Here is a 119,840-nt window from a genome sequence, read left to right on the forward strand (position 1 = left end):
GGCCCCTCGCGTATCAAATGTACCAATCGTATAGTGAAATTCACAACATTCGAAGAGTGTGAGAGCCATTTGTATGTTGGAATATCATTTTCTTCCATTTTCAAATCAAAGTAGACTCTTTATCGCATTTTGGAGCTCGCAAAGGTGGACTTATCAAGTTCGGCCGGGAATCGTTTGCAGCGAAATGAACTTATCTCGTTAGGCAATGTGTTATATTTAACGATAGGTGCTATACTCGTCTATTCTGACTCTTGTACCTTCAAGTAGACATATAACAAATAGGTAATTCATGTCATTAACTCGATTTCGAAAAAAATGGAGTTATCTCGTTAGCTCTTTTCACCATAGATATAAGTCGATGCATCTCATTCAGAAACCTCATTCGAAGCTTCTGTGCCTTACAAAATTGTCGATCGACTACTTCGAATATCTAGCTAAAATACTAGCTAAATACCAGCTAAAATTTCAAGTTTATTTTTTGTGCCGGTTGCAGTGTTTTTTCGTTTTGTGTTGTTCGATTTTCCGACTCAACAAAAAAAAATGGTTGTGACGAAAGATTACCTCCACGAGCTGGAGTTCAAATTGCATGGCTTGTGCTGCTTCAATCAGGTAATTATACGTTAATGTAAACTTATGAGCCGAAGAGCTATAGTTATGGTACTTTAATTTTTTTTTCGGCTACTCGATATAACAGAACGATGTGATTATTCCTCTCTCTCTCTATTGCTCAACTATGCTATAGTGAATCTTGAAACACGCGTTTAATATTATATACTCAAAAGATAAATATTTTCGCTCGAAAAAAAATGCATGTGAACGTTGTCGCACACACATTCATTGTTTTTTTTTCATACAGGATGCGATGAAAATAAAAATAATAAACTTCACGCGAGTTTAATCTCTCGAGCCCTCCGCCGCTTAAAAATGAAAATGAGCTGCTTGAAAAAATTACCATCTGTAACTGTTTGAAAGCATATATGTGTATAACTTGATGAAAATTGTGTGATCATTGTATTGTATTTCTTTGCAGTACGAAAATGATCGTACATCTACGTCGGTAGAAGACGAGGAAGATGAAAAGTCGACCGATTGGATGGAAATCGAAGATAGTTTGATGCTCCAACCGCTGTTCTGTGATTACGAGGTGTGCATACCATCGAAATTTACTTTGGCTGCATTCACAATAATACAGTACTACTACATAATTCGCATGTTTGCAGGGAGTCTCAACGTGGTAAGTTTTTTTCCTTATTAATGAAAACGCGATTTTTTTTCACCATTCATGCTAACTTTTTTTTCTCTTTTACTCAGTACGAGATTCGCCTCCTCGATGACTGCCACAATGAAATTTGGAATGAAGCCGAATCGAATGAAATCTGTTCGTTCTGCAAAAAAACGAGAAGTGAACCGGCCACAAAGTTGCTGGAATTCTGGGAGAAAGGAGAAGAACACGATTGGCCGAACTATCAGGATAAATCATCGAAATTGAAAGTTTTCGATTTTAAAACACTTTATGACCCCTCGAATTTTGATTGGGAGGAAAGCCTGTTTGGCAAAACACAAGAGTTTGTTTCGGTATATTAACGCAAAATGAAAATGTTGCTCCAATACCAACAGAAAATGAAAATATTGTTTCCATCACAGCTCATGACGATGGTGCTAATACAGGTCGACGTTATGAAGTTGGTTAGCAATTTTAGAGAAAATTTTTTTATCTTTTATTTATTGTATATTCGGTATTTTAACTGTAACAATATTTACAATTCATATTTATATGAAGAAATTTTAGTTCCCGGGTATGTTTCTGAACGAATTGCTTGGTATTATTATCAAATTAATTTTTTTATTTATAATATTTTGAAAGCTTAAAAAAAAGCAATCATTTTAATCACAGTTACCTAAAAAATTTTTTTTGAAAAGTATGTTTACAAATTAAAATTATATAGGCATTTTTTTATGCAAGATTAAAAGTTATTATCTTAAAATGATGAATGATGTATTTAAATATTTATAAAATTGATATTTTTATTGTTAAACTAGTGCGAAAGTTTATTCTTTTATAATTGATGTGATATAACCGAATTGGTGTTTGCTTTAACTATCGAATGATTTATTTAAGTTATTTTAATATTTAAAAAAAAACGTAAAATTAAAAATAGGGTACTTTTATTCATGGTTTCGAATTTATACTTGAATGTAATTTTTTTTATATCCGTAAGTTTGCTTGAAATAAAGTACTTCTATTCTTTTAATTAATTCTATGTGTTTAAAAACTTTATTTTTTTCTATGTTTCTCCCTGTTGATGTATCTGTAGAACAAATTACAGTCTAATTATGAAAAGATGCAGTCGTTAGAAAAACTTGTCAATTTTAAATTCACGGAAAATAGTAATTTTATAAAAAAAATAAGGTATGAGTTCGTTCAAAATGTAGGAAAATTTACTTCTCAGCTCCTAAACTTTCGGAATTGGTAACTGATATTCCTATCATTGAAGTGTTATAAAAAAAAAGTTTGGTTCGTAAAATGCCGCCGACTTTGCAGCTGCATAGTGTCATAGCGCCACGCACATACCACAATTCATACTCGTAGGTATGCACAGTAAGCACACATCGTCGTCTTTTGTGCCGTGCCGCCGTTTACGTCGCTATACATACGGCACAGCTGATGAAGTGGCGTCAGTGGCATAAGATGCACACGCGGTTACGTGTATATTTGCACGCTACAATAACAAACGCCTATTTTTCGTGTTAGATTAGCTGCTGTGCGTTTGTAGATCTGAAAAACAATTTCATTCCCAAAAAATTGAAACTTTCCTCTTGCCGAGTCGTTGCGAAGGGTTCAGGATCAAAAACTCGAGAACTCGTTCGATGATCGTGTAATTAATCAATCTCCAAATGACAACGCCGGTAAGTAAGTGCATTAATTATCTCGACACTCGGAATAAAATGTATTGATATTTCCAAAATCGCCGAGAATCGTACTTGTAATTAACGTCGTCCTATGTACGAAAATTTCCTCCGCTTCGGATGTATAGTCCGCGATATTTCACGAGGTTGGAGTATATAATATAAATTATGCGTAATATAAAGGTTTCGGTGATTTTTCAGCTCTGCTGAGTACTTTAAAGCTTAATAACTGTTTTTTTGGATGCTGTTCACGAATTTCGATAGGAAAATTAGATCGCAATAGTTGTCTAATTGTTATAAGAAAAAAACTTAAATTTTTCATCATTTCATTGTACACGAAGAAGCGAAACGAATGAATTTTTAAAAGTTAAAATCGATTCATTCGAATAAAAGTAAAGAACAATTTTGTGTTTGTTGAACAATAGTGTTTTTCGACTGTTTAACGATTTTTACTTCGTTAAATATCGCACGGAAAATGATCAGAATAGCTTTTGGTTTATAATCATTCGAGAAATATGGATTTTTATTTTATAAAATATTCATTAGTGACGAAATGGAAAAAATTGTTATTGCAAAAATCGATTCGATATTTTTCGAAAACTCACAGGCGAAAAGGGCAAAAGTCGATTCGTCGTCGCCGTCGCCTCCTGCGAGCATCAATCGATACATCCCCGACGAGATCTGGATCGAGATTCTCAGTCACGTCGACAATCGAACTCTGCCGCGATGCCGCTTCGTCTGCAAAGACTGGAACAGCATGATACGCGGCTTCGTCTGGCGAAAGAAGGCCGAGCGCGCGATCGGCAAGGCACTTCCCGCGGCCGAGTGGACCACCTATTATCTCATCTGCGCGGGTCTGCCGATGTACAAAAATCTGTTGAAGAACCATTCCGGTGAGTCGGGTCTGCGCGAGCGCGGCAATTGGACGATTTTGAAGAACGGCGGCACGGGCTGGGACGTGGAGTCGATCAACAAAGCCAACGGGCCCAAGGACTCGTCTTGGAGCGGCGAAAAGCACTGCTTCGTTACGTCGTTCAACGAGTGCGTGATGGAGCAGACCGTCAATCTACGCGACGCCGGCTTGTCCGATTACGTTCTGGACGTTCTTCGGCCGACGATCAAGGCATGTATATTATTTTCGATTCGCAATTTTTCTTTTCGCGAGACATCGAATCGTTGAATTATGAATTATATTTTTTCTATTATTCTCGAAAGGTCACCGAGTGGTTTCGCAGCGGAGCCGATCGACCCGCCGAGTACGAGCTCAGAATCAAGTTGTACGGTCAGAAATTGACCGATATCATGGAGACGATAGATTACGCCAAAGTTATCGAGTACGAACAAATAAACCAGTGGTTCAAGGTATGAATATTAACGGCATGTTTATTCGCTTCTAACGTAACTGGTATTTTTTTTTTTACAGTTCACTCACGAAATAAACGATTACGGCAAGGGGTTGAGAAACATCAAATTTTGGCACCGGGGCTACGATCGCAGCCAAACGCCGGGCAATTATGGCACTAAAATGGCTGGCGCCTGTATAAGCTTAGAAATGAGAGACGATGTCAAATAAAAGGTATCTGCGGCACTAAAATGTGGAAATTTATAAGACAAAATATACCGTCTGATACAATTAACATGCGACGAGGCCAAAGAACTGCTCACATACATGGACTTTTGGGAAATTTTTACAAGCTTGGATAAATTGGATCATCTGCCTCAACAGTATAGGGAAAATTGTGCTGTACATCTGTTTAAGACGATGTCTCAAGGATTTTTGGAACGGTGGGGTCTGGATCTAATCGACTAGCACCAACGAAAAAATAAACAATATATTCATTCAATAAAATCAAAAAATGTACGTTCGATCGAACAATAAAATTATTATTTTTTTGATGGAAAAACCATTATACTGCTTATTTAATCAATCTAAATATTGTCCTGGTTTGCATAATTTTCTGCAGTGTACTCCTCAAAAATTGTAAAATAAACAAACAAGGAAGCTGTAAGCTCATTAAAAAAGTAAAATATTTCATCATAAAAATAAGTTGACTAAAGAGGATAATTAATTAATGAATTCAGTTAGCATCCTCTAAATTTAAGGGACTTCATAACTACAGTAAGAAGAAAAACATTAATTAATCGCTATAATAAAATGAATTTTTTTTTAACTCGAAGATGATTTGTGAGGATTTTTTTTATACCTTCTTCTAGTAAACCATGAATTTGTAATTAATCAAATCAATATTTGATAATAAATAAGTTAAACTGAAGGAATTTTAAGGCACATCTGCGCCGGCCGCCGCAACAACACATGTGTCGGTAACTGAATACACAGTATTTTCATAGATGGAACGCTATTACCGCGCGTATCCTTGGAAATGAGCTAAAGCACAACCGATCATCCCTCGCCTAATATTAAATGCATTTTAACCACTAGTACTCGAGATCACTGTGTGCCCTGCGCGCATTATATTTTTATACACGCTCGTTTTCTTGGAGAATATTATCCTATAGTTACAGAGAATAAACAATCAAGATATAAACATGTGTTAGTGAATCAAGACTGCCATTTGAGAGTGTCTTGGATACATGTACGGAGTTTATATACCGGGTTGCGATGTGTTTATTGATGGATATTTGAGATCGATTTGTACATACATTTTTGGTTTATTTTTTTTTGTGATTAAGAATTCATTAAGCAAATATGAGTAAGGAATTATTGGGTAAGTTTTAAATGTCGACGAAAATCATCTGACAACGATTGTTATAACTACGTGTGATGTTTGTATACTTGATTAGACTCACCTACGAGCATCGAAATCGATGATTTTCAAGAAAAGGACACACGTGAACCGAATCTATTTGATAAAACGATTGGTTATATAGAGGACTTATTGATGGGTAATTTTTGTGACTTAGTTTTCTTAGTAATTTTAAACTGTTTGATTCATTAATATCAATTTATTAGATGAGCAATTTCAATCGCTTCAACAGAATTTCCTAGACAAATATTGGAGAGAGTTCGAGCCAGTTGAAGAAAATAAATTGATATACACTGATGTGTTCAATGAATATGTAAGCACAATTTAAAATATAATCAATAAATAATTGTACTAATTCAGCTTTTGTAATGTAGAATAAGATCATTGAAAGTTACATCACCGTTAGATTGGAAAAATCAATTCCAAATTTCTCCATGGAAGGTTTCATCAGCGAATTAAAGTAAGAAACAGTTTCCTTAATTAACCTAGATGCTAGGAAACTAAGAAATCATTTTTTTTTTCAGTAAGAGAAGATCCGAGTTGGATGGAGAAGTTTTTGATGTTCTTTTAACTTTCACAGATTTCTTAGCCTTCAAAGAACTTATTTTAGATTACAGGGCTGTAAGTATTTAAAAATTAATTCAAAATTGTTAACTCAAACAAAACAGATGATAAGATTTTTACATCTCTTTCTAGGTGCAAGAGGGAAAAGTTTTTGATTTAAGTGATGGAATTATAGTAAAACCTTTGAATTTGAAAAATTGAATCTGTTTATATTCTTTAAAAATAATAAAATACTATTCAAAGAATTCATTCATGAGAGTACTGAAAATTATACAGATGTCTTGTTGTACGTTTAAAAATAAAACGTTATTTCAATGATTTTATATATATCTGAATTTTTAAAATTTACTTATAAAAATATTTAGTTTACATATACAAAACAAGTTACAGTAATTATTACAAATAAAATCTTCATCAATGCATTAAAATTTCCATTTGAACTAATTTACTGTTGGTTTCATTGGGCATTCTGTAAGGTAATGTTCCAGCAAAGCTGGTCAAAGCTCTTGCTTGTTGACGCAAATCTTTCAATTGCTGCTCTCTGGCTATTTCATCTCCTGGATCAGAAGACTTTAATTTTTGGTACTGACGGTAGAGAATAGTCATAGTAGCGAGTAAAACATCAGCCAAAGTGCCAGAAACTTCAGGGGAAACATGTTTTAGAGCGGTGACACGTTCATCAACTTCTCTAACATTTAGTGGCAATAATTTGGATTCTGCTATTGTCTGCAAATTTTTAAAATTTTAGAAAAATATTTCAAATGCCCAATTATAAAAATCAAAACTTACCCTCAATGCATTTTGGTACTGTTCATTATGGAATTGATCAAAAAATACCATGAGATCCCTTAAAGTGTAGAAAGATGCAACTAACTCTGCAGGCGCTTGAATTGGTAATCCTTGATACCTATAGGAAAAGCATTTAATTTTTAAAATTGCATAAAGAAAAACATGTTGGTCAATTATTCAATGAAAGTAGTATTACAAACCTAGAACTAATGTCTGCTGATAGAACTTGTAATCTAGACCTAAGTGAACCTGGAGAAGTTCTTTGACTAACTATTTGAGCCAACAACACACATATGAGACTTAATACTTTTTCATGATTTCCTGCAAGATCATACATCATAATTGCATCTTCAAGAATGCCTCTTTTGTATAGTGTTTCTGCACTAATATTTATAATATCTTCAGTGTTAATCTGGAATTGATCGACTAAACCAGGCAAACGTCTATCTTTGTCAAGTTTTCCAACAAGAAGTGAACGATTATTTACTGGAGATTCAACAACCATCTCTGCAACTGATGCAGCAAACATATTTCTGTCATATGGATCTTTCATACTTCTCAACAAAAACAAATATTGCAATGTTTCTTTTGGATCAGATGCTTCAAATCTCTTCACATATAGTAAAATTAATCTGGCAAAATTCAATCTTTTAGCAGGATGTTTATCTGCTGGATCTACACTCATTAATGGTGACACAACACTTTGACTCGTTGCCAGTAAACTATGCTCATGCATAGCTGCAGCTAAATGAACGGCATGGCACAGATGTTTTGCTCCAGCTCCTCTAGCCAAAAATTCAATAGCTGACTCAAACTGACCAGTTAAAAATAACATTGAAAAGTACAATAACGGTTGCTCATGAGCATGATAGTAAGATTCACCTGAAAAGAAAATTGATATGATTCAAATTCAATTTTTAATTTTTGTTTCAAATTTAAAGATTTCTTACCATAAACTTCCAAAATAGTAGTTTGTAGATGATCTAAGGTCAGTTTGTGATCTGTTTCTGATTGTTCTCTGACTTGACATAATTTTAGCCACAAATAATCATCAGCAGCAGACATAACTTCTGTATGCAAATCATCGGGTTCACAAGGCACAAGGGCACAATAAACTGCTTTCTTATAAGGATCGCTAACTGATCTTACGTGTTTTCTGTAATGAAGTTTTAAAGTAGCTTCAGATCGAGGGCTTGGTCTACGGTGAGGATCTTGAATTGCCTCTTCTAGAGCAGTTCGGAATTCATGAAAAGCTTCTCCGCACTGATTAATGCATTGTAAGGCAGCTTTGAGATCACCAGCTCTTATGCAATAATAAACTAATGGCCAGAGCGGTCTGTCTTCAATAATAATTTCTTCCAAATCTCTCATATTCTGTACTTTGATACCAACAAAACTTTTTACCAGAGGTAATGTACCTGGAATACCTCCTCTTTTAGCTTGAGCTAAATTTTCATTTACTATGGCATTCATAAACTCCTTGTATCTGCCTTCTAAGTATTTCCTAGCTAATGATACAATTTTTTGTTCAACAATGGTGGAAGTTCTTGATTTTATTTGATCACCACCTGGCACTGGAGGGAGTTCTACCATGCTCTTGACCATTTGCCACATATCAACAATTTTTTTGTCATTAAATGTTTCAGCAGCCTTAGCAAAACACACAAACAAATTAGGTCTGGAAATTCCTTTAAGAACGTGTTCATTGTAATTTTGAAGTTCTTTGGCATATGCAGCTTCAACATTAGTCAAGTTAGTGGTGATTGAACCAGCAATCTTGGTACGCTGAGGTGTTCCTCGTAAGTCAACCAATTCTCCCGATGGTGCTGTCATAGAATTCATAATTTCAGTTCTCATTTGTTTCCACTCCCCAAGAATGTGTTCCAAGGTTTGAGCACGGTTTTGCTCAAAAGTCTGTAATAACATTGCAAATGAATGGGTTTTAAAAGAAACAATTTGTAATTGTAAATATCAAGTTTTAGTCTTACATCTCTGTGAACTTGTTCAATGATGGACAAAATAGCATTTTCTTTCTCATTTTTCAAAAAACTAGGAATATCAGTATCTGCTATTGGGTCGAGTGGTTCAAACGTACGTCTAGTGCTGAGCGAATTTAACTTTTGCGATATCTGCTGCAGATCTATGCCTTTGGAGCCCAAAAGAAGATGCCTAAAAAAATTGCGCGCAATCAGAAATTCCGTCGAAAGTAGAATGAAAAGTCACGCGAAAACGTGTATTGTCGCACTCACGCCTGGACTTGATTGTCTTGGGATCCAGTTTGCGTCATTTGCGACCAGATCTCGTTGGATCCGTCCAGAATCTGTCGTAGATTCCTCTCGACCTGTGGTAGCTCTCCGTTGCCCTCGACGTCGGCGGCCATCTGCTCGGCTTTCCGCAGCAGCTCGTTCAGATCGGAGTCACCCATTTTAATGATATCTTTCTTTCAAAAATTCAAAGTTGTTTTTAAATAATTTATTTTAACCTCGACTGCGTGACATGTGAGTTACGCCGGCGTGATAATAAGCCCGCGTTTCTCTCGATCAACTCTCGCGCTGGTTGGCACAGTCGCGGTGTTGCAAAAATTGCCGAAGCGCTATCTAGTGTAAATCGCACTCAATACGAAAGCATACAGTACTTTAAAACGCACACCTTTACAAACAACAGTTGGTAGAACAGCAGCACTAGCCAGCCACCAGCAGCAGCAATCATAAATCATAATAATAACATATCGCAATCATGGAACATTGTTTTGTATCATTGTGTACCAGCTGATTGTCGTGTGTGTTGTGTCGATGACAATAAGCTATGCACATCCTTTTTTGAGCGTGTTTATTTTTTCAACTTTCAAGGATATCGAGTCCGATTTCCATATGCTAAATTCGACGTGTAAAAAAACTAACAAGAGTTTTTTGCTCTTTATCAATGCATTGTTTAACAAGTAGTGTGGGCTAGTTGGCTTTTTTTTTCGCCAGAAGACCTTGAAATGAGCAATGATCAATTTTGCTCGGGCACTTGTGGCAGTTCCAGAAATGATTATAGCAACTGAAGTCCCAGTGGATGAGCAAGTGCAGGAGAATGAAAGTTTTGTGACAGTACAGAAAGAATTAAGTTTTAGATAGTTATTTATTATGATTGTTCCTCTATGAGATTCTGAAAATGAATTATTGTGAGATTAAACAATAGTTCAGGTTTTGAAATCTCATTAGTCAGAATGAATTGTGCAATTCAATTGTGTGTGTAGACTGCAACATCCTAGTTGCCCAGCAAATAAAGCTTTTATTTTTAATCATGATATTTATAATCGTTTAAAAATGGATGATATGAACAGCAGACTTCATAAATTAAATATCCAAGATAACTACAAAGCCAAGTATTATGTAGTTAAACAAACTACATTATTAAAACATTTGAAGGGAAACTGCAATGCCAATATTGGTAGGGCTGTTCCTGGAATGCTTGTGATAGCTATAGCCACTGAAGACGATGGGCTACGCGTTATTGTACTTGAAGAATTCACAGATGATATAACAAGTGATAATACATGGTATAATACTGAATGGAAATGTCATCCAGTTGATCTTATTCAAGTATCATGGTTTGTTTGGCAGTTACTACGTCCAATAAGTAGCTTTCAAGAAAGAGTTAGATTAGCAAATAATAAAGAACTTTGTAAAGATGTTGAAAATATTAAACCCGAGAGCAAGGTTTGGTATTGTCCAGAATCCAATGACCTTACTCCAAAAACATATGAAGCTACAGTTAATTTTATAGAACTTGTGCCAGAGCTTGGGTCTGGATTATTTTTTGGTCTAGATGTGCCCGTAAGATTTATTCTATAATTTGTATTATTATATGTAAATTAAATTAGTGGAAATTAAGTATGTTATTAATTTTATATAGGATAATCCAAATGATATCGAGCATAAAAAGTTGATACAAAAATATTTCAATACTCTGGAAAGGTCCAAAACGTTTGCAACTCTCAGCAGTATTAATCCAAGAAAGGCTAGTCCTTTAGAGGCAATAAAAGAATTTCAAAAAAGTATTTATTTTTATCAAGTTTTTTAAATCATGGTTGCATCATTTTTCACTTACAAATGTGAAATTAACTTGAACTCTGAATCTCAAATAAATTTGAAATTTTCAATTTTCTTAAAATTTGTATAAAACTATTATCTAAATGTTTTCTTTTTTTTAAGTACTATATTTTGTGTGATTTTAGATCAAAAAAGACAAATTAAAGTTAACTTAATAATTTTTAAGTAATTGCGTAATATATAAATTGATTAATTGCAACCTTGATGCACAAATTAAGTAACTTACTTTTATTTTTTTGTATTAATTAGAATATTTTTCAGATTTTCTCTCCCATGATATATTACAGCATGAAAAAAGTAATTTGTTTATTCCAACTAATAGAGAATACTCAGAAAATAGAAGAAATCCTTCAACCACATATACCAGTACAACTTTTCTAAATCTGCCACAAAAAATTACAGATCCTTACTATGGTTTGCCATATGAATCACAAAAAAGTACAAATTCATTTCCATTGCACAATTTGCAGAAATCTCAAACTTTTCAGTATAATTCACAGAAAAATTCTAATGCACCTGTGCCACTGAATGCACAAAGCGTGCAGAGAATTGTAAATTCAAATCCATATAATATTTTACAAACAAATCAATATTCCGTTTTATCTGATAAAGACAACAATAATGGAATAACTGCTCCTAGAGAATCTGTAGTTTATACTATTAACAATTATCCATCAAAAAGTCAAATACATCTAGAGCAAAACGATAACAAAACATTATATAAAAATGTAAAAAGTTTTGATCCTTTAATTTCTGGTGAGTAATTGAACAGAAATTACTATGCACTTAATGTAGCACATAAGAAATAACACTAGGTTAACATGAGCATGCATGAAAGGGATAATAATAACTTGGGGGAAGTTTAAATTTAGACAGTGTGTAAGGTGCTTTTAGAGCTGCTAGTAATATTGATGATATTCAATAAGTTTAAAGCTTTGCTTAGAAAATGGCTGCATCATTGGATGAAATTCCAATTTTTGCATTAGAACACAAATGGAATAGTGATATTGAAACAAGTTCACAAAGTAAACAACAAAAATACTAATTTTATGGATATTGAATTGATCAATTTGGGTTGCCACTGATAAATTGCCTATATTAATAGAAGGTAATGAATTAACATTTAATATATATTTTCAGATGATGAAGTTGATGAAATACCCAAAATAAATCATCAACAATTACAAAACACGAGAGACTTAAGTATTGGTTCATGCGTGAAAGTTTTAGTTGATAATGATAGCCACTATGGAGTAATTCGTTGGATTGGTACAATTGACAGACTAAATCCTAATAAACTTACAGCTGCAATTGAATTGGTAATTAACATGACAATTGCTTTATCTGTTGAAAAATGTTTGATACATTTTTTATTCACATTATTTTAGGACAACATACATCCACTTGCCACAGATGGAACGTACCAGAATGTTAGGTATTTCCAATGCAGTCCTCGAAAAGCTTGGTTCACTGACTTGAAAGATTGTCATGAATATGACATGGCTGCGAGTAATTGTTATTACAATCAACAAGATTTGAATGATTTCGAATCAATACCAAGTTCTATAATAACCGGAACAGTACCGCCCATATGTGTGAACGGCGATTTAGAAAAAATGTGCGGTAAATATCGAGGTATACAGGGTCATCATAATTCTTGTTACTTGGACTCGACTCTTTTTAGTATGTTTGCATTTACCTGCGCTTTTGATGAACTATTGTTTCGGTAAATAATTGCCATTATCGCATTGACTTTTTATTCGATCTAAAAATAATTACAAATATCTATCAATTTTTAGACCACCAAATGATAAAGATTGCCCGGAGTACGAAGAAGTGCAGCGAATATTACGCGAGGAAATCGTTAATCCTCTTAGAAAAGATCTATTCGTCAGATCAGATCGCGTTATGAAATTGAGAACGTTATTAGAAAAGTCTTCTTCGATTTCCGGACTTACAACCGAAGAAAAAGGTACTGTTTCACACGAAGAAATATTTATTACGATTTCAAGCCGAATATTAAACCAATTAACTATTTCAGATCCGGAAGAATTTTTAACGTCGTTGGTAGCGCAAACTCTCAAGGCGGAGCCGTTTTTGAAATTGAGCTCGGGCCAAGACGCTTATCATTATCAGTTGTTCGTCGACAAGGACGAAAAGCTCGTATTTCCGTCTGTGCAGCAGCTACTGGAGCAGAGCTTCTTACAGAGCAACATAAAATTGAAAACGGCGCCTTCTTGCTTAATCATACAAATGCCGCGCTTCGGCAAAACATTCAAAATGTATCCAAAAATACAGCCCACTCTATTGTTAGACATAACGGATATCGTCGAAGATGGTAGTATTGACTTGACAATAGCTATTCTTATAGCCGAGCTTTTTTACTCATTTACGAAACTACCGATGTTTTTCAGCGCCACGATGGTGTACGGTGTGCGGAAAATTGGCCCACTTCGAGTGCAAAGACTGCTACGGTCAATGCGGCGAGGGCCTGGAGAGCATAGCTTTTTGCAAGCCCTGCCTGAAAAAAGCTCACAGTCACGAGCTGAGAACCAATCACGAGCCCAAAACCTTGACCGTCGCCCCGGCGGCGGCCTACGACGCGACCAACAATTACGGCTCGGTACCGCGAAGGTATCTCGAGCTGCTCGCGGTCGTCTGCATAGAGACCTCGCACTACGTGTCCTTCGTGAAGTGCGGATCCGGCTTCGAAGCCCCGTGGTGCTTCTTCGACTCGATGGCCGATAGAAAAGGTTTGCTTATTTTTTTTTTTTGGAGTTTACTCGCTGAATGCACCCCGAAACAATTTCTATAAGCTTTTACGTTACAGGCGAGCAAAATGGTTACAACATACCGGAAATGGTGCCGTGTCCCGACTTCCCGTACTGGCTGAGCGAGGAGGGCGCCAAGTACCTGCGCACGGTGTCCGACGATCGGGTGCTGCCCGAGCACGCGAAAAGACTCTTATGTGATGCTTACATGTGCATGTATCAAACCCCCGACCTAATGGTGCACAAATGATATGTTATGTATAGGTGTAATAATTATAATAATAATCTCAGAATCCAACAAGACTTCGAATGCTAAAAATGGTATTATCAATGAATATTATATTGCTTAAGCGTAATTAATGAATTATTTTTAGAAAATTTTTATTTACATACAGACGAAAGTCCAGGGCCGCGTCTCTCGTGTTACGAATGATTTAAAATTTTATTTTGAGCAAATAAACGATGTAATCAATCGTGTTCTGTTAATAATGAATAATCGATCTTTAATAATCGTAATATACATAAAAAATATATATATATATTTATCATTTTTTGAAGATCTTAAATATGAAAATCTATAGTTATGTTTAAAATTTTAAAAGGTCATATAACTATGTAAGATTAATGTATTTTTGATTTACTAAATTATTTACTAATAAGCCATTATTTTAAATGTTTTTATTTACGCTTCAAATTGATATCGGAAGTATATTTATTTTACCAATTAATTATTTGCGCACATGACATTATTAATAATATTTTTTTTTTATTCCTTAATTTTACTTTCATACATTATTAAATGATATTGTTTTTTATTGTACTATTTTAAAAGAATTTCAATAAATGATCAAAGTTGTTGAAAATTTGTAAGTAACTGTGAACTTAATTATCTATAGACTCCCCCTTTTTTGTTATAGAACTGTTCAATCCCTATTTTTACGTATTGTAAATGTATTATATGTTAGGAATTAAATTACAAAAGGATAAAACGTTATTTTTGTTTCATTTTTCAAGATCATTTTATTTTGCCTACAAACATTATAGGTTTGATACATATAGACGTTCTGCGTAGTGATCATGCTATAATTATGCAATTGTTCATTTATATCACTGGTTCTATTGCATACCTAATGTATTCTACATAAATATAATCTTTTTTTAAGTAATGAATCTTCTACTATAATTAAATTAATGAAAATTCACTGTATTTTAAAATTTAACCGATAGTTAGTGTAATCTGTTAAAAAAAAAAACATAAAATTGTGTTTCATGTTGATCAAATTTGTTTCGTTTTATAGCATAGTAATGCATGTAAGGCCTCACCTCTTGAAAAACGTGTATCTACTTATATTTGTAATATAATGTAGTCTTATTAATAATTCAAAATCGAAAGTATATCGCAGAACTTTAATTAAATATTTTTATCAAAAATCTATTCATAATAATTTTGAGATCAGGTACCAAACTTGGAAAAACTGTTCTATAACTATTACTTAAATAGGTTAATGAATACTTGTAGAGATAATTTTTGATCTGCGTAACAGAGATGCATTAAGTATTCAATCTCAATGGACGTTTTTTATGATCAACATCAAAATTTGAAATTGGTTGATTGTTTTGACATTATAATTTTTCTATTGATACTTATTCATGAAGTATACTTTTCAAATACATACAATGATTCAAAAAAAAGAAATTTTTTCGTTGATGTTTTTCCATCGTATTGATAAATCATGAACATTTGAGAGAATTAGATCATCTGCAAGTGAGTAAAGTTTATTCATCATACTCTTCTTCCTGGAAGAAATAACTTCCATATCCAGAATCCATATGAGCATAGAGTGGACTAAAAAAAAAATATTAAGTATCACATATGAATTAAAATTTTAAATTTTAATCATTGTCATCATCATACTTGATTGATCGGCACGTGAAAAATACAATTCTCTTCATTTTTTTATTATAAAAAAAATAATTGAATGACCATATGCATCCATCTTCTCCGTAAGGATCTGATTGTAAATCAGGATTATAACTAAAAAAATTGAGAAACAATTAATACCTGTACTTTTAAAAATGTTTTCTTTTTTTAACTTACCTATAAATATCACATTCTGCCATTGATATTTCATCATCAATAGCTTGCCAAAGAGCGTTTCTAATGGTTCGATAGTGATCACCAGCAGTTGCGCTCAAATTACTGTCAATGGCATTGGTGACCCATTGTAAGCTTGGCTCTTTACTAAATTCGTGACTCTTAGCATTGGCAAAGTCGTAATCTGGACCAAAAGCAGAATTAAGAGTTGCTATCAGGTAAAACAAAGTTTTTCTGCTGATAGTATCACATAGAGGTCCATCTTCATCTCCCGATGTACTTTGGCTGCAAAAGAAAAAGTTATACGTTCACATTAAAATGAAATAATCGTCGGTAAAAAAAAAAAAATAATAAAATAATAATTGTGTATTTGTTTGAAATTGTCGCATACCCATATAAACAGCCAGGAGATGTACCAAAAGCAGCTTGAGGTGGGGATAACGCCTGGAGTCCCTTCGGAGATGTACCTTGCTCCGCGTTGAATCGTTTGTAAAGTTGCTTATCGTCTCCTGCCATTTTGCACGAGTAGCTCTCGATGCTGAAAACGATAACGAAAAAAAAAATCCAACATCAGCCAAGAGAATGGAAAAATCGTCAATCGATCGATGATGAATCGAATACAAACCTTCCGATGATTTTGCATTCGCCGGTGGTGACGGACAATGCGTTATTGATCGCCTCGAAGCGCGTACTTTCTAGCAGCTTCATGATTACTTCTTTTTTTTTTCTTTATTAATTCAACTCGATCTCGATGTAAAAGTAATATTAATAAATAAACGTTTCTCGAGTGTACTTTTGAGTTCTTATCTTCTTGCGATCTCTTTTTTCGGTTGTATTATATATTTTCAAACTGCGCTCGGTCGTGTGGGTGCGTTCGATTTACGATCACATAACAATCTCTCCCTGTTCTATTTTGTATACAGCCGCGGATTGGCGAAAAAGAGAACGGCGATACGATTCGAAAAAACTGTCAATGTAGCCCGCGCTAACTCTCGCGTTATCCCAACGAGCGAATGAAATCTTCTATGCCTCGAAATTCAATTCGCAGAGGCGATATCGGATTTGTTTGTTTATTTACTTTTTTTTCCGTATGAAATTCTTTTTGTCCTCGTGACGATCGGAGGCTGAATTGGCCCCGATGCTGATCCCCGCGCGGGCGATTCAGTAGCGACGAAGAAGGTAATTCGTACTTGGACTTCGTAAGCCCTTTAGATCTCTGAACATTTTTCTTTTCTGTATGAAAATGCCTTTTCTTATCGAGTGAACGAAATTGATCGACGACGTGCTTATTCTTGCCGACGGCTTGGGGTACATTACACACTCGGTGATTTTAAAAGTGGGCTACGAGTGGACGGAGACGCACGCGAAGATCGAGCAAAAGCAAAATATTATATATAAACGACGATGACAACTGGCTTTGACAAGGTAGGTAGGTGTGTGGCTGCTGCTGCTGATTGCGTCGCGCGCGCGAAGGCCGAAATCAAAAATCTCTCGTGTTCGCACAAAGAGAGAGGAAGCGAGATAGAAGAGAGAACAAGGCTGATGCTCCGAAAATATTTCAGGCCACCTTCTCGGGGGGAATTACGTGCGTCGGATTATATATATATATATGTATAACGCCGACGTTTGACACTATGTAGTGTTTATATTATTGTTGCCAAACTGGGCCGATGCGTCTCGAATTTGCTCTTGAAAAGCTGGCTTTTTCGCTGTACTATATATCGTCGTGCTGCTGCTCTGCAAGCGAGCCGAGAGAGAGAGAGAGAAACAACAGTTCTTTGACACCACACAGGAGTAAACACAGACACAAACACACGTAGCAGTGCTGCGAGTGTGCAGAAACGAAGAGAGAAAGAAGAGTTGGTGGGATACGTCAGTGGGAACGAGCGCACACACCAAGTATATCAAGTACTTTTATGGGTGTGTGCGTGTGTGTGTGTGTAATATACACAAAATGCGCAGATCGCAGCAGTAGTTATATATCTGCACTACACTGACAAAGAAAAACACCTATGCAGGAACGTGTATAAGTATGTATGTGTGTGTTTGTGTGGGTATACGACTGAAGCGTCGATGTATACACGCACACAGAGCGGAGCGGAGTCTCGGAAATTAGAAAGCGATTTATACGAGCGTCGCTCGACAGCCCAAATAACAATAATAAAAGTACAAAAACAGGCCGATAAGAGACGATTGTTTTGAAAAACGCACAAAGACCGCGGCCCACTACTTGTTATAGTACTCGCGAGCGCACAACTCGACACTCGCGGGTTGTTATTGTTATTATTATCGCGTTGTATCAACTTCGCCGAAATGACAAGAGCGAGCGTCTCACTCCTGCACGATTCCTTTTTCTTTTTTTTTATCACCAACAAGTACGGAGTTCTCTCGTTGGGAGCGAGCGTTTTATTTTTCTCTTTTGTCTTCGATTTATAAACGTCGGTGACGTTTTTTTTTGCTTTGTTTTTTTTTTGCTTTCTTTGCACTCGATGGCGCGCACGCAAAAAAATAAAAGTACCGAGAGAACGGTCACGCACGCACGCACTTATTTATTTTTCTTCTTTTTTTGGAGTCGGAAGCGCCTATACTTGTACACACACTGGCTGACGACACCACTACTACTTTTTTCGTGTATATATATTCGTTTGATGCACACAAAAACACGCGATTGGCGTAACGCTACTGCCGATGACAATCCATCATAGACGCGGACATTTTAACCAGTGTACAATAACAGAGTCGAGCACCGAACGATCTCGCACACAAAGCGTGCATAAATGTACTGTTTTTTTTTTTTTAAATCAATTTAATTAACAACGGCGCACGCACACAGAAAAACTGAGCCGTGTGATATATATATATTATTATTATCACGAACTAGACTAAAACGCGAGCCTCGAAATTCTGGAATCACTTCTCTCTCGGATGTTTGTGTGTATAGACGCGCAAAACTCGTAAAACGTCGTAAACAAATAATCCTTCTTTTTCGCACGGATAACGATGTCTCTCGCACACTCTATGCCGATCTTGAAAACTGCGTAGATCTTTGTTTGTGTCTCGAGCTAACTTGCACTGATTCGTCCTCTATAATACCGTCGTGTCGTCGTCGTCGTCGTAGCTGTACAACACTATACTCTGGCCTACGTGTGTATTGGTGCGACGTACCGTCGGTGTATATGTGCGCGTACTGTACACAAATATATAGCTATAGTGCAGACTCTGCTGAACTCTTCTTTCGCAAAAAAAGAGAAGAAAAGAGAACCGCTCGCCGCCGAATATTACATGTAGTAGTAGTATATGTATACGTATATAGCACGTAACGTACGTGACAGAAATAGACTGATGCGCGTCGGGGGCACGTAGGCACTCTATATACAGAAGGAGCGGTGGTGGTGGTAGTGTATGTGATATTTTGCATCGGTCCGTCTCGCTTCCACAGCTGCTCCGTTTTTCGCATTAAACCATTGTTGTTATATTGCGAGCAGCCAGCAGCACAGCTCCTCCCCTTCTTCTTTATTTCTGCAGTGCTGCTGCTGCTGCCACACGGAGTTCGTGGGGGCCGCCGCCGCCGCCGCCATTCGCGTTCCCCTTTTTCATATATATAGTACACTTATTATATGTATATTTTGCCCTTCTCCCCCTTTGCCCCGCAGCTGGCAGCTGACGTCCATCTGCGATGTTTTGAATACATACAACACAGACGCGCACTCGTACGCGTGTGTGTGTGTGTGTATGCGTGTGCTTACTGGCTTCTGCTCGGCTCGGCACTCGCTGCGTGTGTTTATCAAAAATTTTCGGCTTATCGAACGCGCACGGCCATTATATTATCGACGTGATATCTTTTTCGCGCGGTGCTGGATCGTTTCGACATGGGCCAATAATTACCCGCACGCGGCTTTTACGAGCAGGTGTCATGAGACTCGATGAAAAGTGCCCTATCCTCGCCTGCCTATACATTGTTTTTATCATTGAGATTGACAGGTCAGCGCGGCGTTCCTTCGGCGATACTCGCAAAAATTAAAGTAGAAAATCAAAAATGTCAAAACGCTGGGGAACCAATTATGCCATCACTGAGCATCGGGATGTCCAGGTAATATTTATCAACGCGATTTTTCATTCGCGACTTTCAATTTTACAATTATGAAAATTCATTGGTTTCTGTATCAGGCCAATACCATGGCGCTCGACGTTACCGGTACTCATGTGCTTTTGGCTGGGTGAGCTTTTCTTTTCCTGTCACGATATTTCAAAATTCAGCTTGGAGTCCTTTTTACTCATCGATTGATTTTGATTCGTTTAGGCGCAGATACTTGGCTGTGAAACGTTTGGATCAAGAATCAGATTCTCTGAAAAAGTTCCAGCGACAGAGCAAGTATGAAGTTGGCTCTGCTGAATGGAATCCAACCATGGCGAATAGTCATTTGTGTGCAATTTCTGTTAGTACTGTATCAATTGAAAAATATGTATATGATAAAAATCTAACACTGTCAATTTCAACAGAGTAACAATCGAGTTGAAATATTGAGTTTCATGGGCAACAGCGGTAATGATCTTCAGCCTACGCACAATCTGAAAGCTCATACCAGAGTTGTCAGTGACTTGAATTGGCATCCTAAAGATCCTGATATTCTTGCCACATGCAGCATCGATACTTACATACATATTTGGGATATCAGAGATCAGAGAAAACCGAGTCTTTCGTTGTCAGCTGTAGCTGGTGCATCTCAAGTCAGGTGGAATGCATTAGCCCCCAACATGATTGCAACTGCTCACGATGGCGATGTAAAGATATGGGACCAAAGAAAAGGAAATAGTCCAGTGCAATATATTGCAGCACACTTGACCAAAGTGAGTTGGCATTAAAAAATTTTCAGAATAATTTTTCAATTTACATTTCATTTGACCAAATTTATTTTTTAAGATATATGGATTAGATTGGTGCCCTTTTCAACAAAGCCAGCTTGCGACCTCTAGTCAAGATAGTACAGTTAAATTTTTTGACACAAGCAACCCAAGAAGAGCTGAAAGTATACTCACAACCAATTCACCAGTGTGGAAAGCTCGTTACACAGTATGAATGAGTATTTTATGGCTTGATGTATTTTTAATTACCCTAACAATATTTTATTTTAAAATTTTAGCCGTTTGGTGAAGGTTTAGTCACAATTGTAGTTCCTCAATTGAGAAGAGGAGAGAATAGTCTTTTGTTATGGAATACATCCAATTTATCAACACCAATATACACATTTGTAGGACACACTGATGTAGTATTAGAATTTCAATGGAGGCATCCAAAATCTCGTAAGTTCAATAGTTTCAAATTTGCAGTGAACTACATTAATCTATAATTTATAGTAATATAACTATTCAATTGTCAATCCATTAAAGATTGCCAAGATAAGATAAAATATGACATAATTATAGAAGAAACTTGACTTTAATGTTCACACCAATTATTTTCAGAAAATAAAGATTATGAACTCATTACATGGTGTAAAGATCAGTGCTTAAGAATCTTTAAAATTCCACCACTAATTATGAAGGTATTGTCCAATTACCTTATTTTAATTGACGTAATTTTCACCATAATCTTTAATTAAAATTTTATAGTTATGTGGTCATGGTGATATCAATGATGCAGAATATTCACAATTGACGGGAGACAACGATCTCAGTAAGATTTTCAATATCAAAAATAATGAATTTTTTGGAATTTTTCATAAAAAATGTCATAAATTACAGGGAATTATCAATCAGCTCAGGAGCTAGAATTACAAGATTCAACGAACGAGCGAGAAATAAATTACGCGGTGAAAAAACCAGATCATCTAACGTTAAATAATGATCATGAAACACCAGTGGATCCAGATGTTCAATCTCCAACTCAACCAAAAACGTTGCAGCAAGAATTTTCTCTCATCAACATGAATATTCCCAATATCGAGGTGAATTTAATTTATGCGATATTTTTAATATTTTCAATTCGATCGAGAACTAAAATTCGCTAATTACAGGTGAATGCTATGGATGCAGCTGACAGAAGTTGTACAGTGACAGCTTCAAATAAAAACTATAATGTGGTATTGAAAGTAAATTTCCCGGGCAACTATCCGTACAGTGCCCAGCCAACTTTTCAATTTCGTCCAGGCACGACGGTGGATAATGCCATTACGACCAAATTGCACAAAGTATTGAAACAAACTGCTCAGCACAGAGTGAAAAAAAATCGATCTTGTTTGGAACCGTGTTTGAGGCAGCTAATCACAACTCTGGATCAAGTGCGTTTTATTATTTGTAAAAATTTTTCAATTATCTTACTCATGAAAATGAAATATTTTCTCAGATGTGCGTGAAAAATGAAACGGAAGCCGATCATCTTGGATATCACATGCAACAAAATGAAAACTTTTTAAATTCGAATAAAATGATGTTTTCTGCCTGTCAAGATCAAGACTCGTGTATACCGTTTCCAAGAACGTCTGGAGCAAGATTTTGTGGTGATGGTCGGTACTTTAATTAAGATCATCGATTTTTACGAAATCGTTTACTTATCCGAATAACCTTCGTTTTTAAAGGCTCTCTGGTTTGTTTTGGTCGTTCCTTTTCGGCAAGAAGAGTTTCGCTGAAACCCGAAGGAACGACGACTCCTCGAGCCCTCTCCGCTCTCGGATCTAGTCTTAAAAATAGAGGACCATACATATCCATGTATTCTAATGCTTACCCTCAAAGTAACGAAAATATTTCTATTAGTTCTTTCTATTTCCAAGATCGGGTAAGAGAAGATGATATTTTTTTTCTCGTAAGAACCATTTGAAAATGAAGTTTATTATCATTTCAGGTACCAAAAAGAGGTACTCATGGACAAAGCAAATTGCACGGAAAGTCATGCTATAAAAATCACAGATCTCTTGTTACTATATACGACATGTCGTCATTGTCTTTAGTTAATAGGGAATTGGCTGAAAAATATATGTTCGTGAAAACAATATTTAAAAAGCGGATAAATCTCAGCTACATATGTTAATGGTAATATTTTTTTGCAGAATTAACACCAACGACATTCCAGCAATGTGCCAACACAATGCCAATGTAGCGGCTAGTCAAGAGAGACCAGATCTGGTGCAAGCTTGGTGTTTGGCGTCGCTCGTCGTTTCTCAAACGCAAAAGAGTCAAGTTACGAATTCACAGCAATCGTTGGATGACAATATTCCTTGGCTTTTGCATCCGTTCGGAAAAAATTTGATTCATTCATTGTGCGTAAAGTCATTATTTTATATTTGAATGAAAATAAAGTCAATGCCGTGCTTTTTTCTTTTAGAATACAGCATTACGCTTACCAGTATGATATTCAAATGGCAGCAATGTTGTGCTGCACGTTGACAACAAAGAACGAGTCCAACAATCAGCTATCGAACGGTCACGTCAGTAGATCCGTTAACGTCACTGTAAGTGTGGTGCTGATTGTCATTTAACAAAAAAGATATTTTATCTTTGTATAATATACCTACTCGCGGTCAACTACTTTATGTTTTGCATGACAATCGCACATTTTTTGCTTTCATCATCACGAATGATTTATTTATTAATGTTCCTTTTTTTTGGCCTCTGGTATTTTTGGTATACAGTTTGAGTAAGTACCCACAATTGTATACCTTGAGAACCAACATCATTGCAATCATTTCAATCATTCACAATCATACTTTCATTGAATCATGCGTTGCATCTATATTCTTGCTTTCGCAGTGAATGTGATTATTACAATAAGAGGAAATTCTATCGTTCGAGGTCGTGTTACATGAAAAAAAAATCGCTTAATTTTTCCACAAATCTCACAGACACGCCAATGTTGATCACAAACAAAATAATGAATGGTAGTTGAAAAATTGGGCACTTTCTTACTTATACTGCTCATGTTATGTTTGTTATAGAAGCAAATTGCTGGAAGGTGGTGGACAAAGGTAAGGTCTTAATTAAATCGCTGCTTCGATTATAATCGCAAAATTTAACGATAACGATAATCATCTTACTTAACTGCACTGAAATGTTATCAATGTAACGAAAAGACTGTTTGGTTCTTGGGGTTGACAATAATTTTTTTTTTTAACTACAGCTTTGCTAAGCCATTTATTCAATGATAAATAATATGAGTAACTAATGAGATTCCTCGTTTTTTGCGCTGCTCAAAAGCTTGAATTAACATTTGTTTTTATTTTTTAATCAATTCCAAAAATGTTTTGGAAAATAATTTGATGATATATTTAGAGCGCTCAAGGCAGATGCGTTTGAGGGTATTAGAATTTTTGCATTGAAACGATATGAATTTTAGCCCGGTGGGTCACCCTACCACACGGTTCATCCAGCCGATATGAAGGACTTTAATTACGCCACGCTGAAGCAGAACCGATCGAACTCGATGTCCGATTTGTCGAACGGCCTTCAAGTGCCGGACACGTGTTCTCAAGCGTCTGACGCGCACAGCGAGCACTCGCGCATTGTCAAGTAACGTCCACATCTTTGACATTCATTATCTAAGCCAAATGTATTTTTTGAATAAAGAAATATGTATCGTCTTTTTCGCTATGCAGAAAAATGGATGAAAAGAATACGCCTTTGTATAATGCCTACAAAAAAGCCTACGCAGGAATACTCTGGAGATGGAGACTGCTGGACTCGCGCGCTCAAGTGCTGAAGCAGCTCAGCCGAATTCCCTACGACGTCGAGAGGGAAAGGACCGTTGGCTTTTTGAGCGGATGCATGAACTGTCAGAAGGCCTCCAACGGGCCCCAATGCCTGTCGTGCAAACGATTCATACTCAAGTGCTCGATATGCCACATTTCTGTCAGAGGTGAAATATCAATACAAATATATCGGTACGACATTTGGAGCATCGATTTTTAACGTTTATCGTTCTATGTTCAAACAGGCTCCAGCAATGTGTGCAGCCAATGCGGCCACGGCGGTCACACCAATCACGTAGCAGCTTGGTTCAGCAAAGAGACGGTCTGCCCGGTTGGCTGTGGCTGCTTCTGCGTTCAAAACAACATGATGTACAATCCGGAGGATTTCGAAGATTAGAGATTATTATGAAGTTTATCGAGCGTTCTCTTACGGATTCTTTCCGTAAGTCCGTGTAATTATGTAACGAATGTGAACAGTTTCAAAGTGTTATATGTATATTTTACGATGTTTGTAGAAAGTTGCCTGTTGAGACGAGTAAAGACTTTTATATTTTTAATAATCAGAAAGTTTTGTGTGAAATAATTATTTCGAAAATTCTTCTTTTAGATTAAATTTTTTTATTTATAAAAAAAACGAAAATTAGTTTTGGAAAAACACCGTCCCGGATTTTGTACAAAATTCTCAACTGACTCAAAAAATAACTCAAAAACAATTAAGATATTGCTAGTTAAATTCACATCATGCGAACTTAATATCTGTAATGATCTGGCTTGAATGGTCCTTCTTGTGGAATACCCAAGTACTCAGCTTGATCATTTGAAAGCTTGGTCAATTTAACACCCAAATGTTCGAGATGCAAAGCAGCCACCTCTTCATCCAATTTCTTGGGCAACATATGAACACCCAGAGTATAAGAATCAGCCTTAGTCCAGAGTTCGATCTGGGCAAGAGTCTGATTGGTGAAAGAGTTGCTCATGACAAAGCTGGGATGACCAGTAGCACATCCAAGATTGACCAATCGTCCTTCAGCAAGGATGATAATATGTCTTCCATTGCTCAGCCTGTATCTGTCTACTTGAGGTTTGATGTTAATCTTTTCAACTGCATTCTTCTCAAGCCACGATACTTGAATTTCACAGTCAAAGTGTCCAATGTTGCAGACAATAGCATCATTTGGCATATTTACAAAGTGTTCACCAGTGATGATGTCCTTGCAACCAGTTGTTGTGACATAAATTTGACCTTTGTGAGAAGCCTCCTCCATTGTTGTGACCTAAAAAAGAGGAGAATTTAAAATTTGTTCAAAGTTTATTTTTAAACAAGTCAAGCTCATGTGAATATTTCTTACCTCATAACCTTCCATAGCTGCTTGAAGAGCATTGATAGGGTCAATTTCGGTAATAATGACTCTACCACCCAAGGCTCTCAAACTTTGAGCAGATCCTTTACCAACATCACCATAACCAGCAACAACGCAAACTTTGCCAGCGATCATGACGTCAGTTGCTCTCTTGATACCATCGATGAGAGATTCTCTGCATCCATACAAATTGTCAAATTTGCTCTTGGTAACGGAATCATTGACATTAATGACTGGCACTTTGAGTTTTCCGTCCTTGAGCATACGGTAGGCATTGTGCACACCAGTGGTAGTCTCCTCTGAGATTCCTTTACATTCTTTCAGGTACTCTGGGTATTTACTGTGAACCAAGTTGGTCAAATCACCACCATCGTCGAGGATCAAGTTGAATGGTTTGCCATCGGGGAATATCAAGGTTTGTTCGATACACCACATGTATTCTTCGTCGGTTTCACCCTTCCATGCGTAGACTGGCACTCCAGTCTTGGCAATGGCGGCAGCAGCATGATCTTGAGTACTGAAAATGTTGCACGAAGACCATTGCACCTAAAATAAAGAGAATCAATGTTATAAAAATATAACTAAAAAGAACTACACTACTTGTAAGTTAATTTCATAATCTGTTTTCCTCGAGCTCTTTGATAAGGTAAAATGTTTGTAAAAAATCATGAAAAACAAGCTTTTTGTTTGCTCGCGTGAGGCTGAATCTTATCTGAAGTTTCGATGATTTCGTCGTGCTCGTACGCCCAGCACCGACGAAAAAATTAAAAACGAAACACGCAACTGCTGCTCCGAAACCGAGCACATAATAGAATGATGTAATAACGGTGGAAAAAAAGGCAATATGTGCCCTCTTACCTCGGCACCGAGCTCGGTGAGAGTCTCGATGAGCACGGCGGTTTGCACGGTCATGTGCAGGCAGCCGGCGATTTTGGCACCCTTCAGGATCTTCTGGGGTCCGTACTTCTTGCGGATGGCCATGAGTCCGGGCATCTCGTTCTCGGCCATGGTGATTTCCTTCCTGCCCCATTCGGCCAACGAGATGTCAGCTGCGCAATTTCAGAAAAGAGAGAAAAAAGAAGAAAAAAACGTTAGATTAGATGTTTATCACACGTGTCGCAATATACTCGAGAAATTTTCCGTTGAAAACTACGATCGATCGTGTAACGGCCAAGGAATAAAAGGCAAAATTGACTTACCAACTTTGTATGCGGGTTTGTCGGTGAGTTTCGTCATTTTGTGTAAGTTTGAGTTTTACTTTTTTTTCTACGAGTCAGTTACACGAGGAGTCGTTACCCAGCGGAGTCTCCAGAAGGTAATGCAATTCGCACGTGTGGACCGGCTGCTTTTAAAAGCGGTAAAATTTCGCGAGGAGGGGTATCTCGTCGCGCAAGTACTACCACTCGAAGCATGATAAAATAGCGGCGAGATCGCGCCAACGACGGTTGCGGCGCGCCATCTCGCCGAACGCGGAGAATTCAAAATTTTGCACGGATTGGAACGCCGTCGAAGGGCTTTGCTAATTGCCTGCGAGCGAGTGTAAACAGCGACGGTTGATAATCGCTCAGTCGCAAGCATGCCTCCGAGCTTTATCCGCGCGTCGTTATCAATATCGTTCACGGCGATTCTGGTGCTAATTACTTGCACGCCAACTCGCGCTCGCGAGAAATCCGCCGTCGAGGCTTACATCGAGGCGAAATTCCGAGAAACTAGGGAGCACTTGCTGAACGAATTATACACGGGAGCGGGTAAAGTGCAGTTGTTCAGTGAAAACTCGATCGTTCTTTCCTTAAAAAAAAAAGGAAAAATGAATTTGATATGGAATTTCGTCCTCGGCAGGATTCGACGATTACGAGGCCGATTGGTCGAAATTATGGAGCAGCTCGCCGACAACGAGACGACCCAGGGCCGCGAGTTTCTTCGGATACGACGACGACGCGGTAGAACAACGAGCCTACCTCGTCGACGGTGCAGGGCGTCTGTACAGCGTGTCGACTCGCTCGTCGCCACCTTATCTGGCTTACAATCCGGTTCGGCTCAACGGCTTTCCACCCTTGTACGAGCCCGTTCGATTCGTCCGAGTGAGTTTATCTTTATTTTATTTTTACATTTTTACACAAAAAAAAAAGGTATGATCGCGAATCTCGATCGCCAACGATTTCGCAGAGCCACAACTGGCGGGGCACTCTGTTCCTGCTCGTCTGCCAGAGCCGAGGCTGCAGCCTGTATCACGGCCGGGGCGACGTCGCCCAGCTGCCCTTCCGGGCGGTCCAGCTGCTGCACGCGGACGGTCTGCTGGTGGTCGACGCCTGCTTCGTGCCGCGCGCCGACAGATTCTTTCTGCTCGTGCCCTACTCCGACGCCAACAGAGCAAACGCACAGCCGACCAAGTAAGCTATATTGTATCATATTCAATGTGAAATGTATGTTGGTCGAAAATTGAATCTTCATTGTTGTATTTGTAATCGACAGTAAGATTTTACGAGGTGAGTTATGGCTGAAAAAGTGCAGTATGATAAAAATAAGAAAGTCTGATTCGTTTTTTAAATCAATTAATTTTATTAATGAATAAATCTTTTCATTTATAACAATGGTCATCATCGTCGTAAAATACCGTTATCGATGGCGTTGCCTTTTGGCCCATAGCCGCGCAGCAAACACGATACAAGTCCTCGTTCATCAGCTGCTCGATGACGATGTCGCAGCAGAGAATCGGCAGCCGCTGGCCCGTCAGCTCCAAGAAACAATTCAGCGCCCAGCGCCGGAAAAATCGTCGCGCGAGTTTCTCGCACAGGTGCGTGGCGCAAGCGAGCCTGTGTCGTCCGCGCAGCAGCCACTCGTGATCTTCGCCCGCGAACCTGAAGTAGTCTCCGGGCGTGACCAGTATTTCCGCCTCTTCTTGTCGCATCCGTATCAGATCGTAGAGCGACAGACTCGGAATTATCGTCAGATCCTTGGACTGGTTGGCGAACTTTTCGTCGTCGTACCAGCGGCACTCGTCGTTCTTCTTCGGCGACTGGTCGAACAGCGCGTGCCGGGCGTACATGTGCATGATCGTCGTGGCGCCGCTCAGGTCCAGCTCGTATCCTCGTCTCTCGAGACGCTCGACCGCCGCCAGGGCACCGGACGCCAGTCTCAGGTGAAAATTTTCCCACGTTTCCGAGAGATGCTGAGACGAATTCTGGCCGAAGTAATCATCGGTGGGAAAAACGAAGCTCGATAAATCAGCGCCACGATCCAGTAGTGCGTCGATCACGTCCGGCATGAGATTCGCCACGGCCCATTGCAGCGGTGTCCGACCCAACTTATCCGGAGCGTCGACCTGGATAATTCGACGTCTCGAGTCGTCGTCGATCTCGAAGAACAGCTTCGCCAAGCCCTCGTCGTCGCTGTTGCCGAGGCAGACGTGCAGAGGCGTCTCGCCCTCGGCGTTGGCCAGATTGGGGTCGGCGCCGTTGTCCAGCAGCAATCGGACGACGTCCTCGCAGCGCGAGGCCACGGCACAGTGCAGCGGCGACTCGCCCGTCTCGCGCACGAGGCAGTTCGGATCCTGGCCGAGCTCGAGGAACTTCTGCACGACCTCGAGGCAGCCGGTCTTGCAGGCTACGTGAAAATGCGTCAGACCCGAGTCGTCGGTGTAGTTCACGTCGCGCCTGTGGTAAATTTCGAAGAGATCCGGCACGGGCTCGTACTTCATCCGAATCGAAGCCCGGTGCACTCCGGTGGTGTAGCGCAGCAGCGGCCGGCCGTTCTCGTCGAGCCTCGGCTCGTCCTTGTAGCCCGTGCGAGCCACGAAATCGATCAATTGTTTTCCCTTGCACCAGCCCGCTGTCCTCGGGCTCGCGGACTCCGCGAGAAGCCAGTCGATTTCTTCCTTGCTCAAAACGTCACGGAGATCGGGAAGCTCGTCCTCCCAATTGTCGATCAAGTCGAAGAGTTGACGGAGAAATTCGAATCGCTCGTCCTCGTTCGCCCAATCGACTGTTTCTCGTAATCTCTTCAATTTTTCCAAATCCGTTTCGTTGTCGAAAGTGTCGTCGGAATCGTCGTCGGACATTTTTCCGACCCACTCAATTCACAAGAATCACTCGCTGCAATTTTTTACTTTTGTTCACGTGTAATATGTCGTATTAAGTCTCGACTTAAGCCAGTCGACTGTCGTTTGACGACGGGTAACGTGAATGAACACGCGCGGTGCAGCACCGCAGCAAGCAGTCGCCACAGCAGAAGAGACCGCGCTCGCTTGTTTTTCAAGGGTCAACACCCTCTATCGCAACGCTCATTAAGTTCTAATTCAAAAAAAAAAATATTTAAAAATCAAAATCAACAAATGGTTTCGTAATCCTATATGAGCTGAAAAATACACTTTAGCAATAAGGATATCAGAATTATCGAACATATTTTGGTACTAACTAAGCTTGAATATTTCAATGACGAAATGTGTGAACAAAAGTGGCCCCTGATATGATGTTTTAATTAGGTCACAAGTTTCATTTACATAATTTTCAAGAATTATTTAATAAATAAAATGACGATTAAGTATGTAAAGAAAATCCTTTGAACGCCATAAATCACATATTAAACAACTTTAATAGAATTATATTAAACCTACATAATGAAGACATAATAAGGTACATACTTATGAATAGACGTAATGTAAGGTACATACTTAAGAATTTTGAAATTAGTTTAATAAAGTGACCCTGAATAACAGTATTTAGTGCAATGGCGAATCATGGAGCACGTCGACCACGCCATGACGTGGGGGCGGCAAATTTTGAAATGAACTTAGTTTGAAAGGGCTTAGTTTTTTAGAAGTTCAAAAACATTCCTCGAAGAAATCGTTGCTAAGTTAGAATTTTAAAGTTAAAATATTCACATTTTACACATTTTCCGAAAGAAGCGACTCCGCGCGCACTCCCCTATTTTTGAATAAATATTCACTTCTTTACTATATTATTTGACGTTACAGATAATTGCGCTAATTAGTTTTAGGAAGCCTAAATATTTTCCGAAGAAATTGACGCTTAGAATTACAAGCTGGTTTAAATATTGTAGCGATAATAAGTAAATAGAGAAAATCGGTAACTCAATTGTAAACAATATAAACATCATAGACGATTTTTAAATGATCCCTCGTAACATTGATCATATTTATAGTAAAAACAAATTAGTTTGAGTCTTGTCCCCGACGATATAAGCCATAATACTAAAAGAAAAATTTTACTCGTTCAAATTTCGTAGCACTAAATAAAAGAATCCATCGTTTATTTGTGTCACCAAAATGAATGAAAATGATAAGAAATTCGAGGAAGTTGTCTCGGAAAATAATTCAAGTGAACACGACACTGTTGTACCAAACGAAAAAAAATACGTTTGTAATATTTGCCAAGAGGCATTTACACTAGAATCAAGTATGATGACACACCGAGATACAACTCACAATGAACAAAAAGATTATGAATGCGACAAATGCGAGAAGAAATTCGAGTTTCGAAATCATTTTAGTAGACATCAGATATCAGAACACAAAGGCCGTAAAGATTTTTCATGTGACCAATGTGAGAAGAAATTTGTGAAAAAATCAAGTTTGCTTACGCACCAAAAATTGGTACACAAAGAACACGAAGATTATGTATGCAACAAGTGCGAGAGGAAGTTTGAAAATAAATTAACTTTACTCAAGCACAAAAAAATATTCCACGAAGTTTTCAAAGATAACTTATGTGAAAAATGTGCGAAGAGATTTGGAAATAAACAGAGTTTGCTCTTGCACATAAAGATGGTACACGGCAGTCGTAAAGATTTCATTTGTGAGCCCGTGAAAAAAAGTCCTAAAGATTACCCATGCAACAAGTGCCAAAAAAAATTTGGACAAAAACAGCATTTGCTCAGACACCAAAAAACAATCCACGAAGGTCGGAAAGATTACGCGTGTGACAAATGTGAGAAGAAATTCGGAAGTAAATCAGATTTGTTGAAGCACCAAAGATCAGTCCATGAAGGTCGCAAAGATTTCGCATGTGACAAATGCGAGAAGACGTTTACAGAAAAAAAAAATTTGCTCGTACACCTAAACACAGTCCATGAGGGTCGCAGAAATTACGCATGCGACAAATGTGAGAAGAAGTTTGGACAAATGTCACATTTGCTTTCCCATCAAAGGACAGTTCATGAAGGTCGCAAAGATTTTGTATGCGACGAGTGCAAGAAGAAATTTGGGCGCAAATTGCATTTGATCATACACCAAAAAACAATACACGAAGGTTGCAAAGATTACCAATGCGACAAGTGCGAAAAGGTATTTGGACACAAATCGAATTTACTTTCGCACCAAAAAAGAGTCCATGAAGGTCAAAAAGATTTCATATGCGACAATTGTAAGCAGAAGTTTGGACTAAAAGCAGATATGTTGAAGCACCAAAAAACAATCCACGAAGGTCGGAAAGATTACGCGTGTGACAAATGTGAGAAGAAATTCGGAAGTAAATCAGATTTGTTGAAGCACCAAAGATCAGTCCATGAGGGTCGCAAAGATTACACGTGTGACAAGTGCCAAATGAAATTTACCCAAAAATGGAATATCCTCGTCCACCAAAAGGTAGTACACGAAGGCCGGAAAGATTACGCTTGCGACAAGTGCGAGAAAAAATTCGGACAAAAACAGCAATTGCTCAGACATCATAAAATAAACCATGAAGGTCGCAAAGATTATGCATGCGACAATTGCGGAAAAAAATTTGTAAATCAAAGCATTTTGAATAGTCATCAAAGGTTAGTCCACGAAGGTCGCAAGGATTATGCTTGCGAAAAGTGCGGGAAGAAATTTGGGCAAAAATGGATTATGATTCAGCACCGAAGGATCGTACACGAAGGTCGCAAAGATTACGCATGCGACAATTGCGATAAGAAGTTTGGAGCTCGAAGCTATTTAAGAAAACACCAAAAATTAATTCACGAAGGTCGCAAAGATTACGCATGCGAGAAATGCGAGCACAAATTTGGACATAAATCGAATTTACTTGTACACCAAAAAACGGTCCATGACAATCGTAAAGATTATGGATGTGACAAGTGCGAGCAGAAATTTGGACGAAAAGTGAATTTACTCAAACACCAAATAAGATTTCACGAAGATGGTAAGGATTAAGCATGCAATGATTTCGAAAAGAAATGATGATTGACAATAGTAAATTTGTATAAATACATATATTTTTTCTGAAATTTCAATAAAAATGTTCAATAATTATGATTGTGTCTTACTTGATATCAACTGTGTTTTATTTTCGGCTCCTTGGTTACCTGCAGTTATTCAAACAACGATCAGCCGAGAGTTTCTTCACACATTGTTTCGAACTGGATTTTTGATTAACCTCACGCAATAATATTGGGATCCCGAATCGATCGAACTTTCACTATGATGAAAGATTTTGTTAAATTTTCTGACTTTTTATTTCTGCTAAGAGACAAGTTATCATACATTATTACTGCAAAAATCAAGTAGGAAACCTTTTATTGAAAACAAAAAATGTTTTCTAAATTTCTTCAAAATTAATAAAAGCTCGCATAACTGTTTTTTTTTCTTGGTACTTTTAACAATTCAAAATCTTTGTCAATTCCCTTCCGAATCGCGTGAGTGGCACAATTTTTCTAATCTACCACTTGGAACATTCTTATATTTTCTCCAGACATTACGCCCTAGCGAATGTGAAAATAAATCAGTCGGGGACTTACTTGTAAACAATACGATCATGAACGATTTAACTTCGTAAACTGATCATTTTGATATTAAAAACAAATTAATTTGAATGTTGTCTTTTCCGATGAAGCAAGTCATAATAGTACAAGATAAATTTTACTCGTTCAATTACCGTGGTACTAAATAGAAAAATTCATCGTTTAATTTAGGCTATACAAAATGGATAAAAGCGAGAAAAAATCCGGACAAGTTGTCTCGGAAAATAATTCAAGTAAACTGGACATTGTCGTTTCGGACGACAAAAAATACGTTTGTGATATTTGTCAGGTAGCATTTACACTAGAATCGAATATGATAACACACCGAGACGAAATTCACAATGAACGAAACAATTTTGCATGTAACCAGTGTGAGAAGAAATTTGTGAAAAAATCAAGTTTGCTTGCGCACCAACAATTAGTGCATAAAGATCGCGAAGATTTGACATGCAACAAGTGCGAGAGGAAATTTGAAAATAAATCAACTTTACTCAAGCACAATAAGATATTCCACGAAGTTTTCAAAAATTACTTATGTGAAATATGTGCCAAGAGATTTGAAAATAAACGAAGTATGCTCTTGCACATACGGACAGTACACGACGGTCATAAAAATTACCAATATGACAAATGCGGGGAAAAATTTAGAAAGAAATGGACTTTAGGCCACAAGGATATCGCATGCAATAATTGTGAAAAGAAATTTGGACGTAAATCAAATTTGCTTTTACACCAAAAAACAGTTCATGAGGGTCGGAGAGATTACACATGTGACAAATGTGCTAAGACATTTAGAACAAAATCAAATATGCTCTACCACCAAAAAATGGTGCACGAAGGTTGCAAAAATTACCCGTGCAAAAAATGCGAGAAGAAATTTGGGAATCCAAGCAATTTGAATAGACACCAAATGACAGTACATGAAGGTCGCAAAGATTACGCATGTGGCAATTGCGGAAAAAAATTTGTAAATCGAAGCATTTTGATTAGTCATCAAAGGTTAGCCCACAAAGGTCGCAAGGATTATGCTTGCGAAAAGTGCGGGAAGAAATTTGGGCAAAAATGGATTATGATTCAGCACCGAAGGATCGTACACGAAGGTCGCAAAGATTACGCATGCGACAATTGCGATAAGAAGTTTGGAGCTCGAAGCTATTTAAGAAAACACCAAAAGGTAGTACACGAAGGTCACATGGATTACACATGCAACAAGTGCGAGAAAAAATTCGGACAAAAGTCACATTTGCTCGACCACCAAAAAATAATCCACGAAGGTCGTAAAGATTACGCATGCGACAGTTGTGAGAGAAAATTTGGTTATAAACACCATTTGCTGTTGCATCAAAAAACAACACATGAGGGTCGCAAAGATTACGCATGCAACAAGTGCGAGAAAAAATTCGGACAAAAATCACATTTGCTCGACCACCAAAAAATAGTCCATGAAGGTCGTAAAGATTACGCATGTGACAGTTGTGAGAGGAAATTTGGGAAAAAATCACATTTGTTAAAGCACCAAGTAACAGTACACGAAGGCCGCAAAGATTTCGTATGCAACAATTGCGAGAAAAAATTTGGACAAAAAGTTCATTTGCTCGATCATCAAAAGACAATTCACGAAGGTCGCAAAGATCACACGTGCGACAAATGCCAGAGGACATTTGGAACTACATCTGCTTTGTTCAAGCACCAAAGGGTAGTCCACGAGGGTCGTAAAGATTACGAATGCGATAAATGCGCGAAGAAATTTGGGCAGAAATCGAATTTGCTTTCACACCGAAGGACAGTACACAATGGTCGCGATGATATTGACTCTAACGCAAGCGAGAATGTATTTGTTTACACTGCAAATAAAAGTCCACAAAGATTATCAAGATTTCGCCCTGAAAACTTGTGAAAAGACATCAAACTTTAAGTCTCAAACTTATTGAAAAATGTGAGATCTCTTTTAAAATGGTTTGCTTTGCTATTAACTCTGTAAAAATGGATGAAGCGTGCTTTTATGCTCACGATAGAAAATAATATGCATCGAATTTCACGTCAGTTGATAATCCAGTCTTATACTTTCAATAGTTTCTCAAAAAAGATTGTGTATCTCTCAAATCAAATAACGAAAAACATTAGTTTTCTTCTTGACAATTGTGAATATGTATAGATACTTACATAAATGTCTTTCAATAAATATTGTGTTAATAATATTGTGTCTTACCTGAACCTCGTGTTATTAACAATCATTACACTTTTTTTCACTGTCGCGGTAGTTGCTGCTTTTTGTTTTTACTAGACGACTGCTAATAGTCACTCCCCAATTTTTGATGCATACAACGATAGGCAAGATTTTTTTTTGCTAACTAGCATTGAAGGTATCTTAAATCGTTGATCGATCATAGGAAAAGTGTTGATATGCTAATATATTGGCTTTCCGGACCTGTAAAGAATTTACCACCAATAAGTGTTTTAAAAATTTTTTTAAATTATTAAAAGCTCTCCCAATTGATGTTATCTCTTTCTTTGTACTTTTATCAATCCACAATCTTACTTTGATACTCCGATTTTAATTTTAAAAGTTTTTAAAACTCAACTACCGGGCGTCAAATAATAATTTGCGTGAGGGAGGCGGCACTTTTTTTACTGCGCCACTGGTTCAACGTGTTGTTTTTGGTGTTCAAAGAGTTCCCCTTGCATAGTTGTCATTTTATTCTTTATCTGATATATTATTATAATAAAGGAAAAAACACAACAATCATCATTGAAACAATGCCGAGACTTTTTAAGGCGATCAATTGAGTATTAATTAGAAATGTATAAATATAATTTTCAATGTCTTTTCTATGGCTCAATCGCTCATTCATTACCGGCAGATTGTACGAATGGAACGGAGAGGGCGCGATGCTGACGATCGGCGAGCTGCGCACACCGCCCGTCGCCGCCGTGACGTTCCTGCCGAGCAACGAGGACAGCAGCGTCGTCCTCCTGGTTTTCGCGCTCGAGGGAAGAGTCGTCGTCGACGACGGCGGCGGCGGCGGTGCGGACGGCGACGGAGTGACCTGCATAGTGTACGAGATGCGCAACAGTCGGGACAACAAGAACACGATCGTCAAGCCCCTGACCTGGCTCAAGAACATGGGCGAGATCGCCTCGATTTATCCGTACCGTTTCGCGGGCACGAATTACCTGCTGATCGTCGGCGACGAGTCGACCAGTGCCGTGTACTTTTGGGACGGTGAGTTTGTGTCTCTACAAAAAGTAATAAATGAATAACTATAATTGACGATGGTTCGCGCAGGCAATGAATTGAAAAAATGGCTCGACGTGCCGGATCTGAGATCCACGAGCATCTTGAACATACAACGCATCAACGGCAATACTTTGCTTTTCGTTTGTAACGAGGTAACACATGCTCTTCACTCCATTCTTTGAAAGAAAAAGGCTTTTAAATTTCTTATTTCGAATTTGCAGAACACTCTGCTGGTATACAAGATCGAGCATCGATCTTGCACTCTGCTCTCGATTCACACGTTTTCCCCAGATCAGCGAGTGGTCGACGTAACGGTTTGGGAGCATCGCGGCATACCCATGATAATGCTCATCAAGCAGGATCCGATCACCGGCGTTTACAACACCGAGCTGTGGTCCTTGCACTTTCGGCAAAGAATTCCGGGTGAGTCGTGTATTGACAACGTCGATTCTAAGATCTTGGAATTTCAAATGTTTATTATTGTCTTTTTTTTTTGCAGATGTAACGCACGAAGACGTCCAGCAGTGCTTGGATGAATTGCAAGTGGCTCTGGATAAACGAGGCGCAGCTCTGGAAGAATCGGAAAGATTCATGAATCAAATGATGTCCGGTATGCCGCTGAAATTCGATCAAATATTCATAGACAGCGATCGGGTCGAACTATCGTCCGTGGAATTCGACGTCGAAGACAGCGATAGCCTCAATCCCGAGATCATTCTCGACGAACTGCTCGAACTGCGCGCGAAGGTGGACGATTTGTTGAGAAAAGCGTCGATGGCCAACGAGATCGAGGATCTGTCGGGTCGTGGCCTCGTGGTCGAGGGTGACGCCTACATCGACGAGCTGGAAATCGATCGCCTCGAGGTCGAGAGCATCAACGGCGTGGCGTTCGACGCCCCGAGCATCCTCCTGGACGAGCTCGATCAGACTTTCGACCGGCCGCTGGAAGCTAAAAACATCGTGATACACGATCTGGAAGTGCCGTCGATTTGCGGACTCGAATCGTCCAGTAAGCTTTGCCGATGGCTGCATAAATAGAACTTTTTTTAATTCGCAGTTTTCCTTTGTGCATTAGATTGGCTATTGGTCGACGACGAGGAGAAAACGGATCTGAGCGGTATCGATTGGAACAAAGCGTCGATCGTTGGAGAAGATACACTTGTCGTTGATGGTGATGTTTTCGTTGAGAATCTAAGCACCGAAACGATTAACGGAAAAAATATTAATAAGCTCATGGACGATTTTTTCATTATCGGAAAAAATCAAATAATCGATGGTTAAAAAGATTAAACTGTACTAAATTTTTAACGATGAAAAATACATTTTTCGTACCAATACTTTTTTTTAGGCAACGTCACGTACAAAACTTGCTCGCGTGCGACACAGGTGTTCGCAGATGAGATCAACGGCGTACCGTTCGATGCCTTGCTCACTAAATCCGACGATCAATTTCTCGACGACGTTTACATCGAGAATCTCGACGTTCGTCATCTGTACGTGGAAACGATCAACGGCGTGCGAGTCGATCAAGCAGCGAGAATATCTCAAGAGAACGTCATCAAGGGCAGAGTCAGCTTGGCCAATTTGGAAATAATCGAGGAACTGGAAGTGCGGGGCAACTTCTCCATGCCGTTCGCTCGTCCGCTTCAAGTGTACGACGAGGTTCACATAAACGGCGACGTTTACGTGAACAATTTTTTCATGAAAGAACAGTCGTCCTTGATAGTCGATGGAAGCGATCTAAACGTGCAGGAAATCCTGGAAAATTCATGGACCAAGTCGACGGATCAAACCATCGTCAATTCTGTGGTATTTGAAGAAGGAGCATCGATCGACGAGTTATACTGTCGCTTCCTCAATGGTTTCGCCGAGGAAGATTTCGTTTATACTACCGACACTGAATTCGACGGTCTGGAGAACGTTACCTTTTCTCGTTTCCGTTTCAATCGAGTTTTCGATGAAAATAATCGCGAGATTTCGGATTTTATCGACGAATCTCCCATGTTACTGACCTTCAAGAAGCCCATACGTTTGAAACATTTACAAGTCGATAGTATGATTACCGATTTTTACAATGGTGTAGACATTGATCAATTAATGTCCATGAAAAATATTTCAAGTTTGAAGTTTCCGGACTTTACGGAATTCGAAGAGCTTCATGTGGATGGCAGCTTGAACGTCGAGGGCCTGTGGATGGAAACTCTGAATTCTCAAGATGCCTCGATAATCAAAAAAGCTCTGACAATTAATGATAACATTTACGAAGACAAATTAGAGGTTCATGAGTTTAGTGCTGAAAATTTAACGGTGGAAAATTTGTGCGGCTCGAACTTGAACGAATTGTTGGAAATCATAAATAATCCTTATGAAGTGGCATTTACGGTCAAAGGGGACGTCGAAATCGATAACAGCTTGCAAGCTCGACTCATCAACGGAATGAACGCAAGTGACTACTTAACTCAGCTGAAAAGTATGGATCCGTCCGATTTGATTGGGCCCAAAAGTTTGCGACATTTACGTTCAGTGGAAAATTTGAATGTCAGTACTTTAAATGGATATGATGTAAATCAAGTTTTTCATACTATGTTGGATAAAATCGAAGATGAAAATTACACAGGAGATTTAAAAGTGCAGAATGTGAAAGTTGTTAATCTAAAGTGCAATAAAATGAATGGTATGAATTTGTCAAATTTGATGTACGTCAACGAACCGGCTGTGTTTAATGGAAACGTGACTTTCAATGATTTGGTATTGAAAGGAAATTTGAAAACCAAAAAACCATTGTCAGAGGTATGCCTAAAAATTACTTAAAACTATTGACCATGTACCTTGTAATTTTTTTTTTTTTTACCTAGGCAATTAAAATAAATCAAGTCCTTTCGATTAAACACCCGATTAATCTTCATGTTTTTGGTGACTTGATGTGGGAAGAAGATTCTTCGAAGCCACAATCCTTGAGCTATCTATTCAAAAACGCGATGACCAAGAGTGGCAATCAAACCTTCGACTGTCCTGTGGAATTTTTGGCTCCGGTGAGCGTCGATTCTTTGCGGATTCCTGTTGAAAGTCCTGCACTGGAAATGGTTCAAGGAGTTATCGAAGATGCAGTTATCGACAGCGATGACGACACGGCGGCCCCGATCATCATTCGCGGAAGGAAAAAATTCAAAAAGGAGCTGCTCGTGAACGATCTGACGGTCGATGGAGATCTCAACGTCGATAGAATCAACGACGTATACGTGGATCGGGTGTTTCCGCAAATTTTTCAAAAAAATACCGGCGATGTCATGCCCGTCGTAGAGTTTTCAGAGGACATTAAAATCGGCCAATTGATCAGCGACAGTCGAATTCATAATGTCTCATTGGAGAATATAGCCACGATTGACAAAGAATTGCCAAATCGTATACGATTCGAACATTTAGTGGTCGAAAACAATGTGTCGCTAAAATATTGGGATGGGGTCAATTTCGATGAGTTTGTACGAGATCGAATAACTATCGATGGCGATTATCAGATATCAGGAGACGTTGAGTTTACTGAAACCGTCGACGTCATCGGTAAGTTTAAAGTCAACGCTTCTTTTAAATTTTAAACCTGGATTTTCTAATAAAAGTGAAAACTCAGGCAGGACCTACGCGAAACTTATCAACGGAATCGAGCCCGAATCTTTGGTTCAAAATGACGATAGCAAGGATATGAAGATAATATACGGTAATAAACATTTCATGTCGAATTTGACTATCAACGGTGGTTTGGAAGTTCCAAAGATAAACGATGTCAATATCGACGAAATTTACGCCCTGGATAGTGTGAAAAGCGCTCAAAATATCGAAATCTGCGGTGATTTGGTAAGAAATTTATTATTTTCACATTTTTAGTTGATTTTTCACCCTACACTTCATTGTAGATTTTCGAGAACGACGTCGAATTCGTCAAAAATATTAATGTTGCCGGACATACATACGGTTCGATATTGAACTATGATATTGATATCGATCGCCTGTTTACTGAAGATCCTGAATTCTATCTCGAGGAAAGCGAGACAATAAACAAGATCCACGTGGCCAACGCCTTCAAATTCAAAAGCTCCAAAATCAGCGAATCAATTACGCGTTTGGACATTTACACTATCGAGCCAGGCAATTACTGTGGTTTGACAGACTCGAATTGTCACTGCAGACGCCAGCACGTCGTCGACATTCTACCCTCTGGCGAGTACAGTCTCCGAAGCAGCCACGACAGCGACGTCGTTTTCAACTTTTACGATGCGAAAGATCGATTCGAGCTCAGCGTCGCGAGTAGCGCAGTCTCGACCGGTCAGGACTGCTTGAGGGGCTTGGATCTAACGGAGCTGACGAGGGTGTTCTTGACGATGTTCTACGAAGATCCGCGAGATCGAAAATTGGTCGCCGAGATACAGGGCTTTGTCAAGGATGCTGATATATTTGTTCTTGATGGTAAAAGTTCGATCGTAAATAACGATCACGCATTTATAATAAGAAAATTTTATTCATTGCAGATAAGATCTATCTGTTTGTCGCTGTATTCTACGATAAAACCTGGAACAGCCATTCGACCGCGTCGTGGCTGTACGAGTTCGATTTCGCGAGGAACACATCGTTTCTGATTCAGGCTATACCGACCGAAGGTGCCGCATCCGTCAAAATCTTTGAAATCGTCAACGTAGGCGTGCACCTACTCGTCGGATGCATAAAAGGCAGCGCGGAGTCTTCGCTCTGGAGATTCGTTCCCAATTTCAAACAGGTATTTGATCCCCTCCTTTTTTCAATGCACTTTTTCGACGATCACTACAATATCATGATTAATTCAGTTTCAGCTCGTTCGCACCTTTGCGACTGGTGGAAGCGAGCACGTAGCATCGTTGAGCTATCGTGACTCTAATTTTGTCCTGTTGAGTAATCCCGACATCGAGGCTGTTCAAATATTCAATTACGATTTCGATTCGGATAGTTTTGATAATTATCAAAATTTGTTTTTCGATTCGAAAGTTATGAGCCTTGACGTATTTTACGCACGAGGTACGTTGCAGCATATTTTTCACCATAAGAAGCTTTATCTCTAAATATAAGCTAATGATTGAACATTTTCGTGCAGAATTTGCCAAAAGCGCAGCATATGTTCTCACAACAACCAAGGATGGAAGTTTTTTCATTCACGTATATAATTTATATGCGGTAAAAATACTTCGTAAAATGACTAAATCATTCAGGTCTTATTTTTTTTATGTAAACATGTTTTTTTTTGCTCGTAGAAATTCCAACTGCTCATTTCATACCGGTCCGAGGATATTCAAATTTTATCGCCGTTTCGTCATTCTGGCCGGAATTATTTATTTGCTGGTTCAAAAGTGAACAGCACCATTTACGATATTGTTCAATAGTCCGTTGATTGGATTAACATGTTTTTAGTGTTGAAAAATGTATTGTATAGATTGTACATATAATATGTAGGAGTGGTTCGTTATGAATAAAAATTGTTAAGTTTTGTGTGAATGTTTTTGAACAATCAAGCAACATATATTTATTTCTGTTATTACAAATAAAATAAATGATTTATTTTGTATTTTTCATAGATTATTTTGATAAAATCACCTGCATGTTCGACGGAAACACATGAATAATTAAATTTTTCCTAATCCTAGGAGATTCAACACCTTACAATAAAATTCTCTTATTGTATAATTATTAATTAATTAAATTAATCGCAGTAGAGCAATCAAACAATTCAAGGGCATAATTTTTACATATATATAAATCAATTATATATTATTATTGCTTTTTACGAAACATTAACAGAGTTTCTTCAAAATTGTACATTCAATATGCTATGCAACGAGTATTCGGAAAAAAAGTACGTGAAAAGACTAGGAAAATTCCTGGAAGCCAATTTGATAAAGCTATAAACTATAAATTGTTTCTAGATTTTCCCGACATTTTCCATTAATCGATTGATTCTTTTCATCGCAAATTATACAACATAACTTTGACGTACATATAAAAATAAAAAAAGTATAAAAAACGAAAATCACAATTAGAAATTCTTACGAGTAATATTACGTTCGATGTCATGACTGTCAAGTAGGCGCTAATTATATTATTGTTGATCCACAGTCGATCTTTGTTCTTTTGGTATTTCATTATGATCTCGCTAGCCATTATTTACACGGATGGTACATCACCGATTATCGATGAATTATAAAACTAAAAATATAGGCCGCAGAGAAATGCAGATAAATGCAAAAGAAAAACAGAAAAACCTCGATGGAATGTTGCAAAACTTAGTGATTTTACAAAAAACTAAATTTTTCATCCATTCCATGTGTATATCAATAAGAATCATGAAAGTCGTTTATACTGTACTCCGATACGATCTATAGAGAGCTAATTAATTTCAGAATTGCCTTTGCCTAATGGTGCAGGCGAAGCTGAGCAATTCTTCAATTTTAATCTCGTAAGTAAAACCACGTTCATTCGATTCCATTGTCGGATACGTATTTTTTTTTTTACAATTTTTCAAAATTAATATAATCTCTTTTTTTTGTATTATCACGCTAAAGTAGTACATTACGAAAAATATTCAATGAACCGATTCCCGCGTATCGGCATAATATTTTCTAATTTATACTTTTAGCAGAGATAGCGTATACTTGCTAGTAAATGCTGCTTTTTTTTTTAAATAAGTGTGTGCACCACAGGTCAAATATATATAATAAATAATATATTAATCTAAAAATGGTCGAGTTTCACGATGACGTGATCGGACGTGGGGTCCGGCAGCTTCACGTTGAGCCAGTCGGCCTCCTGCTGGTTCTCGTTGTCGGTCGCCTTGAGCGCCAGTCTGTGCGCCGGCGTCGCTCTGTGTGGAATCCTCAGCTCGACGGGACTCGAGAAGACGAATCCTTTGGGGCCGCACTCGACCAGTGGACTGAGCATGGATTCACCTGTCGTCGTAAAAAAAAAAGGAACAGAGCATTAGAAATCGAAAAAAATACGTTTCATACGTAAACTCGAAAAACAATTGTAATTAGGCGCTTCGAATTAGGCTATTAACTACCACCAGCACCACTGCGATCACAAGAGGCCCGTCACCGCGCGAAACACGCGCACACAAACAAACAACCCAGGCACCAACCCAAAACACCAGCGGGCGAAGGAAATTTCATTAGCTCACCATTGTGCATAGGAGGAGATATCGAGGAGCGATGGCCGCGAGTGCCATCGTTATGAAAGTCGACGCCATTGGCATCGGTTACGGTGAAGTAGATCTCTTGCTGGCTGTCGGGCGGCAAGGCGCCGGGAGGTATTATCAGGGTAACGCCTCCCGGCCCTTCCAGCACGCCACCCTCGCTATCGAACGTACCTCGTGCCATCCCCATCGGCCTGCTACAATTAACCGGCACCAAAGAATCGGTTAGTACGCTCGTGGCCGTTGCATTCGTTACGCAATTATCATAATTGGGCTCGCTGATTGTATGTGTTTTTTTTTCGTATTTTTCATTAAAGCAAAAGTTTTCCGATCGAAATGTAAAAGCGTTAATCGATTAGTAAACTATGTAGATCGTAATATAAAAATAAACGGAATCAAGGAAACGAACGCGGTCCGATCTTACCTCATGTTATGGTGATGCAGGGGTTTCCGGTAGAGCTCGAAGGCGCTGCCGCGTTGCTCTCGGCTGCCCGCCAAGTCGAGGGTGCTGGGCTCGCGATTGTGTATGTTGTTGATGGCCGTCATGGAGTTCTGACCTAATCCCAGGCCGCTGTGGCTGCTGCTGTGACTGTGGCCGTTCATGGTGACGTTGCCGCCACCGGTGGAATTGTTGTTGTTGGCAGCCGCCGAGCGAGAGCCATGGGAGGAGACGTGGGGCGGCGACGTGAGGCCGGCGCTGCTGGCGCTGTACGAGTGCGACGGCATGATGGGCATGTTCGAGGCCGGGCTCGACATCAGCTGCGAGTGCGACAAGCTGTGGCTGTGCTGCGAGCCCTGGCTGTTGCCGTACGCGACAGCGGCAGCCGCGTGACTCGAGCCGCTCGAGTAATTGCCCTCGCTCTGCTGCTGTTGCTGCTGTTGGTGACTTCTGCCCTGCGGCGTTATGTTGTAGTAGTACTGTCCGCTGTTGCGCTGCGCGTTCATTCCGTTTTGATCGTTCTGCGAGCGAGGAATAAAAAATCGATCGATCGAAAGAGTTCGTATATATCATGGAAAATTGCAAGCCCAAAAATTAGAACGCAGCAGGTGTACTCACTCCGTTGTGCATGTTATGCGACGCGCCCATGGAGTAGCTCTTGGCGTGCTGGTACATGCCGTTGCCGTTGTTCTCGTCCTGCGCGATGGCCTGCTGGGGCGGTCGATAGTTCTTCGGCTTGGGCGGCGGTACGGGCTTGTAGGTTCCCGTGCCGGACTTGGGCTGATTCGCGGGCAGCGTCTTGTAATCGCCGGTTCGACTGCGAGAGAAGAGACAAAAAAAAAAGAAAAGAAGAGAAGTGTGAGATGATCGATCGCCATTATCAATTGGTTCAATAATAATACACGCACTCGACGCGCGTGAGATATTTATTAACCGACCACTCGAGACTTGACAATGACATTAAATGTAGATAAAAAGAAACGATGAAAAAAAATATCGTGCGAACGTCCATCTCTCGACTCGTAATATATCACAAGAGCATCGAGAGAATCAACTCGATTCGCCGACAATGGCAATTCATAAAAGTCAAGTGCGTCGATGTATATTGTATAAATATAGCCGCACGCGCCAATATTTTTTGCCCGCCAAGTCTCTGCCGCCGCCAATTATAGTCGAGGAAGCAGAAAACCGCACTCGACGCACGACGGCGGCGTTGTCATTGATTGGTTCGATCCTATCGTTGCGCAACGCGCTGCTCTCTCAAAGACAGCTTTTTAACGCTTCAATTGTGCACGTACGGTTGTCACACGATTCACGGATGATACTTAGCTATATAGCTCGTGTATAAAATGCAGCTCGATCTCGCTTGCAAAAAAAAAAATTAAACAGACCGACGACGATGATTTTCTCGCTCACCTGTATTTGGCGTAATCGGTACGCGTCGTTGTCGGCGCGCTGTCCTGCACGGGTATAGCGGTGGATCGGGTGAATCTGTAGGGATCGTGCGGTCGCGACGAGATGCACAGGCTGCTGCTCTTGAGATCGTCGGGCACGTTGGGCCCGAGCCTGCCGGTCGAGGTGTTCAGTCCGTTGTTGCCGGCGTAGGCGCCGCCGTTCGACGACGACGACGTGTTGTTGTAGGCGTCGTAGGGCGACGCCATGTCGTAGCTTCCTCCTTGCTATACGAACGAGCGAGAAAACGAAATAAAGTATATACGTCGAGTATAACGACCATTCGAATGATAAATATATATTTACCACTTTGGTCGACTGGCTGCGGTCCAACGTGGCGCTGGTGTTGGCGCCGCGATGGGGCGACGAGTTGATGTAATTGCCGACGTCGAGCAGCGAGTCGGTCTTATTGATGAGCCTCTCCTGAGCCGAGCGGCCGAGAGTCGCGCTGCGACTGGACGGACTGGTGGGTGGCTTGGTGCTGCGATCCAGCCGCGGCGGTAGATCCGGCGGTCCCTGGCCGCCGCCACCTTGGACGTACAGGCTCTGTTGTTGCTGCTGCTGCTGCTGCTGCGGCGAGTTCTGTTGCTGCTGCTGGTAGTGCTGATTATGGTGCTGGGATCGGCGTCGCTGATGATGCTCGAAGACCTGCTGCTGTATGGCCGCCGCGCTCTCGAGCTGATACTGCAGAGTGTCGCTGTTGCTATTGTTGCCGTTGCCGTTGGTGCCGTTGAGGGACTGCAGCAGCTGATTGTGATAGCCCGTGTAGGGCGGCGGCGCCACCGCGAGGTCGTCCTGGGTGGCGATGCTCGGATCCGAGCTGCTTTTCAGACGCGACGGCAGTCCCAGGGTGCCGGGCATCGGCGCCGCAGGCCCGCTCAGATCCAGGTCGCTCTCCGGGGACGAGGCGTAGGACAGGCGAGAAGTCATCGGGAACAGGAAGTCATCCGATAGCGCCTCTTCGGGCTACGAGGACAGAGAGACACAGACCCATACCGCAGGTGTTATTTATCATTCATACTCGAAGGTTTTGAAGGGCGGCGCACGATGATGTGACGATCTATGTACTATGTAATATGTGTGTAGGCAGTGGCCCAAAGCGCATGATAATGAATAAAGCCAAGCCCGCACCAATGACATTTATTTGTTAATATAACAACGATGTTGATGGTAATGATGATGATAATAATGATGTTGATGATTTTTTTATTCGTATTAGTCATTACACCCATCACCCGAAAGCTGTGATACAGCTATCGCGAACATATACAGTATTATATTCTAGCGTTAGTTATAGAATCATAGAAGATACGGAAAGAGAGAAGCACACAATAGAGGCGCGCATGCGTTAATATTAGTCAACAGTAGCCGAAAAATTGCTCCCGAATGACACCAGGATACTTTTCGCAATAGTAATCGTAAATCGGATAGGAGTAGTGATCGTGTACGGGCGATCTGGTCTCCGGGACGTACGAGGGATCATAAGGGATTCCCAGGACGTTGATGTTGTTGTTGCATTCTTGCGAATGTCGGTGGTGGTGATGTTGTTGGTGGTGGTGATAATTCGCATCGTACGGAGCTATCGCGCGCAGAGGATGCTTAATAGGAAAGTAGAGATCCGAGACCATGTCTATGGGCTACAAAAACCAACACCAAAACAATTTTTTTTCTTACGTCTTCTACTTTTAATAATTCATTTGTATTTCGAATAATGTTCTTCTTTTTTCTAAACTACTGTGTCACGCGGTAGATACGTACGAGGAAGATACGAGTGCTCTACATGGATACGAGTTCGTGCGTGTGCAATATAATAATTATAATAATAATAATAAAGTACGGCAACGACGTGCTAATTGTAAAAATAAAGCGCATCGACTGTCGACGCGACCGCTCTTACCTTGGTCTGACTCATCCACAGTGGACCCTGCTGCTGCCACTCGATGAGCTCTCGCAGCTTTCTGTACCAGGACTCGGGCGAGGCTAGAGTGATCACGGAGCTGAACACGTGGCCCCAGATTTTGTCTAGTTTTTGGCTTTGCTCCAGCAGCTTTTTGCTGCTTCTGTGCGCCGATCTAAAGAGGAGGAGCAGAGGGAAGAGCGTGAATTTAAGGACAAAAAAAAAGTATTAAAAAAAAATATGCAGGACTCTTACTTTGGAATACCAGCTCGCATCTCCTTGATTATCTGCTTGTTGTCGGCTTTGAAGAATATGACGATCGGATAGAATTGCGCGTAATTGAGGCGGTCCACTGCGCTCGGCGTTATGTCCAGGAGCGCGTGTTTGCCTCGGTCCATGACTTCTCTGATGGCACTCAAACGAATTATACCCGACGTTTTCGGACTCTTGGTCGTTTCGTCGATTTGGCTCTCGGATTCTGTAATGTTAATATAAAAAAAACCGATTGCATTGTGGCATTTCAGGTGTAATTAGTAATGAAGGTATTGTTCAGCTAACTCACGCGGACAGCAGAATTTGTCAGGGAAGTCTTTGAGAAGCTTTTCTCTGGCCAAGTCCGCCACCGCACCGAACAGCACAACCGGACGAATGAATCCAGGGTGCCTGAGGAGAACTCGCTCGTAGGCTGGAAATTTGCTGACGCTGTCGGAGAATACGACGTCGTCCCAGTGATCCTGTAAAAGAGTTTCAAAGTTAAGTCCTTGACGTTCTAAAATGTTCGAGCCGAGTATAACGGGTAATAAAATAAAGCGAGCCTCACCCTGCCGAGAGACTTGGAGCGTCGATGGCTGCCCTTTCGGCGCCTGAAGAAGCTGCCGCGGCTCTCGCTGGCGCTCATCTCCTTCTTCGTGGCGTTGAACTGGGCCGTGGCGAGCTCCTCGGCGCGCGCCTTGTTCGGTATGTTGCCCTTTTGCACCTCCTGATTGTTGCGTCCGATCCGGAACACCTGCCAGGAGCCGACGACGCCGTTGTGGAGCGTGTCGACGACGTGAAAGACGTCGCCGCTGCGAAAGCTCATCTCGCCCTTGTCCGGCTGCTCGTAATGGAAGTGCGTCTTGACGTGGAACGAGTCGCCCTTGCCGGAGGTCAGCACCTGCTCGTACTCGGCGCGCCGGTGCTGGACGATGAGATCGATCTGCTCCTGCAGACTGAGCAGAAAGAGCACGGCCTCCTCGCGCGTCACCCCCTTCATGTCCATGTCGTTGACCTTGAGTATCTTGTCGGCGGCCTGGAGGCCCTGCACGGCCGCTGGACTGCCCGGCTGCACGGCCGAGACGAAGACGCCGGTCTCGTTGCCGCCGGTCAGTCTAACGCCCACCGAGCCCTCCTTCTGGAAGCTGATGTAGCGCGGATCGGGCAGAGTGCCGCCGCTCGACTTTCCTCCTCCTCCCGTGGAGTAGTAGTCCTCGGGGCGCGGCGGAGGCGGTCTCGGTGGCTGCTGTCCGTCCTGGCCCAGGCCGTTGCCGATGACGCCGCTGCTGTTGAGGCTCGTGCTCGACGGCTCGAGACCCGTGAGCGGATCGCTGGCACCGCCCGTGACGATCGGCAAGGGTCCTCGGCTGCGTCCGCGTGGCGCCAAATTACTCTTGTCCTCGATGCTCGTTGTCGTCGACGTCGCCGTTTGCCGAGTCGGCGGTGGCACGTACAGATTCTGACTGCTGTAAGCAGCCGCCGCTGCTGCTGCCGCTGCTGCCGCCGACTGCGAAACGCTGTTCTGTCCACCTCGCTCGGACGGCTTGCTGTCGATCTCCATGGATAAGCTGGTCGATGCTCCCGCGCCACCGCCGTTCGAGTCCAACATCATCATCGGATCCATCATGAGGCTGTTGTTGGATGTTGCCGAGCTGGTGGTCGCCGTCTCCTGGCGCTGCACCACCACCGCCAGCCTGTCCTTGGACTGGTCCATGAGCTTGCGCGCCTCCTTGAGGCTCATGTTCTCGGCGGGCACGCCGGCGATTCGCGTGACCAGGTCGCCCGGTCGGGCGCCAGTGCCCTCGCGCGTCACCTCGCGCACGAACAGCCGACAGCCCAGCACGATGCCGAAGTCGTCCTTCTTGCTCGGTCGACTGAGGCTCAGCCTGTGGCTCGTGCTCTGTTGTTGATGCGCGGCTGTTAGATGCATCATCGACGAGCCTCCTCCTTTGCTCGGACTGCAGTTCTGCGAGGTCGACTGCAGCTGCTGCTGCTGGTGCGACGACGAGTAATGATGATGATGCGCCGGCGACGAGCCCTGATGTTGATGCTGATACTGCAGCTGACCGTAGGGCGACGACATCATCATGACGTTGTTGGGATTGCTCGTGGCCAGATTCGGATTATTCGAGCTCTGCTGCTGGCAGTTGATTGGCGGCTCGGTGGCGCCGCCGGCCCGCCTCTTCACCACGAGCTGCACGGTGGAGCCCGAGTCGCGCAGCACGCGCACCGCCACCCCGTAGTCGGCGCCCTCGAGGGACAGCCCGTTGGCCGAGATGATGCGGTCGTTGACGCGCAGCTTGCCCTCCGCCGGCCCGGACTTGAGCACGTCCGATACGGCTATAGCGGGATCACCGTTGGTGAAGTGCGGATTGTCCCGGCCACCGCTGACGGCGATGCCGAAGCCGTAGCCGGGCACGCGCGTCACCACGACCTGGTGTATCTCCCATGCCGCCTCGCCCAGCTGATGAAACAAACAAGAGAAAAAAATTTGAGCGAATCTTTCCAAGCCTTTTTTACAGACTTTACTCAATCTGTACGATGATAATAATAAATATATAAATATGCGATAAGTATCGATGTATATTTGCAGTTTTTGACAAACAGAGCGCGCGAAAAAGGAGAGAGAAAGAACACGACACGTGATCGTTTACATAAATTTATCATTCGCTGGCGCGGATCGGCTGCGAGAGACACACGATAATTACTCGGCGTATATTTTCACTCTATACAGCGCACACGAGCCAGAGCATTGCACGCCTCGTGCACACACACACACACATACGTATACGATACCGATTTAACGGATACAAGTGTAGCAGTGTATAGTAGGCAGGTCATTCGACTTGTGCGCGCAGCGTTATAAAAGAGCTGCTATGCTATGCGCGGAGAGAGATCGCCTCGAGTAAAAGTCGTGCATCGTATAACACGGTCCCTTTAACTCGCGCGCGCGGGGCTAATGTGTGTGTGTGTCTTGTACGATATCGGTATGTACACACGAGCGCGGATTATATATATAACGTAATAGCCACACGCCGTATTACGATATATAATATAATATGTAATAATGCAGGTAATGCACTCGTGTGTGTGTGTGTGTGTGTGCACCGCGGCGACTTTCCATTGTTTTCGTGCGTCCACGTTATTACAGGTAGCAGCTGTCACACACATGCGCCTCGCGGTGTGCGCAATTTTTGCCGATCCTCGCGCGCCCCGTAAACGATATACGTCGCGCAGAGAGGAGGGAATCGAGAGGTGCTTATGTATGTAATATGAAAGACGCAGCGAAACAAATCGCATGGAAAAAAATCATCGTGTATACACAAGGAGAGAGACGAGTAATATGCGCGTTTTAAAGGTGTATATAGTCGAAATAACAGCAGTTGCTGCTGCAGCTTCTTTGTCCAGCAGCAGTAGAAGCAGTGGCAGGTGAGGTATGTGGCAGGCATGTGTGTGTATATATATAGCCACGAGAAAGGCACGCGCGTGTGCCGCCGCTGCTGCTGGATACATATTAAATGTCTGTGTGTGTGTGTATAGGTGCGGAGGTCGCCTGACTCTCTTGCACACCGTGTGTCGCGGTTCTCTCTCTATGGGCGCGGGCGCGCATGTGCGCGCGCGGTTATATTCCGCACGTGGTCGTTTGCCACATTTCTGCGTATATGATCACCGTAGTAAATACACACCGTGCGTTATACTGCACTTTTCTCTACTTTCTACAACGTCGATGCGTTGCCGATTTTTTTTTATTCCTCGATTATCGACTACTTTTGCCGCGATGTTATTGCACAGATCTAGTTCGCGTACGCACACGCGCGCGCGAAAATTCTTAAAATCGCAAATTCAAGGTTTCCGGCCGTCTCTTTCTCTCCTCGGAGCCAAGAAATATATATAAAGTATAAAAATACATTATAATATATGGAAAAAAGGAACGAACGAAACGTCAAACGAGCGGGCGCGTATCATTGGCCATCGTCCTCGCGCATATATATTCAACATTATGCTGCTGCTGCTGTTACTCGCATATATTTATCATCCAAAGTTGCACGATGAATCATCGTATCGCAACAGCAACGGCAGCAGCAGCAGCAACACAAGAGAGAAAGACACGAAATAAAATAAAATAAAATAAAATAAAATAAAAAAAAAAAAACACGATTTCGCGCGTGCGCGAACGATACATAATTATTATTTTTTGCCAGAACGATCGGCGAAGAAGTAAAAAGTATAAAATAATAATGAAAAATGCCATACGATGGAGCGAGCGAGAGGAGAAAAGGTATAAAATATATACACGTAATATAAATAAACAATTTGAAAGGAGCATCACTCGGGCGCGCGTGTGTGTATATAACGTTTTATATTATTATTTTACGTATTATAAAGCATCGTCCGGAGCTCCCTGACACATACGGAGAATAGAGACCGAGACGAAGGCGCGCGCGAGCGTTGTAAAACGGACATTCTTTCGGCGTTATTCATTACGTGTGATACATTACGATATAACGAGAATGAGAGAGAGAGACAGATACCTTCGAATTTTTCAGTATATATCATCGTGCCGTATATATGCATATTATGTGCAGGTATATAGACAGCGGAGACAGAGAAGATTCGAGGTAAAAATAAAAAAAAGAAAAAAAGGAAAGAAGAAGGAAGAAGAGAAGCGTAGCTCCGAACGCACGTATATAACTCGTTTTTAGACGATGACGAGCGATGTGATTGGACTTGTCAAACGAGCCGGGGGGACACAGGCACGAGTATCGATAGATAACTCGCGCGTGCAATAATCGAAATATATTATTATTTTTCGGCTCGGAAGGAAAAATATCTATTCTCGAATCGATAAACGAGCCCCGCGCGTGAAAGTCGAGGTTCGAACTGCTCCCAAACGTCCAACGTATGTATAATAATATATTCACACGGAGATACGGAGGCTGTGTGCTTATATGATATGTAAGAGAGCGATAATGAATGCTTTTACGAATGCGCGTAGTAGCAGTAGTAGCAATAGTAGCAATGCGTATCTCCCCCCTACTCCTCCCGCGGCCGTCCAATCCTTTCGCGCGCCGATCGCAGGTGGCTTTTTAATAATTACGAAACGCGAATTCCTGCCGCATTTTCCAATCAGCCATACGAGTCTATGTGTGTGTGTGTGAGAGGAAAGCTACAACGCATAGTGCAACACAGCTCCGCAGAGAGCTCGCGGAGAGAAAGAAATGCCACATGCATGCGTTATGTGTGTACATTGCGCACTGCCTATATAGATATAGTGGGTAGTAGTATATCTAGCAATAGTAGTAAAGGTCCACAGAGCTATATATACACGACCGCAGGAAAAGTAAAAGCGCGCAAAAGTCTGCTGCAGTCCGCGACGGCGGTGTAAGATATTCTATATATATATATAGCGGCTTTCCGCAGCTATGGTATATATACTGGCCCGTAACTATACGACGACGACACATAAGCTCGCGAAAGCTAGCTTCTGCGTTTACGCGCCGCAACGCGAGATAAGATACACATACACGCGTGCACATATCGCGATACATAAATACATATGTGCGCAGCGCGAAACTCTGTATGTGGTCATAATTTTTCCCATTTTATATGCTCGTACACACACATGGAAGAAGAGTTTTATATCGCGTATGCATGTGCATTAAATACCAGCGAATCGCGAAAGAAGAAGATACGAGCTCGTGTATATACACACACACGCAACACGGAGCACAAAACTTGTATTATATGTTTATGTATGTATATGGCATAGGGAGGAGGAGGAGGAGGATAGTGATTAGACAGGCTTAATCATCGCTCGTCGTCGTCGTCGTCGTCGTCGCGCGCCCTCCCCTGCACATACATACACAAATAATACAAACGCACAAATCTGTGTATGCGTGTGTGCACGAGACCTGTGTATTATATACAGAGTATATATACCTGGACGAACGAAGGAACGAACGAGCGCGGGGCTATCCTTCTCGTTGCCTTCTCGCGCTTCTTCTTTCTCTCCTTCTTTTCCATGTATATACACCCGAGTAAGAGAGAGAGAGAGAGAGAGAGACGACGAGCATCACATCGTTCATCCGCGCGCACACCGTTGTATATATATAGGTAGTACCTTTATACTCTCGCACACACAGATACAGATACACACGCCCAAACGTACAGTTTTATATGTGTATATATACAGGCAAGGCCATTGCAGTAATTCGGAAAGAGAGAGAGAAACGAGAGACGAGAAAGAAAGAGAGAGAGAGGACGCATACTTTTCGCGCACTGATAATGATACCGAGAACGAGTAAGAGAGTGCGAGAGAGAGAGAGAGGCAGAAAGGTGTAATCGTCCGGTTGCTCGCGCGCGCGCGAGGAGAGAACCTCGCAAGTTTATATTATATACGCACACAGACACACGGACATATACGCACAGGTATATGTATATAAGAAATTCCAGACGCGCAACGTATATTATACCGATATATATATACGCGCACACGCACGCACACACAACAACAACATCACTATACCATTTATGGTTCTTCTTGGGCAAATATATATATACGCCACGGAACGTTCCTGCCTTTTTTTCCTACTCCTCTTTCTTTTTTTTTTATATGCGTTTAAAGGGCGCGTCGTCGTCGTCGTTCTGTGCTATCTGTAGCATACTTACACACACACACACACACACACACACCCACACGTGGCACGCGCATAAATATCGCGCGTATTCACCTGATCGTATTGTTGCTGCTGCTGCTGTTGAGCAGGAGTTAGTACTATCGGTACTACCGATGGTGCTGGCGGCTGTTGCTGCTGCAGCACCGATAATTGATCCTTGCAATTGACCGGATTGACGTTGTTGTTATTATTATTGCCAGCCTCGTCCATGATCGAGCAGCCACCGCATGAGGACCGGGGACGATCCTCTCTTATACCGATTTATGTACACACATTCGCACACGAAACAATTAACAACGGTTATAGCGGCGCGCACACTCGTCGATCGCCGATTTTTTTTTCTCGCCACAGTAATGTATAAATATTAGGAAGCGAATCGACGACGACTCGGGGCCAGCAGCCGGGGCCCGACTGCCCGTAGCACACGGAGCAGCAACACGCACACACACGGTGGTGATGGTGGTGATCGCGCGAGGCGAGGAAACCGGGCCCCGCCGAGGGAGACAGCAGAGGTCAGCACCTGCTATCGCTGCTGCGCGAACCAACGTATAAACGCATTCGCAATCACGACCACTACCACTACCACCTTCTCCTCCTCCTGTTTCCTCCACGCCTGAGTTAAAAAGAGAGAGAGAGAGAGAAAACCGGCCCACGCCTTGACGAGAGTCAAGCAGCAGCAGCAGTGAAGCGTTCGGGCCCTTTTTCGATACAGCAGCGATATATATACACACACACTTGTGCTTCTCGTCTTACCTGTTCCTCCATGCGTATATATATACGTTGCGTTGCGATGGGCTCTTCTTTTCGATCATCATCCTTGAAGTAGCAGCAGCAGCAGCGGCTAAACCTGTTTTTCTCTCTCTCTCTCTTTCTGACTTATTCTCTCTAAACAGCTTGACAAACGAGCCTTTCTATATATCTCTCTCTCGTTCGAGCATGACTCTCGCCTCTCTCTCGTTAAATATCGTACAGATTGTATTTGCATCTCTGCATCGCACGCACGGAGCGTAATCGCTTCGGCTCTGTTTTTTGTTGCGCGCGCGCCTCGTGCGAAAATCTCTCTATATACTCTAAAAACGACGATCGTTTCGCGCGAATCGGTATACGCGTTATACGTTATATATATAGAAGCAGTGGCGAACGGACGTGTACGCACGCACAAACGTTATAATGTATATCGCGTGCATACGTATAGGAGGCCAACCTTCGTTCGTTCGCGAGAAAAACCGGATCTAACTGGCCCCTTCGCGCGCGACGGGCGCAAATACAAATTATTATTAGTTTTATACACGGACACACACACACACATGTATGTATAAAGGCAGATAGCGCGAAATCGAGGCGATGGTATAGTAACTTTTATCATCGTCGCGATCGTCGTGTCGGATATAATAATAATGATAATAATAATCATCTCGTCGTCGTCGTCGTCGTCGGGGCGTCGTCGAGCCGCGAGAGAGAGAGAGATCGGCAAGTTTTTATTATTAGATCTTTTCGCAGATCGTACAAAGAATATAAAACCATAGAGTGTACGTGTAAAGTGCGTGTACTCGACGCGAGATCGAGTGGTGGCTTTCAAATTTTTTTTTTCATTTTTTTAAAGCCCGCAGACTCTCGCTGTTACCATAATCACTTTTCTCTCTCTCGCGGGTTATCGAGCGAGATAATTTTCTGTACTTTACGATGATGCCATCTACGTGAAATCGGTCGACTATTATTATTGTATATACGGTGATTTAATTCTATAACTCGAGTGTGTTTATGTATGCGTACGCGCGTATAGGCAGCGTACATATTATAACTGTGAAATCGAGCGGATTAATACTTACGTCGTGTGTTTGGATAATAAGTGGAACGTCCCGCGGTAACAGTACATCCTAATTCGATATGTACAAAGTATTAGTGGGCGCGATTGTCAACGACCTGATTTTGATTTTTTTTCTTTTTTTTAAGGCACAAATATTCGTACGAATTATTAATTAGTCTCGAGTATCCGATTGAAAAATCTAATTCTCGCGATGTGTCTACTTAACGTATATGTGTGTAGAGAAAAAAAAAGAGAAAAGAACTCGTCGAGGTAGCACAGCACGGCGCACACGGACAATGTAATCGGTAGCGATCGACGAATTCCATAATCCGTTTTGGGTATTAGCCAACGCACTCGAAATGTGCGTTTTCTCTCGACGACGTACTTTCCAGGGAAAACAAACTTTTTTTTTCGTGGTCTTTTTTACCTTGGCCTTTCGTTTTTGCTTCGTGTACTGCTGCTGCTGATGTCTCGACGATCTATCGGCGCTCTTGGACGACGGCGAGCCGCTGCTTTTGCCCTTGCCGCGTCTCTTGGCCTTGGGCCTGGTACCCGTAACCACTATATTTTTGCTACTACCCACCAGATGATCCTCCACCTCTTCCAAGTCGTCGGGCGGCTTCTTCTTCGCTCGTCTATTATCATCCCTCCCGCCGCCGCCGTCGCGTCGTCTCCTCAATTCCAGACCGCCGAAAAACTTCATTTCTTATAACAATTTACGCGCAGCGCAGGTGACAACACAACGACGAAAGCACAGAGCTACTATATCTATATCTATATATTTTTTTTTTATTGCAACAACTGCTCGCAGGGGCCGATCGAGTCGCACTGTATATTATGCCGCGCGCTGCATCGAGGAGAAGAGGAGTCAATGATCCGCCCGCGCAGCGATGCAGCTCAGTGGGCGTCGTTCATTAGGATATCGAGCAGTAGTATATCGGACACAGACACATCGATGTTATACTTTATCATCGATGCACCGCCCGTCGTCGCCGACACACACACAGAGCTACACATATCGCGCGCATTGGTTATTGTTACCGATTATTATTATTATTGTTATTTTATTTACTGTTTATCGGGCCGCGCACACCACCACACGTCACGTACGTCGCGTTCAGTACTAGCAGCAGCTGCAGCAGCAGCAGGCCTATAATGCACCGGGGACTGGACGGTACACACACGATCGATCAAGGCCGTGTATAACAAAAAAAAAAAGGCGACGATGAGCGTGGAAAAGCGTGTCCGTGTGTGTATATACACGTATATGTACGTGGAAGCATACCCAGAGAAGAGAGTTGGGATTAGGAAGCCCTTTCGAGAAAAAAAGCTCTCGCGAGCGAGCGAGCGAACGTTTTACCTGCGCTGACATATTTCCCTCTCTCTCTTCCCTCTTGGTTTTCTTTTCTTTTTTTTCTTCTTTGCTTTACTACTACTGTCGTTATGTCATTGCGGAAACGTACACAACGCACACACCGATATATACATATACTTGATTTGTTTACACGCGAACCGTGCTAATTTCAATATATGACATACATAAGTGCGTAAGTCGTCATCGACTCGCGGCTGCAATTTTTTTCCTTCGCTTTTTTTTTCTCTCTACGTTGCATCCGTCGCCTATATATATATATACTCGTCTCGAGCTCTATCGAGAAAATATGTAAACGTCTCTGGCATTTATAAAAAAAAAATCAAGCGCTTCGTTCATTCAGAAGCGCAACGAATTGATTTCCTTTAATTGAATGCTAAATCGATGAATAATTGTTCGATACGCGAACTCGTTTACGGAAATGCGCGAAGACGACGACGATCGGCACGAGGCAGCTCTCGATTGGTAAAGGCGAGCTATACCGCGTGTCTATATAATAATGTGTTGTATAGGATCGCCGATCGATCGTTGACGCACGTTTATTAAACTTATATTATTTGTACGGGATAAGCGGGAAAATTTCTATTATCCACTTTCGTAATTTTTGGAGCTTCGATACAATACTGAAATAATACATGCGTGTGTTTGTATGTATGGTCGATGACGTACAAACGATTTTTCATGCAACGCGTCGTCGTTAATAGTCGACGTAAATAAACGTGCCGATTCTCAAAAACTCTTATCTCGATTAACGTGTGTTTGTTCATACGCACAGTTTTTTTTTCTCTCTCTCTGGTTGCGCTCAAACCATACATGCGTCAATTATAAACACCTTATCGCGTATTATGTACTTTCTTCTTCATTTTTATATACGCTAAATCGACTCTCGATGGATTAGATCAGAGTAAAAAAAAAAAAAATACAATAAATAAACATCCGATACTCGAACCTCGAGACTTGCGTTATATACGCGTTGAGCAACACACAGCCTGTGCTCTACGATTACCGATTCGTTTTAATTTCTTCTTCTTCTTTTTTTTGCAGAGGAAGAGAGAGACAATCGTCTAGGATTGCCTTTATCATATTGACATTTGCGCACGCCGTTCCTTTTTACCCGCGATCGAAAGAGCAAGATCAATCGAGGAGCGAAATCTATTTAGCGATCGATCGTCTTACTTTACTATTTTTTTTTATTACGTCTCTTTCGCATTTGCGAAATTTGACTATTCGAGCTTACACAGTGGCGCGAAAAGAAGAAGAAGAAAGAAAAAGTAGGCTACTCGTTCCTTTTTATCAGATACGCTCGAAAAGTCACGTCATTGTACTCCGTTTCGCGGCTCTCCGCGCGCTTATGTAATTATATAGCCTTCTTTGTATTCGAGTGTCTGTCTGTCTGCTTCTCTCCGCGTGCATGTATACCTCGCGCGGCGCGCGCGAAAGCGACAAAGAGAAAAAAGGAGTAAGTTAGCAATGAAAAAAAAGAACGGAGAGCGTAATTGCCGCTAATTCGATAAAAATCACGAAAAAAAAAAAAAAAAAAAAAANAAAAAAAAAAAAAAAAAAGAAACGACATCGAGTACGTGCCAAACCGATTAATTCTGCGCATACTTGCATCGCGCGAAAGAATTTCGCGTTCATACGTACGTACATTACGCCTCCGACGACGACGACAAGTTGCGCCGCGAATGGTTTTCGCAAAAGAGAATCGCGAGAAGATAAACCGAACGAACGCGCTCGCATCCTCGACGATAATTGAATTAATATTAATATAATAATAATAATAATAATAATAATAATCGAGTGCGTCGATCGTCAACGAGGCGCAGTCGTCGTCGACGACGAAGTGAAAGAAATAATCGAGAAAAGCGCGCGTGCACAATTGGCTCGTGCGTCGACCACGTGTGTTGCGCAGTGGCAGAAAAGCTCCGCTCGCACTACTTACGATGTATACCTATATATCTGTATATATATCTTCATCTCTCTTTCGTAGGCGATTCGCTCGTAATACGGTATTTACGCTTGGGTATATAAAGTATCGGAGCGTATACGATCTAAAAATACCGCTTGATTTTGGAGTGTCGTATTTTTGGTCGTAATGTAGCGAAAGGCGATTCGCGCGCGTAAACTGCGCGCAAAAAAGTGTCAACAGCGTCGCACACACCTCAACACCTATATGCATGCATGTACGTTCGAGTATAAATGCAGTTCTTACCGGTTCGTCGACGGGTTCGTCGAGAACCTCGAGCATCGGCGCGACGTTATTATTGTTGTTGTTGTTATTGTTTCCGGCGCCGTTGATGTCATTGATGTTGTTGAGATGATTGTTGTTGCCGCAGGGCAGAACGTTCAACTGCTGCTGAATGTTGCTGTGGCTGTGGCTGTGATTGATCATCTGATTGTTGTTGTTGGCGGCGGTGACGGAGCCGATGCTCGCGAGCGAGAGATCCTTGCAGACGACGTCGAGGTCGTCGTCGTCGTCGTTGACGATCGTCGTCGCGGGCGGCGGTGGCGGTAGTGGCGAGTGACTCTCGTCCTGAAAGCTCGCCTGTCGCCGACTCGCCGCTCCAATGTTGTTGCCGCTGCTGCTCGAGCCCGTGGTCGTCTCATTTTGCTCCAAGCTGCAACGAAATTCAGAAAATTAAACAATCGACGAACGATCGATAAATATTATATCATGCGTGGTCGTAAGATTTTTTTTTTTTTTTTTGGGTGGCACGTATAAGTATACACCTCGCGCGCAATCGCGGCGTGTGCGACACTGCGCGCTTTTGCGACGACGTTGTTTGCGTTATCGCGTGCTGTCTTTGACAAACATATACTGTATACCAGCTCGCGCGCTATCGCGATAGCAGCAGCAGCAGCAGCAGCGGTAACAGCTCGTCGAGCGATAAATCCAGCTACGTCGGGGATGGTCTAGATCGCGTCGCACCGTCTGCGCAGTCAGTCGGGCCGGCGTCGAAACACGACCTACATTATATTAGTTACGAATCGGTATATAGACAGATCGGTACAGAGATCGGTCGCGAACGATCGCGAGTCTCCGTCATAGACCGGTAGTGATGGTGATAGTGGTCGCATCCTGCGAGATGCGCGATAACGTCGCGTGAATTTTTCGGAATCGGCGCCGGACGCTACATACTTTTGCGCGCTTTTTTTGTGTGTGTGTGTCGTTGCAACGGTGTATACACGCAGTCATCCCACACTTACAAACGGACTCACCGTCGTCATCGGCAAAGGCGCCCGGTATAAGCAGCAGCAGTGGTGGTAAAGAGCCGCGGAGGAGTTGCGCGCGCGCGCCTATAATATATATGCATATGAATTTGTACCCGAGGAGCACACATATACGCACGCATACACATCTAATAAAGCGCGCAGAGCACCACGCGGAGCGCGTGGCTGGCCGTGCTCCGCACTGTACACACACGTTATATTATATATACGCGCGAGGCTCTCTCTCGGGCGCGCGGTGTGCTGCAGGCAGTGCGCGAACGAGCGTCGTCGGCATAGTGTTGTATAGGCAGGCAGCACAGTGTGCTGCTCGGGCTGCTGCTCTCGCGCGATCCAAAAAAAACGCGTAACCAGCCACAGATGTGTACATATAGAGATAATCGCGGTGGGTGCTGAAAAAAATAAAAACGAACGGCGACACGGCTAATTGTTCGTTGTTCTTTTTTTTTTTTGTTCATCAATCAATTTTAATAAGGCGGCAAGTGCACGGGCTGCCTGTGTTGGTTCAGTGTGTCGGTGCGTCGCGACAGTGAGCTCGCGCGCGCGCACGCGAGCCTATAGTGCCGGAAAAATGCAGAATCAGAAGAGCAACGGCTTCATCGACGCCAGCGAGATGAAGGAGCTGAAGGCGAAAAACGATCCGGAGGGTAATCTCGAGCCGCTGGATCCGAACAACGAGTTGGCGGCTGCGGCGGCAGCCACCACCAACAGCAGCAGCAGCACCAAGCCCTTGCCGGAGGGTCGCAAGCTCCTCATGTACATGGCCACGCTGATCGGTACGAGCTTTTTGTTATTCGACGTAGACGACGCAGACGACGCAGACGTCTGCGTTAATCATCACAAGTGTATCACGAAACGACGACATTCACCTTCCTTTTATTTTTGGATTTCTCTCTAATCGTCTATATCTCTCTCTCACTCTCTTATGCTTACGCTTACGCTTGGTTTCGCCTTCGCGCTTTTTCAAACTCTTCTTCTTCATCATCATCTCTCTCTCTCTCTCTCTCTCTCGGCTCTCTTCGACGCGCGTGCCAAAAATATAAGAATTCAAGTTTTGTTTTTCGCTTAATAATTCGCGAGGATGCACCGCTACCGCCTTAAAGCACACACACACTATATCATAGACTCATTGCCAATGCTGCCGTGCTTCGTTACTTATTACTTCTGTGTTTCTTCTGTTTTTTTTTCTCTCCTCGTCGTCGTTGTCGTCGTCGTTTTACGTAACGCGAACGCGAGGCGGCAATTTTCACGCAGTGGAAGCTCTCCTCTCTGGAGAGAGATCGCTGCTCTCGTCGGGTTTTTTAAAAAGCCGAGTCGAGCGCGTTGTTCGGTGGTTTTTTCCTTTCCGCGCTCGGCTCGGCTCGACTCGACTCGCTTGTAACACACCTGTCACGTGTTCTTTTTTAAAGCACCTTGTGTACGATGTCTGTCTTGTCTTGTCTCTCTCTCTTTCTCGTTGTTTACAATCGTGGGTGCGAGCCAGCTAACACGAGCCACACACACACACAACGGACAATATAACGCGAAAAATTACGATAATCGCTCCTCTTTTTTTCTGCTCGCTAAAACGTTTGCTCATTATTTTATCACTGTTATTTTTTTTTTTCGTCTATGTGCCACCGCTGATTAACATGAACATACGCGTACAACGACGGCGTCTTTTTTGCTATCTATTTACCCACACACGTACACACAGCGCGCATACACACATACGCACGTCGCTTCGCTCGTGCAACCTACATATTAGCGTGTATAATAGCGTCGTCGTCGCTTGAAATCTCGCTGGATAAACACACTTTCGTTTATAATATAAAACACACTCTCGTGCCCCGGGATGCGCGCACAATGTGCCGCACACCAACAACACCAGGGCAATTTATCATTTGTCCGAGTTCAATGCACGTCCTGTCGTCGACGTCGTTATAGCACACATAGTTGCGGCCGCTCACCTATCTCTATGTGCGATATATACGTATATAATGATATAAAAAGCTCGAGGCAAAAGCTCGAGCAACGAGAGCGGGTTTACCGATGTGAAAATTACCGAGAAACTGAGGAGAGAAAAAAAGAATTGTATAACGATAATGGAGATATTACGAGTGGCACGAGTGAGTTTTATTCGTGTGCGCGCGCGTATGGCAATCACCGCGTCGTCGTCGTGTGGCCAAGGGCGCCTCGATTAATTCCAATCTCGTGGCAGTCGCGTGTCGCGTCTCTCTCTCTCTCTCATAATATAATCATCGTCGAGACACGGACACAGAAAAACACAGAAACACGTATACGTATCGCAGTTCGCGCGTAACGCGAAAATTTCTCGGGACGTCGTCTCGGTGCAAACCACCGCGTTCATTTACGTAAAGCACGCACCAACTCACACTTATTAAGAATCACTCGTTGGCTAAAAATCGGTGCGCGCGCGCGGCCGTCACCGGCTTTCGTCGAAAAATTTTTCGCACGTTCGAAACCACGGACTTTGGCTCTTGATGATATTATTATAAAATGCATGAAACTTTGTGTTCGCGCTGCTGCGTCTCTCTCGCGGGTTAGAGCGGATATATAATAGAAATGCCGGCTCGAACCAGAGTTAACCGGATCCATCCGCACGAGGAGAAAGAATATTGCCGTTCGCTCGTGTGTGGGTATATGTGCATCGAGAGGGAGGGAGGTTTCATCGCTGCACTATATAGGCACTGCCCCGCACATGACGCACACACACACGTGTGTAATAACCAGTACACGATATATCGAAAACGTGCTTTGTGATTCACGTGTATATTTTTGTGTCGCGCAGCCGGTTCCAGCATGGCCCAGAGCGGCATGAATCTCGGCTGGACGGCGCCGATGCTGCCCAGGCTCAATCAGACCATCGCCGACTTCGATCCCGAGGGCGAGGAGGCCAGCTGGCTCACGGCCCTCATGCCGCTGGGCGCCATCGTGGGCGCCACGCCCGCGGGCGCCGCCGCGGATCGCTTCGGCCGCAAGCCCGTCATCGCCTCGACGGCGCTGCCCTTCCTGTCCTGCTGGATCCTCATGCTGGTGGCCCCGCTGCTCGAGCGTCGAGCGGCTCTGTGGTCGTTCTGGGTGGCACGCTTCGTCGGCGGCATAGGGGCGGGCACGGCCTGCGTCCTGGTGCCCGTCTACGTGGGCGAGGTCTCGGAGCCGTCGGTGCGCGGCCTCCTCGGCACCTTCTTCCCGATCTTCTTCAGTCTCGGCATCGTCTACTCGTACGCGGCGGGCAGCTATCTGTCCTACGAGGCGTTCAACGGCTCGTGTTGCGCCCTGCTGCTGCCCTTCCTGCTCGGCGTCTTCTTCTTCATACCCGAGTCGCCGGCCTGGCTGCTGGGCAAGGGCAGGGTGCGCGAGGCCTGCGCCTCGCTCAAAGTGCTGCGCGGACCCGAGCACGACCTCGAGCCCGAGATCGCCGAGTTGTTGGCGGAGCAGGAGCGAGCCTCGCGCGAGAAGGGCGGCTGGCGCGATCTCGTGGGCACGCGGGCCGGTCGCAGGGCCCTGTTCACCTGCTGCGGCCTCATGTGGTTCCAGCAGATGTGCGGCATCGACGCCGTACTCTTCTACACGGTGAGCATCTTCAAGAACGCCAAGTCGGGCATCGATCCGTACGTCGCCACCATCATCATCGGCTGCATCGAGGTCGTCATGGGCGTCGTCGTGGCCGGCACCATCGACAGGTATGAGACAACGTATCCTTTGCCAGGTATACTTCTTATTATGATCTCTCTTTATCGCACAGATTCGGCCGCAAACCTCTGCTCGTGTTCTCGGGCAGCGCCATGACCATCTGCCTCGGCGTGCTCGGCTACTACTATCGCCTCCAGGAGGACGGCAACGACACGAGCAGCCTCAACTGGCTGCCCCTGGCCTGCATCGGCTGGTTCAACGTCGTCTTCTCCCTTGGCTACGGCTCGGTGCCCTACAGCATCATCGCCGAGTTGTTCCCGCCCGAGACCAAGGGCCTCGCCGGCAGCATCAGCATCGTGACCAATTGGGCCCTCGTCTTCCTGGTCACGCGCACCTTTCACCTGCTCACCCGGGCGCTCAGCGAGTCGGTCACCTTCTGGATGTTCGCCTCGATATGCGCCATGTCGGCGGTGTTCGCCTTCGTCTACGTGCCCGAGACCAAGGGCAAGACCCTCGTGCAGATACAGGCCAAGCTGGCCAGGCACAAGAAGAGCCATCATCATCATCATCATCATCATCGGGGACTGAATTACGAGGCGTCCAAGGTGCTGCCTCCCGCCGTGGCGCAGCCTTGAGAGCAGCTGCTTATTACGCGCGCGTATTTATTTTAGGAACTATTATATTAATTAATTGAATTTATGATAATGTTGTTGTTGACCATCGAAACTCTGTATTTTTCGCGAGTCGAATTTCTCGTCCCGAGAAAGAAGAAAATCGACACTGCGTGCGTTAGTATCAATTGTACTTATGTATCTCTTTCCCGGCTGATGCTGCTGCTGCTGCTGTACAGCGCACACAAGTGTGGTTTTGTCCAGCCGTAAATATATATACGCGCGATATATGGACTAGTGCCAAATTGCCGGAAAGCCCTGAGATGTATAGCATTATGTCTAGATTACGTTTCTACTCGTGCGTCGAGTTTCCTATTACGAATTTATTTCTATAATTTAATTTCATCGTTGACTTTGTTTGTTCGTTTGTTTGTTTTTTGTATAAAATTATTACAACACGTTGTACATCGTCGTTGTAAAAAAAAAAAAAAACAGAACAAACAACGATAGTTATAAAATAGTATAATTAATAATCGCGAGTGAGTGCCGTGTAAATAGCGAATGATCATATAGTTTTGTAACTAAGAGCCCTCCCCCTGTCTCGTCCGTATAACCACGTGTGTAATTTAAATGACATAGCCGCGGTAATAATCGAGAATGATTTTCCGTTTCTTTTTTTTTTTTTTTTTTTCGACNCCACACGAGCGCTGCCGATGATGGAGCAGCCCGTCCAAGGCGACGAAGTAGCCGAACTGCGCCTTCAGCGGCGCCGGCGAAGGACACCGTCGTTCTCGTTCTCGTTGTTGTTGACGTTGGCCATTCATCGATTAATTATTATTATTTCGTGCGCGAAAGAGGAAGGAAGAAAGAAAACGAGCGAGAGGGAGGTCAATCACACGCGAGCGCGCGTTTTATATTATAAATTCGTTATAAAACATCGAAACGCGCGAATCGTATAAAAGTCTCGCGCGCGACGACGACGAATAAACTCGCATGCGGCTGCTGCGTCGGCGACTTGCAAGCTTCCACGCGCGCGTGCTGCTGCAAGCGTCTCTCTCTCTACTTTTATAAATAGCTGTTTATAAGACACGACTCGTGCTCGCGCGCGCAAAAGAGCGGCGCAAGTGCAGTACACGGACTCTCCGTATAATGCTATAGTGTGTAATAGCGCAGCGAAGCACGTGCTATTTCACTCTCTATCTCTATAATAATACTTCTTTCTAGGATATAAATATTAACCGACGCCGAGAAACAGCGCGTCTCCGTTTGTGTGTATACGTGTATAATGTGTATCAGTGAGAACGTGCGTGTGTTGAGTTTTTGTTTGGTTCGTTTTTTTGTTTTTGTTTCCGACGGAGGAAGCGCTTTATTAATATACGAGGAGAAAGTATATTTACTACTACTACTAAAAAAAAGCCAAAGTTTTTCTCTGTGGCTGTTTGTATTATTATATACCGTTTACATACGTTGGTATATCATACGTTTATTTATTTATGCAGATTTTAGTCGAGCGACGAGTGCACCGAGAGAGACAACTGCCACCGATCTCGCATCTCGCGTGGTGCACGAATTAGATATAATTATAACAATAACTCGAGATTTATACGTAAGAACACGAGTCTTTGTGAAATAGTATTTTAATTGAAAGATATTTTCCGCTTTTTTTTTTGTTTGGTCACGTGCTCGACTATGATATAATAGTGCGAAGTCACGCGTCCGACGCTTCGATATTATACATAGTGTGTACAGATATTATTATATTGTATAAACGAAAACACAGGGTGACGCGATGCCGCGCATGTATGTGGTGCTTCGAAGAAGAGAGAGAGAAAAAAAAATGAAAATATTTGCGCGTTTATTGTAATGTATACGAGCGTACAAAAAGTGTCTAAGCGATTCGAGCGACGTCGATTCGTTTCGAACGCGCACATAATATACACAAATTTTACAGATGATAAATAAAATATGACATTCTTAAAAAAAATATATCTTAAGGAGTCAGTTGTCACCTTTTTTGAGCCGTCTCAGAGCTTTGAATATTTATCGATAGGTGCTTTTCTCAAGATTTGCAATTCATGCGCCAGACGACAAACGTGTCTTGTAACACGTATATCAATTAAGTTTTCGAGATAAAAATTGTAATTCATCGTGTTTCCGTTAAATGCCGATCGACAGGTCGTGCGTCGATCCAATGTATATCTGCCTTGGAGAACGGAGCACGCTCAGATTTTCGATTGTTTTTCCATCTATCTTTCTTTTTTTCAGGAAAACAAACGAAATGCGGAAGATGATACGGGCTTTCTCGAAAAAATACGAGGGTCGAGGCACAAAAACACGCGCGACAATAGAAAAGCAAAGGAAGACGGAGAAACGCGCGACACCGGCATCATCCTCGTCGTTACGGAAAAAATCTCCCCCCCCAAAAAAACGATCGATCATTCAGCACCGCACGTTCGCATAATAAAATGACGCGTTTTACGTTGAATACAATAATACAGAATTCTTTCACTTTCGAGTTTTGATTTTTTTACAAATTTTTATCACACACGTGCGCATATGACTCGGGGCGTGCACGAGCACCCGCAATAATATACATCAATATCGCAGAAACGTATAATCTTTCGCTCGATCCCCGCTCACCTATATAATGCGCGACCATTATTATACATTATCAATCGGCTCGGTGCCGTAGAAGGATACATAGTATGTATAGTAGCAGTGGTAGTAAAAGTAGGACCCAATTTTTTCTTCTATCTTTCAATACGTCCATCCGCATAACTCGTGTACCTATATATATATAATCGGTGCGTGTACCCAATACAGCAGAGACAGACACACGCACCTATATAAGCTTATGGTGGCCGCATTGGCTCGCATTGGAATTGGAAAGTATTGCATTATACACACACATAGATACCCGAGAGATAGGAGAAACGAGGCGTATAGTGCATTTAGCATTGGATCTATCTGTTTAGCCGCCGCTGCAGCGGATGCATGTGTACAATAATTCCTTGCATACAATCACCTCTCGATAATACGCAGCATTATAATATCTACTAAACGCATTCGAGGCATAGTAGAGATATATATACGAAACATCCTGTGTCGCGCGCGTTAAGAAATGTTGCAGCGCGGCGTAGTCGGCAGAATCGGAGACAAGTATATAACGATAATATCTCTCCTTTTCTCATTAACCGACACTCTCTGTCTTTCTGCGCAACACACGCACACAGATGTATAAACAATACACACGTACGTGTATATATATTTTGTACGCAATGCGCTCCGTATACAATACGGGAAATGTTATGTGCTGCGAGCTGGCTACCGGCGGCGCTCTCGGGCCTCGTTAACTTAATACATAGATACACACATACACAGGCACTCAGACGCACGAGTCGACGAGTCGCACGCAGTACTCGAATAAAGTGTCTCTATCCGCTGCCTCGCCACTATATACACGCTCGTTCTCTGTATTATATAGAACAGAGAAATTCTCGAGCGCTGACTCACCTGGATCTATCCTGTGACTGCTGCTGCTGCTGTTGGTCCATCGAGGAATCCGCGGTGGCATTATGATGCCGATGACGATGACCGTGATGATTACTGTTTACGTTGTGCTGCTGCTGCTGATTAGCCGCGGATTCTTGTTGCTGCTGCTGCAGTTGTAGCTGCTGCTGTTGCTCTGCAATGAATATGCATAAAGACGCGTTATTTATGTATTTACGGGGGCGCGCGCGCGCACTCGTTAATTTATTACGAGATGCGTATATATAATATGCGAAGACACGCAGGTAGATAGGAGTACGTGTCGTGTAAGGAAAAAAAAAAAGGGCCGGCCGCGCTGTTAAAAATCAGACAATGGGGGATGAAGTGGGAGAGCGTGAGAAAAACTCTACCAAGGTGTATAATAATAATCACTGCTACACATGCTGTATACTCTATATAGGTACATATGTGCTGTATATAGGTAAGAGCGCGCCGATTCTTAAGACTCGGGTATATAGAGTATATATATGGCACGCTATACTATACACAAACACGGCCTGAAACACGGAGAGAAAGAGAGTTCGGAGTCCTCGCGAGCGCACACACACACGTACATGCACGCGTATATTATATAGGTATGTGTAACATTACAAAGATCCGTCGAGAGAGCCTCGCACGCGCGCGTTTGTACTTATACATATTCGCGCAGAGGGCGAGAAATGGCAAGTGTGTGTGCCGCGAGCGAGCCTTTATTATCATCATCATTACCTACTATGTAACGCGTAATAATGTATATACCTGTGAGGGCGTGCTGATCGACCAGCAGATCCGTGAGAACGTGGGGGCACTCGGCCTCCAGGGCGAAGCAGAACTCCCTGAAAGCCTCGAAGCCCTTGGCCTGGAGCAGCTCGATGAACAGCTCGACGTCGGGCTCGCTCGCCCCGGGCCCGTACAGTGCCTGACGATCGAACTCGCTGAGCACCGAGCGCTTCACCAGCACACCGAGCAGGCTCGTCTGCGAGAGCTCGCGCAGCAGCGAGGTCTTGTGGCGCGACAGCAGGGTGCGTACCTCGCCAGAGGCGGAGGTGCCGTTGTTGCGATGATCGTTGTTGACGCAGGCGTCCTCGTCCGTCGTCTGATCGTCGTTGTTGTCGTTGTTGCCGCCGTTGTTGCTGCTGCTGCCGTTCATGGCGTTCTCCATCGTTGTGGCCTTTTGTTATTTGATATATATTTTTAACGGAACACGGACACTGTGGATTTTCTTTCGATTGTATTATACTTTTTTACGAATTTTTGTCGCGCGCAGGCAGAAACGCGACGTAAACACAACACACGACACAGACAACACACACGCACTATACGAGGCGCGCTATACTACTGACTGAGGACACACACCGCGCGCGACTCGCACCACGACTTCGCGAGCGATCGTCGATCTCGTACGGCCACACACACGCGTAATAAACAGCACCGACATACGCACGCACAATTATTATTATCGTTGCACGCGCACGAGTTTACGGAGTCGTGTAGTCCGATGTGGTGCGCGGCGCGAGGGAGAGCAAAGAAATGCGCGTTCGCCGTAGCTGCGTGTGCAACAGGTGGCTGTTGTGTTGTTATAAAGAGCTTGCTTGTATATATGGCCCCAGAGCGAGTTGCAGCACTGCTGCCTGCCTATAGTGCCTGCGCGAGCGCACGAATTTTGCTTCAGCGCCAATATTACAACTGCGCGGTGGCGAGTCGGTATTACTCGCAGTGTGTTGCAGTGGTATATAGAGAGATGCCGAAGTCGCGACGCGCGCCTTGCTGCCGAGAGTGCGTGGTCGTATATAGGAGAGGCCCCGCGAGTAAGTGTGTGTGCGAGCGTGGACTCCGAACGCCCGAGATTTTCGCTTATAATATACACAGATGCAACACACCTACAGGTACGTATACCTCTACATGTTATACGTAAAAGTCCGCCGACCCCCGTTTCGTCGCGGCGGCGCGCAGGCGCAAATCCGAGTCCTCCTCTCTGCACACTCTGCAGCAGCAGACTGTGTGTTATATAGGTACAAGGTATGCTCTCATCTCCCTGTCATACACCATAATAGCACGCCAGCAGCACAGGTAGGTAGGTAGGTGTATCTCGAAACCTACCTATACATGGACGTGGTGCTAGCTATACGGCAGATGACTGCGCTGCGCATCCAGTCGCTGCTGCTCGCGGACGCGCGTGTGGACAAAGGCAGGTCAACAGCAGCGGAGCAACCTGTGCGGACTGCGGAGTCGATAGCCGTGTAATAATATAAATGAATATCGCAGGTATGCGGTACGCCTAGATAGTGGAGTGTAATAATCCGGAGTTCGCGGGGACTGTCGGTGTATGTGTCGACGTTAAGTGTATACAAGAACGATGTAGCGCAACGCGAGCTGTCATACGCGTACTTTTATACTCGAGTGAATGACATATTATAGAAGTGTTTTCTCGACTTATCGTTACCTCGTCGTAAAGCATCGACCGCGCGAGTGTTCCATGACACCGCGAGTTTATAACCTTTCTCGAATTCGTTTACTTCGTCGCTGCAGCTCGCCGCCGGGGCCTACCACCACCACCACCACCTGCACCTGCGAACTGACAGCAGCTGCAGCAACAGCAGAAGAAGAAGAAGCGATTCTTCCATGAACGGCAACAACAACAACGGCAGCAGCAGCATGTCGTCGGCGCAGCAGCTGTACTCGCCGTCGCTGGGCAGCTACAAGCCGCTGCTCGGCCAGCAGCATCATCCTCATCATCGTGTCAACAACAAGGCCCCGCGCGACCTCGTGCTGCAGACGACGACTTCGCCCTGCTTGAGCATGACCAGTCGGACTTCGTCGTCGTCGTCGTCCTCCTCCTCCTCCTCTTCGTCTAATTGCGACGAGCAAGAACAACGACAACAATTACAGCAACAGCAGCAGCAGCCGCCGACGAGGATCAAAGTGGTTTTGGTGGGTGACGGTGCGGTCGGCAAGACGAGCCTCGTCGTCTCGTACTCGACCAATGGCTTTCCGCCCGATTACGAGCCCACCGCCTACGACAAGTACAACGGTAAGCGTTAATTAAATAATAAAAGGCTACCTTTTATATATACGATTATAAAAAAGATATAGATGGACACACGGGGTACGCGACGCGACGTAATTCGATCTGTCATCGCGAACACCTGCCGTGCGCACATCAGTTTTTTTCGCATAAGCAGCTGCGCTCGAATTGCACGTGTGTCCTTCTCCTCTTTCTTTTTCTCTTATGGATACCTATTCACCTAGCTAACTATTTACTCGACTAATCGCCAACTTCTTCTTTCATACGGCAGTGATCGTGAACGTCGACGGTATGCCGATCAACGTGCAGCTGTGCGACACCGCCGGCCAGGACGACTTCGATCCGCTGAGGTCGCTGTGCTATCCGGACACCGACGTCTTCCTCATCTGCTTCAGCATCATCAATCCGAGCTCGTATCATCGCGTCTCCAACAAATGGATCCAAGAGATACGCAAACACTGTCCCAACACACCCGTTATGCTGGTAATGCCCGTTGTTTACACAGATGGATTTTTTCTTTCTCCAAACGCGAGTTTTTATTTTATATTTATGATATTTCGCTCAGGTCGGAACCAAGAGCGATCTGCGCTCCGACGTGAGACCGGCCGTGCAGCTAGCCAGGTACGGGCAAGCTCCCATCACCGAATGCCAGGGCCAGCAATTGGCCAATAAAATCGGAGCCTGCTGCTACGTGGAAACGTCGGCCCTCACGCAGCAAGCCCTGAAGGATGTATTCGATCAAGCCATCATGAATGCGCTGAGCACTAGGCGAGCAGCGGCAAAGTTCTTCTCTTCGCACAGTAAGTCACCGTCTTTCTGGCGCAGGTGGCTTTGCTGTCGAAACAAATCCAGCAGGAATTAAGATGATGTCTATCACTGCCAATAGTTTACGAGTATATTTTGAACGAGTATTATAAACTTGGCACAACTATGTAGTACGGTCCCAATCGAGTGGACACTAATTTATTAACTTTAAAAGAGTACTGTGATCAAATGTGGCTGCCACACTGTTATTTTTATTTTATACAAGATATGATCTACAATTAATTAGAGGAAAATCTTGATACTGTGTATAGGTATAGACAGACAAAAATTTGATTCATCTATTAACGGGTGATTCTTTCAACGTTGCTAATTAACTATTACAAATTTATTTATTTAGAAAAAACATTTAATTCAAATAAAAATAAAAAAAGAATATTTTATTTTAATAAGACATTGATAATTTAATGATTTTATTATTATCAAAAGTAGCTATGTAAATTGTATATTTATATACTTCTTGTTCAGTTAGTGAGCATGTTAATTATCCTATAAAATAGGAATGTTAGTAGTTATTTATGAATGTTGTACATTTATCAGTATCATACAAGTTTTTAGAAATTTATCTATATTATCACATATGCCTATCTGATTATAGATAAGGTTGTTTTGTAAAATTGAATTTTCCGATTTATTTCTACTAATCCTTCGGGGGAATAAAAATTGTTGTATAGTCATTTAAATTTACCATGAATTAGAGTACTAACTAGTAGATACTAATTCTTGGTTGTACTTAAGTACAAATTAAGAGAGTGCATATAATGCATGAGTGATTTATAAATTTGTATTATAGCCTATTGAATTAATGGAATTACATTGTAAAATTGGCCCAAATAGAGTACTTAATTTATCTAGAATTGTGAATTCTATTAGTATTACTATTTTGTACATTTTAAATTAATGACTTTGAATTCTACATTGTTGAAAACTCTAAATGTGATGTTATATTTTTACTCATTTATACTCTATAAAAATAATCATTAAGATATAGAATTACAAATGATACAATTGCAATTGACACCACAAATTCTAAAAACATCTATCAAATAACAAAATTAATAATTGAGTAATCAACTTGATTTATAGTAGTTCAATTTTGTTTATGAAAAATAGTTTTTCACTTAATCAATAATTAAGTTATTTAAAAAAAGACTACAATGTTAACATGAAATATTTTGTGGAATAATTTAATTATTTTATTAAACTTTTGTAAAACTTTAACGGATTGCGTTTGCTGTAAATTAGGAAATGGTATATGTTTGTAGCACTTTTTTTGTGTACAATATTTTATAAATTCTTATATTTTTCAAGTGTCAAATTACAAAAATACTGTACTATCATTCGTAATGATAGCATTAGGAAACATTTATGACAATATAGTATTATTGCAAAGTATAACAAAAGAATAAGACTGTTTTATTGTTGAACCTTTTCATCCGCTCTTGGAACTCTAATTTTTCATATTAGGTATTGTTTGACAGAAAATTAATAAAAATAACGTAATAATTTTACAAATTTTTTATTTAAAAAAATATATACAAAACTAATACAAACATTATTCTGGGTCGTGCCTTTTCATGTGGCGTTTTAAACTGAATGCTTGCGTAAATACTTGATCACATTTATCACACTTATGCATTTTAATACCTGTATGTAAATTTACATGTCTTTTCAAGTGACTTGACAACTTGAATGTTTTATCACATATTTTACATTTATATTTTCTTACAGAATTATGACAGATAATGTGGCTCTTCAGATGACTCGTTTGGGCAAAACTTTTGTCGCATAATTTACACTTATAAGGTTTATCCTTAGTGTGAGTTCTTGTATGTTCAACTAAATTACTTTTTTGATTAAAAGCTTTATCACATAACTCACAAGGGTACACTTTAACAGCTTCGTGAGAGTGCATATGAATTTTTAATGTATATTTCGATGCAAACAATTTATCACATGCATCACAATGATATAAATCTTTTCCAGTATGAAATTTCATGTGTCTATGATAACTTTGAATAAATCTGAATTGCTTTTTACATTGAGCACATTCATAAGATACACCTTTATCAACAGATTTTTCTTCATGAGTTTTCATATGTTCAGTTAAAGATGATGGGTAGGAAAATATTTTCTCACAAATATTACATTGGTGAACATTTACTTTAGTATGTAACCGAATATGAGCAGCAAGCTTATTTTTTGTTAAATAACGATTTCCACAGTGTACACATTCAAATGGCTTTTTTCTTCTGTGTAGGAGCTGATGAGTTTGTAGCCTTGTTATATCACAGAATAAACGAGAACAGGTATCGCACTTATATCTGTTCGTTGCTTTCTGTGGCTGCTGTTGCTGCTGGTGCTGTGGTTGCTGTTCTGAAGATTCTCCTCTAAATTCAGTGTGACTAATAACTGGAGTTTCCTGAAATTGGGGCAATTCATTGATTGGTTGCGACTGTTGCTGCACTTCTGAAGAATTGTATTCAATAACACCATTGGAAAAATGACTTTGATTTTCTCTCAGTCTACTGTTATAGTCTGAAGAGATTTTATCATAAACCATATTGTCAATAGAATTGATCATTGTTTGTTCAACAGATCTCTCTTCATCAATAGTTAAATGATTGGAGTCCTCGTCATTTTCTTCACTATTGTCATCAGTTTGTTCTTCCTGATTTTGCAAATAGCTATCATTGTTTGCTATTATTTGTTCGCAATTGGCATTGTCAGAAATATTGTGCATATCGTAATTCTCCAATTGTGCTCTACTATTAGTACTATAATTATAATTAGCCGATGGCATTTCCCAAGTTGTTTCTGGATAAAGCATGGAACTGTGCCTTATGGTAGATTGCACATTGATATCTTCAGTCTGTCTGTAAGCGTAAGCATCCTTGCCCGCGCCCACATCGTTTGCATTCGTATAATCATTCTCGTATCTCTTGAAAGCCGAATTGGACGGCTCAACTATGTGGGGATACGTCTGAGCATTGTTCTGAGTCTGCTCTCGTTGATACGTCTCGGGATAATACTGATTGGACAAGTACTGATCTTGCTGACTGGGATAATTGGGAAACTCCTCGATCATCTCGGGGTTGTTGCTCTGCGAGAACTGCGACACCGCGGGCAGGGCATTCTGATTTTGCAGCTGGTGCATCTTGGCCTGCGTCACCTGGTAGGCGGCCTCTCTGAGGGCCTGGTCGGCGGCGCGGCACTGCTCGCGAAACAGCAACGCCGACTCCGTCCTGCTGACGCACTTGTCGCACATGTTTTCCGGAAGACCATCGCCTTGATAGACCTGTGGAGAGAAAGACGATCGCGGTGAGTACTCCGATTGAAATGAAAATACGATAAAAGAAATCGACAATCGTACCTCGAGACAGGAGAGCGATTGCAATTTAGCGCCGAGCGATGACTCAGCCGGACCAAAGAACAGATAGAGCATCTTTCCGTGATCCTCCCTCAGACAGGTCCTGCACACCTTGCCGATGTTATCCTCGTTGATTTTCTTCGTGACTATGAACATTTTTTGGTCGCGAGACGCAGAACGAGCGAGCGCGCCCGTGTCGAACCAAAACGAAAAAAAGTGCCGGAAAATCCGCGACCGCCGTTACATTATCGGAAAATGCTTTCGATCGAGAATAATGCCTAGAGCCGATGGAAGAGCGTCGTCGCTGAGCGTCGCGCAGTTGATCTGACACATAGTGTGTGTAATGTGGTTGTATACAAAACATGCAGCATAGATGCCAAAAAATGTATACACACGGATATACGATGCATGCATTCGAAACGCTCTCGTCCTGAAACATGCAGTTGGTTGTAAAACTGACCTGTCGCTGACGATTCGCAGTCGCGCCGTCTGCACCCTTGGCGCAGGACTATTTGAATTTGCGTGCACTGCAGTCTGCACACAGCGTCGTAAAGCTTATAGGCTTTAGTTTTTGCGGGTCGAGTTTAACCGTTGATGCGATATTTCTTGAATTAATACTACTGAATTAAAAAATAAAATTAAAATTCTCTTTCATCCGTGTCATCGCTATCGTATTTTATGCTTCGATGTTAGAAAAGTTTTTTTGAAACGACTTACGTCTTAAGTACGAACTTAAGTCGATCAGTTCTCATTGAAAAATCCAGCTCAATATCCGGTTCATAATAGGCGCATAATGCCGTTTCGGAATATCTCCCAGAAAATGACAAGAAAGCAAATATTTCTACATAAATATTGAATATCAATTTATGATTTGTTGTTTGTCTAAATTACCTTAATAACTATAAAACATAAAATTGTTTTACTGCGTCATATCTCTGTGGATGACAAAAACTTTTGGCTTGATTGAATAAAAACTCTTCAATTCTCCTTCTTAAAAATTACAAACATTTCATTTATTAATTTTAAATTGTATTAAAAAAGTCCATCGTTGAGTTGGTTCTTGCGATTGAATTGTCAATTGAGCGCTAACTTCATTCAAGTGCATTTTCAAATTTCATAATGATAGTAACTTTTTGCGCGCGCGAATACTTATAGTTTTTTAGACAGCTGAAATAACCCTAGAATTCTTTGATTGTAATTTGTAAATTTGTAAATAAGCGATTAGCAGGTGTTACATGTCACCGATATCGGACTGTATCAGTTGTCTTGTTACGAAAATCAACGAGTCTGAGGTAATATGCGATGATTCAGCCATCCGGCGTTGCTCATTAAAGGAATTATCAACTTGCAGCCAAGCATACGGCGGCGCTCGATGCTTTTTGTGCTTTATTGTTAAAGTATACTACGTACCGTGTAAGATATACCGAAAGGAGGCTAAAAATACACACGATTGAGAATCATGAGTAGGGTGGGTAAAATTTCTTACCAAAAGTTAATTATAAATAATAGTAAATCTTGGCGAATTCAACCGAATGTTTGTGTGATTATTTTCAGTCTGGTGACAAAAGAAACATGCCTTCGCTACTAGTGAAAACTTTGTCATTGGATGTTTATTTGACTGATCAGTTTGTCAAGTCGATGGAAAAAGTATTAGACATTAAGAAGTATAAAACACATTACAGAGCACTCGAGGTAATGATTATTAATTTCTAAGATCCAACAATGATTCTGTTATTCTAAATAACTTATGATGCAGTATTCTTGTCATGGACTGATATGGATTCCTCTGTGGATTGGATTTATATGGATTTTAAACAGTAAAAGCCTCTATCAAATGCAAATCAACTTTTTCATAGGTAAGCACAATGTCTGAGAGTAATCATTAGTACAATAGTTTACTTCAACCTAAATTCATGTATCTTTGCAGGATTAATACTAGACGTACTTGCTGTTGCAATAATAAAAGCAATCTCAAGACGGCGCAGACCAGTGAAAACAGAAGATGCCATTGAAATAGGACCCGACAAATTTTCATTTCCATCTGGTCATGCATCCAGGGCATTTTATATTTTTTTCTTCTTCTTGTTCAACTGGCCTATACATTTTATCTTTGTACCGTTCCTTGCAACTTGGGCTGTATGCGTGACCGTCTCCAGAGTCATGATGAGAAGACACCACCTCTTAGATATCGCTGCTGGTGTAGTGTTAGGTTTGATCACTTCATTCTTCATTGGTCTAATTTACTTGGAAGAAAGTACTTGTACTGATTTGGTTTGGTGGTTAACTGATGAAAAATTAGATGGAGGAGAATATCATGTGTGATATTTAATGTAAAGACTTTAAGTACGGACAAAACTGTATATTGTACAGCAAACTATTTTACTTATATGTAAAATAAAAAACTTTTAATTATTTTGTATTTTAAAATTCTCTGTTATAAAATTGTTAATATATAACTTTTTTATCAAATTAAGTACTTGAATTATTGATACGCCCTTGCAAAATTGACTTTATCACCTTTTCAAAAATAAACATTAAATAGTAATCAAAAGCGACTTGGAAGTATTTTAAAAATCATAAAAAATTTCCTGACCCATTAAATGACCTATTTAAATCCCAATTCAAAACCCACGGCGCAGCCGCCGCAGAACGGGTAGTGCCGCATATGGCGACAGGCGTATTGGAGTCGTGGTGAGACGCACGAAAGCCGACAATAATTGTTAGCCGACCCTGCAAGTTTATTTCGCAAATCAATTAGGCTAGGAGAGAGTTTTTGACAATAAGACTTATTTGTCGCAAAATTTTCTTGAATTTGATCGACTTATCAAGTGGCCAAGATGCCACCGAAAAAATCTTCCGCAGCGCCCAGTAAAAAAACTGAGCAGAAAAAAAAAGAGAAAGTTATCGAGGTAAATAACCAAACGATAATTATACCACGCGGATTTTTCAGTCTGATGGCAATATGTTATGACTCCGAAAATGTTTGAATTCGAAATCTTTCCACGTAACTTAAATCTTCATTTTTAAACAGGACAAAACTTTCGGTATTAAAAATAAAAAAGGAGCGAAGCAGCAGAAATTTATACAGCAAGTAGAAAAACAAGTTAAATCTGGTGGTCTTCATCCACGCAAACCAGAAGATGCCAAAAAACTTGAAAAAGAAAAGAAGTTGAAGGAACAACAAGAGTTGGCCCTCATCTTCAAACCTGTACAAACTCAAAAGGTTGAAAAAGGTTTGTATACCTTACATTGCTGTGTTTACCTAGCTGTGATACAATACAACAATTGACTAATTGTTTATTGCAGGAACTGATCCTAAATCAGTAGTATGTGCATTCTTTAAACAAGGTCAATGTACCAAAGGTGATAAGTGCAAATTTTCTCATGACTTGAGTGTGGAAAGAAAAGCTGAAAAGAGATCATTGTACTGTGATGTTGATAAAGATGTTGACAAAGAAGCAGATACTATGGATGGTTGGGATGAAGATAAGCTAAAACAAGTCGTAGAAAAGAAACACGCTAGTGGTGGAAATCGACCAACAACTGATATTGTAGGAATTTTTATGATTTATTTTTGAAACTAATAACATTTAAATCTCAAACAAATTTTATTCTTTAGATTTGTAAGCACTTCTTGGAAGCTGTTGAAAAATCGAAGTATGGTTGGTTTTGGGAATGTCCATCTGGACAAAAATGTATTTATAGACATGCCCTACCACCAGGTTTTGTTCTAAAGAAAGATCTTAAGAAAGAAGACAAAAAAGATGAGATATCGTTGGAAGATCTCATTGAAAAAGAAAGAGCTAATTTGGGCCCCAATCAAGTGAGTTTTCCAAAATTATACCATTATTATGTGTTCATTATGTAATGCACCATCACTTTTAATGTTATTTACTAACAATAATAATTTTCTTTCAGACCAAAATAACTCTCGAGACCTTTATAGCTTGGAAGAAGAGGAAACTACAGGAAAAGCAACAAAAGGCTGTCAAAGATGAAGAAAAGAAACGCAGCGATTATAAAGCTGGACGTCAAGTTGGGATCTCTGGAAGAGAAATGTTCTTCTTTAATCCTGAGCTTGCAGCTGGCGATGGTAAATTAATAATTTAATACTAATAGCTTGCTCAATAAAACTATATATGTTAATTTTTAACTATTTCAAATTTCATAATTAGTTGCTGATGATGGGGATGAGGCAATCGCAAATTATGACTTTGAAGAAGAAGAAGAAGAAAGTGTTGAATATCGTGAATTGGATCTTGATAATTTAGTTTTGGAAGCTAGTCAAGTTGATACCACTGGTTGTACTATTGCTCCTGATTGCGATGAACGATTAAAAGCATCACGCAAGCAAACTGAACAAACATCTGATGAAGCTACAATACAAGGTGAATAAAATAAGCAGATATTCTAGCTGTAAAAAAGTATCTTTGACATATTTTTTCATTTTTATAATTTTTATAGTTGGAGATGGAGCAACGGCGTTAACCATCAACGAGAATCTGTTTATGGATGAAGATTTAGAGGGTCTTGAAGAAGAACTCGGGGACTTGGATTTAGAGGAGTGATCCATGTCCCAGCACTACTATCTCCTCTCAATTGTGATTGGTCAAATGATGTTTGTTGAATGTTAATGATTTAAAAAACTTTGCCTTCACTAAGAAAACTTCCTTTAATGTACATACAGCACAGTTATCAGATAAATTTCATTGCTTTAAAGGAATTCTAATCACTTTACTACATGTACAAATCCATTGAAATATTTATAAGATTAAAACTGTTATTCCAATGAAATATTTTTTATATTTGCTTTTTCAAATTTTTACTTACATGACTGTAACCGCACATTGTATAACTATGTTTTGGTAAAACATTAAATTTGCCTAGCAAAAATTTAAAGTTAATTGTAAAATTATAGCACTTTACTGGCGCAGTTAATATTGATGACAATTTGAAAATTCATTTGCAATGTACTATGTATGTCTGGGGTTTTTCTAAATAGATCAATAATAGAAATAAGAATTTATTTCAATTGGTAAAAAAATTAATTTTTCCAGTATTTAAATTAATTTAAACCATTACATTAAAACATTTTAACACATTTTAATTTGAAAAGAAATGAGGTTAGGAAAAAATGATGAGATGATTTACTTGTTGCTGCTTCATTTATATTAAAATTTAACTTTATTATACTAGAAATTTTTCAACTTTCAAAAACTTGCAAGTACAAAACTCTATTAAATAAAAATTTGTTTTGCTTAAGTTATTTTATAAACACTCACCAACCATTACAAATTCAATTTTAAAAACATGTCTTCATTTGAGATACAGAAAATTTTTCAGCATTATTTACAAGAGTAATCGTTTTTTTATTTTATGGCTTATATGGAGAGATTAAATATTCAGAAAAAGATTTAACATTTTCGACTCCTCTCACTTCTTTATCTAATAATGGTAATTTTGTTATGTTAAAATCTTCATAAAGATCCATAATCTAGAAATAATAAGTAAAATTAATTATGTGATTCTGATTTATGATAGTTTTTCATAATTGAACTAACGTACCTGTTCTAAATATTTTGCTTGAACTTTGTGACGTGCACAGCACAGTCTACAAGGATCTTCTCCTGATTTCAAGAATAATAATTGATTGACAACAATATTATGTGTATCAATATTGTTTTTAGTCAGTTCTTGAACTAGTCTTTCAGTTTCATACAAAGACAAAAATTCTGCTATGCACACACAAACAAATGTAGTTTGATCTGGATTCTTAAATTGCTCATTAACTTGACGTATGACAGCAAGCATCTCTTCTATTTTGCTTGCGAATGAATCTACATTAAAATCACTCATACCAAACAACCCACTGATCTGTAATAATGCATTATCAAAGTTAATTATTTACAGCTTTACCTAAGAAAAAAGGATATTGTTTTTACGAACCTGGGAAATAAATGGACTTATTTTCATTTTCAATTTCATGAGTTTACCAAGTCCCTTCTCAACAACTTGTGGAAATGACAAAAGGCGTAAAGTATGACCAGTTGGAGCAGTATCAAAAACCACAACAGAAAAATTCATACTCTTAACTAATCTGTAAATAAAAATTTCAGGTATTAGTCCAACCTAAAATCTTTTATTATTTCTTATTATAAACTAAAATTTTCTCATCATTTACTTCATAACTTCTGCATAGCTCATGGCTTCATCAATGCCAGGAAATGCCCCGACTACTTCTTGCATCATACTTTTGCTTAATTTCATAGCTTCACTAGATCCTACAAGATAAATGTTGTTATAGACACTAGCTAATCAAAATCATTGTTTAATGACAAACCTCCTTCGCTTTCAAAATAATCCTCCGGTAGATCAGTGATTCCAGAACTGGGATCTATCTCCATGGCAAACAAATTATTAAAACCAGAAACTTTTGTTGGGACTTTGCTGAATTTCTGATCGAAGGCATCTGAGATATTATGTGCTGGATCTGTCGATATAATCAAGACGTTCTCTCTGACTTTGGCTAATTGTATAGCTAATGAACAGCTGGAGGCATAAGATTGTTCATTAAATTCGACGTTTGTGGATGACGCAGAAATCATGTCGCTAAAAAATCTAACCTGCACGTAGTTTTTCCGACACCACCTTTGCCTCCGACGAAGATCCATCTCAATGTCGTTTGCTCGACGACGTTTTTGAGATTCGGCTCCATTTCCTCGAAATCAGCGGCTTCCTCGTTCATCGAAGCCATTTTCAAATTTTCTGCAAATCGGAGAAAAAGTTTGCGACTGCGACGAATAACGTGTTTGTTGCCACGACTCGCGTATCAATATCCCGCAATGACTGTGACAGACAGACTGGAGCCTTCTGCTGCGAAAGTTGGAACTTAGCAGTAGTACTGTACGTAAAACAACAAACAGTGAAATAGGTTATCAGAATTTGACAGAAATAATTTGTCGAGCTTAAGTTTTCCTGCTTTTGGCAGTTTGAAGATGATATACAAAAGCTTACTTAATTAGTTAATTTGATAAAAATATGCATCATCATGATAAGTTTTTCACGTTATCATTATGTTACTTATGGACATGGACGAGCTGGTGACTTTACCACTAATATTCAGAAATCAAGAAACAAGTTTATCAACAATTGCAAAAAATATTTTAAAAATTGAATAAGATTAAGGTTTATAATATATACTAGATTTTCTACACGGTATTCGCAAAATAAATTACATATTCAATGTGAAGTGTTGCTGTCGGTCCTAGGGATATTACCAATATTACAGTTGTACACAGTTTTGAGTTTTTTTTCTTTACAAGATCGGTTTCTAAAGACTCAATGTGCAAGTAACCAATACAAATTTCTAAAATGTGACTTTAAAAAAGCATCAAATTGATTTACCATAATTTGCACGAATGATAATTTTTGCATTGATGTAAAACTGTAATATGCTACTTTCAAGTTTTTTTTCCTACACGCTGTAGTTGAAATGATTATCCACAAAATAAACTGCATTTCTGGAAACATGATAAAAGTTTAAACATCAACTTACATTGGATTTATTGAATAAAACCACTTATTTATTTATAATATATAAATAATATTCTAGATGAACCATTTCCCCTTATGCATAATAAGTGCAAAGAATTTGCCCATTAATAGCAATCAAAATGCTCGTTGATACAAATTTATTATTTGTACAATTTACTCAATATTTAAATGATATAATAATGATAAATTAAAATGATGACTGCTTATTTATTCATTCTCATATATGAAGTCATGTATTAACTATTGATCAAGTACGTCCACTTTTTTCTTCATAAAATTCAAGTTATTTCTAAACAAGATTTTCTGAAAAAAATAGAAAAATCTAGTTTGCGCGCACTCAATCAGACAAAACTTTTAATAAAATTTGAGTACATGTTTAGTATAAAAACAAGATTTAAAGTTGAAATCTCATCTATTTTTCACTGCTAGTTTCAGTTACTTTAGAGTTTAAATCATTAACTACTCGTTAACGACCGGACGGACAGAATTTTTTTTCTCTATTGTAGTCTGCAATTAAATCATCTTATCAGAGCGAGAAAAATTTTTGAATACTAATTTTCTAAGTAAAATTTAATGTACTTTTTTAATATTTGTCAGAGGTTATTTATAAACCCATATTCATCAGATATAGGATACAGATATGGGATACAGATCGGACCATATTTGTCAGATGTTAATTAAAAACCCATATTCAAAAAGTACATTAAATTTTACGTAGAAAATGAGTATTCAAAAATTTTTCTCGCTCTGATGAGATGATTTAATTGCAGACTACGCAATAGAGAAAAAAAATTCTGTCCATCTGGGCGTTAACGGGTAATTAGGTGAAAGTGTTCAAGTCTTTTTAAGATAAGATAAGCAATTAACACATAGTTGAATGAGAATCGATATAAAAAAGGGGTTTGAATAATAATGTTTTGTAAATAACATTGAAATAAAATTGAAACATAAATTAATTGAATTAACTGCAATTCATTTTTATTCAATTCAGTTACTTTGTTTTAGAAATATACCACAATTTTATAGAATGTTGGAATACTTTACAATCTCGAATAGCGTTTTACAAATATCATAGTTACATAGTTCCCAGTGTACAGCGAAACTTTCCCAGAGTTCCAATTTAGATCGTTGTGAAAATGATCAATAAATCTTTTGGGAAGTCCCATCGATTTTTGCGAGCAATCAAAATCGAAATAGTTCTTGAAAGACAAACTGTCCACAATATGTTCGGGTGTCAATTGGACCACATTATACACGGTCATTACATTCTGTCGTTGGTCAATCATGCAGAGCTCAGGAAGTATTGTTATATTTTTCACTATTTCGAACTTCAGATCGTGTCACTTTTAATTTCAATTCTTCGTTTATATCCAAGCATGCATTTCAAATACTCGACAAAAACATCGCTGCGATCATTTTCTTCGATTCTTTATGAATAGAACGCAGATGCTATCTATCTTAGGCGACGTCATTAACTCTTTAATGGCACTTTAAGTATCATACCCCTTCCAAATTCATTAAAAAGAGAAATGCACCGATCCGACTTCTGGGAGTATATAAATCGATGCATCTCATTCAGAAACCTCATTCGAAGCTTCTGTGCGTTACAACATTGTCGATCGACTACTTCGAATATACTAGCTAAAATACTAGCTAAAAGTTCAAGTTTATTTTTTGTGCCGTTTCAAGTGCAGTGTCTTTTTTCGTTTTGTTTTTTTCGATTTTCCGACTCAACAAAAAAAATGGTTGTAACGAAAGATTACCTTCACAAACTGGAGTTCAAATTACATGGCTTGTGCTGTTTTAATCAGGTAGTTATACGCTAATGCAAACTTATCTCTCTCTCTCTCTCTCTCTCTCTCTCTCTCTATTGCTCAACATATGCTATAGTGAATCTTGAAACAGGCGTTTAATATTATATACTCAAAAGATAAATATTTTCGCTCGAAAAAAAATGCATGTGAACGTTGTCGCACACACATTCATTGTTTTTTTTCATACAGGATGCGATGAAAATAAAAATAATAAACTTCACGCGTCGCCGATTTAATTCATTTGTATTTGTATTTTGCGCTATTGCGAGTTTAATCTCTCGAGCCCTCCGCCGCTTAAAAATGAAAATGAACTGCTTGAAAAAATTACCATCTGTAACTGTTTGAAAGCATATATGTGTATAACTTGATGAAAATTGTTTGATCATTGTATTGTATTTCTTTGCAGTACGAAAATGATCGTACATCTACGTCGGTAGAAGACGAGGAAAATGAAAAATCGACAGATTGGATGGAGATTGAGGAGAGCTTCATGCTCCAACCGCTGTTCGGTGATTACGAGGTTTGCATGCCATCGAAATTTACTACGGCTGCACTCACAATAATACAGTACTACTACATAATTCGCATGTTTGCAGGGAGTCTCAACGTGGTAAGTTTTTTTCCTTATTAATGAAAACGCGATTTTTTTTCACCATTCATGCTAACTTTTTTTTCTCTTTTATTCAGTACGAGATTCGCCTCCTCGATGACTGCCACAAGGAAATTTGGAAAGAAGCCGAATCGAATGAAATCTGTTCGTTTTGCAAAAAAACGCGAGGCGAGCCGGCCACAAAATTGCTGGAATTCTGGGAGAAAGGAGAAGAACACATTTGGCCAAACTATCAGTATAAATCATCGAAATTGAAAGTTTTCGACTTTAAAACCCTTTATGACCCCTCGAATTTTAATTGGGAGGAAAGCCTGTTTGGCAAAAAACAAAAGTTTGTTTCGGTATATTAACGCAAAATGATTACTCTAATACCAACAGAAAATGAAACTATTGTTTCCATCACAGCTCATGACGATGGTGCTAATACAGGTCGACGTTATGAAGTTGGTTAGAAATTTTAGAGAAAATTTTTTTATCTTTTATTTATTGTATATTTCGTATTTTAACTGTAACATCTTTTTCGTTAACAATATTTACAATTCATATTTATATGAAGAAATTTTAGTTCGTGGGTATGCTTTTAAACGAGTTGTTGAGTATTACTATCAAATTATATTTTTTATTTACAATAATTTGAAAGCTTTAAAAATAAGCAATCATTTAAGTCACAGTTACCTGAAAATTTTTTTATATAAAATATGTTTATTACTTGAAATTATATAGGCTGTTTTTTTGTGCGAGCTTGAAAGTTATTATCTTAAAATGACAAATGATGTATTTAAATATTTACAAAATTGATATTTTTATTGTTAAACTTGTGCGAAAGTTTATACTTTTATAATTGATGTGTTATAATCGAATTGGTGTAATTTTCATGACAAGCTTGAAGCCAGTTTGCTTTAACCATCGAATGATTGATTTAAGTTATTTTAACATTTAAAAAAAATCGTAAAATTAAAAATAGGGTACTTTTATTCATGGTTTCCAATTTATACTTGAATGTAATTTTTTTTATATCTTTATAAGTTTACTTGAAATAAAGTACTTCTATTCTTTTAATTAATTCAATGTGTTTAAAAACTTTATTATTTTTTTTTCCATTTTTCTCCCTATTGATGTATCTGTAAAACAAATTACAGTTTAATTATGAAAAGATGCAACGGCACAGCTGATAAGTGGTGACATTTTTGTCTCTCTTTCTCTCTCTCTCGCTCGCTCGCACACGCGTGTATTATTAACTATGCGCTTGCCCGTTATCGTACGATTCATCCTCGACTCCTTTTTTTAACGGCGATCGACCAAAGTTATCGAGTACGAATCTTTGTGATTTTTGAGAAAAGGATTTGGCTATTCAAATCCTTTTCAATAAAATATTCGTATTATGATTCGTATATCATTTTTAAACTTTCGTATTAATCATGAAAAAAGACGACTGTTGTATTTTATAAAATATTTTTGTTGTTAAATAAAATTAATTTTCAACAATTATCAAGCTTATAGTCTCTGTATCAAATTACTATAAAAATTCAATGAACAAAAATTGAACACATTCTGTTTAGTAATAAGAGGCTTCGAAATAGTGACTTTCTAATTGGTTTGTAATTGGTTTCTAATGGTAATAAGATGATTGATTATGTCAGACGTCTCGAATATTAATGAGAACATTGCATTCGCTTCACAGAGAAGAGATCAGTGCATTTGATCGTATTTTCGGTAAGCGCTATTCATCATTTCATTAATCTCGTGATAATTTAAACTAGGGGCCACTCGAGTTGCAGACTGCTGAGAAATTCCAATAAACTTAAGATTCGTGATTATATACTAAATGATTCAATTTTTACGATAACTTTACGAAAACCCTAATTTGATCATTTTCTGGCGCTGATGCGAGAGTTTATATTTGCAGAATACGCATAACAAAAATATTATATTTTTCAATGGGTGCAGTTATGAATAAACTCGTCATTTTTATTTATTGTTATTATATCATTTGATTACAGAGTAAAATGTTTAAATGAAAAATTTGTACAAACAAAAATTTTGATTGCTACCAATGGACGAATTCTTTACACTGATTGCTGGTAGGAGCAAATGGTTTATCTAGAATTTATATGATACAAATAAATCCAATGTAAATTGATGCTGGAACTTTTATCATCTTTCTAAAAAAATTATTATAATCGCCTGTTGAATTCTCAGTTTTTTTTATTAAAGGTTTGAAATAAAAATAAAATTATTTTGATAGTTTAAGCACATGCGATACGACAAATTTTTTTAATTTCTGAGAACAATTTTAAATTAGACTGCTCAAGATTAAGAAAAGCTTCAGAATTCATAATATCAGGATTATAATTGCAACTAATAGAAACAAGAATTTTATAATTGAGTTGGTTCATATGATATTGCGTTACTACAGATGCTATAAATTAGACACAATGATCAATAGTTAAAGAATCATATAGGTGATTCACGCACAAACTTTTCAAACTATCAATTTCATATTTTTCAATTATTTCAATTATATTTTTCTTGTTTAGTATTATTTCTAAACATTGCCAGAAATACTAGACTACAATTCACCAGTATATCTTCATGAGCATGAAATTTAACGTTTCTTACACTGAATTGAATATCAGATAAATCTGGGTTACCGAAAAGAGTTCAAAAAGATGATTCTAAATCAACAGAAGTATATGCAGTACAGTTCAGTTACACCGTACACATGTTAGCCTAATTGATCATCTGTTCATAGTTGGCCAGCATCTGCAAGATCTTACCACTCTATAAAATAATAGAATTGCACATGATAGTTTGATAGATGTTTCATAAATGTTTGGAAGTACCTTTTTAAGTTTTATCTGAAATATATTAGATTTTTATACAGGACTTGATTTATATCATGAAAAAAAAACATTTCAAACTGCATTCTTACATGTTCATTCTCAACATCATCAATTTGATTGTGGATATAAATAAATAGCAAGTTTGTGTTTAAGTTATACAGTTTTATTTGTGGCTTATTAAGAAGTGACAACTGTGTTTTAACATTTATATTCTTAATTTAATTGTTATCAGACCAAATAATGTATATAATTTTGTGTATGAATCACAATCATTTTTGTGACAATTAAAATTGTACTAATTATGAGCAAAGATTTCAGAACAAAATTTAGTAGTAAACATTCAAAAATGTTTAAAATTAACAAATTATCTTAGTTTTTTGGATTTTGAAAATTTTCAAAGATTGAGAGATTTTTATGATGATTAATATAAATAATTGTCAATGCTTTTATACTTTCATGTTACATTTTTCAGCAATAGAAACAGTTTTAACCCAATTTTTAGTTATTAAACTTTCTTTAGAGTTTTCCTCATAACTTTTTTAGCCAGTTATCTGATTTTTTTTTATGTCATTGACAAATCTTTGTATGAGTTACGATAAAATTCAATTTATGTTCGATGTTTTATTAGTTACATCCAACATAATTTCACATATTAGGCACATTGATTATTGGATTGAGTTGTGTACAAAAGATTCAAAGATTTCTAAAACCATCTTTTTACTCAAATTTTCCATTTTTTTAAAAATTTCAGAAGTTAAAATATCTTTATGATTAACAATAAAAGCAATAATTATTTTCTTTAAATTTTCCATGTTATATTTGTCAGCAGTAGAAATAAATTCAACCCAGTTTTTTGTTGTTAGTGACTTTTCCAAGCTTTGTTCACATAACTTTTTCAAACCAGTTAATTGATATTTTTCTGAGGCATATGACAAATTGTATATCATGTCATGATGAAATTCAACGTTATTAGTGTAAATCCACTTTAGTAGGCAATCAACTACTTCTGCACTCAAGTCATTTATCTTTACTATACTTTCTTTACTTTCTTTCATATCAGTTTTGAACATAGTTGCAAAGATGGGACTATGATTTGCTAGTATAGCTTTGTGAGCATAGAACTTTTTGTCACCAACAATTAATTCAACATCTGAGAAATCTGGTTGGTTGTAGAGAGTTGTAGAGTGTAGTTCTGGAAATCCATGAAATAATTCTAAAGTTTTTCCATCACTTTTAACAGGTTTGGCATCAATTAGGAACTGTATTTTAATTAGTCCATTGAAAGAATAATTACGTATTTCTTGTTTGAATGTAGAAACTTTCATTAATACAAATGTTTCTGAGAGATCTTCTGTTATTCGCGCACATTTTTCTGATGTATACCTTGGGGTTTTACTATTACTCATGAAAAGAAAGCTACCAGTATAATCAAATTTCATTATTTCATTTTCAGATTTAATAAGTTGAATTCTGAGTTTATCCTCATGTAATTGTGTACTTAATACGAAATTCCATGGCTTCTTTCTCAAACATAAAAAAGTAGGAGAAATTAATGTCATTGACAACTCACATGCTTTTGTAAGAATTAATTCACCAATATTCCACTCGCAATAATGAGGGTAAAATTCCACAATGAATCCTGTCGTCATGATTGCGAAAATATTTCTAGTAATCTACAATGCGAACCAATAATTGTATAATACTGTTTTAACGATGCAATAACTAATGCCTGTTATAAATATGCGTCAAGCACTTTTACACTGAGAGATGAAATTACGACTGTTCGACTGTTCAGCACACAACTGTTTTGAATTCTTGAGAGTAGCGAGCTTCGAAGTCGAACTAGGATATATGCACGCGTAATTCTTTTCGCGATAAGATATCAAAACAAAGGACAAGTCAACGTCTTAAACTCTCAACTCTCAAATTTCGGCGCTGCGGCCTGCGAATTGCAAAAACTATGAAGTCAGAGTTACCAACGTTGTAATAATTTTAATCGCTCATTGAATTTCATCTTATGATAATGATTATTCGTGTTTGCGTTGAGTCTTAAAATGAAAAATCATTACTATTTTTAAGATACTTAATTCCTTGATCATTAACATTCTTGTATGTTAAGTTTTATTATATCATCAAAAAAATATTTGAATCATAAAAAGCATGAATTAAAAGATTTTCATTCAAATTATTCATTGATAAATTCATTAAATCGTTAATTAACAATTACAGCATTTCTTACTTTTGCATAAACTTTGCACATTATCCAGATAGCTTGTTCAATTAAATGAATTTCCTATGTGTGGATCATTATATGAAAATCATAAAAACTTTCTTACTCAATATAAACATTTATAATTAAATTAAGATCCTAAAATAATTGAATGTACAATTAAGTTGTTCAGAATATAATTTTCTCAATGATTACTCTAACTGTGATAAGAAAAGGGAATGATTGATCGTTGATAATTGCATTGTATCTTTGGCTTTTATGATTTTTATGATTTGAAGTAACTATGAAAACTAGTAATTTTTAATGCCTTTTTTCAAGATGTTAGCATACCAGTTGCTACGTCCAATGATACAATTTTTTAAAACAAATCACCGAGCTTTTAGAAGAAACTAAGCCTGCCTTTAGTATAATAATAATAATAATAACGGTTGGCTATTTTACTTATAATTATTAAGGCAAATAGATCCAATGTGAGGGACAGTTTCTATGATACCACAAGTTTAGAATCCTAATTTAATATTTGTTTTTTTAAATTAAATGTAAGAATAATTGATAGCAGGTATTTTATTTTTGAAAATGATTTTATTATTATAAAGACTTAATTTACATAATAGAATAAAACGACTCATAATATTTTAACATAGTTTGTTTTGATAATTTGAACACATGCAGTTTTTAATGATTTTTAAGAACAATTTTAAATTAGACTGCTCAATTTCAATAAAAGCTTTAGAATTCATGAAATCAAGATTATAATTATGAGCAATAAAGATAATAACTTAATATTTGAGTTGGTTCATGAGACGTTTTTCAGCAAGACTTGCAATATCAACACAATTCTCAATAGTCAAAAAATCGGTAACACGATCGGTAAGAGTCGGTACAGGTAATTCGCACACAAAATTTTCAAATTATTAATTTGATATTTCTCTGAAGCATATGACAAATCATACATAGTACTTTCATTAATTAATTAGCTTTACCAGAGCGAATAAACTTCAATAAATTATCTACCACTTCTGCAGAAACATCACTGATTTCCACTACATTTTCCTTTACTTCTTTCATGTCATTTCTGAACATCGCTTAAAAGACCGGACTAAAATTGGCCAGTATAGCTTTATGAGCATAGAATTTCACTTTTTCCACCCTTAGTTGAACATCAGATAAGTCTGGGTTATTGTAAAGTTTTTCAATAGATGACTCTGAATATAAAGTCAATGAGTTTTCTTTATAATGTTTTGCAGTACCAATCGAAAAATGAACTGTTATTGATCTTTTTGGTGATATTATTTTCATGTCTTTTTGATAAGTTGTATAAACACAGGGCTGCTATAACTTAGAGTAAATACATGTTTTTACTTTTGTCTTGAACATAATATCAAATAATTTAATTCCATGCATTGTTCTTCAGAAAACCGTCGAAAAACGATTTTCAAGACTACACTTGATTTCAACAAGATTCGCATGAGTATGTGACAAATTAATTTAGTAAACTCGAACTGGCTTCGTAATTAATTATGTTGCCATCTATAATCCGAATGGATTCTTAATTATTATTATCCGCTTGCGCCTGTGTATATACTCCTGCGATGTCACTGACTACTAATCACAGCTCGGATAAAACGAGTAAAAATAAAAATTATATTTTACTAGTAGTTTATAATGCTTTTTAGCTCAATTTGATGTATCTTCCATTGAATTCCTATTACCGTGTAGTGCTTGGTACTCGCTACCCTGAGGCGTAGTATTTAAAATGATAATGGAACTCGATTTATACTTTTTTATGCGATGCAACTTTAAAATCTCATTTTTCAGATACAATTATAATTTCTTCATTAATATGATAATACAATACGAATGGAAATTTCTCTGCTTAGATTGGTTTATTCAAGATTAGTTTTCACATTAAAATTCGTAAATATTATTGAATTTGAGTTCGTTAGTTTGATGTTGAATATTAGCAGAGTATTAGAGCTTAGTCGCAAACAAAGTGTGGAACGATCAAGATGGAATCGGGTGATACTTTCAACTGTGCCCTTAGGTGAATTCAATTTTTAAGAGTTAAATTATAAAAATATCTTGGCATAACACTCGATTCTTATCAAACTAATTTCAGAGTAAAACAGGAGAGAAGTGATGTGTCGCTCGATGATAATGAAGATTATCAAACCGAATTTCCCCAACTTAACCATAACAATCCAGTAAGAGATTCGGATAATAAGCATTTTTGGCCGCCGTTCATTTTAGGGTTGCGAGCTTTTTGCAAGTCCGCCACCTAGCGGTTTGTTTACATATTATATAAATAAACAAAAAGAGTGCGCTGCTGTTATAACAGCGCAGCATATAACAATACTTTCAAGTGTTCCCTGAGGTGAATTCTATTTTTAAGTTAAATTATAGAAATATCTTGACGTAACACTCGATTCTTATCAAACTGATTTCAGAGTAAAACAGCAGCCAAGTGATGTGTCGCTCCATGATAATGAAGATTATCAAACTGAATTTCCCCAACTTATGCATGAAAATCCAGTAAGAGTTCATTATTATGTGGGACTTTATTATAAACATTTTTAACCCAAATTTTGATACAACTTTGATTTTATTCCAGATCCCAAGGATTAAACAAGAATATGACGAAATGCCTGAATCTCAGGAAGACATGGAAATTGTTTTTGAATGTAAAGACTTAAAGCCGAACCAGAATTTATTAGTTGAGAAAATTAACGATTATTCTCAAAATAACTTACAGAATGTGAATTACAGCGTTGATTACAAAACTGAAACTAGTATTAAAATAGAGACTGTATGCAAAGTGAAAGAAGAAATGAATTCGAATTTCGATCGTGAACTCGACGAGCAAAACAATACAAGAAAAGATAAAAAAAATGCAAACTATAAAAAGAGACTCGAAATACCCATTGATGCAGGAAATAGTCGTATTAGGCCTGCATGTGGTAAATGCAGAAAATTATTCAGACGGAAGTATCATCTCAAAATCCATATTGATGCAGTGCACAATAAAGTCACACATGCATGTGATATATGCGAGAAGAAATATACACAAATGCAGCAGTTCAAAAGCCACGTCGATTCAGTGCACAATGGCGTTAATGTGATGCATTCATGTGACTTATGCGGAAAGTCATTTACCCATAAAGGTACTCTCAAAAGACATATAGATATGGTGCACAATTGCATCACACATGCATGCAATACATGTGAAAAGAAATTCTCAAGTAAAAATAGTCTTAAAATACACATCGAATTGGTTCATAATAAAATCACGCATGCATGTGATATATGTGAGAAGAAATTTACGCTAAAGAATAATCTCAAAATCCACGTCGATTCAGTGCACAATGGTGTTACACATGAATGTAATATTTGTGGAAAAAAATTCACTCAAAAGACTCATCTCAAAAAGCACATCGATTCAATACACAATAGAGTCACTCACGCATGTCATATATGCGGAAATAAATTCACAAGAAAAAATTATCTAAAAACCCACATCAAGGCGGTGCACAACGGTATTTCGCATGAATTTGATATTTGCAGGAAAAAATATGAAAATTTGTCTAGTCTCCAACAACATGTCAAATTGTCGCACCCAAGTAATATCTACACATGTAACGAATGCGGTAAATCATTTTCACAAAAGAAAAATCTTAAAATGCACATCAATGTGGCTCATCGCTGACTCATGTTCCCTTGCATCAAAAGTGCAATGTGAAATCTGGTATATTTTTTAAAAGTATTGATGAAAAAATTGTCATTCAATATCTCGTATTGTATTTCTTCAAATGTATTAACTACATAAAAAATAATCTCCTAGTTTTTACAATTATAAATCAATAAATTTTGTACAGATAAAAACCACACTGACTGTTTTAAATCTATCTCAATGTATATCTGACTTCGCGTTTGTTTGTTCATGAATTAATCTCTCTCTAAATTCATAAAAGTCCACAATATTCTGCTTTCAGTTATTCAATTATTAAAATGATTCAAAAATCCTCAATAGCACATTGACTTTCCCAATTTTTCTCAAAAAAAATTTAATCAATTTAAAATAAACTTTTTTAAATTTTTGAAATTTTTTAAATTAGTTGAATCGTTAAATAAGTTAATTATTAAAGGCATCGTTGTCGGATCGGTCCTCGCGACGATTTCAATCAGAATGAGGGCGAACAAGTTCGGAAATATTATCTCCTCGTCGCCGGTCAAACTTCCACTTCTTTCCTTGTCGTAGTAATGCGTGTACTTGGCGGTGTATGAGACAGTTTCGTCCTCCTCGTGATCCTGCAGATTCGTCTTTTCGTGCCACTTTCTTTGCAATAAAAAAAAATTAACATTTCCCAAAAAAACCCGAATTCCAACGTCTTGTAAAACTTACTCGTAAATGAAGGGGCCGACTTCCTTGACGACGGGTTTCTCGCCGTTGGCTACCCCCTCGGGATTCGTCACGTTGAACAGATAGCAGTGGTCGATCATAGCGAAGGGAAATTTGGCCCAGATTCCGCGCATCTGCCAGCCGGGCTTCAAAGCGATCTTCTGCAAATACCATAACGACATAATTCTGTGCCAGCAACGACAAAATTGTGCACCGGTGTTTTTCGTAACTCACTCTCCTAACGGCGAATTTTGTGGTCCTCGGTGCCACGAGGTACTTTACCAGGAGGGCGAACACGATCAGCACGACGGCTGTGATCCTCAGCTTCTGGACGCGAGTGGACCCTAGTCCAGCTCTTATCTTCTGAAGGAACTCGATTACACCGTGGAGAAGCATACTTACTCGCACGAGCTTGCTTCCAAACGCATTGTATTATTGTTTTTATTCTTCAGAGTTTTTATTGCGCATTGCGATTTAGGAGCAATGTAAAAAAAAAAAAAAAAAATTCGTCGCCGCAAAATCGCAAACCACGAGCTATATGAAGTAATTAATGCAAGGAGTGCAATTATTCACGCACACCCCTCTGACGCTCACGCAGCCTTCGGCGCCACGATACCGTAGATCAATGTCGATGATTTTTTCATAACGATTGTTTTCGCGAGACTCGAACGTATTGTAACCGATACATAAAGCGACTGCGCGAGCTCTGGCAATTTTAAAAAAGGAACTGCAACGTAAAAGTGAGAGCTTAACAAGAGCGTAGCGCCCGATATAGAATTGTAAAAAATTAACGCGCCGATGAATAGAGGGTGTAAAATCAAACTCTTCAATCGTCTACTTCTTTCTTTTTTTTTTCATCATCAAGCTTATATATTTTTGTCAAAAAAAAGTAATTTTTTCTCTTAATCCATCAATCGAAAAATCTGCCGTTCCTGCTGACGACGTTGATCCTCGTCACCTCCTGTTTCGCCGGGGTCCAGTTGCTGATCGGCGTCACCGGCTCCTCTTCGTACATTTGATTCTGATCGCGATCGTCGTTGTTATCGTGATGATTATTGTTTTTGCCGAGCACCTCGACGGCCGAGCTGCGGCCGGCGCTCGTCGTGACTTTGGTCACCTGGCGCGATCTGTAATAGTCGTAGCCCGCGTAGCCGCACAGCCCGAGGCCGACCAGCATCATCGAGTAATTCATCAATCTGCGAGAAGAAAAATATTTACGATCAATTTCGCAAGTAATTAATTTTAATTTTCTCGATTGTTGTTGCGGTGTTCGCGTACGTTTGAAACTTGTTGAAGTAGTAGGCGATCTTGATGAGGCGCACGATCCAGCGCGGCAGAATGATTATCTGATCGAACCAGAGCAGCGGCAGCAGCGCGTCCGGCAAGTTCTTCATGATCTTGAACTTCTCCACCTTGCCGATGAAGAAGTTGAACTGGGCGCGTATGTAGGCCTGCAGTATGGCGCCCGTCTGCGGCTCCTGATCGACCATCGTCGTGTGTTTGCTCTTTTGGGACATAAATTTTAAAAAAAATCGATATAATCTCGCGTGCGATAGAAAAACTTGGTTACGCGCGTACTTTTATCGGCTCGAGTCCGGCCACGGTCTCGGCGATGGTCGGGTCGACGTGCATGAGGTGCGGATTGGTCACGATCAGGGGCAGGCCGGCGCACTTGAACAGATTGTAGGTGCCCTTGTCCGGGCACGCGTCCGGCGTCTCGCAGTAGCACCTCTGCTCCGGGTACTTGTCCATGTCCGTGCCGATGTCCACCTCGTAGCGTAGCGTGCTTATGCCTTCGGAGGAGAAAAAAATACTTTTTTATTCATTTTATTTTATTTTATTTTATTTATTTATTTATTTTTTTTTCATAACATTATATTAAGTGGGTGTCTTATACGCACGAATAGTCTTCACTTCGAAAAAATTATTTGAAATTTTTTTCACTTTGACCTTAAAATCCCTTTAAAATCGTTTTGCTTTGTTTGAAAAGAATATACTAAGACAAGTAATGGAAAACTTACACTGCCGTCAATGTTAAAAAAAAACGTGTCAATAATTTATTCGCATACTATACTCGTGCTTTATAAATTCTTATACGCTTTGATGTAAAAAAAGTTGGTATTTGTTAACAAAAAGTGTCTCTAGAATCATGTCAATTTCAAATCAATTTACCCACAAACACTTTTGTACTTAGCGAATAAATTTTTTTTTCCATTTTTAATTCTTTAATTTACATTCACCATTCGCAAAATTGCAAGAAAATCATTTGAAAGTCTAGGTTTAATGCTAAATTTAACTAAGCCCTGCGCGTGAAAACTTACAACCATTAATGTTAAACGACTTCTTAAAATGATACTAAGATACCCGAAAATCGATTTTAATGTACTTACAAAAACAATGAATATTAATTTCGTCACTGTTCAGCTTAGAAGGAAGCTACTCATTGGCGAAATCAATGTTGTACACACCCTCTTGTACACACTAACAAATATAAACTGTTAAAAGAAGTTAAAGTAATCAACACTGAATTTCATTTTAGATACTTTTACATGAAATCTTCGTTGAAAATGAATATATCGGTACTGATTTACTTTTTTAAATAAAGTGCACAAAAAAAGCAAGAAAAAGCAATCGTCCACATTATTTTCAATGAAAAAATGAACCTAAAGATTTAAATCTTTACTCAAAGTTAAATTTTTTATTGAATTTGCTCAAAAACGTCATGAAAATGAAACCAATATCTTTTACCGCCAGGTGGCTACTACCTTTATTTGTAAATCTGCAAGTGTCAAAGTCAAAATAGTAGCATAAAGCGAGACCCGCGTGTAAGGAAGCCGCGTATTTTAAAGTACGGCTGTACGTAAGAGCGCGATTGTGTATCAACCATCTTGTCTGAAGATTGTATTATGTGAATTCACTCATAAAATCGAAGAATTAAAATCTCTGCCGGTATAATATTAAAAATTCATTCCTATATCCGCGAGTACGCTAAGCACGCAACGATATAATTTTAATCTACCTGCGTAGCGGCTCTTCCTCTTGTACCGGAGAAAGAGGCTGCGACACATGGAGGCGACGAACACGTCGACGGTGTCGCGGCCCTTCTTGTCGAAGAACGGATGGAGAATCGTGCCGTCGGTGCCGTAGAACGTGTCGCAGAACTCGTCGTTCCACACCGAGACGTTGGTCTTGCCGTTGTACTCGACGACGTTGCCCACCTCCATGATGTTCTTGATGCCGCGCTTCACCCGATAATGATCGATCGTGTCCGTCGCGTTCATCTGTGTGTCGCGCGCGTATAATAATATTATTATAATAACGAGCGCGAATCGAAAAATTTTCGCGCGAGACTCACCCATCCGATGAGGGACATGGCGAAGGTGACCTCGTCGAACTTGTACAGATGATACTCCTCCCACTTGTTCTTGACCTCCGAGCAGATGGCCGAGCCCGCCGTGTCCGTCACGTTGCAGTCGATCGTCAGGCCGTCGAACAGTATGTCCTTGACCTTCGCCTGCATGAATATGCTCGAGGGTTTTTTGTAAATACTGTTGAGGCCCTTCACTGCGAAGCAACGCGATAAAAAAAAAAAAAATAGGAACCAATTCGAGGTGTAATCCACTTGGCTCCTTTGACGAAATCGACTTACCGATCAGCGGCAAGGCGCTCTTTCGTATTTTCATAATTGCGCTAACTAATCCTAGTAAAAAATAATTCGGCACTGTGATCTCCTCGTCGCCCGTCAACGGGTCGGACAGCTCCTTGTTGTAGTAGTACGTGTTCTTGACGCGATACTCCACCGTGTCGTCCGACTTGCGGTCCGCCTGCGCCACCTTTTCGTGCCAGATCCTATCGAGAACGCAAAATTCAAGCTCGCACGGAGATTAGCGTAACCGAGAAAAAAATGTTATTATTGTATTTACTCGTAAATGAAGGGCCCGACCTCTTGCACGATGGGCTGGGCGCCTTGGTCGATTTCCCGCGGATTCGTCACGTTGAACATGTAGAAGCGAAACTCGATGGGAAAGGGCAGCTTGCTCCAGATCTTGCGGATCACGCCGCCCTTTCTCAGTGCCGATATCTGTTACGGACGATTCACAGGATGGAAAATGATCGAGAATTTTATAGGGATTTTTTTTGTCGATGAGCACGCGCGGACGCCACCACAACTCACTTGTTTCGTGCCCATCTTCATCATCGCCGGCGTCAGGGTCGTCTGCATGAGGATACCGCCGAAGAACAGACACAGACCCATCACGCCCAACTTTTGCTTCTTCGTCAGCGTCGACAGAATCGGCAGCATTTTTTTTTTTTTCGTATTGAAAAAGTGTTTTTCGTGCGAACAGAAATGAAAAATATTCCAAAAAAAAAGTAAAATAAGATAAAAAATCTAAAAGCTAAACTCGCACATTTTTCGACATTTTTCAACGCTGTTCCTGTTTATCAAAGCTCTGAAACAAAACTAGCAGTGATTATAATGCTCGCGCGTGCAATGAAAACTTAGCCAGGCCAATGAAATAGTCATTTGTTTACCCATGAATTTATTATGCATCAAAGTCGTGTGGGGATAAGCAACGATGCAGTTCGAGAAAGTCCGCGGCATGAATTAAAGTTAAAGTTTTTGCACTCTGAATAGATCTGAAAAATTAATTCGACGCCGAGACATTTTTTCGAGTAAAGCTATTGCCAAGGTAGAGGAGAGTGGGGCAACTTTATTTTAAAAATTCATACGATGCTTGAATATAAATTGTAGGTAAGTATTCTTTTTGAGGAGGAACTCGCGTAGCTGAAATGAATTATGCGTTCGAAATATTTTAAAATTTCTTCAATGTTGAATAAAAAATGCTCTGTAAGCGTATGAATTGGTCGAACGATTAAATTTCGAAATATAATTCTGCAAGAGATGACAGAAAGGATTAACAACCTTTTTAAGAGAAAAAATTTTCAAACTTTGTTTCGTGAGGTCTAGATAATCGAAAAAGTCGCTTTCGATACAGTGACAAAGCCTTTTTTTGAAAATTAAATTATTCTTATTCTTAAATTTAAATATTAATTAAATAAGATATTCTTCTTTTAAAATTTTCAAATTTCAGTACAAAAATTTGTAAGCTTTTTTTCGGTTTCAATCGCAAAAAATGTATAAGCCATTGTGCGCCTGAATGAGTGCAACTTTCATTTCAATTTTGGTCTACTTGATATGCGAGTGTCTGTATCGCAGTATCAATCGACATTGGAGGGGGAAAGTATCGCCCAGGAGCTATCATAACTGCGTGATCACCTCAATAATATACGAGTAGTGCGTTCAGTCACTATAATAGCGAAAAGGTAAATTCCTACAGTAACTAAGCAAGTGTTTACAAATTACATCGGTTATAGTGCTGACTTTGTGAAGCGTTTAACCTCGAATATTTTTGCAGTCGATACAATCGTGAACATTTATAGTGAAAATACATATTATCAAGGGCGAGATGGAAAACAGAGAAGACACAGTTAGGTATAACATTTTATGTTCAAGATACGATACTTTTTCAAAGGGGTTTTTCGTCATTAAATTGAATTGTTTCTTAGGGTGAAGAAAGAACCGAAAGATAATTGTCTGGATGCAAGTGACGATTATATTTTTAATTCGGTGGACCCTTGCGAAGATAAAAACTTTTTGTCATTACCGTTTTGCAAATCATCTGTGAGTTATCGTAATAATTTGAATTATGTTCCAATTTATCACTATCTACAATGATTACACAATTACACTTTTAGGAAAATCACATGAATGAGGTTATGGCAATAAAGGAAAAGTTAGACGAACAAATATTCATAGATATTGAGTACAAAGATGTTAAACTTGAACCAAAGTCTCGATCAAAAACCATCTACAAAACTGAATATCAAAGTTTCCTACCTATTGTGAAAATGGAAAATCGAATTCAGACTAATAACTTGAGTGGTAAAAATCTTATAATTTTGATAAAGAAAGATTTCGATTATCATAATAATTGTCAATTTCAAGAAAAGTTCCAATTGAAGCTAGATGAATATATAGGTACTAAAAGGTTTAGAAAAACGACTCAAGGTAAATTATTTTACGAGTGTCAAACGTGTCAAAAAGTTTATAACGGAAAAGCGAGTTTAATTGCACATATCAACTCGACCCATAAGAGTATAAGACCACTTGAATGTACAATTTGCCACAAATCATTCGCCAAAAAAAGTACCATTAAATATCACACAAATACAGTACATCATCGTATCCAACCTTACGAGTGTGGTATTTGTTTCAAATCATTTGGATACAATGCTGATCTTAAGAGACACAATAATACTGTACATAATCAAATCAAACTCATTGAATGTCAGATTTGTCACAAATCATTTTCATTCAAAAGTGATTTCAATAGACACATAAGAGCAGTACATGATCTTACTAAACCCTTTGAATGTGAGATTTGTCACAAATCATTTGGACAAAAAGTCACCCTCAAACATCACTTAAAGCCCTTCGAGTGTGACGTCTGCCGAAAATCATTCGGACACAAAAATCATCTCAGAACTCACATAAATGCAGTACATAAGCGTATTAAACCCTTCGAATGTAAAATTTGTCACAAATCATTTGGATACCAAAGTCATCTTAAAACTCATATATTGGCTGTACATGATCGTAGCAAACTCTTTGAATGTGAGATTTGTCACAAATCATTTGGACAAAAAGTCAACCTTAAACGTCACTTAAATGTAGTACATAATCGGAGCAAACTTTTCGAGTGTGACATTTGTCACAAATCATTTGGAGAAAAAAGTAAACTCAAAAATCACAAAAACGTAGTACATTATCGGACCAAACCCTTTGAATGTGAGATTTGTCACAAATCATTTGGATACATGGGTAACCTCAGTAGACACGTGAATGCAGTACATAATCAGAGCAAACCCTTCGAATGTAACATTTGTCATAAATCTTTCGGACAAAAAGTCAATCTCAAAACTCACATAAATGCCGTACACGATCGTAGCAAACCCTTCGATTGTGAGATTTGTCACAAATCATTTGGAGAAAAAAGTAAACTCAAAAATCACAAAAACGTAGTACATAATCGGAGCAAACCCTTTGAATGTGAGATTTGTCACAAATCATTTGGACAAAAACAACACCTCGAAACTCATAAATACAGTACATAATCAGAGCAAATCGTTTGAGTGTGACAATTGTCACAAATCATTTGGACATAAGGAGAATCTCAAAAAACATATAATGGAGGTACATAATTGTAGATAATCTTTTGAATGTGAGATTTGTCAAGAATCATTTGGATACCATAATCTACTGAAAAGGCATATATTAAGAGAGTACATGAAGATGGAAGCAAATTTTTGAATGTGAGATTTTTTCCGAGACATTTAGACGCAATGAAGCTTCTACAATCACATGAGTATGCTACGAAATTAAAAAAAATTATATAAATATTACAATTTAGTAAAAAATAATAAAATATTTCAAACTGTTATCGATTTGGTTGTGACTGTGAAAAATCTTCCCAGCACCTATTCCCTGTATCGATTTGCTGCGAGAAAATCCTTGCATTGAAGCAAGAATTATTCCTAAATACCGCATGCCAACCTGTTTGACTCATTCAAATGCATGCCAAAAATTTAACTACATCAATGATGGATGAAAATAGCTTCCAGTATATTGGAAAAGAGCTTCCTCTTAAAAATTTAATTTTCCTATTTTTACGTGTGAAATATTAGTGAAATATGGCACTGTCCTTTTTCTAGATTATGAATTCTAGTGAAAAAATTTGACTATTATGTGATTAATAAATACATTCATTTGCTACTGCTTTTCTAAAAAATTAAATTCATTAATTATAAATTGATCTGTACGCTCTTACAGAAGCACTTACGTTAAATGATGTACTCTACTTGGTTAATGCCAATTGTTATATCTGTACTATTAGAAGATAATAAAAAGTGTCGCAAATTAATTTACAAAGAGCTTCTTCCGAAAAATACGGTTATTAATTATTTCTTTCATGGGTAAAATCTAAAATATTAATAAAAAATATTAACTTCTAGTCAATATTAACATGTCGTACAAATTTATTCAGAAAAGCGAAAACAAAATTTATTCATTTTTTAAATAATCCACAATTCCAACAAATCACCAACACAATTTATTTATACGTTCGTACATCCCTGAATGACTATCAATTTTTTCATTGGGATTTATTATCTTTTATATATTCCTTATTTTGGTACCACGAGAATGTTTTTTCTATTCATATATGTTGCTAATAGAATCATCGTTTCCATGAGACGTAAAATAAGCGGCAGTAAAAACTCTACCGACGAAATGTCTGAAATCACCCGCTTGAGTATGCCCATTGCGTCGATTTCATTCATCAGAGAAATTAACATTTCAACTGATAATTATGATTTAATTATTTAATGTTTAAAATCAAAAAGAAATTTTTCTTATATTTATTCACCTGTAACGAACCAACTGTATTCAGACTTTTGTTTCTTGCTGGAACATTTTTTATGCAATAGCATAGACTGCCCTCTCGTCTTCATTATTAATTCATACTGTACACAATGAATTCAACATTATTATTTTTTATTTACACCAAGAATCGTGGAATCGAAATAAAACTGTTCCAAATAAAATGTTTTTCTCGTTTATTTACGTATTATAATACATGATATAATTAATTAACGGAGATATTTGAAAACATCAGCATTTGTAAATGTATACAGTACAAAAATTGGATAGAAAAAGGAGAAGAAGCAAAAAGAAGTTTAACGTCGTCGCGCGCCGTATTATCCCACACTATTCCAAGTAAGACGAGTAGGCTCTCGGCTGCACGGAGATGCTGTTCTGATGGTAAACGGCCGTCTTGGCTCGGCCCTCGGCCAGCTCGTCGGCCTCGCGATCGACGTTTCTGGTCAGCGTCATCACCAGATTCTGCTGCTGCGCCGCGTGGTCGTCGTGACCGTCCGCCGGCCCCGTCGAGCCAGCCTGCGCGTCGGTCTGCGTGCTCTTCTGCTCGAGCACGAGGCTCGTCACGTGGATCGACTGCTGATACTGGAACACGGCGAAGAGCAGCATCGCCAGGCCGCCGAATATCATCGTGAAGTTGACGAGTCTGCGCGCGTAATTTTGATTATAAATTATTTTGTCGAGCTGCGCGACGATGCTGTAATTATTATTAACCGAGGAAACTCACTCCATCGAGGTGATGATTTTGTCGCTCATCTTCAGTATTCGCAGTATCCACTTGGGTAGTATGACGACGTTGTCGACCCAGAACAGCGGCAGCAGCGCCTCGGGAAAGTTGCGCATCAGCTTGAACTTCTCGACCTTGGTCAGGAACATGTTCACCTGGGCCCGGAAGTTGGCGTTTATCAGGGCTCCCGTGGACGGATGAAAATCGGCGATTATTTTGTGCTTTTTCTGCGCGCGTTATACAAAAGATATCGAATCAATTTTTACCGCAAAAAAAAAAACCAGGTAACGAACCTTATCGGTGGACAGGCCCTCGACGGTCGTGATGAAGTACGGATCGGCGTCGAAGAAGTGCGGATGGCTGACGATTATCGGCGTCCCGACGCACTTGTACAGATCGAATATGCCCTTCATCTGGCAGCTGGCCGACTTGTGACAGTAGCAGCGATGATGCGGATGGCTGTCCACGTCCACGCCGAAGTCCGCCGTGTACCTCAGCGTGCGCATGCCCTTGAACTGGCCGATCGACTCGTAATAGACGACGAGGCTGCGACAGAGCTCCGAGGCGAAGATCGCCAGCACGTCCTTGCCGGTCTTGTCGAAGAACGGCTGGTACAGTATGCCCGCGGTGCCGTGGAACGAGTCGCAGACCTCGTCGTCCCAGACCGACAGCTTGTCCTGGTCGTTGAGCGCCACGATCTTGCCGACCTCCATGACGTCGGCGATGCCCCGCTTCACCCGGTACTCGTCGCCGTCCTCCGACGCGTTCATCTGAAAAGCCAAAAAAAAAAAAATATTACAATGCACTGTAATATAGGGGCCCGCGTGTACGTTGCGACTTACCCATCCGATGACCGACAGGGCGAAGGTCTTGGTGTCGAGCTTCTTCAGGTGGTACTCCTCCCACTTGGCGTGGAGCTCGTTGCAGATGGCCAGGCCCGCCGAGTCCGTCACGTTGCAGTCGATCGGCAGGCCGTCGATCAGTATCTCCCTGACCTTGGCCTTGATGAACATGCTGCTGGGCTTGCGGAATATGCTGTTCAGGCCTTTGACTAAATGTATAAAAAAGTCAAAACCATACAATAGCGCGATTTTCTCTTTATTCAATATGTATCATACCGATCAACGGCAGGGTGGTCGGATGCACCCTGAGTATCGTGTGTATCATGCCGAGCATGAAGTAGTGCGGCACGATGATCTCCTCGTCGCCGGTCAACTTTTTGCTCTTGGTCTTGTTGTAGTAGAACGTGTCCTTGACCATGAACGCCACCGTGTCGTCCTCGTCCCGATCCCTCTGCTTGATTTTCTCGTGCCACATGCTAATTATTAATTTTTTTCTCATCAATATACATCGCGACCGGAAATTATGTTATATTAATTCGTGTATAAGCTTAACACTGACTCGTAAACGTAGGGGCCGATCTCGCGCACGATCGGCTTGGCACCCGTGGCCTCGACGTCCTCGTGATTTGTCACGTTGAACATGTAGACGCGAAACTCAATGGCGAAGGGCAGCTTCGACCATATGGAGCGGAACATGTTTCCCTCTTTCAGGCAGACGCTCTATCGCACATATATATATATATATTTTATATAATAATAATAATAATATAAAAGCTCGAACGAGCTCCTCGTTAATAATTCACACGCGATACACAGCTGCGGCATAAGTGCGTGAGCTTGCGCGCGTGTGTTATAAAGCTCTAGAGCTTGCGGGAAAATCGATCGCATTCATGGGCAGCTGTATAGACTTTTCGCACTTTACACACATACACGTGCCCGTTTATACTTGTGTATCCGTGTGTTATATCGTAATTAAAATTATACTTGTGCCGTATTGTATAGTTAAAGTAAACACCTTCTTGGTGGCGTACTGGAGGAGAGCCGGCGAGATCTGCGTCTGCATGATCAGGCCGAGCAGAAAGAAGCAGGAACCGGCCGCTCCGACTTTTTGTATGCTGGCCAGTCGCATCGTGCATCGTGTCGAGAGATGATGGCATACAATTACGTCGGCCTGTGTGTATTACACGTCGTTTCCCGCCAATTATTTCAAAACCTTCGCCGTCAAAGTCGTCGTCGCGCTTTTACAATCGATCGTTGGCATTGGCGCGAATCACGAAATTACAACGGAAACATGATACACTCGAAAAGAAACGTGCGAAAAAAAAAAAGAAAAGACAAAAAAGAAAGAACGATTCCGTGCCCTTCTTATAGCGCTACGAAAGCCGAACTGCTGCTGCACGTCGAGTCGATGCGTGCGTGTCGCCCGCGAGGAAACGAACGAACCAACTCCGCCGGGGGTGAGGCCTAAAGCTCCCCGACTGCGTATTGTTATTATATATGAAATAACGCGTGTGTTTATAACACGTCGGCCGAATGGAGAATGTCACGGGCGCGTCGATAAGCCTCGTGAATTTTGCATACTTGGAAAGAATAAGAAAAAAAAAATTTTATTATATGTCGAAGAGAACGCAATTAGATGTAATTGTTATTTCTTTTCCTTCTTTTTTGGGGGGCGAAACGCAATATTCGTCGTCGCAGTCGAGGTGTAAACTCATTGTTATTGATACGATTTTCGTGAATGACGAGAATGCGAATTTTGAAATGAGAACTTTATTAACCCAACTGATAGAGTACACAATGAAAATACATGAGGATTATAAGTAACGATCATTGAATTCTATGGAGCAATAAAAACAGGATTTGCTCGCCTTCTTTTCTCTTTTTTTTTGCGTAATAAAGCTAAGAAGTACAACATTACACTATTTACGAGAGTGCGTTCAATATTCTATATAGTGCTCGTTACGTGTATCGGCGATATTAGAACTTTTTTTTTTTCGTACAATCCGTGCCCCGCGCTTGACTTTTAACTCGACGAGTTTTCAAGCGCAATAAAAATATAGTCGATTTATGTAGAACTTACGCGTGAGTCGTGAAATCTTTTTTTTTTTTTTTGCAAGATCGATACCTCATCGGAATTGATTCGACAAAATATATGTGTGTAACTTTTCATTGTACTCTGACCGAAAGCTCGCCGTGGTGCTCACAAATACGAGCTGAGACAGCAATGTAAAACAAAGCTCGCATATATGTGCCAATAACTCGGCTTTTTCTCTTTCGATTTCCGAAAAAGTTCGGACACGCGCCATTTAGCGATAACTCAGATACTTAATACAGTACTTTAGTCAGTCGGCAATGCCAATTAGACCAATCGACGCGTATCACTGATAACCCGACTAGCCACGCTATACGTTAATTGAAAAATTGCGATCGCACTTTTTCGGTGGTGTCCGGGCGAACTTTCAGTCGTCTATATAACGAATGTAAAATAGCATATATGTACCGAACGAACTGTAATTGGCTCTATAGGTACGATACAATTATCCTATCGCACTACTAATGCGATCGATAATTCGCTTATGTATTATATATCTCCCACCTCGTGTATGTACATTATTTACAAGTATATGATATACGTTCTCTTTTGCACGGAAAATAATAAGATGCTTTTTTTGTTGTTTTTTGTTTTTTAACTGATGTTGGGCGGTATCGGCGCCTGTACCGTACTGATATTCATCTTCTTCTCGGCGTCGCCGTTGCCGTGGCCGTTACCGACGTTGCTGCCCTGCACCGTCGTCTTCGAGTTGGCCTTGTCCACGTAGTTCTGCTTGACGAACAGGCCACCGCCCGACATGATCATCAGCAGTCCGCCGAACATCATGAACTTGCCGAACATCCTGGATTGGCGAATTTTCAACGTTATATTAACGATTTATGAGCGTTATAATAGGGTAAACCTACCGATGCCCAAATACGCTTCAATAATCGACCACAGTGAGATATTATTCAAATAAATAGTAATTAAAATTAAATGATGACGTGAAGAACATTTTTTTCACTTTTTTAAATATCATATTTTCAGAAAAAAATTATAGCTGCACTTTTGAATCGTTAAACTTTTATTTATACGATCTAAAACTTTGCCGTAATACTTCAATGAAAGAGATCGTTTAGAATTCAACCACATGGTCGAGGTTTTTTCACTTTGTGTACGATTCAAATTGCATTGTGGCTTTGATAAAATAGTCATCTTTAGACGAATTCAGCTCCACAGATTTGAAATTAGCGTAGAAAAATTTCACTTATTTTAAATCATTATAAATCTTAAAAATCATCGTTTTATCTTAGATTTTCGTGGAAAATCAACACTCATAAAATTATGAGTTAAATTACTCCCCAAACCGATCCCAAAAAATCAATTGTTTGTCTGTATAAAAAACGGCAGAATCGTGAACGTGATTAAAATGATTTAATCAACAACTTCCAATAAACTTTAATGATTTATAGATAAGTGTGTCAATTCAATTTTTAAGAGCGAAAATAGGTTCCTGATGCATTTCAATACAACAGCATTATGTCCATTTATAATGCTTTCAGCCTTCAAAAATAAAATTATAAGCAAGTTTTAAGTTGATGTCATTAACTACAAGCTTTTTGGATCAAGTGCAAGTACTCTTTCGAAACTTTTCCTTTTTAGGTCAATTTAAAGTGCGAATTTTTCTCAAGCGGGTCGAGTACCGATACGTTTTACCCTATATACATTCTCATCGCACTCACTTTCCCATCTTGTACATGACCGCGCCGCCGCGTATCTCCTTGAGCAGAAAGTCCGGCAGCACGATCTGCTCGTCGAACCAGAACAGGGGCAGCAGCGCGTCGGGGAACTTCTTCATGAGCTTGAACTTGGGCACGGGCATGATGAACATGTTGAATTGGGCCCGGGTGCAGGCCTGCACCGGGGCACCCGACAGCGGCTCCAGATCGATCAGCATCTGGTGCTTAGCCTTTAACAAAAAAAAATAATAATAATAATAATAATAATAATAATAACGATAGCAGCGCGTGTGACTTTGGATTAATTACTCGCGCGCGCGCGCCAAGCGATATAATAATAATTAATGAGGCTTGCTCTTATAAGGTCTCTCGCCGCGCAACGACTATAAGCTCCGCGCGCGATCTATAATGCATCGAATAAAATCCATAAATATGTATGTATACCGGATCGGGGCTCATGCCGTCCACCTGCTCCGAGAACGACGGATCGGCCATGTAGAAGTGCGGATTGGTGAGCACGAGCGGCAGCTTGATGCACTTCATGAGGTCGTAGGCGCCCTTCTTCAGGCACTTGTCGGGCTCCGGGCAGTAGCACTTGTGCAGCTCGTTGTGCTCCCCGTCGGTGCCGAGATCCGCCGAGTAGCGCAGCGTCCTGATGCCCTTGAACTTGCTCTTGGCCTGAAAGCGACAGCTGACGCTGCGGCAGAGATCCGTGTTGAAGGCGACGATGTCGTCGGCGCCGCGTCGATCGAACTTAGGATGGAAGACGGTGCCGTCGGTGCCGTTGAACTGGTCGCAGTAGTCGTCGTCCCACACGGAGATGTTGGCCTTGTCGGCGTACTCGACCACCTTGCCGACGTCCATGATGTTCTTGAGGCCGCGCTTGACGCGCAGGCGGGCCTTGGCGTCGGTGCCGTTGCGCGCGGCCCATAAAGAGAGCAGGTACTGATCCTCGGCGACCATCTTCAGGCCGAACTCCTCGTGGGCGGCCTTGACCTCCGAGCAGATGGCCGCACCCGCGAAATCCTTGGCCGTGCAGTCGATGAACAGGCCGTCGAACAGTATGTCCTTGACCTTGGCCTTGATGAATATGCTGTTGGGCTTGGAGAATATTATGTCCACCGCCTTGCCTGAGTGAACGAAAAAAAAAAAACAAAAGTAGATCCCATTCCTCAAAGGTGGATTCATATATAACTTACCGACTATGGGCACGGCCGTGGGTTTGGTCCTGAGCAGGGCGTTGACGATGCCCAGGATGAGATAGTGCGGCACGATTATCTCCTCGTCGCCGGTCAAGCCGTTGCTCTTCTCCGCGTTGAAGAAGTACGTGTCCCTCATGGTGAAGGATATCGTGTCGTCCTCGTCGCGATCCTCCTGATTCGTTTTCTCGTGGTATTTGCTATACGGATAAACACGAGCGTTAAAGCTAATAATTATGGACCAAAAAAAAAAAATTCAGATGCTCCGCATCGGGCGATCGACTCACTCGTACACGAAGGGGCCGACCTCCTGGACGATCGGCTTCTCGCCCTCCTTGATGCCGTCCGGATTCGTCACGTTGAACATGTAGAAGTTCATGTTGACGACGAACGGGAACTTGCTCCAGGTGTCGCGCATCATCCAGCCCTTCTTCAGCGCGACTTTCTATAAATTCATTCGTTTTAAATCAGGATCGAATATTTTTTCCGAGCTTTATTCTCTTATACCCTCTTCAGTTGAAGCTTCAAGATGGTCGGAAAGATGGCCGTGGTGTAGAGCACGGAGAACACGAACATGCCGATACCGGCCAGGGCGGCCTTCTGCGCCAGACTGAACTGCATCGTTCCGCTGGATCTTCTTTTAGAAGCAGCAGCAGGCGGGTCCTCGACGATCCAGTTGAAAAAGCTCAGCAGGGCACGAAAACTCACCGAATCGCGCAAGTACTTTCTCGCGCGAGTCACCAATCGTCCGATCGTCGCGCGTACGCTCGACGATGGGAGAATTTTGGGTTGTTATCGATCTCTTCGAACGGACGAAATTCCGCAGCTGAGTGAGACTAAAAAAAGATAGATCTCCGTATAACTTTAACGAGACGAACGCGTACGCTCTATCCGTCTATCGTGCTTCTACGAGAGCAACTGCGCCTTTTCCTCTTCTTCTTTTCTTTCTTTTTTTTTGTCCCGATCTTATAGGCTCTTATAGGGGGGTGTTTTTAAGAGCGGTGCATTATAGACAGCCAATGATTGCCCTGCTGAGCAGCAGAAGGGTGTCCCCGTGTGCGTGCGTGTAAGTTAATCGCAACGGTTAAAAAAAAAAAAATTACCCATTCCTCGTTTACTTATGCACACCTGTATAGAAATAATTGCCCCGCCGCCGCCGTATTTTCTTTAGAATATCGCTGCGAAATTAATTTACACGTATGTATTTGAACTTGACGTGTGCGAGCCGAGAATAAGCTGTAGAGATTCGATGGACTGTATGGAAAGCGTGTGCGATTACCGTAAGTCCGTATTATCTATCGATTGAGTAAAAAACAAATGAAAGTATTCGTCGGCTGTCTTGTTTGAAAATGAAAAAAAAAGTAATAATAACGACTCGATTTTTACTGAAATCGATCCAAGTTTGCGAGTACCAAGAGTGCTAGCGAGAGAAACTGTTGTCGATCGAAGTAAAAATTCATCTTTATTCCCCTGCTATTTACAGAATTTGATACAATAATTATCAATATTAAATCAGGGCAGCATCAATTATAAGAATTGAATCATTACAGACACTTGTAGTACTTGCTTTTGACGAGCACCTTGATTATCTTAACGTCCGGCGGCCGATCGGCCTCGGGATTCTTCGCGCCGATCGCGTCCACGATCTCTTGACCGCTGACCACTCGACCGAACACGACTTGGCGATCGTCGAATTCGGCGGCCAGCTCCCTCAGGCTGATGAATAATTGGCCTTTATTTAAGCTGGCCATGCTCACCGTGTACGGCTCGTCGTGTCTCGGCAACTCCTTGGCGATCAACTCGTCCTCGAGGAGGTGGCCGCCGGCCCAGATCGACTCGCCGGGGTCGCCACCCGTCCGTATCAGCAGGCCCGGCGCGAGCCGATGAAAGCCGCGGCCGTTGTAGTAGCCCGACTGGGCCAGCGAGCGAAAGCTCTCCACGGCCCGGGGCGCCTCGTCGCCGAACAGCTCGATCACGATGTCGCCCAGGCTCGTGCGCACGTTGGCCAGCTGCTCCTGCACTATCGTTTCGTCGTCGGCGCCGATCTCGCTGATCATGATGATTTCTAGCTGTTCGATGTGTGTGTACACGATAAAATTAATAACCTTGCGAAGGTAGCTGAATCGAAGTACTCCGAGCAGCTCGTAGAATTTTTGTGTATATAATTATTNTTGCAATCGATACGACGATGCCGAAGGCTTGGCCGAGTTTTTCTTCAAGATCAACGAAAAAAACAATCGAAAGGTGAAGATCCATGCAAAGGACAAGTTGGGCCGTACACCACTGCAATTAGCTGTGTTGAGCCTTGCGCCAAAAACTCTCGATGTACTCTTGAAATACCGCGCTGATCTGTCCAGCTTCGTTTTTCCCTCTGAGAATTATTTTGCTAAGGATTTGGAACCATCGTCGTCTGCAATCTTCATGCATCTCAGGTACATAAATAGATTGATGATTGGGTCTCGTGCTCTGAATATGATCGACGTGCTCGAGAATAGAGGATACGAACTGAACCGAGACGATGCCCTGAAAATCATGGGAATTTTCACCAAGCACAGATTCTATTATGAGCCGATGAATCTCGATGCATCTTGGTACGACGACGAGGAGTTCGCGAACAAAGCAAAAGAGATGATGATGAAGCCGAACCTGTCGCTATACGATTTGGTCAAGTTAAGGCCCGAAGAGGCGGAAAAAAATCTCACCCTTTCGGATTATTATGACTTTGCGTGCTCGGAAAAATGGAGGAACCTACCCGATAAGCTTCGTCAAGCTGGTGCTGCGCATCTGTGCGAGACGATGTCGAGAGGATTCTTCCGGCGATGGGCCCTGGACTCCTTTTCGGAGCTGACGCGCCTCGATCGACTGCCAATCGAGTACCGTGAATTGATCACCAATGGCACATACACGAACAGAGATTTATATGATATTTGCTTGTTAGCTGCAGGTCTAAGCTCCTGACGACATCAATCATATTGGCAATCTCTGTTGTATAATGTCTGGTGTCATTATACATATTCATATCATTCGAATAAATAAATTTCAAAAAGAAACCCATCGAATCTATTGATTTTCCCTTCATTCGAATCATTCTTTACTTCGACTTTATTGACAAAAAAAAAGTTTGCCATTCGTTCGATAATCAGCATCGGAGCATCCGGATGAAAAGGGCGGCTCGGCAGATCGAACGTTCCAAATAATAGTCACGCGTCTCTGTGTATTGGAACGTATTATGGACAGCACGATCGCACATCCAAGCTCCATTAGGCACAAAGTATTTTTCACGAGCCTCGCGGTGAAAGTGAGATACTCAGCGCAGAGAGAGAGAGCTTTTTCAAGCTGCGTATCTCGTGAGTCGCGTGCTCGTGGCTCCGATTCGTTTTGCTTCGAGACTCTATACCGTTGCGAAGCCGTGCGTAGCGCGTGTTTTCGTTGGCCAGACGCAGCGGGCGTCTGCGGTCCTATAAGGACTACAACAATAAAATCATTATCATAATTAAATCGATAAATTAATTAAGAAAACAAAAATTGAAGCAAAAAAAAAAGAAACTGGTATCGATCAGACGTACGAAGTATCGTTGCGAGCCAAGGTGAAGTTCGAGACCCCTACGATAATGAAGAAATTTCTTAGTTAATAAGCTGGCTAGTATACGTCTCGGAATTAATTACGATCAGCGGTTTGATTAACTTTTTCTCGTGCAATGACGCATTTATCCATGAAAAATTCTTCTATCGTCTGCGAAATTTATCAAATTTTTGCGAGGGTGTGATTCGATTCTTGGATAGGCGGCAATTGATTGACTTATGAGGATAAAAAAAAAAAGAAAGAAAGAAGGACGGAATTATAGGTGCGAGGAAAATAAATAACTATGAGTACGAGACAACGTGCGTAACGAAAACATAAAAAATTGTATTTAACTCGCTGTATCGGAGTATAACAACATAAATAAAGCAGTATTGTAAAAAAATGTCCTACCTATAACTGATAAAATTAATCAACAACGATACTTTTTTTTTACTATCTCAACCATAATTAATATCGCATCACCAGTCGTGATGATGATGAAGATAGTGATGGCGATGATGATGATGATGGAGCGGCTCGTAGTGGGCCCTTATCGCCACGGGCACCGGATAGGGCCTCGGCACCGGCACCGCCACGTGCACCGGATACGGCCGGTCGACCTTGACGAACTTCTCCACGGGATAGGCGACAGGATAGCTGAATCGAAGTACTCCGAGCAGCTCGTAGAATTTTTGTGTATATAATTATTACAGTCGCTACGATCGAGATACAAATTTTCTTAATTTTACACTTAATTGACTATTGTGTGTGTATGTGTGTGTGATGGGTACACTAGCGATATACGAGTCATTTCGCGTCGAGTCTCCAGAGGTGCGCTCGAGCGGCCTTATTAAGCCAAACTGCTCAATTTGTAACTCGTCGGAAAATCATCTAAATGCAGCTAGAAAAAATATGAGCTACATGATTTCAATGGGAAATTACCTCAGCTTTCCGATGGTGAGGTCGAATTTCCACAACATTTTTCATTTTCCCCGAGAATATTGCCGGAAAACCTTCAAAATCGAATATCTCAAAAACGGCATTTTTAAGATTTTTTTAAAATAGTCTCGATCGAAAGCTGAGAAAATTTCCCATCGAATTAATGTAGATCATATTTTTTTTTAAGTGCATTTAGATGCTTCTCTGACGAGTTACAAATTAAGCAGTTTGGCTTAATAAGGCCGCTCGCGCTCATCGCTGGAGACTTAACGTGAAATGACTCATATAGCAATGAGAACTCGATCGGCTTTGGAACGTGCGTAACGATAATTGTATTATCCTATCGATCGAGCGCAGATTTCGTGAAAAAATTGATCGATTTCTCATTTTACTCGAAGCAAACCTGTCATGTATAATAATAGCGACTCGATTTGCACTGACATCGACCTCGTATGGCCAAGTTCATAAATTCATGAAATATTATTTCTATAGAAAAAAAAATCGTACAAAAATCAGCATAGGGGTGACTGCCTTAATGTGACGCACGCTGCTTATTTAATGCTTTTAAAAATTTTTTATTGAAAAAATAACAATACATTAGATACATGTTCTATCAGCGCCTAAACACACTGCAAAAAAAATTGTCAAAAAATATGTTTGAAAAAGCATTGCTGGTGAATGAAAAAACATAGCCTCTCTCTTATAATACGACGATTTTTGAAACTTAACGTTTTCAATGAGCTTATCGCGACACATCACGTCATGTCGTATAGCAATAGAAAGTAGATCATGTTTGAATTAGGGTGTGTTTATAACAATACGCTCAATACAGGTATATCACTTCCAATTCTGCAACATGAAGGATACTTTTGCCTCGTCAAATTTAGGTTGGCATCGCAGGTATATATGATAAAATTTTGTTTCAACATTAAATTTTGTTTCAACATTTAATTCAAATTTACGTAAAGACGATCACTTCGAGTTTCCTCTCAACATACAAAATTGAGTCGATATCACGGTGAGAGTTAATTGTTTGCTCACATTACAAATGTAAGAAAATCTTTACACTAGCTCACTCGTTTTTTTCTCTTTCATGCGCAAGAACAGAACAAAATTTTATCATTTGCGGCTGCGTGGCCAACCTAAATTCAGCGAGTCAAAACTTTTTTGCCACTGCGTTTTTGACATCCAGGTTGCCCGCGTTGGGATCCGAACCGTGCCGTGACATAAGAGCACCTAGTGTCCTTTGCTGTAGATCGATATGGTCATAATGTAAGAAAAACCCCCGATTGTGTGCTGATTTTTAAACGTATGCCAACGGAAGGGACGAAATTTCGAAACTTATGGAATACATAAAAATAATGGCATAGGTGCCACTAGTAGATATAAAAATCTAGACTCTACGAAAGTTGTTCAATATTTCGGGTTAAACACTTTTCACATCTTTGGATTACGGGTGATTGTCAAAATTTATGTTCATATCACACGACAGATGAGACCGACATTTTCTGGTTGATTTTCATCACTGAATCGTACGAATTCATTTTTCTACCACTTTTCATAATGTTTTCATCATTTAATTTGGAATTTAATAATTTTTCAATATTCTTTTTTCACATTTCATCGTACGTATTGATTAACAGTTACATTGTATAAATCGAATGGTTCATATCATTGAAAAAATAATCTCTTTATAGTCATCCTCGATGGCAATGAAGATACAACGATAACGATTAACATTTAGATGAGATCACCTTGAAAATATTTTTTACACACTTTATACTAAAAAACGATCGTTTCAAGGTTTATTCGGGTGTGCGAATAATGTGAAAAAAGTAATGTTTTCTTTCTGCGAGTAAATGCCCGAAAAGTCACTCGTTGTTTATCCGGGGAAAATATAAAATTGATATTTCGATACTTTTTTGTTTTAGTTAAAAATTTAGCTCGTACAGATAGCTCGAAATGTAGCTTCTGCGCGAATTTCGATCATCTTTTCCACTTGGAGTGATAAGATAAATTTCTTTGTTGGCTCGAAGCACACGCACGGAGCGAATTATTATATTACAGTCAGTAGAGTCATTGTACGTACTGTACACGTTACGACGCAGAAGCGCGAACAACAAAAGAAAAATATAAAGAGTTTGCAATTGTGTGTTTGGCATTATAAGCGATTCTGTTTGCGCGAGTGCGTGAAAACAATGGCCCAAGAAATGAAGAATCACAAATTTCTTCGTAAACTTTATCCTTTAGTGAGAGATTACGAGGGTCAACTTCCGAATCTGCGAGACATTTTTCGGCCCGAAGCTGTTGAGTGGCTTCTCATGGAGTCCATACGCCAGAAAGTTTGTAACGGTCTCGATCCAAAGCCACTCATCAGATTTGTGATGAACACCGGTTACAAGGACGAACCCAAGGTAGATCAAAACGGGAAGATAATTTTGCATCGCACCACACCGATTCATCTCGCGACTAAGAAATACTGTTCTGAGGTTCTCGATGATCTATTTCGAATATACGAAAAATTCGAGGTGAATTACACCGATGACGACGGCGACGGCGTCACACATTTTCATGCGGCTTGCAAGTACGGCCTCTATGACGTCGTCAAGAAATTCCTCGAGCTCGGACAGAATCCTAATTGCGTCCTTCGAAAAACGGGCGATACGCCGCTGCTCTTGGCTCTGAGATGTGACAAAAAAGAAGTGGTCAAATTGCTGTTGAAACATGGCGCAGATCCAAATTTAGCCAATGGCACGGGATCGACTCCTCTGCACATCATTTGCCAAAAGTGCCAGGATAGCGATGAATTGGCGAAGATGTTCTTCAAGGTCAGCAAAGAATTGAATCATAGTCCGTTGCGGATAGACGCACGGGATAACTCGGGTAATACACCACTGCACTCGGCTCTGCGCCCTGTCAGCAAGTATAAGCTAGTTGAATGGTTGCTAGAGATAGGCGCTGATTCCAATTTAGCCAATGCAGAGGGATTAACTCCTCTGCATATTATTTGCAATCGATACGACGATGCCGAAGGCTTGGCCGAGTTTTTCTTCATTATGAATAAAAAAAACAATCGAAAGGTGGAGATCCATGCAAAGGACAAGTTGGGCCGTACACCACTGCAATTAGCTGTGTTGAACCTTGCGCCAAAAACTCTCGATGTACTCTTGAAATACGGCGCTGATCTGTCCAGCTTCGTTTTTCCCTCTGAGAGTTATTTTGCTGAGGATTTATTACCATCGTCGTCTACAATCTCCCTGTGTGGCAGGCATATAAATAGATTGATGGTTGGGTCTCGTGCTCTGAATATGGTTGACATGCTCGAGAATAGAGGATACAAACTGGACCGAGACGACGCCCTGGAAATCATGGGACTTTTAACCAAGTGCAGATTCTATTATGAGCCGATGAATCTCGATACATCTTGGTACGACGACGAGGAGTTCGCGAACAAAGCAAAAGAGATAATGATGAAGCCGAACCTGTCGCTATACGACTTGGTCAAGTTAAGGCCCGAAGAGGCGGAAAAAAATCTCATCTATTTCGACTATTTACACTTTCCGATCTATGAATGGTTCCGGCTATCCGATAAGCTTCATCAAGTTTGTACTGCGCATCTGTGCGAGGCGATGTCGAGAGGATTCTTCCGGCGATGGGCCCTGGACTCCTTTTCGGAGCTGACGCGCCTCGATCGAATGCCAATCGAGTACCGTGAATTGATCACCAATGGCACATGCACGAACAGAGATTTATATGATATTTGCTTGTTAGCTGCAGGTCTAAGCTCCCGACGACTTCAATCATATTGGCAATCTCTGTTGTAATGTCTGGTGTCATTATACATATTCATATCATTCGAATAAATAAATTTCAAAAAGAAACCCATCGAATCTATTGATTTTCCCTTTACTTCGACTTGATTGACAAAAAAAAAGTTTGCCATTCGTTCGATAATCAGCACGTTAATAATGACGAAAGCGCTGGGCGCTATAAACGGGGACAAATTTACAATTACGCAATGAAAGTAAAATTAATTAAGAAAACAGAAATTAAAACAAATAAAAAGAAACTGGTATCGATCAGACGTAGGAAGTATCGTTGCAAGCCAAGGTGAAGTTCGAGACCCTTACGATAATGAAGAAACTTCTTAGTTAATAAGCTGGCTAGTATACGTCTCGGAATTAATTACGATCAGCGGTTTGATCAAATTTACGTAAAGACGATCACTTCGAGTTTCCTCTCAACATACAAAATTGAGTCGATATCACGGTGAAAGTTAATAGTTTGCTCGCATTACAAATGTAAGAAAATCTTTACACTAGCTCACTCGTTTTTTTTTCTCTTTCATGCGCAAAAACAGAACAAAATTTTATCATTCGCGGCTGCGTACATTCAGTGAGTCAAAACTTCTTTGTCACTGCGTTTTTGACATCCAGGTTGCCCGCGTTGGGATCCGAACCGTGCCGTGACATAAGAGCACCTAATGTCCTTTGCTGTAGATCGATATGGTCATAATGTAAGAAAAACCCCC

The 119,840-nt window shown here is 40.3% G+C and overlaps 23 protein-coding genes across 27 annotated transcripts; 11 read left to right on the forward strand and 12 right to left on the reverse strand.

The window, feature by feature from the left end:
- The first annotated feature begins 2,746 nt into the window (after nt 1–2,746).
- LOC106655795 (F-box only protein 6-like) lies at nt 2,747–4,632 on the forward strand. The gene is made up of 4 exons (XM_014376353.2): nt 2,747–2,907; nt 3,515–4,030; nt 4,123–4,269; nt 4,331–4,632. The coding sequence occupies exons 1-4, from the start codon at nt 2,896–2,898 to the stop codon at nt 4,478–4,480; spliced, it is 825 nt and encodes a 274-aa protein (XP_014231839.1). The 5' UTR covers nt 2,747–2,895; the 3' UTR covers nt 4,481–4,632.
- A 617-nt stretch (nt 4,633–5,249) lies between these two features.
- Nucleotides 5,250–6,559, forward strand: LOC106655819 (ADP-ribosylation factor-like protein 2-binding protein). Its single transcript, XM_014376382.2, has 6 exons — nt 5,250–5,633; nt 5,710–5,811; nt 5,879–5,985; nt 6,047–6,132; nt 6,197–6,293; nt 6,369–6,559. The coding sequence occupies exons 1-6, from the start codon at nt 5,615–5,617 to the stop codon at nt 6,435–6,437; spliced, it is 480 nt and encodes a 159-aa protein (XP_014231868.1). The 5' UTR covers nt 5,250–5,614; the 3' UTR covers nt 6,438–6,559.
- On the reverse strand, nt 6,425–9,594 carry LOC106655818 (nuclear pore complex protein Nup93-like). Its single transcript, XM_014376381.2, has 6 exons — nt 9,275–9,594; nt 9,014–9,194; nt 7,976–8,939; nt 7,226–7,907; nt 7,026–7,143; nt 6,425–6,962 (listed from the first exon to the last, which is right to left on the reverse strand). Exons 1-6 carry the CDS (start codon nt 9,448–9,450, stop codon nt 6,651–6,653), a joined length of 2,433 nt encoding a protein of 810 aa, XP_014231867.1. The 5' UTR covers nt 9,451–9,594; the 3' UTR covers nt 6,425–6,650.
- Nucleotides 9,595–9,694: 100 nt separating this feature from the next.
- LOC106655866 (ubiquitin carboxyl-terminal hydrolase CYLD) lies at nt 9,695–14,781 on the forward strand. The gene is made up of 9 exons (XM_014376450.2): nt 9,695–10,846; nt 10,926–11,067; nt 11,384–11,878; nt 12,263–12,441; nt 12,511–12,848; nt 12,922–13,094; nt 13,164–13,460; nt 13,537–13,875; nt 13,953–14,781. The coding sequence occupies exons 1-9, from the start codon at nt 10,337–10,339 to the stop codon at nt 14,141–14,143; spliced, it is 2,664 nt and encodes an 887-aa protein (XP_014231936.1). The 5' UTR covers nt 9,695–10,336; the 3' UTR covers nt 14,144–14,781.
- A 106-nt stretch (nt 14,782–14,887) lies between these two features.
- On the reverse strand, nt 14,888–19,289 carry LOC106655867 (repressor of RNA polymerase III transcription MAF1 homolog). Its single transcript, XM_014376451.2, has 5 exons — nt 16,614–19,289; nt 16,380–16,526; nt 15,992–16,273; nt 15,809–15,928; nt 14,888–15,739 (listed from the first exon to the last, which is right to left on the reverse strand). The coding sequence occupies exons 1-5, from the start codon at nt 16,694–16,696 to the stop codon at nt 15,670–15,672; spliced, it is 702 nt and encodes a 233-aa protein (XP_014231937.1). The 5' UTR covers nt 16,697–19,289; the 3' UTR covers nt 14,888–15,669.
- Nucleotides 19,290–19,575: 286 nt separating this feature from the next.
- Nucleotides 19,576–25,233, forward strand: LOC106655865 (GATOR complex protein WDR59). 2 transcript variants are annotated; one of them, XM_014376448.2, is made up of 19 exons: nt 19,576–20,078; nt 20,156–20,205; nt 20,289–20,424; nt 20,489–20,836; nt 20,910–21,059; nt 21,130–21,289; nt 21,452–21,531; nt 21,599–21,662; nt 21,731–21,933; nt 22,003–22,266; nt 22,332–22,491; nt 22,564–22,760; nt 22,827–22,960; nt 23,032–23,241; nt 23,307–23,433; nt 23,917–23,946; nt 24,315–24,487; nt 24,574–24,833; nt 24,912–25,233. In XM_014376448.2, the coding sequence occupies exons 1-19, from the start codon at nt 20,025–20,027 to the stop codon at nt 25,061–25,063; spliced, it is 2,952 nt and encodes a 983-aa protein (XP_014231934.1). In that variant the 5' UTR covers nt 19,576–20,024; the 3' UTR covers nt 25,064–25,233. The 2 variants fall into 2 exon arrangements, with proteins under 2 accessions (XP_014231934.1, XP_014231935.1); XM_014376449.2 differs by lacking the exon at nt 23,917–23,946.
- Nucleotides 25,234–25,261: 28 nt separating this feature from the next.
- LOC106655826 (adenosylhomocysteinase) lies at nt 25,262–27,421 on the reverse strand. Its single transcript, XM_014376391.2, has 4 exons — nt 27,227–27,421; nt 26,886–27,076; nt 26,016–26,573; nt 25,262–25,940 (listed from the first exon to the last, which is right to left on the reverse strand). The coding sequence occupies exons 1-4, from the start codon at nt 27,261–27,263 to the stop codon at nt 25,416–25,418; spliced, it is 1,311 nt and encodes a 436-aa protein (XP_014231877.1). The 5' UTR covers nt 27,264–27,421; the 3' UTR covers nt 25,262–25,415.
- Nucleotides 27,422–27,585: 164 nt separating this feature from the next.
- LOC106655794 lies at nt 27,586–42,422 on the forward strand. The gene is made up of 16 exons (XM_014376352.2): nt 27,586–27,775; nt 27,867–28,108; nt 28,194–28,417; nt 36,626–36,987; nt 37,051–37,154; nt 37,224–37,425; nt 37,502–38,011; nt 38,078–38,278; nt 38,351–39,792; nt 39,858–40,560; nt 40,628–40,851; nt 40,911–41,460; nt 41,523–41,767; nt 41,835–42,042; nt 42,119–42,198; nt 42,276–42,422. Exons 1-16 carry the CDS (start codon nt 27,604–27,606, stop codon nt 42,402–42,404), a joined length of 5,598 nt encoding a protein of 1,865 aa, XP_014231838.2. The 5' UTR covers nt 27,586–27,603; the 3' UTR covers nt 42,405–42,422.
- Nucleotides 42,423–42,505: 83 nt separating this feature from the next.
- On the reverse strand, nt 42,506–70,862 carry LOC106655861 (tight junction protein ZO-2). 4 transcript variants are annotated; one of them, XM_014376444.2, is made up of 13 exons: nt 69,868–70,861; nt 69,094–69,265; nt 60,318–60,723; nt 48,818–50,713; nt 48,560–48,731; nt 48,253–48,475; nt 47,998–48,172; nt 46,407–47,066; nt 46,065–46,327; nt 45,267–45,465; nt 44,634–45,169; nt 44,195–44,406; nt 42,506–43,964 (listed from the first exon to the last, which is right to left on the reverse strand). In XM_014376444.2, the coding sequence occupies exons 1-13, from the start codon at nt 70,268–70,270 to the stop codon at nt 43,750–43,752; spliced, it is 5,532 nt and encodes a 1,843-aa protein (XP_014231930.1). In that variant the 5' UTR covers nt 70,271–70,861; the 3' UTR covers nt 42,506–43,749. The 4 variants fall into 4 exon arrangements, with proteins under 4 accessions (XP_014231930.1, XP_014231929.1, XP_023316951.1 ...); XM_014376443.2 differs by having other exon boundaries at nt 44,195–44,487; XM_014376445.2 differs by lacking the exon at nt 44,195–44,406 and having other exon boundaries at nt 43,877–43,964; nt 69,868–70,862.
- LOC106655863 (facilitated trehalose transporter Tret1-2 homolog) lies at nt 61,482–66,280 on the forward strand. The gene is made up of 3 exons (XM_014376446.2): nt 61,482–62,109; nt 64,125–65,019; nt 65,082–66,280. The coding sequence occupies exons 1-3, from the start codon at nt 61,905–61,907 to the stop codon at nt 65,602–65,604; spliced, it is 1,623 nt and encodes a 540-aa protein (XP_014231932.1). The 5' UTR covers nt 61,482–61,904; the 3' UTR covers nt 65,605–66,280.
- Nucleotides 70,863–71,613: 751 nt separating the features above from the next.
- Nucleotides 71,614–73,306, forward strand: LOC106655864 (ras-related protein Rac1-like). The gene is made up of 3 exons (XM_014376447.2): nt 71,614–72,139; nt 72,405–72,616; nt 72,699–73,306. The coding sequence occupies exons 1-3, from the start codon at nt 71,731–71,733 to the stop codon at nt 72,993–72,995; spliced, it is 918 nt and encodes a 305-aa protein (XP_014231933.1). The 5' UTR covers nt 71,614–71,730; the 3' UTR covers nt 72,996–73,306.
- Nucleotides 73,307–74,510: 1,204 nt separating this feature from the next.
- On the reverse strand, nt 74,511–76,688 carry LOC106655793 (zinc finger protein 57). The gene is made up of 2 exons (XM_014376350.2): nt 76,329–76,688; nt 74,511–76,253 (listed from the first exon to the last, which is right to left on the reverse strand). The coding sequence occupies exons 1-2, from the start codon at nt 76,479–76,481 to the stop codon at nt 74,511–74,513; spliced, it is 1,896 nt and encodes a 631-aa protein (XP_014231836.1). The 5' UTR covers nt 76,482–76,688.
- An 872-nt stretch (nt 76,689–77,560) lies between these two features.
- LOC106655879 (inactive phospholipid phosphatase 7) lies at nt 77,561–78,760 on the forward strand. Its single transcript, XM_014376467.2, has 5 exons — nt 77,561–77,617; nt 77,677–77,793; nt 77,880–78,017; nt 78,082–78,181; nt 78,253–78,760. The coding sequence occupies exons 2-5, from the start codon at nt 77,785–77,787 to the stop codon at nt 78,645–78,647; spliced, it is 642 nt and encodes a 213-aa protein (XP_014231953.1). The 5' UTR covers nt 77,561–77,617; nt 77,677–77,784; the 3' UTR covers nt 78,648–78,760.
- Nucleotides 78,761–79,024: 264 nt separating this feature from the next.
- LOC106655877 (zinc finger CCCH domain-containing protein 15 homolog) lies at nt 79,025–81,347 on the forward strand. The gene is made up of 7 exons (XM_014376464.2): nt 79,025–79,234; nt 79,357–79,558; nt 79,632–79,876; nt 79,945–80,148; nt 80,244–80,418; nt 80,501–80,713; nt 80,790–81,347. The coding sequence occupies exons 1-7, from the start codon at nt 79,163–79,165 to the stop codon at nt 80,891–80,893; spliced, it is 1,215 nt and encodes a 404-aa protein (XP_014231950.1). The 5' UTR covers nt 79,025–79,162; the 3' UTR covers nt 80,894–81,347.
- Nucleotides 81,348–81,635: 288 nt separating this feature from the next.
- Nucleotides 81,636–83,785, reverse strand: LOC106655878 (ATPase ASNA1 homolog). Its single transcript, XM_014376465.2, has 7 exons — nt 83,340–83,785; nt 82,949–83,226; nt 82,666–82,874; nt 82,507–82,606; nt 82,272–82,422; nt 81,891–82,199; nt 81,636–81,819 (listed from the first exon to the last, which is right to left on the reverse strand). The coding sequence occupies exons 2-7, from the start codon at nt 83,077–83,079 to the stop codon at nt 81,700–81,702; spliced, it is 1,020 nt and encodes a 339-aa protein (XP_014231951.1). The 5' UTR covers nt 83,080–83,226; nt 83,340–83,785; the 3' UTR covers nt 81,636–81,699.
- A 1,699-nt stretch (nt 83,786–85,484) lies between these two features.
- LOC106655792 lies at nt 85,485–87,013 on the forward strand. The gene is made up of 4 exons (XM_023461152.1): nt 85,485–85,690; nt 86,100–86,213; nt 86,290–86,303; nt 86,381–87,013. The coding sequence occupies exons 1-4, from the start codon at nt 85,622–85,624 to the stop codon at nt 86,556–86,558; spliced, it is 375 nt and encodes a 124-aa protein (XP_023316920.1). The 5' UTR covers nt 85,485–85,621; the 3' UTR covers nt 86,559–87,013.
- A 2,289-nt stretch (nt 87,014–89,302) lies between these two features.
- LOC106655849 (protein roadkill-like) lies at nt 89,303–91,047 on the reverse strand. Its single transcript, XM_014376430.2, has one exon. It carries the CDS (start codon nt 90,793–90,795, stop codon nt 89,812–89,814), a length of 984 nt encoding a protein of 327 aa, XP_014231916.1. The 5' UTR covers nt 90,796–91,047; the 3' UTR covers nt 89,303–89,811.
- A 4,339-nt stretch (nt 91,048–95,386) lies between these two features.
- On the reverse strand, nt 95,387–96,250 carry LOC106655789 (sensory neuron membrane protein 1-like). Its single transcript, XM_014376346.2, has 4 exons — nt 96,007–96,250; nt 95,776–95,933; nt 95,547–95,709; nt 95,387–95,425 (listed from the first exon to the last, which is right to left on the reverse strand). Exons 1-4 carry the CDS (start codon nt 96,166–96,168, stop codon nt 95,387–95,389), a joined length of 522 nt encoding a protein of 173 aa, XP_014231832.1. The 5' UTR covers nt 96,169–96,250.
- A 393-nt stretch (nt 96,251–96,643) lies between these two features.
- Nucleotides 96,644–100,221, reverse strand: LOC106655788 (sensory neuron membrane protein 1-like). Its single transcript, XM_014376345.2, has 8 exons — nt 99,947–100,221; nt 99,696–99,853; nt 99,422–99,621; nt 99,128–99,336; nt 98,792–99,053; nt 97,351–97,565; nt 97,051–97,277; nt 96,644–96,968 (listed from the first exon to the last, which is right to left on the reverse strand). Exons 1-8 carry the CDS (start codon nt 100,073–100,075, stop codon nt 96,683–96,685), a joined length of 1,686 nt encoding a protein of 561 aa, XP_014231831.1. The 5' UTR covers nt 100,076–100,221; the 3' UTR covers nt 96,644–96,682.
- An 856-nt stretch (nt 100,222–101,077) lies between these two features.
- Nucleotides 101,078–102,676, forward strand: LOC106655787 (zinc finger protein OZF-like). Its single transcript, XM_014376344.2, has 4 exons — nt 101,078–101,266; nt 101,341–101,455; nt 101,530–102,507; nt 102,596–102,676. Exons 1-4 carry the CDS (start codon nt 101,241–101,243, stop codon nt 102,674–102,676), a joined length of 1,200 nt encoding a protein of 399 aa, XP_014231830.1. The 5' UTR covers nt 101,078–101,240.
- Nucleotides 102,677–104,431: 1,755 nt separating this feature from the next.
- LOC106655786 (sensory neuron membrane protein 1-like) lies at nt 104,432–107,247 on the reverse strand. The gene is made up of 7 exons (XM_014376343.2): nt 106,854–107,247; nt 106,398–106,558; nt 106,115–106,314; nt 105,839–106,047; nt 105,290–105,766; nt 104,997–105,223; nt 104,432–104,915 (listed from the first exon to the last, which is right to left on the reverse strand). Exons 1-7 carry the CDS (start codon nt 106,965–106,967, stop codon nt 104,600–104,602), a joined length of 1,704 nt encoding a protein of 567 aa, XP_014231829.1. The 5' UTR covers nt 106,968–107,247; the 3' UTR covers nt 104,432–104,599.
- A 316-nt stretch (nt 107,248–107,563) lies between these two features.
- Nucleotides 107,564–111,957, reverse strand: LOC106655828 (sensory neuron membrane protein 1-like). The gene is made up of 6 exons (XM_014376393.2): nt 111,316–111,957; nt 111,096–111,253; nt 110,809–111,008; nt 110,054–110,739; nt 109,613–109,839; nt 107,564–108,732 (listed from the first exon to the last, which is right to left on the reverse strand). Exons 1-6 carry the CDS (start codon nt 111,427–111,429, stop codon nt 108,525–108,527), a joined length of 1,593 nt encoding a protein of 530 aa, XP_014231879.1. The 5' UTR covers nt 111,430–111,957; the 3' UTR covers nt 107,564–108,524.
- A 294-nt stretch (nt 111,958–112,251) lies between these two features.
- On the reverse strand, nt 112,252–112,972 carry LOC106655859 (peptidylprolyl isomerase domain and WD repeat-containing protein 1-like). Its single transcript, XM_014376442.2, has one exon. It carries the CDS (start codon nt 112,863–112,865, stop codon nt 112,353–112,355), a length of 513 nt encoding a protein of 170 aa, XP_014231928.1. The 5' UTR covers nt 112,866–112,972; the 3' UTR covers nt 112,252–112,352.
- Between the last annotated feature and the right edge of the window lie 6,868 nt (nt 112,973–119,840).

Source organism: Trichogramma pretiosum, unplaced genomic scaffold (genome assembly GCF_000599845.2).
Source record: "Trichogramma pretiosum strain Unisexual culture from Peru unplaced genomic scaffold, Tpre_2.0 scaffold49, whole genome shotgun sequence".
NCBI classification, from domain to species: Eukaryota; Metazoa; Arthropoda; class Insecta; order Hymenoptera; family Trichogrammatidae; genus Trichogramma; species Trichogramma pretiosum.

Coding starts and splice junctions, on each gene's coding strand:
- LOC106655787 (XM_014376344.2), top strand. CDS start 101,241: ATGGAAAACAGAGAAGACACAGTTAG. Junction 101,267..101,340: donor AACAGAGAAGACACAGTTAG/GTATAACATTTT, acceptor ATTGTTTCTTAG/GGTGAAGAAAGAACCGAAAG. Junction 101,456..101,529: donor TACCGTTTTGCAAATCATCT/GTGAGTTATCGT, acceptor TTACACTTTTAG/GAAAATCACATGAATGAGGT.
- LOC106655794 (XM_014376352.2), top strand. CDS start 27,604: ATGCCTCCGAGCTTTATCCGCGCGTCGTTATCAATATCGTTCACGGCG. Junction 28,418..36,625: donor GCAAACGCACAGCCGACCAA/GTAAGCTATATT, acceptor CATTACCGGCAG/ATTGTACGAATGGAACGGAG. Junction 38,012..38,077: donor TTGCGGACTCGAATCGTCCA/GTAAGCTTTGCC, acceptor TTTGTGCATTAG/ATTGGCTATTGGTCGACGAC.
- LOC106655863 (XM_014376446.2), top strand. CDS start 61,905: ATGCAGAATCAGAAGAGCAACGGCTTCATCGACGCCAGCGAGATGAAG. Junction 62,110..64,124: donor GTACATGGCCACGCTGATCG/GTACGAGCTTTT, acceptor TGTGTCGCGCAG/CCGGTTCCAGCATGGCCCAG. Junction 65,020..65,081: donor GTGGCCGGCACCATCGACAG/GTATGAGACAAC, acceptor TTTATCGCACAG/ATTCGGCCGCAAACCTCTGC.
- LOC106655793 (XM_014376350.2), bottom strand. CDS start 76,481: ATGTTCATAGTCACGAAGAAAATCAACGAGGATAACATCGGCAAGGTG. Junction 76,254..76,328: donor AATCGCTCTCCTGTCTCGAG/GTACGATTGTCG, acceptor TTCTCTCCACAG/GTCTATCAAGGCGATGGTCT.
- LOC106655789 (XM_014376346.2), bottom strand. CDS start 96,168: ATGCTTCTCCACGGTGTAATCGAGTTCCTTCAGAAGATAAGAGCTGGA. Junction 95,934..96,006: donor CAAAATTCGCCGTTAGGAGA/GTGAGTTACGAA, acceptor TGGTATTTGCAG/AAGATCGCTTTGAAGCCCGG. Junction 95,426..95,546: donor CCCTCATTCTGATTGAAATC/GTCGCGAGGACC, acceptor ATTTTTTTTGAG/AAAAATTGGGAAAGTCAATG.
- LOC106655849 (XM_014376430.2), bottom strand. CDS start 90,795: ATGACGACAGGATTCATTGTGGAATTTTACCCTCATTATTGCGAGTGG.
- LOC106655826 (XM_014376391.2), bottom strand. CDS start 27,263: ATGACGAAACTCACCGACAAACCCGCATACAAAGTTG. Junction 26,574..26,885: donor TCACCGAGCTCGGTGCCGAG/GTAAGAGGGCAC, acceptor TCTTTATTTTAG/GTGCAATGGTCTTCGTGCAA. Junction 25,941..26,015: donor CAGCTATGGAAGGTTATGAG/GTAAGAAATATT, acceptor CCTCTTTTTTAG/GTCACAACAATGGAGGAGGC.
- LOC106655786 (XM_014376343.2), bottom strand. CDS start 106,967: ATGCGACTGGCCAGCATACAAAAAGTCGGAGCGGCCGGTTCCTGCTTC. Junction 105,224..105,289: donor AGGGCCTGTCCACCGATAAG/GTTCGTTACCTG, acceptor TAACGCGCGCAG/AAAAAGCACAAAATAATCGC. Junction 104,916..104,996: donor AAAATCATCACCTCGATGGA/GTGAGTTTCCTC, acceptor TTACGCGCGCAG/ACTCGTCAACTTCACGATGA.
- LOC106655879 (XM_014376467.2), top strand. Junction 78,018..78,081: donor CACATTACAGAGCACTCGAG/GTAATGATTATT, acceptor CTTATGATGCAG/TATTCTTGTCATGGACTGAT. Junction 78,182..78,252: donor GCAAATCAACTTTTTCATAG/GTAAGCACAATG, acceptor GTATCTTTGCAG/GATTAATACTAGACGTACTT.
- LOC106655788 (XM_014376345.2), bottom strand. CDS start 100,075: ATGCTGCCGATTCTGTCGACGCTGACGAAGAAGCAAAAGTTGGGCGTG. Junction 99,337..99,421: donor GAGCGCCTTGCCGCTGATCG/GTAAGTCGATTT, acceptor GTTGCTTCGCAG/TGAAGGGCCTCAACAGTATT. Junction 97,566..98,791: donor GAGGAAGAGCCGCTACGCAG/GTAGATTAAAAT, acceptor TCTCCTCCGAAG/GCATAAGCACGCTACGCTAC.
- LOC106655878 (XM_014376465.2), bottom strand. CDS start 83,079: ATGGCTTCGATGAACGAGGAAGCCGCTGATTTCGAGGAAATGGAGCCG. Junction 82,607..82,665: donor TTATTTTGAAAGCGAAGGAG/GTTTGTCATTAA, acceptor TTTATCTTGTAG/GATCTAGTGAAGCTATGAAA. Junction 81,820..81,890: donor AAGCAAAATATTTAGAACAG/GTACGTTAGTTC, acceptor TATTATTTCTAG/ATTATGGATCTTTATGAAGA.
- LOC106655861 (XM_014376443.2), bottom strand. CDS start 70,270: ATGGAGAACGCCATGAACGGCAGCAGCAGCAACAACGGCGGCAACAAC. Junction 48,732..48,817: donor GCTCCAAGTCTCTCGGCAGG/GTGAGGCTCGCT, acceptor ACTCTTTTACAG/GATCACTGGGACGACGTCGT. Junction 47,067..47,997: donor TGTGGATGAGTCAGACCAAG/GTAAGAGCGGTC, acceptor CTGTCCTCGTAG/CCCGAAGAGGCGCTATCGGA.
- LOC106655859 (XM_014376442.2), bottom strand. CDS start 112,865: ATGATCAGCGAGATCGGCGCCGACGACGAAACGATAGTGCAGGAGCAG.
- LOC106655792 (XM_023461152.1), top strand. CDS start 85,622: ATGGTTGTAACGAAAGATTACCTTCACAAACTGGAGTTCAAATTACAT. Junction 85,691..86,099: donor GCTTGTGCTGTTTTAATCAG/GTAGTTATACGC, acceptor ATTTCTTTGCAG/TACGAAAATGATCGTACATC.
- LOC106655865 (XM_014376448.2), top strand. CDS start 20,025: ATGTCAAAACGCTGGGGAACCAATTATGCCATCACTGAGCATCGGGAT. Junction 21,060..21,129: donor TGTGGAAAGCTCGTTACACA/GTATGAATGAGT, acceptor TTAAAATTTTAG/CCGTTTGGTGAAGGTTTAGT. Junction 22,761..22,826: donor CTTTCTATTTCCAAGATCGG/GTAAGAGAAGAT, acceptor TTATCATTTCAG/GTACCAAAAAGAGGTACTCA.
- LOC106655819 (XM_014376382.2), top strand. Junction 5,812..5,878: donor TATAGAGGACTTATTGATGG/GTAATTTTTGTG, acceptor TCAATTTATTAG/ATGAGCAATTTCAATCGCTT. Junction 6,294..6,368: donor TTATTTTAGATTACAGGGCT/GTAAGTATTTAA, acceptor ATCTCTTTCTAG/GTGCAAGAGGGAAAAGTTTT.
- LOC106655818 (XM_014376381.2), bottom strand. CDS start 9,450: ATGGGTGACTCCGATCTGAACGAGCTGCTGCGGAAAGCCGAGCAGATG. Junction 8,940..9,013: donor TTGAACAAGTTCACAGAGAT/GTAAGACTAAAA, acceptor ATGTTATTACAG/ACTTTTGAGCAAAACCGTGC. Junction 6,963..7,025: donor AGTACCAAAATGCATTGAGG/GTAAGTTTTGAT, acceptor AAAAATTTGCAG/ACAATAGCAGAATCCAAATT.
- LOC106655864 (XM_014376447.2), top strand. CDS start 71,731: ATGAACGGCAACAACAACAACGGCAGCAGCAGCATGTCGTCGGCGCAG. Junction 72,140..72,404: donor CGCCTACGACAAGTACAACG/GTAAGCGTTAAT, acceptor TTCATACGGCAG/TGATCGTGAACGTCGACGGT. Junction 72,617..72,698: donor CCAACACACCCGTTATGCTG/GTAATGCCCGTT, acceptor TATTTCGCTCAG/GTCGGAACCAAGAGCGATCT.
- LOC106655795 (XM_014376353.2), top strand. Junction 4,031..4,122: donor TTCTTCGGCCGACGATCAAG/GCATGTATATTA, acceptor TATTCTCGAAAG/GTCACCGAGTGGTTTCGCAG. Junction 4,270..4,330: donor AAATAAACCAGTGGTTCAAG/GTATGAATATTA, acceptor TTTTTTTTACAG/TTCACTCACGAAATAAACGA.
- LOC106655866 (XM_014376450.2), top strand. CDS start 10,337: ATGGATGATATGAACAGCAGACTTCATAAATTAAATATCCAAGATAAC. Junction 10,847..10,925: donor TTTTTGGTCTAGATGTGCCC/GTAAGATTTATT, acceptor AATTTTATATAG/GATAATCCAAATGATATCGA. Junction 12,442..12,510: donor TTACAGCTGCAATTGAATTG/GTAATTAACATG, acceptor ACATTATTTTAG/GACAACATACATCCACTTGC.
- LOC106655877 (XM_014376464.2), top strand. CDS start 79,163: ATGCCACCGAAAAAATCTTCCGCAGCGCCCAGTAAAAAAACTGAGCAG. Junction 79,235..79,356: donor AAAAAGAGAAAGTTATCGAG/GTAAATAACCAA, acceptor ATTTTTAAACAG/GACAAAACTTTCGGTATTAA. Junction 79,877..79,944: donor ATCGACCAACAACTGATATT/GTAGGAATTTTT, acceptor TTTATTCTTTAG/ATTTGTAAGCACTTCTTGGA.
- LOC106655867 (XM_014376451.2), bottom strand. CDS start 16,696: ATGAAGCTGCTAGAAAGTACGCGCTTCGAGGCGATCAATAACGCATTG. Junction 16,274..16,379: donor TCTCCTGGCTGTTTATATGG/GTATGCGACAAT, acceptor TTTCTTTTGCAG/CCAAAGTACATCGGGAGATG. Junction 15,740..15,808: donor TTCACGTGCCGATCAATCAA/GTATGATGATGA, acceptor TTTTTTTTTTAG/TCCACTCTATGCTCATATGG.
- LOC106655828 (XM_014376393.2), bottom strand. CDS start 111,429: ATGCAGTTCAGTCTGGCGCAGAAGGCCGCCCTGGCCGGTATCGGCATG. Junction 110,740..110,808: donor CACGGCCGTGCCCATAGTCG/GTAAGTTATATA, acceptor TCGTTCACTCAG/GCAAGGCGGTGGACATAATA. Junction 108,733..109,612: donor GTCATGTACAAGATGGGAAA/GTGAGTGCGATG, acceptor TCGCCAATCCAG/GATGTTCGGCAAGTTCATGA.